The sequence below is a fragment of the Theobroma cacao genome, chromosome 3 (assembly GCF_000208745.1).
Source record: "Theobroma cacao cultivar B97-61/B2 chromosome 3, Criollo_cocoa_genome_V2, whole genome shotgun sequence".
NCBI lineage: Eukaryota > Viridiplantae > Streptophyta > Magnoliopsida > Malvales > Malvaceae > Theobroma > Theobroma cacao.
Genome location: NC_030852.1, coordinates 31,106,235 through 31,207,554, shown reverse-complemented (window position 1 = coordinate 31,207,554; position 101,320 = coordinate 31,106,235). Strand labels below are relative to the sequence as shown.

Genomic DNA, 101,320 nt, shown 5'->3' with positions numbered 1-101,320 from the left:
AGATTTAATTTTGAAAATTTTGTTTAGATGACGAGATAAAGAAAATCGAAACCATTTTGATTTGTTTTAAATTGTTTAAAGGGCATTGTTGTCAAGTCATGTCAAAAATTAGTCAAAAATAGTTAAAATTATAATAAAAGATATTTTTGAATTGGGCTTATAAGGAGGGTTATTTCTTGTAATTTTCTCTTATTTCTATTTATTAAAATGCAAATCTTATATACTTGTATTTTTTATTGTTAATTTTTATATAATATCATCTTTTAAATATATTCAAAATATCATATATTTTATTTTTATTTTTTATTATAATCTTATATAATTTATTTTTATTTATTAATATAATTTTCTATATTATATATTTTATTTTAATTTTTTTCTTTTAAAATATGATATAAATTTTATTGATAGTCACTATAACTACTAAGAATGATACAAAGATATCTTCGAAATTATATAAAAATAATAATTAATAATATTATAAAAATTTTTTAACAAAATAATAAAGTTGAAAGATAAAAATATCTTTAATAACAGTACAGAGTGTAATACAATCTGATTGTATTAGTTTTTTACTACAATCACATTACATCTATTGATTATAGTATGATTGTAAGGACAGCCCAATAAGTTCAAAGGCCTAAAGCGAAATATTCAAATGGGGCTTTTTTTAATTGAAATTAAAAAAATTATTAAAATTTTATTCTTCTGGCTTTTTGAGATGCAAAATTTTTAATTAAACTTTTATAATCAAGTTTTTCTAATATTTCTTTTTCAATTGATAATATAATCAATCCATTTAATCTTTCTTTAGACATTGTTAATCTTAAATAAGATTTTATTAATTTTAATTTTGAAAAACTTCTTTCTTCTGAAGCAACACTTACTGGAATTGTTAACATTATTCTAAAAGTAATATATACATTTGAAAAAGAATCGAGTCTTTTTATATGATTAAGTATGTTAATTGGACTGTTTTCTTCCTGTATAATTTCTTTTAAAATTTTTAATTCTGAAAATAAATCGAAACCATTAATGTCAGAATAGTTGTTATATTTTAAAGAACATTCAAGATTAAGGTAATATTCTTTCAAATGAGGCTCACAGCTTTATGAAAATAATAAAAGAACAGACTTGTTGTGTATTTTTTGAAGAAAAATTAAAATTAAAAGAAAAAAGAGCAAATGAGAAAGGAAGATTTCAAAAGTAGATATTATACATTGAAAAAAATAATTGGTTTTATATATAGGAAAAAAAATAGCTGTTGGAAATCATTAAATGCGTTGATTAGAAATAAGAGAAATAAATGAGAAAAAAAATAACTGTTGGAGATGATTAAATACATATGACTGTTATAAGTTTATTGGAAATGAGAGAATATAGTTGAGAATTAATAGCATTCTAAAAATAAAGAAGTAATAGAAAATTGAGATTTATTAGGCACATAATTAAAAAAGTGAAAGAACAAATAATTTTATTAATTATTTTTAACTTTTATATTTTTTTAATTTTTATATATTTTTAATATAATTAATTATATTATAATTATTATAAAATTATAAATTTTCTTTAAAATTGGGGCCTCTTCAAATTGGAGGCCTAAAGCCCTTGCTTGGGTGGTTTGACTCAAGGGCCGACCCTGTGTGATTGCATTGTGATCTTATATTACAGTGATTTGTTGCAAAACAAATACTGTAGTATAATTTAATTAGGTACATTATAAGAAATGTATTTCCATTTTCTTCATACCAAACTCTACCTAATTTCCTTGGATCAAAAATTATGGAAAGATCAAAGGATCTTACTTCATTTTCTCATTATTACATGGAAAAGGCAACGGAGATGAATCCAATGCGAAAACTTTCAACAAAAAACAATGTGCTTCACTTCCCCCTTACCAAATTTTACCTAATTTCCTTGGATCAATAATTATGAAAAAAATCAAAGGATCCTACTTCATTTTCTCATTATTACATGGAAAATGCAGAGGAGATGAATCCAACCTGTCAAATTTCAACAAAAAATATGTTTTACTTGTGCAAATGTTCAATGGCCAATGGCAGCATATAAAACGTCAATTCCTTCAATATTATTTTTTCTTTGAAAAGCATTCATTTTCATTTCAACATCTCTGTAAACACAACAGAGCATGTCCTTTCTTCCATATTCCTCTGTATTACCATCATTGTCTTTTGGTCTACCGTCGCCAAACTTTTTTATTATTAAAGCAAACCTAACCACACCAAGGGAAGAAAATAAGAAGCTTTGGGTTAATTTAATGTAAAAACTGGAATTGTTTCATTCATATATATATATATATATATATATTAAAAAACATATTTGCATATTGACTAAAGGCAAAATAACATAAACACCAAATAAATTTATTGTCATGTATTCAAACTGGCATGAAAATTCGTATCGATGTTACAACTTTTACTTCACAAAAACTACATAAAAACATTTAAGAAAAAACTCTAAAAACAACCCGTAGAGTTCCATTTATATTTTTAATGTAGAAATAATAAAGTATTAATGAATTATTGTGCTCTAACTAACGATACCTTTCTTTTAATAGTTCTAAGGATAATAGTACATGTCCATTAATTAAAAATTACGATCCTATTTATTTCATGAATCATGATTGAAAAACAAAAGGGTAAGATCAGAAATTAATGACTAAGGTTAAGGGGTAAAAGTACCAATCCCCTACCCCACTAAATAATTGATGTCCATAATTGAGTAATTGAAATTTAAGGAGTAGAACCTAGTAAGTAATCAAATGAACTTCAAATCATGGCATTATCAACAAATTTAGTACTCCAACGTGAAACATGAGATTGTTGTTCTTCTTTGAACTAATGAAAGCTGAACAATAAAGATTCATTTTCCCTAGAAGAAGCAAATGTAAGTGAAGGCAAATAAAGATCTTAGTTTTGCATATAAATTTTTGAGGTAATAGCATTAAATCAATGAAGTTTTGGAGTGTAAGCATTTATCACGCAGTGGGAACTGTCGACTTAAAAGTTTCTCGTTTTGCTACATTGGATGCTGCACCATATATCCTAATCTTTATTGCCCCAACTTCTGGGGTTTTTTGTTTTTCTAATTTGGGTTGTTAAAACAACACTTTAAAACATAAATAAGTCAAATTGTTTTGGATTTCTTTTTATAAGTATTATTCACTTTCCCATCATAATTACTTATAGATTCTATATGCATCTTTTTCTAATTAAATCAGAATCATTCAGTCTTGATGGGTTTAGAAAACAGTACTTTAGTAGTTTTCTTGTTAGGTAGAAGCTAAAAAAGATCAACCCATTATTGGGTGAAATTTCAGACTGTTAAACCATGGGCTTATCAGCCTAAATCATAAGGCCCTTTCTGGGCCAAGCCTCAGAAACAAACAGAAAAATAACGCTCATATTTTCCAATCGTTTACTAGAAATGTAATCTTCACTCGTATTTTTCTAAATGTCAATCATATAATATAACCATTCGTGTTTCTTGTTTTGTACGTACACGTCTCATCTTATTTCCATTGTAAGAAATCCTACTAAGCTTTTATGCGACAACAATAAATTGCAGAGGTTGACATCAGCCGGCCAAATATGAATTTCAATGGTTGCAACCGTCTCTGACTATAAAGATCTAGAAAAATCTACAACACTGTGCGGAAAAATGATTGTATACACAAAGAAAAAGGGCCCATTTAGCACATATTTTAGAGCTCACAGTCTCTGAACAAATCAAAGAATTATACTCACATAAATTGACACCTATATAGGTCGACAAAAATTAAACCCCAAACACTTGTTGGGACCTGACTGGATTTCACCCAGATTAATAAACCATTGCCGTTTGGCATTAATTGATAGGACTACAATGCACTTCAAAATCTATGGTGGGATCCGAACCCACATGCAGGGAGGACCACATGAACCTATGGTTGCTGCAAGAAAGCAACAATCAGAATAGCTGTCTTTAAGGGGCTCAAACAGCCAAAGGAACTGCCATCCTAAGTTTACTGAATCTTTGGGGGGTCTTATAATCGAATAGGTAACCCATAATTGAGGTAAGTTCGAATGCGTCCATCCCAGCTTGCAGTAACAATGACAAGACCCCACTTGTGAGAACTTAACATGCTTTGATAAGCACTTTTCAAAACCTTTAACTCGAATTTGCACATGTCAGATGCAATCGTGGCCGGACTCGCATTGGGGAGTGTCTCTTCGGGCCAAGTTGCAGACCCCCTTGTCAAAGACTCCAACAGAACACGTGTAAGAGAGAAACAATCTGGTGAAGAGTGGGGCATTATTTGTTCCAGCTCCACCTTTGGATTGTGATGTTTCTGCACATTTGCAAGGCCATTTCTCTGCACATCCCCGCCCAATTCCGGGGATCTAAGCGTTCCAGGAATGGTTTCAATGCCACACCAAGGTATAGCAACTGATGCATTGTGGGAGAGGAAACTCTCACGAGACAAAATGGTCTTCGCTTTTGAACTGTTCTTCTCTTGATTGGTGTAATTCCAGATGTAGACATTAGAATCCTCACTAGCTGAGATGATCTGTTTTCCATCTTGGCTAAAAGTTGCAGAAATCTGACTTGTTGCAATCCGAAAGCCTGATGCTGGAAGATGAAATAAGCAAAATCATAAAAATGTTGTATTTCTAAAGATTTAAAATCATCCACTACCACCTTGAGTCATTACATAGGGAGAAACAATGTTCATCTCCACTCCAAGACTATTCAAGATGGTCATTTGTGAAACAACAGTTATAGGGCAGAGTAAAGTACTCACCCTTTAGCTTGCATGCAACATCTCTTCCAGACAAGACACGAACAAGTGAATCAGCTGAAGTGATGATCACTTTGCTTGGGTCACTAGGAGAGAACTAGAAAGTGAAACAACAATATGTAAGCCGTCACCCATAAAAAATGTAACGAAGAAGGAACGTTACATATGACAAAAATAGGAACAGAATTTAACCACCTCAAAGCCAGTTATCCTTTTTCCAGGTAGCTTCTTTTTGCCTTGTAAGCATATTGGTGCATCGAGTTGAAGTCGATTACCTGAAAAACAGAATGCATGATTAACTGAGGTTCAACCAGAAAATACCAGCAACGTAAGGTCTATTGGTGCAAAACTGTGCATATTTCTTGCAAAACTATACTAATTCAAATCTTTTGAGAAAGAAAACAGACCACCTTAGCAAGTTGGAAGAACTTTTGGTGCATGACATTTGCATAGAGCAAATCCACAGTTTTTATGACCTTATATACCATAAGTGAAGATAATTCAAGAATAATCTACAACATCCTGCCACAATCATCACTCATATCAACATATTTTCTCTTCTTGACCAGGATAGATTGGCAACAAGACTATCTCAAGCATAATCTTTATAATGGAAAATCATTTCCTCCAAATTCAAAAAAAGCCAGGAAAATAATCATAGAAAAGTCAGGCATTCAGGCCTCATTCTTTTAGTTATCCCCCAACTATCATAAATATTTATGAATCTCTTTAAGATTATATTTCTATATTCCTGCTGGCCAACTTCAAACCGATTGCTAAGACCACTTATCAAACATCCAACATCAGAATATATAAAGGTCACCACTGTAGGCACTAAACAGTTGTACAGCCACTATTTCCAACCCACTCAACAGCTAGAAACTCAGTCTTGGACTATTGGTCACTGGTAACTTTATAATGCTATCAAACTCAAAAAGCAATATCATATAACTACTTCAAACCAAACAAAGAAAAAAAACCTTTTACAGATCATATTATCAGCATATTCAAGGTTCAGTAGCACCATTAATGTGCAATGGAACTTCAAGGAAAACTATAAGAAAAATTTTGGCTTTTATACATGAACATACCTATGATTTCATAAAAGCGGCAGTTTCCAGTCATGGAGCCAACTATTCCTCCCTACAATAATCAATCAACGAGTTTTTTAATAAAACATATTAGATTTCAGGAGACAAACCCAAAATTTTAGACGCTAAAAGCAAAAAATTTGACAACTGCAAAAAAAAAAAAGGCAAAAAATTTGACAAACCTGTCCGTCAGGGCGATAACACACTGCAGTAACTATATCCCTTATATCAGTATAATCAATAACTCGACAGCGAAGCACTTCCCAAATGCGAACTTTTCCATCAATTGAACCACTGATGAAATAATTATCATCCACAGGGTTGAAGGCAACAGAAGTCACTACATTGATAATAAGAGTAACACAAATATTAATTTCACGTAATTTTAGAAAAGATAAAATCAGCTAACCAAGCAAAAAATATTTTAATCATCCATAATTTTTGTATGGCTTGGAATGGGGGGCAGAAGGAGGGTTAAGAGAGGCTTACCATAATTGTTATGAGAAAAAACCCTCAAGCATCTGTCATATCCCACTTGCCATAAACGAACAGTCTTGTCAACAGAGGATGACAGTAGAGACTGCAATAAAGAAGATATAATATCATTATTTGTAAATCAAGGAAAATTCCCAAGTTATATATATATTAAGGATGACAACATGCTATGTAGTATCCTTCAATTTCTTAAAAAAAATAAAATAGCAATCTAATGAGGAAGATGAAATCTAGGAACTTTACCCCTTTCTTAGACCATGAAAGAGCCAAAACTTCCCCACTGTGCCCCTGAAATTCATGCACAGGCTTCTCCAGAATTCGGAAGACCTTTGGTGGGAAAATGACGCAAGTTGAATCTGATGATCTCCTTAACCTCTTAATTTTATCTATATTTTCTTTATCCACATTGAGAGGAGTCAGCCTGGAAAGATGATTCATTCTGAAGTAGAGACATGAAGAATCAAGGTCTTGGATGTCCAATTTGTCTAAACTCTCATCCTCGACAACCTTCCACACACGAACAATACCATCTTCACCTGCAGTTGCCAAGTATTGCCCATCCAGACTAAACTTCATTGTCAAGATTGACCCTTCATGTGCTGTAAATTCTTGCCCACAATATAGGGAAGACAACTCCTTGGAACTCTTACTACATGGATGAACCCTGACTCTTTTCATCTTTTCCCCTGAAGCTGAGTCATGATTACCATGCTTCGATGCAACTTCAACATGTCTTTCAACAATATGAGCCATGGCACCTAATTTCCTTAACCAACTCTTTTTCACTTTCCTTCTCACATCAATTGAAGGCCTTCCCTCAACCTCTCTATGCAAGTGCAGCTCAACAAAAGGAGATGACATAGGGGTCCTGCCAAAGTCTTCAGAACTAACAGATTTACTTGAACCCCTTCCTTGTAAACAGCTGTTTGTTCCATTTTGAACCTGGTCAACCGCAAGCAATTCCACATGGCCATCCAAATTCTTGGCTTGATGTGCAAAACAATCCCCTTTTGAACAATTTTCAGCTGGTTCTTGAGCATCATTAGACCGAAAAGATACAAAAGACCGGTTGGATGATACCCCATCTTCGAGACCTGAAGTCCTCAACACAGCCCCACTATCTTGCGAGATTCTATCAATGCCCAATTCAATTTCATCACTATATGAACCACCCGGATCCTCTTGGGTAATTGAATTCCAATCTAAACTTAGACCCATCCATTTTCGGAATCTATGACGACGCTTATCGACACTTTCTGGGAACATAGACCAAAACTTGTACTGATCAAAACTATCCCAAAAGCCGTTGACTAGGCCAAAACCAGGACCAGAACCACATTCCTCAGAACAAACTGAACTGCTATCAGATACAGAAGAAATCTCCTCACGGGTATCAAAGAATTGATCCTCCTCTTCTTCAAAGTAACTCCCCATTATAGTTTTTCTCTCAATCCATGAAATCCTGAAACACTAAGCCACTGCTAAGTTTTCAAGGCTCTCAAGCGAACAAGGCAAAGCTGTTTTGTTTTCATATTTTTATTTTTATTATTTCAAGAAAAATCAATTAACAACATATAATCACCAACGAACTTCCAGGAAGAAACATAAAAGACAGATCTTTGCAACAAATTTTTTAACGCCAAAAAGCAAAGGAGGCTTTAAAACATTTGAACAGAACCAAGCACACGAAACAAAAATAAACAGAGATCAGAAACCAAAACAGAAGAAGATTTGCTCACCTGGGTCACCACGAGATGTTGGTCAAACCCCAGAATTCCACGGATTTCCCCACCTCTAAACAACCTCTTAGTCTTTCCCTTCTTCCTTTCTCTCGACAAAGAAAAGAGTTCGCCCTCAAGGAGACAGAAGGAGGAATTAAAAAGTAGCAGGAAAGTATAAATATGAAGGCAAAAATATGCCTCGTTATTGGCGTTAACGCGAAGGAGAGGAAGATCCTAATTCCTAAAGGTGATAGGTGGTGGTTTATTTGTTTCTGTGTATGTCTGTATCTGCTCTCTCTCTCTCTCTCTCCTGTCTTTGAAGTCAATCACTGCTAACTTAAATTGTTTAGTTTGTCCGGTGGAACTTCCTTCGGTCTCTTACACTCTCATCTCGGGCTTCACCGAGCAACTAACGACTTCATTTTAACGGTTGCTGTTCTTCATTGCAATAGTGTATCAGCCTTTTTACCATTTCTTCTTTAAATTTGGAAGTCAGAAGTTGGTGAAATTTTCTTTTTCCTTGCACAATTAACTCTCCTATCTTTCTCCTAGTCACGTAATTATCAATATATAAATATAAATAAATATAAGAATATACTTAGGTAGTATATTTTATAAACCTTCCCAATCCCAGCGCAAGTTGTAATGATCTTACACTAACCTAACCTTCACCTACTTTGCTTTTTCGTTTCATAAACTCTCATTTATCCGAACGGAGTGAAATCTGGAGGGTTCATTAATTAGACTTTAGATCGCTTTATCTGATGTAATTTTGTTCACCTATACACTAAAACTCAAATCAATTTTTTTTAAAAAGAAAAAATATATTTTTTTATTATATATATTTTGGACAAAGCCATAAAGAAGAAGAAACACTGTAATTATCCTCTTTAAAAAAGTTTGAGTCCAAGTTTCAAATTTTCGCTTTCTTTGTACTTTTCCCATATTTATACCCAAAAAAAATGTTTGAATATTGGAAAATAACAAGCCAGATTTGTTATACTGCCGACTTGAATTAAATCATAAAACTAACGGCTATTGTTCAATCAAATTGATTAGATTTTTTTTAATAGTATATGTTTGAACACTATATTTAATTAAAATATCTGTTTCCTCTTATTACTTTGGTGATCATGTAATTTTCAATTTTGGCTTGTGATGAAGGAATGTGACTATGTTTGTGTGTGTGTGTGACACCTACATCAATAATCAAGTGGCAAACTATATACATAGTGATGATCATGATTTTATTTTATTTTATTTTATTTTTGGTATAGATGATCATGATTTTATTCACAAACGTGCTCATGGGTTTTGCTTTAATGGCTAGACTAGATAATAATGAATTAAATGTGTAGAGGATGTCAACCAATGTTTTCATAGCCTTTTTATTAATTACTTTTACTTAGCACTATGGTGAGTGAAATCAAATTAGATTAATTATTTATCTAAATTAAATATAATTTGGATAAAACAGTTCGGTCTGATTGATTCATTGAATCAGTTGATCCAAAATATTAGATCCATTTCGTATTTTAATTCATTCTCAATTTTAAAATTTTTAAATCAATCTATCCAAAAAACTAAACTAATTTTTTATATATATTAATATATATAATATTTTTTATATATTAAGAAGAATTGATAGTAAACTTAATTAATAATAAATTTAAAATATATTAATTTATTATATATACGTATATAAGTCAATCATAAGAATTTAATTTTAGTTATATATTTATTTATTGATATGTATTAATATGAAATTACAAGTTATATATTTTAAATGATATAACTTATATGTTAATATTATAATATATAATAGTAAATATCATACATATTAATATGTTAAAATTATTATATTTTAGTAATATTTCGTAATATTAAATATTATCAATATATATAATTGTATAAATATTATATATACATATATTTAATTTATATATATACATTACTCTAATTTATAATAAATTTTATTTATTTGATTACACTTAATAACTTTATTAGTTATTACCTTAATTTTTATAACATATTATTTATATAAATTTTGATATAAAAATTAAAATATTATAACATAAAAGTTATGTCATTAATTTGATAAATATAGTAAAATAATATATTATATATAAATATATTTAATTTATGTATAACTTGTATATATTATAATTATGGATAAAGTTTATAAATTTTAATATTATAATTTGTAAACAATAATGATAAAATTTTAATCCATTTGTCAAAAATCAAACTAATTAAACTAATTATATGTTCGGTCAATTTGATTATCTTTTATATTTAATTAATTTTTAAAAAATATTTAATCTATTTGATTTTTAAGAATGACCAAGCAAACTATACAACCAATTCATTTGTTGCACTAAATTTTCCGTCACAAGCGAGTGATTATATAAACTTCGGATAACTAATTGATAAAAGATTAAAAGCAAACTCCCCCTTTACTCAATGGATAATGCTTATCCTCAATTAATGACTAATGTAATGTGTAATTTTTTCTACAAAATGGCAACAAAAAAAATAGTAATCTACTTAAAAAAGAAATTGAACAAAATTGAATTTTTTTATTGAAGATGGATAGGTGTTGTTGTCGATATCAACTCAAAAAAATTAAATTAAAAAAAATATAGAAGTGGTCACGCAAGCCAAAAGCGTGCAAAGAAAAAAAGAAAAAGATTTGGGTTGTCAAGTGTCAACCGAGTCTTGTCCACCAGCCGGATGATAATGCCAGGTCGCCAAGAAAATGCTATTGGATGCGTCATTTCATTTTTGTGTGACTGCCATTTTAGGTTGACCAGAAATTGCCTGTCTGCCAAGTTTGTGAAATAGCTGCGATTCTCTGCCGTGTCTTTGTGAATAAGTTTGACTTTCAATTTTGTCCATCTCTCCTCGTCTTTGCTGCGATGTTTCCTTTCCCACTGACGGGGCCCTGCTTCGGAGCTGAAATTTCGAAAGAAAACCATAACACAAAAGCAATAAATTGAAATTTAATATAACCTTGTTTCCACCTTAATTATGATTAATATACCATCATAGTATCTTTAAAATATTGTAGTCACGGTTCTTTGTAAAGTTATATATGACATCCTTTATTTCAAACTGGAAAGAAACTGGTCCTGTCTAACATATATATTTCAAGCTTGTTGCACCAAACATTTCCCTTTAAGGTTATGCAGCTAGAAGTAAGTGAACAACATTGAATTGCTTAGTGAGAACTGGAAAACTTAATTTCAACTGAATAAAAATGGAAACTAGTTCCTGAGGCCATAATTAATTAGGAGAAACTAGAAATGTCTGCTGATCAACTAAGAGATTCAGTGGCTCTTATAGCTTGGCCATTTGATGATGAATAAGTTGGTTGCAGCTTTTTGGAGACAATAACTCATCAGTGTTACAACGACACTTCCTTTGTCTCCCACCCAGAAAAAAGGAAACAAAAAAATCTCTCCCCCAAGTATTCTATCCTCTTATAAGCAGATCGGTCACTCTTGAGACTCAAGTTGAACCGTTGAGAAGATGATGATAGGTTTTAGAGTTTGTACTGATATTTTTATTTTATTATTATTATTAGAGTCGGATCATCGGAATAGCATCATCATCCTTTCAAATCTTGGTATGATTAACATCGGCAACCGACCACCTTTTTTTTTTGTAATGGAGATTGCAGGAGTATTTATGAAGTATAAACATTAATATCCGCTAATTCTTGGGACAAACTTGGTCAAACTTGGATTTTTTGACTTGAACAAGTAGCTTAGAAAAAGAGTATTTTGTGGAGAGTTGTTGGACCGACAGCATATTATTAAAATGGTAGCATTCTTATTAAATGCTGCCCCTTTCCGTGCTAGTGCTAGTATTAGTTTACCTATATGATTGGGGGAAGTTTTTTGGACCGTCTTGCGTTGTACCGATCTACAGAAAAGAGGCCCAACAAAAAAGAGCGAAAGTAAAATTGTGAAGAGTTTCCTTTTACATTTTTGGACTGACAAGCCAAGATTCTTACGTTGTTTAAAGGGCTTAGCATCATGGAAATGAACTAATATTCTCGAAACCTTCTGCACGCTGTCTGAATCCTGACGCAGAGCCCCTTCACAGCGAAGCAAAAGGGAGTGAGGAAATTGACACCCACATCGACAAGATAAGGGCCTAATGGCCCATATGGATTTCAAGTTGAAGCGTAGTCCATTGCCTTCTCTATGGTTCATCCCACGTCTAAAAAGAATTAGTGCTAATTTCAATCTCAATTCTTGCGAAGCAAGGAAAGACATTAGATTGAAACTAAGCTTTATATGATCATAACAAACATTTAAATATGGAAATTCAAGGTTCTTCTTCTCCATCATCTTCTTTCCCCATTTGCACTCTACAGTCCCCTTACAAGTTAGGATGGAGGAGGAAAGAAGGCTATTGGAAATAGGCCTGGTGGTCCAAAACAAGGGGTCATTCCGTCCCCAGTTTGGGACAATTGTGGGCTTTGCACTCCTTCCTCAACGTACATGCCGTAGTGGCCACAAGGCCCTCCTGGCAACCAGCCATGTGGCTTCACTTTTTGAGCAAATAGTACCCTGGATTTGGTCTCCAATCAAAATGCTGGCAGAGAAAATATAGTACTACTACTTTTATTTCCACAGTATAAATGACCACCAATTCAGTTGCTCTGTCTATATCACTCTCTTCTGCATGTGAAAATCTAAGAATTCCATTAAGAAGTTGCATCTATTTCTATCACTATAATTTAGATATCATATCGATAATTTCATTAAAATTTAAAAATCAAATGTGTAGTTGACCCTTCAACATTAAGATTTAGAGATACTCTTTAACATCATCATGTAGCTAACATGGAATTCATCAATGTCAAGCCAATCAAGCTTTCATTTCCTTTTCTTGAATAAATTACTCTAGAATTTGAAAGTCTGTGTTTGAATTTCTCCAATGCATTAAAAATTTGTTCTCAGACTTTCAAACTTGTATGCTCTTTAATAAGTTTCAAAGATTTGTTTTACGACCCTAAAGGGCGACTTCCTAAATAGGATTGCATGACTTTACACTTTGAAACTTCACTCGTTTGAGGCCAGAAAGGTATAGGTTGTTGATGTGGTCCCTCAGACCTAGGGGGTGGCGCCGGCCTCTACGATGGCAATCATGGTATCCCTTCCTTCTCTCACAGTGCTTTTGCAAAGCCGCGTTTGGCTCCCCACAAATTATTGAAGTTTCAACGCATTCTTAACAATGTGCACCACAAGCCCACCATTCCCCATGCTTACCCACAGTTGAAATTCCTTTGATCAAATTGGATCCGCGATCAACATCTCTCCATGGCCCACAAAACTCATTCTCTGTCTACTAGTACTAAAAATCAACACATACATTTTTTCCTCCCATTTAATATGCCACCGAGAATATAACTTCTGGGTGGAGATCAAACTCATCAGAGATTTAGTGGGTCCCGATCAGAAGATATCCTTGCCACCACCTTCCCAAAAGAACCAAATGCCCCCCCGCCCCCAATCAAACGGCTCAAATAATCAATCAGTTTCACATTGATTTAAAACTTTTGCTTTGACTAAACAACTATATACGTAGGGTGTAATATAGTGCCGTGGTATGACAAAAGTAATCAAGTTGAATAAAGTATAGTAGTAAAACTTTTATACTGGGATACAATATAAATTTATGGATGACGTGGAATGCACTAGCTAGCTCACATGCGGTCCACGTCAAAGATGGGGTCAGTCACGTGACATGATGAAGGGCAAGGGTGGGGAATTTTTTCTTTGTTTTTTTTTCTGGTTTGGTTTTTTGATCAGACGGCTGTGGTTGGATTCTTTGCTTGGTTGGGTAGGAATAGCAGATGGAGCATGCGCATGGAAATGGGGTCCACTCAAAAACACCACTACCGCCCACTTGTTCCCATCACAAACGCAGCCCTCAGCTCCCGACCTGCCGCACTTTTCTTTTCTTTTCTTTTAATAAGAAAATATTTTCTGACTTTCAAATTAAAGAGAGGCGTTTACGTTGGTTTTGGGTGGGTGCTATTTTTGGTGGGTCCATTACGTTGGAGATGCCCCACATCTGACGGCTTCAATACGCCGCCATTCACTACTACTCTAGAGTAGAGTACATAGTACAGCAAAATAGGTACTAAAACTAGAGCTATGCTGTATTCATGGATACTTTGAGTACGGATATAACAATTAATAAATATGTGATTTATTTACTATTTTTAATTAATTAAAAATGTCGATTAGTTCAACACTTGTTTTTTTTTTGAAGTTTTTTTAATAAAATATGGGATGCTTTCACTTTTAAAGTAGAGTATAAAAATATAATTTTTTTATTGTGAATTTACATTTAAAATAACTTTAATGAACTGATGCTTAAATGTAATTTTTATGATCAAAACGAAAAAAAATTAATTAATTGAATCAACAGTTATTAATTATCAATTTTCTAGTTATCATTACTACTTCGTAACTTGTTAATGGATAAAAGAAAAGCAAAGAAAACACTTAAATTGAGTTAGCTAGGAAGCTAAAGCCCAAGCTCTCCATTGCTACCTCGAAGAAGAAGATGGATGAACCGTTGGAATCTAACTTGAAGTTTTACCTAAACGGAGATAAAGAAAATATATTGCAACTAGTTATTATATATTAGCAAAATTTACCATCTTAATAGATGTGAATAGACGCAAGTTATAACATTTTTCCATTTAAGGGTAAAGGACACGTGGAATATAGCACTATAAATGTACCACATGACAATGGTCACATTTTAATATAAGCTTACTGATTTTGTACAGTTCACAAGTCTATGAGTTTCCCCCTCTTGGCCGTCACCTTATGAAATTAGGGTGTAGTCATAAATGAAGCCCCGACTTGCCCGAGTTTGTTGGCTTACATTAATTTGTTCAAGTTAATAGGTCTATTTATAAAATCACGTCTATCTAGGTTTTTGGCACATATTTTTAATTCAATTAACAAAAGAAAAGCACTACAAATTACAAAAACTAAAAAGCGAACATGAATTCTTTGCATTTAATGATGGATGAGATGACACCCGTGGATCCAATGATAGTACAGGCCGCGGAATTTGCTTACAAGATTGAAGGCTATTGCATTGTCCAGCAAATGACTCAACAACTCGCTTAATCAGTTTCTAATTGAAACAAATCAAATTAACAGTGAATGAAGGTTATTCAACTAATTGCCATATATTATATGTCGCTTAATCATCGCCTTCACTGTCCAAAATGACAAAAGAACTCAGAAACACATCTTTCTATTGTGGACATTCCGCAGCACAACAATGTCAATTTATGCATGGGATTAATTACTATTAATTTGTTGGCAATAATCAAGGAGCCCGTTTGCCAAACAAGCCTAATTCGCAATGATCCTCCAATCTCATTATGTTTTTCGTTTTTTGCCCCCCACTTTCTTCCTTAGCTTAGAACGTTATGATTGATCTAGTCAAGCCCAGTGGATGTTAACCACGTGTGCATGAAAAAAATCATAGCTCCAAGTGATGTGGTATTGGATGGGCCCGCATTAGGAGGTAAAATTAGGTACGATTATGATATGATATTGCAGGAGTTTTGTTCAAAAAGATAACCACGTGGCCCAACCGATGATGGATGGAGGTCCCATTTTAATCAATCACAGTCATCATGACCAAAGGGAATCGAGCCAATCACGACCGTTCAATCATGTAGCTTAAGGATGTGGTCCTTATTTCTTTTGGTCACTTGATCTTTAGCAAAACCCTAGTCTTAAGTGACAAGTGAAATAAACTGATTTGCATGTGAACGGTTAAGGGAGCGTTTGCGGTAGAGGTTTTTTTTTTTTTTTTGTGAATAGTAGATTTGGGCTTGAAAGATTTTCTTATGGTTAATGGCATTGGCTCCTTCTGCGGTTTAAGATCAGACAGTTTGATAAGGTCAAACTGACCGACTTAGTAAGCTGCTGTCGTAGTTCGAGATAACATAAGTTTGGACAAAAACAAAAAGAACATTCGTCTAACCTAACCAAGTGTTTATGGTGAATAATGTGTGGAGGGAACAATTTAAAAAGTAATGGATTTGAAGTTAAATAATGGCGGAAAGAGACGAAAAAGGAAAAGGTTAGAAAGAATTAAAAGTATACGAAAAGGATATAGGTAGTATATAGGAGTAATATATAATAGAAATAAGAGGCAATAAACTACAATCATAACCGTGTTATATGTTGTAATGAGGCAATCTTGCTGAGTCTTTTCACGTGTAAATTACTTTTATTTGCTTCTTGTAATGAATTTGATTTTATTATGTCAAAGTTCTTTTGAGAAAAGTTTTCCACTATGATCATTAGAGTACGTTCTCTATTTATCCTAATGTAAGAGAAAAGCCAAAAAGAAAAAGAAAGAAAGAAAAAAAAGAAAAGGGCAAAGCTGCTTCCTCAGATGGGATAATGCATTCAACTTCTTGTATGTTTTTTTCTTTTGAAAAAGAGCTGAAAATACAATCGAACTTTCCTTCAATGTTCAATATATATATAAGTAGGGAAAATGGGAAATCTCTCTTTGTTCCATGGCTATGCAAAGGACACGCCATTAATTTTCTCTTTTGTCTTTTCAACAAGCCCTGAGCATGCGATATCGTTATTGGAGAATAGCATTAACTTGTCATATATATATGGTTGCCTTGATGCAAGCCCTGTTCTTGGTGGATTATGTGCAGGGAGTGTTGCAGGAAATTGGTGATGACAGGTTGAGAGCAAATGGCTGGCTACAAGCTAAGTCATTGCCTAGTATTACCAAGATCAGCACAAGAGGAATGTGGATCCTGAGTCACTTTACGTGCATGCTAGCTAGCTCCAGGCAGAAAAGGGGACCGTCCTTGAATAAATTTATATTATTAAAGTGGTGTCATTACATTGCATTACATGTTCCATGGACCAATTCACCTTCTGCATTTAAAAGCGTTGGGACCCAAAATTGTCGTTGAATATTTTTGCCTCTTTCTTCACTCAAAATATTATTCATTAAATATGTGTGTGACTGTTGCGGGCTTGTATCCTGATCAAAGCTCAAGCAGCAGTTAATGATCTTTTCAATGGATAATTTCTTTCATCAACTTTTTTCGTTTTGTCCTTTGCTTTTCGTCTTCCCATTTTCTACTAAAACTAGTCAACCTAAGTCAGAGAAAAACGAACAGAACAAATTGGGTTTTAGGGATGGCATTATGGTATAGAACAAGCTGACACAAAATTTTTTGAGAAAAATCAGATGATTTGGTCAGAAAGGGGAAGGCCATCCACCACATGATATATATGTAAGCATACACACATAAACCACCCACATTTTTTATTCACAAAAACTAGATAAAAATTTATTATAATATTTGCAGAAACAAATATTCCCACTTAGGAGTTATTATATGGAATAAAAGACACATGTAATATATATTTAGTGTTAGACACAGAAGCCCATCTCCCTCTCTTTCTTTCTCTCTCTAATGTACACACAACCCATAAAGCAAGGTGATACATACATAGAACGTCCTCAAAAACCAGCAAACAATTCATTTTACTCTGCTTTTGAAACCAGTTTCGAGAGAAAACTGTTTACTCCTTTTCCTTCTTATACTGAAGAGATACTATTCATTTTCCTTCTTCTTCAGTTTCATCCATGGATACTGCTAAATGGCCACAGGTAGAGAGATCTATCACCTGCCTCTTATTTCTCTATGAGACCCTTTTGGCTTTTCAAAGGAATAATTTAGAGTCAAATTGTATGTTTTATTTTTTTTTCTTGTTTAATGGGTACTTTTCTTTGCAAAAGATGATGGTGTTCATATTGTAGAAAAGAAAAAGGGTGATGGTTTTCATGGCTATAGTTGAAGTCCCCACTCAATTGGATTTGGTTTTTATCAGTTCTTCAACATTTTGCACTTTATCTGTCTCTTTTGCATATGAGATAAAGGAAAGGAGTTAGGAGCTCTTTATATTTTTCTTTTATTTTTCACCTTTCTTTTCTCTTTTCTATTTGGCTGTTATAATCTTGGAAAGTGTAAAGCAGTTAACCCGTTTGGTTTTTTTCGTTTGTCTGCTATATATTCAGTTTAATCGTCAGTTTTTTCAGTGCTGATCATCTTTCTGTCAGCTTGAAGTTATTGCTTCTCTTTTGATGTGTGTTTTTCATATACCCTTCTTTTTGCTTTATGTTGTTCGTCTTTCTAGGAGATTGTGGTGAAACCGATAGAAGAGATAGTCACAAATACATGTCCAAAGCCTGCAGCTTTAGAGAGGAAGGCAAGGCCTCAAAAGGAACAAGCTTTGAATTGTCCCAGGTGCAATTCCACTAACACCAAGTTCTGCTACTACAACAACTACAGTCTCACACAGCCTAGGTACTTCTGCAAAACTTGTAGAAGGTACTGGACTGAAGGTGGTTCCCTCAGAAATATTCCTGTTGGAGGTGGTTCAAGAAAGAACAAGAGATCAGCTTCTTCGTCTTCATCATCATCATCATCATCATCCAAAAAGCTTCCTGATCTGGTTACACCACCAAGCTTGTCACAGTCTTCTACTCAAAACCCTAAGATCCAGGACGGCCAAGATCTCAACCTAGCTTTCCCAGCCAGTCAAGGTTACAGAAGTATGTCTGAATTGGTTCAAGTTCCCAATAGCGTAGAGAACAATAAGAGCCAAATTCCTTCTTCCTCATCCCCTACATCTCAACTTTCAGCTTTGGAGTTGCTAACCGGAATCTCTTCTAGGGGGTTGAATTCTTTCCTTCCCATGTCAGTTCCAGATCCAAACACAGTTTATACATCTGGGTTTCCTATGCAAGAATTTAAACCAACGCTAAATTTCTCTCTGGATGGGCTTGGGAGTGGTTATGGGAGTCTCCAAGGAGTTCAAGAGACAACGGGGAGGCTTTTGTTTCCATTTGAAGATCTAAAGCAAGTCTCAAGCACAACTGAAATTGAGCAAAATAAAGAGCAAGGAGATTCAGCTGGATATTGGACTGGAATGTTAGGTGGAGGATCATGGTAAAGAAGATGAAAAGTAATATGGGTCTTTTCTTTTTTTTTCTCTTTCTTTTTCTTTCCCCTGGGTTTTCTTTTTAACTTTTTATTAATTTGTTAAGGTGGGTGACTTGTTTGGATTTCTTCATTACTAACAGATAGGAATACATGGGTTTCTTTCTCCCTATAATCCTTCTTTTTTCTCCTTAATTGTCTCCATTTACTATTTAATTTTGGTGGGAATTTGAAGCTTTTTTTTTAGGTTGGCTTCACTAAGGGTGACATGGGATATACTGTGTTATGGTAGAAGAAGATATCAAGCTAAGCCCAGAAGTTTTTTAGGGTAACATGTAGGAGAGAGAGGCATGCCCTACGCCCTTTATTACAGGTTGATATTCTCCTACCTAGAGAGCAGAAAGGCAACCCTATACGTCATTGGTTGGCTTGGTACAAGTACAAAAAAAAAATAATGTATATTGTTCAAGTTTGTAAGGAATTAATTCCTGGTTGGAAATTAAAGACTGTTCATTAGTTTCTAATGTCGATCTAGCAAACAAATTGTTGTTGTTAATAATCTTGAATCTCCAATTGATTCCATGAATGGGAACTTTAAATTCTCTCCATCTCTTCTTTTCTATTGTAGACAGGCTTTCAGATTATATGTACTGAAACATAAGAGGCTTTCAGAATATGGCATCATCACCAAAGAGATACATTCAATCCAGAAAACAAACCCTTTTTGCGGCTTTATCCGTGAAAGCAAGTGGAGGGGGGAGCTTAGAGAGGAGAAGTGCCAGGTAAGAAATCTGATCTTTCCACATGCCATATTGTGAATTTGTAATAAAGTATTCCTGAATGAATGGTAGTAACTGAAAGTTTGTGTTATTCTGGAAGCTGTAGACCCAGCTTGCCTCAATCCGAAAGCTCACCTACTGGTTTTCTATATCCAAACAGTTTTGAAGACTCCCGCACAAGAAGCCCCATTTGCCATGTGAGTGATCATTGCTTCCATGCCACCCTCTCTTTACCCTTTTTCTAATTGAAGGATTGAGAAAGATCTGACGGAGCCTCCTTTCTTTGGTCTCGAAGGGGGACCCACAAACATTCCCCTCGACAAGTGTGCTGAAAGAATAATACACCCCACTATGGTTGATCAATCCGGATCTAGACCCCTTTATTAATTTGTTAGTTCAATTTTGTTCTTTGCTGTAAGCCACTTAGTGTGCATAATATCTGGCAAATGGCAAATGTCTTAAGGCTCTCTATCATGGAAGTCTTTTTCCCCTCTGCCAAAATTATTTTAAGTTAATGACCTGTTGATCCTACTTTACTTTCTCCACGGCCTGTTTAGGAAACCAGAATATCCAGCCACCCCACGTTACATTTTTGTCTAAACAACAAGAATGCATGACAATACATTATTCCCTTAACAACAAGGTTGGAGCTCCAGATTCAAATGTTTCCTTAGCAAGGAAGCTAGTTATGGAAAGAGCACAGGGAAAATGGAAAGGCCAAATTATAGAAACAACTCTTGTATTTTTGTTGTCTGAGATAGGTGATCTGATATAAGACCTCCAACCACCTGCAGGACGACCTATGTTTTGCACTTAACCAAACTCATTTTCCTTGCACTTGAAAAAAAAAGGGATATTCGAATTCATATAAATAAAGTGCCTGAAGTAGCCAAATGTTGCATGAATATTCTGATCTTCTTTAATTGTAAATATCAAAGGATTGCTTGGCTTCCATAGAATAATAGTATAATCTTATTCCTTCAGTCATGTGTTGAAATTAAGTATCAAATGCAACTAAAACGTCATTGTTCCATGATGACTCAAGTAAAATAATCTTAATAAAAAAAACAACAGTCTTTTCTATATACATAACAAAAAAAAAAAAACAGTTATCTTTATCTTGTCTGAGCGGCCTGAACCTTAGAAACGTGTTGTCGAAAACCACAGGGTTCTTTTTGACATATGATCAACGGGTTGCGTCGCGTATACCAATTTAGCTTGCGATTCAAGTCATTGTATTTCACTCAAGGCTTCATGGGCCAGTGACCCACTGCCGACATGTACATGTCCTTCCACTGTAAGATTGGATGCAGCCGCTATTCATCAAGACCAGCTTGCTATTAGTTTTCTTTTTTCCACATAAGGAAAGGGACTGAGAATTTGAATTCGAATGTTACACCTCGATCCTATTAAAAGAATATTAATGATAATGGTCAAAAACACTACCATGGTTTAATTCGAAGTTATGTTATGAGAGCAACTCATGTCCTTGTCAGCTTTGATCAGATACTTGTATCAGCACTTGGGTCTATTCAAGGCGAGGAAAATTGGAGTCAGACTTGGACAATAATGAACAAAAATGCTCATTACTCTCTCGGATTCTTTAAATTACAGGTCTCTGCAGTTTGAGGGAAATAGAAGAGATTTCTGGCTTAAGATAATAACAATAGGGCAAGAACAAAACCACCAATTTTAGCTTGCAAAGAAAGTGCAATGAATGTATTTTTCCCTCGCATAAAAGAAGGGAGGTATATGTATTCATTTCATTAAAGAGAAATAAGAATGCCCTTTTCAGTTTCATTATCTGTACAGGGATATTACAATTATACTGGAATGACAAAATAATGAAACCTATTACTAGAAGAACCAGACTTCAATTCCTTCGCAGTTCAATGATCAGCATTGATTCCAAATATACGGACCTTGTGCATGTTAGGGAACTTTGCAACCACCAGCACAAAGACAGCCAGTGTGTTGAAGAAAAGCATCGGGTTTTGATAATCTGTTGTATGTGAAGCGATAAGATACCTGGTAAATAAAATGTAGGGTAAGAGACGGATGGCACTAATCATGGTGAAAGAAAATAACAAAGTTCTTCTATTGTGTCTTGCATCACATCATAGTGCTCTTATCAAAGGTAACGATGTCCTAAAGTTCCATTAAGAACCATAGAACAAATATGGCAACAGCAAACAGCTTGTTCAATATAATATGCGGAAAAGCAATGAACTCATCATGAAAGAGTAAAGTAGTGTCTACTGAGTGATGCATCAAAATTTTCAATCAACTGTTAAATGTCATTCCTCATAAAGCACACTGCAAGAAGCACTTCAAAATGTCAAGATAACAATGACATTGAGAGTAGAAATAAGTGTATTACACAGCTATACAGGTCAAATTCAACTGACTAAGCAAAGTGCCATACTGTTTGAAACTTTTCTGTAAAAAGTTATATGACAAATAGAAAGTATTAGTAATTGTTTTTTGCCATATAAACCAGTGCAAGCTGCCAAGTACGTTGTTCTATCCTGGGTAGAAATTTTATTCCCATTGTGATTCATCTTCCCAAAGCAAAGTAAGATGAATGACCAAGGTATGCACGATCACACTAGTTAATGGACGGTAATGAGGTCTAAATCCATTGCATGACCCTAAACTGTCTTTTATAAACTAATCGTTTGAACAATAGACATCCAGGGTGTCGCAATAGTTGACCATAACTTGCTAGTCATCTTATTGTAGGTGCTCCTATCTTAATGAAATTTAAAAGGAAAAACCTCATTGTAATTTTTAGTGCAATGACCCCATCCATGAACTGAAAACATTTTGATATTGTTTGTTCCAATTTTAAACAAAGGCAAATGTGAAAGTGATACTTACAGCACAACAGGTACAACAGTCAAAAACTTCCTATTGCGAGTGAGTTGCTTGCCATTGTCTATCTGCTCCCACCAAGTCAAACCATTGTAGATTCCTTGGTCATCACCAAATGGTGTTCCCTTTTTCCAATGAAAGAAGTGATACGTGACCTGAAGTAAGATGTGAATCCATGCACAACACTCATTACGAAATATAGACAGCAAAGTTAATAAACATGGGATGCTATAGAGCATTTACAATTGTTATTGTGAAAACAGAATTACTTCTTGGGTCTATCATAAGGCATAATAATTATAAACAAATCTCTAACAAGATATTATTCTTTCCCAAAAAGGTCTAACAATTGCTTCATATTTATAAACAACTAGCATTAAATGGAAGCAGAAATTCAAAGAACTGAAGTCTGACCAACACAAAGATAAAAACATCTAGAAGCATATATGTAATTTAGATGAATTTCCAGCATGACCAGGAAGGGGAAGAGATTTTGTGGTTCATACACATTAAAGCAAGGATTGCAGGAATGACAGCTTTTAAAGGGACATGCCAAAACATTTGACATATACTGGCAATCACCAGTTTACTTAGTGTGGCTCCGTCAATTTACTACTCTCCATGCCCTCCAATGATTTAAAAATTTCAGATATTCATTCATTCACATCAAACCATCAAGCAAACTAGAAAGTATAACACCCGAATCATGACAAATGAGAACAGTTTGTGATAGGGTAGATGTTATCTGATAAAATCTCAGGAGGGAAAAATCACACCCTTACTCCAAAAGTGTAAAGGTCAATTAGCCCTTTACAACCACCCAACATGTGGACAAACAACAGATTCAAAGACTCAAGATAATTAAGCATACTGATTTGATGAATAGGGTGTTATTCTTGACTTTCTCACACAACTTGCAAGTCTAGTACAGAAAAAGGACAAGATCCATCTGTCGTAGAGATGCAGTTCAGTAAGCTATGAATATACCATTTCAAGCCAATTTGAAATAGTCTATACACTAAATTTTCAATAGAAAATTCAGTTCACTAATTACTTTTGGTTAAAAAATGAGGGGAAAAAAAGAAAGAGCTTTATGCTGTTACAGAGATCATGATCCAGCTTATTTGCTTATTTGTGCAGCATGCCTAACCTTAATAATACCAAGAAAACTACGGGGTCATCTTATGACATAATTGTTAAGAGTATTTGTCTATTGGCAACTAGAGATAAAAAATATCAGTCCAGTACATATCCAAGTGCTAGTGCAGTGGTGCGAAAACCTATCCTCACCTTATGTAATTAAACCTCCAATAGACCTGGGGATATCGGCATCACACAGGGCAAGAAACTGATGGCAACAATGCATAATTAATTCACAAACACAAGAAACAGAATAAATTAATACTATCAACATATTATTTGAGTAGTTGTAATCATTGACTAGACTTTCCACCAAACAGAAGTAAGCACAAACTCAAAATTTAAACTTCCTACAATTCCTCTTCAAAAGGGGCAATTCAGAGAACCTGCTAAATATCTCTAGTCAAGGGAATATTGCAGAGCTGATCCACCAACAAACGAAAGGAAATTGGTTTCATGTTTTCTTGCTAAAGTCTCAGGAAATCATCAAACCCTCAATTCATTCCAAACCCCATCAAAAAAATTTCTCACTTAAACATCAATAAAAAGCCGATCAAATTAAAACCCAGACGGCAAATGCAATTAAAAAACAAGAACCCAACTTTTATGAATCAAATTTAAAGAAAAAGAGAGCTTACAAAAAAATGGGAGAGATGAACAATGGTCCAAGCAGTTCCAGGAGAGGAACCGAAGAGAGATAAAACGATGAGCCATGAAAAGAAAAGGATCAAGATATAAGTGGTCCAAACTCCTGGATAAGTGAACCACTCCGTGTTCCTGTTCAGATCTGTCGGTGGCACAGCTCTCACGTACATCTTTCGCTTTAGTTTTTCTCCTCTTCTTTCCTCTAACGATTACAACTCTGTTTTTTTTCTTCTTTTTTGGCTTAAACTGACGGATGTTGATTCAAGGATTGATCGACAACGGTGACAGATGAAAGATGCCGTTGTCGTTGTTGATGGCGTGTTTGGGTTTTACCTATTCAAAGCTCGCTCCCTCTGCGCCCTCTTTTTGTTGTACGGTGATGTTTTATAACCGAGCCTGGTTTGTTGTCGATGTTGTGGAGCTGTTGCTACAGATTTCGGGGGATGATACGGGGATTTTATTTTATTTTTGTGTGTTAATACTGACTATTAATTAAAGGTGAAGGATGGCTCAGTATAGACATAGTACAGTATTTTCGCTAATGAAAATAAGTCGGTGTTTATAATTAGTTTAATATAACAATAACCTTTCTCAATTTTACCTTTATCAATATATCAACTCATATTTAATACTACTATTAAAATTTTGGGAAGACAAAGCATTTCTATATTAAATATTGGCTAAAACAAAGAAAACGGAATTGAACTTGAGAGTATGTTGCGAGAGCATAAGATGCGGTTACCAACTAAACCAGACAATGTCTGACTACCGGCGAAGGAAAGTTCATATAGAGGAGGGAACAAGGTGAGTTGGATGATTCAGGTAGACAATTGGTTGTTAGTGTTTCAACTTAAGAACAAGTCGTTGTAATGTTCCCATGCTCGAAGCATTAGAAAAATATGTCACATGTCAATCACATGTAATCATAGAGTTACCCTTGACTTCAATTAGCTTGTATAGTTGTAATATATTCAAGCTTGTCTGTGAGGTTTACTGCACACGAGGATTTAAGTATAAATCCATTTCCAAATTCTGATTCGGAAGTAATGTTCAACAACAGTTCGTTTTCGGACAGCTACTACGAAGATGAGACTGGTTTTCTTATTTGTTTGGTGTGATCCACCAAATCCCGACCTAATACACCGCTGATGATCTGTTAAGCTTACCCTGTATCCAATTATACATGGGGAGTATCAGCTGAGCAAGTGCCTGTAAACAACATGGAAAAGAGGGGATAAAAAAACAGGTAAAAGGATCATGTAGAGCTTGATTGTGCCAAAATTACATGAATAGCAGAACGGGGATTGCCACCGTCTATTCCTTTGATAAATTAATCATACAACAATATTAGAGTACAAATCAAAGGCTAATGGTGGGATTGCCAACTCTATCCAAGCCCTCCATCAATCTTCTCTTTGCTGACTTGGTTCTATAACACCATACCTCAAATGCCTCGCTCAAGTCAGGATACCTAACCTGTTCAGTTTCCATCCAGTCTGATAGAATATCAGCTTGATCATTTGATGGCAATGCTAGAACTAAGGATACAATTGCCCCCTCAATACTCTGGCACAGGTCTTCATCCATCTTGTAAGGAAAATCTGTCTCCTTGTTACCGTTTGCATCTAGGAGAGGTTTTATCTTCCTTATATAGGGTAGCCATGTCTTTAGCAATTGCACCCGATATGGTGCAGGGAGGATCACATTTCCATACCCAACTGCTTCCAGCACTTTTCCAGTCACTTCTATAAGCTTTACCTTCAAACCCCACATAACATTATCAAGTTTCTTGTCTTCAACTACCCCCAAAACCTTAGCGGACATTTCAGCCCAACTACAAATAAAGTCCTTCATTAAATCCATCTTTGGGAGTATGTTACACATCCACTCAACATCGGATAGGCTCTGCAAAATTCTATTCTCCACGGTGTCAGCAGTGACATCGGAAATAACAAGCAAGGAAGACAACTCCCTTTCAAATAAGGAACAAATTTGGGAAAGACCCATTTTCACCACTGCTTTTACTTCATCATCAGCTGTAACTAGTGGGGTATCCTCATCTCCTCCAAGCATGAATTCCACTTGTTCTTGAGCAGATGTTTTAAGCTCATCTCCAAAGGGTGGACAGGATCCACCAATTGACGTGGCAAAGCGAACTGCCGAAACAAATACATTTTTGGTGGCACTTACATCTACTGGTTGGATCCTCGCCAATATGGGCATGGCTATTGGCCCCAGTTTCGAGACTGCTTTTAAAATTTGTTCCTCTTCCTTATCCTCCCAAGGAATAGCCTCCAAGTACTGGATGCAGCAATTTGTGATGTCTTCACAGTGGAAGGCAACTGCTAACTGAAGAATACCAATAGCAGATTTAACAGAGTCCAGGGAGTCCAAAAGTAAATCAGTAGGGAGATACAATAATCTCAAAAGGTTAACATGATGATCATAAGTAGAGTCTGAGCACTGAATTTCAATGCAGGGGCCAGAGACTGGATTAGACAGCTGATCTGCAAAGAACCTGCTTTTCTTTATGAGAATGGAGGAGTGTGAGTAGAACCATTCAGGTCTTCCTTCATCGTTTCTCAAGCGTAGAATGACATCACTTGTACTCTTGTCACCAAGATTGCAAGGCTTGGCTACTGCAGTTAGGTCCATGTGAAAGGAGAAGCAATACGAAATTCATGCTTCAGACAGCTGAAAGAGATGTTCAAACCGAAGTTTAGTAAAAAAGAATAATAATTAGCAACTGACTTGAATTGAGAAAGTATGAGACTGAAACAATCCTCTGTCAAAATGTGCTTCTTTACACCCAATGATACAACCTCCTAACGTGCAAGAGTGCACAGGCATCTTTGCAAAGAGCCTGTCTGAGAGAAAGTTAACAGAAGAACACAAGAAAAGAAGGCAAAAGGAACTACGAAAACCACCCCCTTTCCTTTCTTCTCCAGCCTTTCCCTGTTCCCCCTCCCCCTAATAAGATAAAAAATATATACTAATTTCAAAAAGAAAAAGATAAAGGAAACTATCATGAAAACACTCTCAGTTCCCTTTTCTGTCATGCAACCACCCATATGTCTTAGTAAAACTGTAAAACCATTTCCACATCCACAGAGCTGGAGACAACAGCTCAATATTTCAGCATATCTGAATCTCAATAGCTAAATACATATCAATGATATCCTCCTCTTATTTATATTATTTCTACAGAAGTGTATCTGAGAAAGCATAAAATCAGGGCTTGAGACATCTATTCAGTGTCTAGGAAAGACATATGTCGTAAACAGGGAAGAGTTAAATTTCATAGCTAGGAAGGCACCTGCAAGAAAAATCTGGTTAAAGGGTAATAACTTCATCATCAATTTTATTTGTAGAAAAGTTAATGGGTCTTATTTCTTATTGAAACAAAAAACCATTTAGGTGGATTTTAGATATCACCAAGAAGATTCAATTTAGAAATTTAAGCATCATATTTTATGAAATAACAGAAGAAATTTAAGTTTCAAAGTTAGATATTAATTAGTTGCCATGTCTTCATTGATTATTCTTTTTAATCCAAACCAACAAAACATAGAGTATGACCTTCAAAACTTATATTTCATATCTTTCCCAATGCTTCCTCGGCAACCAAACAGGGTTTTCATAAAACAAGATCCAAAGACAGAAAATTTCTAAGTTCCTAACATCCCAAAGTAAGTTATTCCATCAAAAATGCTGTACTATTAATTCAAACTTGCCCAAGATTCACAACATAGCAAAATCAAATAAGCAATTAAACATAATATTGACTATATTGATGAAAAAAAAAAAGAAAAAAAGAAAACCTTCATAAGTGAGAATCTGAATAAAAAAAGTCTAACCTTTTCAAAGACCCAGTTTGCATTAACAGCAGACATAAATTTCTCTCACTTTTAACAGAACAAATCTGCTGAAGTAATAAACACAGAACTGCTGCTCTCCCTTGGGTGTGGAAACCAAGTTCAGTTTTCAGGTAATGAAATGAAACATGGACAAATCCAGAGCACCTTTAAGGGCAAGTTTTTGAATTGACACAACTGGCCTCATGCTGCATGTTAAACATGACAAGTGGTTTCTCTCTCCTGAGGGCATCCAAGTTAAACAACCTTTGATGGGCAAAAGTGTAAAACCCTGGGACACTAACCTCCGATAATTGGTGGGTAGCAAATGATTGGTGGAGAGATGCTGTTATTTTGTGCTAGATTAAATCATGAACATCAAGAACTCAACATAAAGTCATGAATTAGTGAACCCATTTTTTCCAATTTTCCAACTTTTTTAGTTCTATGATATTTCAATTCATTTTACATAAGCTTTAGATAAAGTTGCTTTCTTCCCAAAATGAAAAAGGAAAAGGAATTCTGAAACCCAAAAAAAAAAAAGTATACATGGAAGCGCAAATGGATAAAGCTAATTCTCACAACTGACTGTTGGGAAGGTTAGGAGGATCTAAAGAACAATAATTTGAGAGGGTTAATTTTTTTTCCATTTTGTACCCTCAACTTGTATAAGTAGCAAGTGCATGAGCAATTGTTCAATGCCCCTCCACCAGTTAACAGAAAATTAAATAAAAATACAAGTATGTTAAGACAAGAAAGGGAATAAGTATTAATCATTGTTCATTTCATGGTAACTGGTAAGGAAACTCATTCTCCAATTTAATAAATGTGGAGTAATTTGCTACGTCTGTCCACCCAAGTTCATGCTTGTAACCCTGTTGAGTTTAAATCACAAATCCATATACATCCTTTTAAAGTGATATGGGAAGGAGGAACTCGAAATCCATCCAGAGTAGGTATCTATACATTGCGACTATTTTGGCCAATAGCTTGCCATTCATTTCCTTAAGCTCTTTCCTGTTTGGCCAATCTCCTTTGATAGCTCATTGATGAAGAGATATTAAAAATATTACCAAAAAATAAAGGTATTATGAACATCTCCAAGTTGAATTAAAAAATAATGCATATTATAATATTAAAGATTTTTAAACCCACTTGCACAAGTTGCAGTTATGATTAACCAGTAGCTATCGAGAAAGCCACTGAATTTCCAAAGTGTGACAGTGATTATTAAACAAGACCAAGAAAGTTTAAGGAAAAATAAACCAAGTTATGCGTTTGATACTGTAGGGTATTATATCAATGGATTCTTCTCTTTATCTTTAATTGTAACATCACCTTTCTTCAAATGGTCATAATTCGAAAAATATAGGTTATTCTTCAATTTTCTTTCTTCAATAATGAAAAATACTGATGAATTGAACTTTATCACGTGCTTTTTTGTATCTTTATTTAATAATCTCATTAATTTGAGTAAATCACATGTTTTAATAAAATAATTTGAAAATATCAGAAACATGAAGAGATTGACTGATTTTAAGAACTAGAAGAGCCGGTACGTTTGCTTCAATCTAAAGTTTAAAGAATTAATGAAATCTAGTGCTAATAGAAGAAATTTAATCGTGGAAGGACAAATAATGTGACACCCTTACCAAGTGATACTTGCATTCCATCCTTCTCCTGTGAGAGTAAGATTCCACCTAAAAAAGCACACCAGCAATAAAAATGGCCTCGTAAGAAATGTGAGAAACCCATCGTCCTAGAGCAGCAGTTATGAGATTCACTCACATTGCAAGGGGTGGATTTTATGACATTTATTGCAAATTTAATGAAAAGTTACTCCCCTGGCGTCCTATGGCTATAAACCCCATGCCCAACTCTTTGATTTCTCACAATCAACAAAAATAATGGCCACATCAAAGCATCTGGTTGCCGCCCTTCTTGTTGGTTTCCTGCTTCTTTCCCATTCGGTTGCAAGGCTACATGTCCATGGTATTCTCCGCCATAGGCAAATTTACTATTAGTAAGCAGCTAATTCTCATATTCCATTTTCTATTTTTTTTTTTTTTATGTTTAATTTCTGTGATGCAGAAACTGGTCCATGCAAATTTGATAGCAATGGGGATTGTTTGACGCAAGAGAAAGAGAGAAATGCGGAAGGCTGCCATTTTGCTGGTACATGCAGCACGGCAGCAGAGTGTCGGCAACCATGTGCTGCCTTGGGCCGCAACCCGGATGCTGTCAAGTGCGTTTCTTCCTCTGGTGAAAACCGTTGCTGTTGTGTTCAATGTTGATTGATTCTTCTGTAATGAAAATGTGCTACTGGAATAAAATTTCCTTGTAGGTTATAGTTTTCTCATCATTGAGAATAAAATTGTTAACAATTCAAAACTTGGTTTAGTGGTTTTTTAACTTTTCTTTAAGGGGTTGATGTTCATTAATGTTCCAATCTCTTTTCTACATATGAATTTAACCTGGAATAAAGATGAATGCTGCTTTAGAGGTATCTCAATGTTTCAAATGGGACAGTCTTTGGGCTTTATGCCCAATTCCTTAATGCCATGGGCTTAGGCTTGGAGACTAGAACAAGAATCTCATTTGGGAGAAAGCCCTTGGTCGACTGGGCAAAACCCAAGGAAGGGGGAAAGAAAGAAATTGGAAAAGGTCTTCGGGACTCCAGTGATACTATTACGTATGATATCATCAGCATCGGAACTGACACAGTCATCATTCCACCCGTAAACATTGTGGGTGACGTGGCAAAATGACAGAAATGGGGACCACATGGGGAGTGTGTGGTCCGGGTAACAGCGAGAGCCCTTCCCCAGAAGTAACCAGTCAGACCCAGTCCACTGACAGGTGAAAAGCATCTGAGGCGTCCGGCTACCTGCCCCCTCTGAAACCGGCAATACGAACCCCTATCAAAATAACCACCGTCTGATTGACACGTCAATCAATATCAAAATTTGAACCTTCACGTGTCAGTTGATCACTTTCTTACATCTTTCTGTCCCATTTCCTCAATGGACGTCATAATTGCATTTCTAGGATTTATTATCTTTCGATAATGTTACTATAAATTTGAAATAATTATATAATATAGATAGATTATATAATCTAAATTCTACTAAAACCAAGGTATCTATTTGAATGATTACGGAATTTGGATTTAAATAATATACTATTTTTTAAAATAAAAATAGAGATGAAATGTTTAAATTAAATAATTATTCTTACAATGAATCATCAATTTTCTATACATTAATTTGCTGTGATCAATTTTCTTCGTCTATTTGGAATTTCATATTTCATTGATTTTCTAATTCATTTAATAAATTTTTGTTATTTCAATTTTAATAGATACGAAATTCAGTTTTAACACATCTTCTCCATTTTTAATTGAGAAAGAAAAAAATGAAAATGAATTATGATAAGTTATATGTAATAGAATTTTTAAAATTTAAATATGTAAAAGATCTTATATGATTATACTTAAATATTTAATTTATTAATTGATATGTAATCTTTTTACTTAAATAATATAGTTTGAATTCCTTTCTTCAATTAAAAAAAAAAATCTACATGATTTGGTTCAATATAGTCATTGTAAAATTAAGAGAAAAGCGAACAGAAGTAGAGTAATTGCCTTTAACAAAATTTTGTCACTACATGGCTTCTTTTTTGATGTTCCTACTATTATTTTCTAGTCAAAAGAAAGAACTATAGACATTCACAGCTGATTAAAAAAATTGACATCGTGCCATGAGAAGGGTGATAGTTTTGTTTGGGGTTCCAAGGAGGGAGAATCCAAGCTGTGAAGCGACAGATGTTTGTACCAAAGGCGGGTCGACATTCTCTGGTAACAATCGTTTTAACTTTGGTTGGAAATAATTTGTCGGGAGTGATGTTTATGTTTATGTTTTTTGTTTCCAAGGATGGGCCCCGCTAAGCATTGTTTGGGGGACCTAAAAACCTTAAGGTGGGCCTGAGGCCCCTGCAGCGCAGACTGCCTTTTCCTTTTTGAATACAGAGTTTCATGATTGGTTCATTAGTGGTTGATTGCTGCTTTAAACCCTCTATCGCTTTAGCTAATAAATGCTTCTGCAATGGGGTCTTTGCTTGCTTGCTTCTTCCTCATTGCATGCAGCTAATGATCACAGTGCTCTTCGGTCAACTTCTTAATCATCGTCCTTTTTCCTTCCTTTTGATGTCAGGGCGTGACATATGGGAGTTATAAACAATCATATTTCAATCTTGTTATCAATGGCTTCAGTGGGTAGATTTTAATGAATCAATTCCCATTTTTATCTTAGAATTTGTATTCAAATTTGCCTTCTTAAAAATAAAAATAACAAAGGGTTTGTATACAAGAACAGAGGAATTTCTCTTTTTTTGTGCAGTCGAGCCATGGGATCAAAAAAAGGTATGCATTATTCTCTTTTTGCCATAAAATTTAAAGCAAAAACAAGTAAAAATATCAAACTAGCACCTAACGAAATTACAATTTGCTAGCTTTTTGACGTCTAGTCTAGTTATTTTTTCCAGTTGGTAGTGGACAGTAGTACCAAGGCACAATCCATCTCTTTTAATGATGTTGTACACTTCCTACCCAAAACAGCAAACAAGTTTGCAATATTTGGTCGCACACAGCTGCTTTGCTTTTGATCTTTCACACGCTATATCTTTACCCAGCTCATATTCGACAAAGATACATCATTGTGCATATTTAACAGCCTTGAGGACAAGAGTGATTGGAATTGAAAATGTTAGACGTACAGAGGTAAATTCACATTGACTTTTTACCAAGTTTGGAGGTTAAAAAAAGTGAAAAGTACAGCAATAGTATTGAGATAGTCTTGAATTAATCTAGTTTATATACACACACACACCCCCCGTTGAGATAATCTTAGATTTTAGTTAAATTAAGATACTTTGTTATGTTTTAAAAAAATTAAGATATTTCGTTGAATTCTGGTTAAATCAGAATAAAATTTTTGTACTTAACCCTTGTAAAAGAGTTGTGAGGAGTTAGAATATAATAATTCATGAGAATGTAAAATGTGAGAGTTTTATGTATAAGTAGGATAAGAACTATGAGTTTGCTATTAAGAAAAAAAAAGCTAAGAGTTTGAGGTTGATTTTTGTAAACTTAAGTTTTTATTGAAATATATATATAAAGCGTGATAACATAATAGTTTGGGGTTTGGATTTAAATAAATTTGATTAGGTTAAATTTGTGATTTTTTTTATTAAAAAAATATTAAATAAAAAATTATAATTGAAAATGCAAATCAATAGATTAAAAGGCCTGATCACATAGATTAAGTGTAAAAATTTTGAACAAAGTTTAATAAATTTTGATACTTTTTAAAAAAGGTGTTTTACCAAAATTATGACAAAATTCTTGCCGTTAAATAAAAATTGATAAAATTTTGAGCATATACAATATTTCTAATAAGTTTTTTACATATTATTATTTTCTCATGAAACCCTATTAATTTCTAAGTTTTGATTTTCCAAATTAATTTTTATATGATAACTTTTAATGGAAAATCTAATGAAAACTTAAATAAGTTTTTCCCCATAAGCTGGAGGGCTCCGCATGATTAGCATTTCTGTAGCACTTTTACTGGACAATCCTAAAGCTTATGTGGCAAACTCCATTGCCTTGTCAGCTTTGGCTTCAAAGAAAGGAGTGAGATTCCTTGTAAGCTTTTTGCGTTTTTGGGGGGCAGCGAAGAAAAAACTACCACATGGGGACAGAACCCATTAATTTCCTTTTCCATTGGGTGAATAATACAGGGGAAATATTGCATTTCTTTCAAGGCCGTGAACAAAGTCTCGAAAGTTGCAATTGTGGTTGCTAAACATACAAGTAAAGGAAGTACAAAAGAATCAAAAGCCTTTCTGAACATCTCTGTACCTGCATAATGATAAAGTCTTGAAAGTGGTCACTTCATTAAAAACGTTCAACGACTTCTGGTTTGTAGTTCACTCTTCCGATCATAACCCTTTTCTTGACCTAATTGACTCGTTAGTTTCTAACCCTCCCCTTGAGGGGGTCAACCCTAGGGTTTGCATATCCCTTCTTTAGTGATCTTTCAGCCGAAAGGAAAGAAGGAAAAAAAAAAGAAAAGAGAGAAGTTTTTGATTGGATCATTACTGGATATATATATAGTGACCCTATATTTGTAAAAGATTGATCAGGAAATTATCTTCACTTTTTATTGCAAAGAAGTCAGTCACGTCTTTGAGAATGTCAACCGAGACCAATCAATGAACATAATAAAGTCTTATGAATTATGATGAAGGAGAGAATCCCATAAATGTGGAGAAAGGTTCAGCTGTAGCATCCTTGTAGAACAGCATCTAGCTCGAGTGGATGATATTATATGAAATGAATCAAATGATAGCTATTTTACATATATTTTAGACATCCTTTGACTAAACTGTTAATTGGTAAGAAGCACTTGACTTAATTCGTGTCTTTTCTCAATGGTCAAATACACTTTAATTCTATGTTATATGGCAGTATCTTCCCTATGGTAAAAGAAATCTTTAAAATTCAAAATTGCTGTGTATCAATGCTGTTAATATTTTTTATAATATATATCATGATTATTGTCACGTTGTCAAAAGAAATTAATATGAAATAATCTATCTCATAGACGGTGCTTCAATTGAATTATGTAGAGTTCCAAAAGGCATTAATTGAGACCTAATGAGTTTAATTGTCCATTATGTAATAAAGACATTTGAGTTGCTTAGGAATAACCCCAAGCAGCTCTCGTATCTTTCTTACCAAGTTGTCAAATGCTTCTCATTGTCAACATAGATATAAAATAAAAAAAAAGGGAAATGAGACTTTAAATTCAAGTTGATTCAACCATAAACACATATGTCATTTATTGAAAACTCGAGTTTAATTACTATTTTTTAGAATAAAAATAATCAAGTTGAAATATGGAAGCAGTAAAATAATTAAAATGTAATTTTTTTTGGGTGTATTTAAGCTGGCAAATGAATTAGAAAAAACTTATGATAACTTTTTGAAAGGTTCTTAACAAGAAAAGACAAGGCACCTGGTTCAAGAAACAAGAAATTATCTGTCATTCCTAGTGATTTCTGGAGCTCAAATTGCAAAAAAGATTGAGACAATTATATTGGCTAGTTGGGTTGGTATTATTATTACTATTAGTATTGCAAAAGAAAAGAGCCTTAAAAACTCGCTTTACCGCGAGTCAAACCAAAGTCACACAAAGCAAAGAAATCAATCACATGCGCCACTGTGGGTAGAAAGAGACATAACATAATGACACTCAATAATAGTTTCTGTCCAGTAGCCCTTAAATTGGACCCCTTGCCCATTTTTACAGGGCAAAGCATGTTTTGCAAAGGAGAATAAAGCTTTGATCAGGTACATTTTCGAAGGACACAATAATTCTAGCAAAATCTCAGTTGTTTTCAATTTCAATCATCATCCCATAGGGACATCTTCTGGCTTAATTCAAACTGTCACTTTATATTCATCAACTTTTGATTTCTAATGCAAGCAGGACTTAATTTGTTCTTTATAAACAACCAAAAGGGAAAGTTAAAAAGATAAAAAGAGTTCATGAGACATTAATGAGCTAAATCTTGCTCTAAGATTTAATTCTCCTCTTTTAGCAGGAAAAAAAACAAGGGTAAAAACAAGGGCTTTTTGATGCCGTTGACTTAATTCTCAACGGCTATGATGACGCTTGTGTTGCTTGTAGGAGACAGAATCATAAGCTTTGCTATCTAAAAAATGAAGGGTTTGTGTGAATTCTGTGATCGATGCCGAGGAATGATGCCGCAACTTTGCGTCTGCAATCACTGGTGGGTCGTTTCACTGCCTTTCTTTCTCTTTCTCTTTCTGAGGAGCATTACCCACCTACTAAAAGGAAGTGGGCTGCCATGACGTTTAAAACAAAACCTTATTATTACTGATGCTAACTAACCAATTAACAGCAAAATGAATGTGTTTGATGAAAAAAACTTGGTTTAGAAATTAGGTTGCTTTTCAATCATTTTTGTTTTTCAGACATAATTAAGAATGGTTGGTTTTTGGCTTGATTAATGATAGTAAAAAGAAGACAAGGAGGGGGACCTTAGGTATTCGATGTTGTAGGATCAATGTAGGGTTTCAGATGGTGGGATGGGATTGGATGAGTGGATTTGGACAAGGATATGAAAATGAGAAAAAACTAAAAGATAGCAGAGAGAAATGGGAAGAAAAGGAGATTTGCTATTGGAAATTTTATAGCGGGGAGAGGTTGCTAATTAAGTCAAGATTCTCAGACTGTGAGAAAAGATTGAGAAAATATTATTGGGGACCCCCATGTATCCGTCTCATGCACTAGTGCCCCAACATTCCTTTCATTCTATTATGAAGAATAATGCATGTCGCCTTTGCTTTTAGAGTTTGGACCTTGGATACCCTACATTTTCAGAAAGAGAAAGGGAAAGAGAAAGAGAGAAAGATACCTAGCTTTGTTGCATCTGTACAAGAAGATGAAAATTTGTTCATCTGATCAAGGACAAACAGAGCTAGCCATATAGAGTAAAACAAAACTGTAGGTGGTAACTCTATGTTAAGTAGGAGTTGTAGCTAGGGACAATGTATGGGGCTAATTCATCGTTTTTACGAGTGAAAACGATCATAATTAGTTCCATGGAAATTCCATAGCCATCTACCAATTGCATGGAACATGTATCACTATCAATAATGCACATCACAGATAATAATCTCATCATTTACTTCTTATATCTTCCCCCTATTCAACGCTTTAATTTGTATCTCATCAACATATGTTCAAGAAAAGAAAAGGTTTGGGAATTCAGATTCTAATTTAATTTCGCTTTTTAAAAGAATTAGTAATATATATCTCTTAATAGTTTTATTTTAAACTCGTTTAAGTTTTTCTTCTCAGCATGAATTTAAAACTTTTTGCTTTTGTTTTTGAAAGAAAAATGAGGTTGCCCTTTAATCATTGGAATGATTGCACATGCAAAAAGATCAATGGTTTTTCTTTTCTTTTTTGTAGTTTATAACTGGACTTTGATTCTTTTGATACTTGTGATCACCTTAGGACTTGGAGTAATATCTAACCTTACTCTCTAGAATCGTTGTGATGAAGAGCAAAATATTGACTTTTTACTTTGAGTGTCTACTTTTTGCGTAAGCATAGGAGAAAGAATGGAAATTAAAGGAAAAAAAATGAAAAAAGTTGAGGATGAAGGAATAAAAATGTTGTGACTAAAGGATGATGAGTCTATTCATCATAGTTGTTTTTCCCTTTGCATTGGCTAATTTGCTAAAAATGAATGTGCTATTTGCATATATGTTAATTTGTCTCAATTAGTTGTTAATCTATTACTTTACCATATTAATGAATCTCAGAAAATTTGTTCAATTCACCAAAATTAGACAATTCATGCGATTTTGGGAGAGTCGAGGATAATATCCTAAATTAAATTCCAATTCTCATTTATTTTATTAGTTACTTTTACCATAAAAAGCAATAATTTCAATGATTCAAATCTCAGCTCCTTATCTATTTCTATTCAATCCAATATCAAATCCAGATCTTGTTCAGGGATGCACATACTTATTACAAAAAGATTACATTCATAAATTTTTGGTATATATTATTATTTTCAAGTAATTATAGTAATCAATATATTACATATATATATATATATATATATATATATATATTTATATAAATAGATTCTCACTTCTCTCTGCCCATTGCCCATTTTGCTTAGACCTTGTTTCTTATTTTTCCTTTTTGTCGACTTGAACAATGACTCTTAATAAAAATAAAGAAAGAAAGTTGAACCAGAACCTTAAATTAACTACTTAAAAATGCTATTAAGCTAAAATATACGAGAAATGTCATCCTAGATTATTTGAATAAGAAGAAGATTTTGCTGTCATCCATCAGATCACATCAAATGATCATCCAAAGATATGCATGCCACGCTTAGTGGACCACTACCCATCCGATTATATATGTGATGTTCCCAATTTCACTTCACACCCTCTAAACATTTATCAAAAAGGCATACTCAGTTAATTTTGTGAAGCAAATTTTAAATGAAACAATGTTGTTCATAGTTTTTCTCGTGAAGAACGAGGTGGTATAGAAGCATTGGCAGAAGGTGGTATCAGAAAATGATCCCTACAAACCCCACAAACCCTAATGTGGGGACCGATCGATTCTTCACATTTTTCTAATTATACCCGCACACTTACTCATTCCAACTGTGAGATTACATTTTTACAAGCTAAATTAATATTTAGTACAGAAAATCTTATTCATGTCGTGCAATAACAAAAAAGAATAAATAAATAATAATCATGATTTTTAGACAATGATAGTCTAATATTCTTTAATTAAAAATTTGGAATTTCGATAAAATATTCTTGAGATTATGGGTTGTGCTATCATCCATTGTATTTTTGGAACCTAGCTACGGGGATTTTAAATGAGCTAAATTGCATAAATAATTGTGTTGAAATGATTGCATTAAGTACCTTTTTATTTGTGATTTATGATAGTACCAAGAATAAGAAAATCATAAATAGTGTTCACAATATCCACTATACAAAAATGGTGTTCAAATTGGTCGAATATAACCTTGTCTATTTTTTGTATTGGAAATGGGGTATAAATATTGACAAACTTGAGCTTCGTACACATATAGTATCAATTGCAACCCACAAAATGAGACCATTAAAGTTTTTATAATTTACTTAAAATTAACATATTATAATACTACCAAATAGCAATAAATAGAATGAGATATCCTAGTCCATGAATATGAGTGTATATTGTTTAATAATTCATTTAAGCAATCGAAAAGTAAATTGTTTTTTTTATTGGCTAGTGCTTGTTGATGTTACTGTGAGTAACTTATTTCTGTCATTATTTATATGTTTTTTTAGAAAAGTCATTATTTATATGTTATAATTATTATTTTTCTTTGTTTTTAAAGATTTGGTCTACCTTGTGTTTATCTTCTTATTATTTTGGTTATGGTCTTTGTCATGTGGTTGTTGACTCACTTGAGATCTTTTCTGTTTTAGAGTTTTATTAGAGGTTGCTACTTAGACTTTGTTTATCTTTCGCTAATCTTCGTGTATTTTATTTGTATTATTTCTCTTGTATTAATAAACTAACTTTATGCAAAGTACAAAAGGTCTTAAGGTTCAGTGATGGTGTGAGCACGCGCTTCAAAGTGAAAAGTCGGGGGGTCTAGGTCTAGCCAATCTGGTCCAGAGATCAGTCCCCACCGCACACGTCTCTATTTTAGTCGATGTTTTTATCTCGCGCACAGCTAGAAATTGGTGGTCTGGTCTAGGTGGCTGCCTCTCTGCTCCTCTGCTCTCTGCTGTCTGCACGGGTGGGGCTGCCACCCCCTCTCTTCTGTCTGCTGCCTTGGTGCCCATGCTAGGGCTGAGCCGTCAGTGGAAGGGGTGCAACTGAGGGAAAACAACATGGATCTATGAAGTGGGTACAACGTGCACGTATTTATGATCAGAATATACAAAGTTGCAGTCATAATTAGGGAAGGAATTTTACTGGACTTTTTATATGTTTGCCCACTATCACATCTCGGGTTGGGTTGGGTTGGATTGTCCAAGGGATCAGATAGGGACGTGGCATTTTGTGTGCCATTCTCTAATTTGGATGGTGACTTTCGCATGAGATAAACATGGAATTTTTTTTCCAATGCCCTGGTATATTTTTATGGTCATACCTAGTGGAACTAAGTATATCATTTTCTTTCCTAGAATTGAGTAGAGAAAATGGATAACGAAGATATCCATGCTTATTGGTATTTTCAATTAAAGAAAATGGTGCTATAATTAATAATTTTGATACAATATTGCGTTAAATCTTTTCTATGAGGGGTCTTCGTTATTCAAAAGCTGTAAAGGCATGGCTTTTGGTGAAGCCCTTTGAGAAGTAAACGAAATGACTTATATAAATCATGGGTTTTCTTTCCCTCAAAAAGAGGAGGCTTCCTTTCCTTCTTATCTCAGTGTCAAAACCTGACATAACATAGAGTTTCCAATTCCATTATTGGCTGGTTGTGACCGATCAAAACTGTTTATCAAACTCTTCCTGTACTTTCCAATTATATAATTCGTCAAATTTCTTTTTAGTTTTCTCGAGTTAAATAGAGTACTTTATTTTCCTTTTTTCAAACATGATTAATTACTCATTTTCCGGAATTCTTTAAAGTTATGTAATACCCATTTTAGCAGTCAAGATTATATGCTAGTCTTTTTTATATTTATAATTCAAATTTAGGATGTATATGCAAGATTGCATGAACATATAACATTAAAAAATATTAAAATATTTCATTGCAAGTAATGTTTTCATGCTTTTAATTATAACACTTACTTTTGGCCCAATTTTGTTTTCTAAAAAAAAAAAGTTAATGTAACACTAACTTTCTGATATTAGTAAAATAATAGGAAAAGGAATGATGATGCATGTCCTGATTTTGGAAGATATAATAAATAAAAATAAATAAATAAATAAATAAAAGATTTTTATAAAGGATCTTGACTTAATTCACTCTCATCATATCATATATATGCCATATATGCAAGAATTAAATGCAAATTACCACAAGTAAATCTTCACAAAATCTCACAATAAATACAGTATCTAAATTCCTTTCCCAAACTATCAATTCCTCGTTATTGCATTAAAAAAAGTATACAAGAAAAAGATATACCACCATTTATATCTCTTAATAATATAAATAAAACCAAAATTAGAAAAAAAATATCCATCAGAGATTTTCCTTTTTCTGATGAGACATATGAGAAAATAAAAAACAAAAACGACGACCCGACCTAGAAAATACAAAGACAAAGATATCCAAAGTACGCTGTTTAAATGACTAAATGCCCAAAGATCTCACTGTTCCCTTCAACCTTGGAATGTATCAGATTTCGTTCTTGTCACGAAAGAAACAGTCTTTAAATTATTACTACTACTACTGCTACAAACCCCTTGTATACAGATAGAAAGAGAGAAAAGAAAAATACAGAAAGAGAAAAGGAACAAAGAAAAGAAGAGATCAAAGTGAGACAAAACTACAAACCACCACCACCCTTCCTTCTTTTGCTTCATAAATCATCAATATTGGCTCTTCCTTTTGCCTCTCTCTCTCTCTCTCTCTCCTCCCTCTTCTTTATTATACTCCTATATATAANCTCTCTCTCTCTCTCTCTCTCCCTCTCTTTATTATATCCTATATATAAATATTATTGAGCCCCGCTTTTTTATCGCTATCTCTCACACCGACCACTTTCTGTTTTCATTTCTCTTACAGCAGAGAAACAAAGACATAAACAAAAAGCTCATTCTTTTGTACCCTTTTGCTCTTGTTTCTCAGAGGTTTTCTTGGTTTTTCTTGTTTGCTTTTGTTTGAGTGTTTCTGTTGTAAGAAAAAGAAGAAAAAGAAGAAGAAGAGGAGGCCGTTGGGAGTTTAGCGTAACTGGAGTTTCAGCTTAGCTTTTAGGACCCGAAGTCGTTTAATGCGGTTCAAGGAAGTGAGTTTTGGAGCGTGAAGTTGTGTTTAGCTTTTGTGAAAATGGGTGAAGCAGAGATGGGTTCAGTGTTAAAGCAGACACTAAAGAATCTTTGTTGCAGTAATGGGTGGTCTTATGGTGTTTTTTGGCGCTTTGATCAGAGAAATTCCATGTAAACTTTTTAGTTTGTTGTTTTCATAACATATTTGTTTGATCCTTGTTTTTCTCTTTACGTCGTTTGCTTCTTCCAAATTTATGACATCTTTGGCTTTTAGTTTGTCTCAAGATCTGCTTTCTTTGCTAAAACTTTTATTACTACCGTCTTTATATGCATACTCTTATCATTTTTTTCCCTCTCATGGAAATTGTCAAATATGCCTGCATGTTTCAATTCAGAAAACAAAATTTCTTTTCTTCGGAAATTTTTGTAAATAAAAGTTCCACAAGAGTAGTTGTTTTCTTACTAAAATTTCTTAGCAACTCATTATATAACCTCTAAGAAGCAGAGAAAGAGACTTTTTTACTGTGATAAACATCATTTTCTGTGTTTGCTACTAGATTCAACGGTAATTTTTTTGCTTACTATAGATTGTACTCTTGGAATGTTAACAGGTTGTTAACAATGGAAGATGCCTACTATGAAGAGCAAATGGGGCCTTTGGTTGATAGTATGCTTCTAAAGTTTCACATCCTGGGTCAAGGGTATGCTCAGTTGTAAAGTATTCTGTTTTCATTTTTTGGTTTTTCCTGTTGTAAATCCAGTAACTGTAGTGAAAATACATACAAATTTGCCAAAATTTTCTCTGTGGATCTTTTGGTTTAAAAACAAAAGGAGTAAGTTTGGAGTATTACAAGATCTCTAACAGGGCAAATCTTGTTCTTTTGTCTACTTAGAATTATTGGCCAAGCCGCTTTCACAGGAAAGCATCAATGGATTTTCTCAGACTCCCATGGTCAAGCTTGGGATTCCACTGGAAATCAAAATATATTTCAGGTACCTTTTTCCTTTCTCTGTTTTTCCCTTTTTTTCTTTCCTTTTCTTAGTTTTCATTTATGGACTACTTTATAACTGTTAATGCGTCAAATCTTGATACATGCTCATAGTCTTTTTTTTATTCAATTTTTGTCTAATCTCCTTGTCTCTTGCATCTGGGAAATAGGCTAGTCAAAGAGGCATTCCTTTTAGTCTATAATTTCACAATATATTTTTTTCATTTTACAGGATGAATCTGAGTTTCAAAACCAATTTTCATCCGGGATCAAGGTATCTTCAATTTGACACTGTTTTAACCCCATTACGTCAGTATCTTTTCTCTATGTCAGTATAATCTAGATTTATTGACAATCAAATATGATCTGCAGACAATTGCAATAATCTCTGTGGAAACCCGGGGAGTGGTTCAGTTTGGATCCACACAGAAGGTTAGTATGAATGAAAATGAATAAAATAATTTTCACCCTTATGAAAATTTATTGAACTGAAGGACATCACTCAACTTAGAAATGGTGGGAGCCATACATGTTAACTTGTTAGGTGCGAGATTTTTAAATTTGTCATTCCTTGCTACCGACATCAAATCCAAACAGTTTTAAGTTCTTACGGATGGAAATGCTGGAAAAATGTCTATATTTATGCAGGTCTCTTAGGAGTCTTTATATGAAACTGTAAGAAGATCTCATATCTAAATTAAAAGGCCATCCACAGATAATTGTGTGATGTTTATGAGTATTTGGAAATTCTAGTTTCAGTCTTATTTAATCATGTTTTCATGGATTCAAATTTAAGTAGCGATGCTAACCTCTGATTATAAAATAAACTCTAACTGGATTTGAGTACCTTAAAGTACATAATGGAACTAGTGTATATGATTTGTACATTTTATATTTAGATTTCTACTTAAGAAAGGCATAATTAAAATGAAAAGGATTGATAACTTTATATGTAAGTAAACATCCATCCCATGCACCAGCAGTAGCACTGGTGTTGTTGAAAGATACTGATTGTTGTTTGCTGCTCTTGCAGATTTTGGAGAGATTGGAATTTTTGGATGAAACAAAGAAGTTATTTTATGCCATGGAAAGTTGTCATGGGCTTATCCCCCTGGAAAATGAAACTTGCAATCTAGATGGATTTTTTGCTTCCCTAGCAGCATCTGGAAATTTTTATAACGAGAATCTGATAACTGAACAAGGTGGCTGCTCTAAAGAGCCAAAAGGGAGGCCATGTTCCTTGACAAATCTCAGTAAATCCTCCAGTTCTATGCGTGAGATTCAAGACCAGAGAATTAACTCTGTGCAACAGAATTTATCTCATCTCAGAACTCAACTGCAAACAATTAGTGCAGAAGCTCAAATCATATCATCTGGTAAGACTGGTAACTGCTTGGCTGCTGATACCCCTTGCGCTAGTACCTGGAGTAGTGAAGGTTCAATTTTGACTTCATTTGAGACATCTTTGCCATCTGAAAGAGGCATCTGGGATTCTCCAAACGCACTTCCTAGAAAGGCCAATGGTCATTTACTCTGTGGAAAAACGGAACAACATTTTCAGGGTGCTTCAACATTTACTTCATTCTATAGCACAGGAGAACTGGTTGATGCAGAATTACCTATTGTAGACAGCTTTGGGAAAACAGCAGAGAACCTGCATTCTTTAGGCTGTACTGGTGGACTTCTGGATAGTGTCGTTAATCTACAACGAATCCCTGAGGAATTTAACCCAGTTGACTTTGCAACAGGTCTCTCCAACTCCTTTACACTGGATGATCTTTCTCAGTGGTTTGCTCCTTCACCTCACCATAACATCAATGGAGCAGGAGCAACAATGACTAGTGATCTTTCATGTTCAAAAGAAGTTACCTCAGTGTCATCCACTCTGGTCGGAGGTGATACAATAATTGACATTGCAGTTAGACAAACAGCTAATTCCATCACGGATATGTTCATATCTAATATAGAGAAATCTACAATTGTTCATGATGATGGATATGATCTGTTTGATGATGTGGGACTGAATTTTGGATTTGGAAAAACTGGGGAGTGCTTGGAAGATATTATCATGCCATTGTTGCATGGGGATAATGCTGCTGTGAGTTCTGGAATGTCAGAATCCATTTCAGAATTGGATGTTCATTCCATGAATGGCAAGCGAAAAGGGTTATTCTCTGAACTAGGCCTTGAAGAGCTTCTAGATGGTGTTAGTCATTCTTCTTACGCTACCAAATCTAGTGTTGAGGATCAATTTTCGACTACTAAAAGAAGGAAAAGTGAAAGTTCTTCGTCTAATTTTCATCAAGGTCAATTTGTGGGTGTTTCTTGCTCTGGTGGGAGCATGAATCTGGTGCAGCATTCACATAACTGGGACAAGAGTAATAATACTATATTCAACAAAGAGGTTCACCAAAAATCACAAGTAGGTGTATGGATAGATGATAGCTATAGTGTCAATTCTGGACATGCTGTTAACGCAACATCAAAGAAGCCCACCAGGAAAAGGGCTAAACCTGGTGAAAGTACTCGACCAAGGCCCAAAGACCGTCAGCTGATCCAAGATCGTATCAAAGAGTTGAGAGGGATTATCCCTCATAGTGGAAAGGTACTAACCAGAAGTCTTTGCTTTAATTGAGTATATACTGGGAAAAAATGTGTTTGCTATTATCTGGAGAACTCTGTGAGGATTATACATTTTGTTTCCTTTAAGAATTGCTATTAGCTCTCTAGTTTATTAAACAATATCATCTAAAATTATGTCTGGCATTAAAGTTTTTGTAAAACAATAAAGCATTTGTTTCATTGATAAAGTGGCTTACATTATTGTCCATGATGCAGCAGTTGAGCATTGATCTTTTATTGGAGCGGACCATTAAACACCTGCTTTTCTTGCAAGGTGTGACCAAATATGCAGACAAGATTAAACAAGCTGATGAACCAAAGGTAAATAGTTTGTTTGTTTATTTATTTCAGTGAAATGTGATGCTGAAGAAGCTCAGATTTGGTGATTGCAATACACTAATGAGTTAAAAAACTTGCTTGAACTTTAGCTTATTGGCCAAGAGAATGGACTGCTTCCCAAACACAACAAGATGAGTGGTGGTGCTACATGGGCATATGAAGTGGGGGCTCAGACTATCCCTATTGTAGTTAAGGACCTAAATCCACCTGGCCAAATGCTTATAGAGGTATGGAAATGAACATAAATTTCTTTAATTTAAAAAAAAAAAAAAGAAGTAAAAAACCAAAGAAAGCCTCCTCAAAATCGGCTAATTAAACAATATTGATTGTTTGACTGAGCCCTCTTTCTTTTCTTTGTTGCAGACGCTCTGTGAAGATAGAGGATTGTTTCTTGAGATAGCAGATGTCATTAGGGGCTTTGGGTTGAATATCTTGAAGGGAGTGATGGAGCTCCAAGAAGATAAGATATGGGCGCGATTCATGGTTGAGGTAAATATGGAAGTTAAAAATTCAAGCAATGTAACAAACTTATATATGATTTCAAGGAAATAATGGTTTAGTGAACGTGACAGGCAACCGAGCAAGTGGAAAGAACAGATATAATTTGGTCCCTTCTCCTTCTTCTGCAGCAAACTGGCACCAGTGGGATTGATTCTGCAAATCAGGAAAGCAGGGCCATGGATGGTGGGATTTCCCTATCAAACAATTACCAGCAACCTTTGCTGCTGCCTTCTGTCAGCATGGCTGAGACACTTCAATAATTAGAACACATATTTAAGGGTTCCAGAAGTACCTTGAGCATTCACATCTAAAGGGCGTGCTGTGATTGGTGTTCTGGAAATTGAAGAGCCAAAACTGAAGATAGAGGAGGTTCTTCATTACATTCAACTGCCTTAGATACACAGTGTATATGGTTGATAGACTAGGAAATATTCTCGAAGGAGTGGCAAGTGATCTATTTGCTCCTTATACAGTTTCTGGAAAGGGAGGCAAGACCGTGGGATATGGAGCCTGCCAGCCTAAGGAGCAAAGCCTGATACAAACTTGTCTCATATATGGCGAACCAATCTGTTTTGCATGTGAGGGGGCTAAATGATGGGTGTTGAACTATAGTTCTTAGTTTTAACTTCTTTGATGCTGATCCTGCCATAATTTGTTTATAAGCCAAAGCAGATGACACAGTTAGTTGTAGGCTAACCGCTAATTATTTTTTCTTGGTGTTTCTGTTGTTGTTTGATTAGCATAACAATCAATAGAAATTAGCTTGCTTTGTCTTTCCAAATGTTGCGTCTTCCAGGCAATTCTGTTACACCACTGCAATATATACTTTCTTCTGATCACAGTGATGTTCCAGTACATAATCAGAAAAATCACTTGAAAATTTTCTTCAGATTAACGTGTTTGCACTGATGCTATCGGATAATGCACAGAATTCCAAAAAGTTTTTCGCTTCATGAAAGCAGAGGGCTAGCATGGTTGCACTAACATATGCTAGAGAAGCAAATTTCTCTTTTCTTTCTCATTTTTCCCCCGTGTCAAATTTTGAAACGGAAGGATTAGCTATGGCAGTCTGATGTAATAGTTTAACTCCTGTTTACCATAGGCAAAGAGCCTTTTCTACCAGTAATTTGGGCTTAATACTACACTCTCTCAAATTCATATGGAGTCCCATTGGTGAAGTAAATACAAAAATGAGTATACACCTGAACTGCTGTATAATTTTATGCTGGAATATGCCTTCTTGTTCGTAACCATAAGGTAGGTAAGATGACGTTTGTGAGAGGTTAACATACAATAACATGTGTGCATTTTATGCGACTTTAGCTGGTGTCTGGTGCTTCCTCCACCATTAAGCTAATCAAAATAGATTCTCTTACATGGATTTGCCATACCATGCAGTACAGGGATACTTATTGTAAACTATACAAATTCTAGAAAGAGAAAGAAAGGACAGAAAATCTCTAACCTTTTGAAATTGTTGGGTTGGAGGATTTATTTCAATTTTAAACCTTAAGTAAGAAAGAGCTAGGAAGGTCAGCATTGGCTTTTAGCAAAGTGTAAAGCTAGTTCAACTAACATATTAAGCAAATGATAGTCACACCTTGAGACATGAGTAGACCCTGCTGAAGAGAGGGTAATTTCTGATAGCTGAGTTTGCCTTTCAAATCAGTGCACTGCAGCTGTGGAAAGACCAACATCAAGAGATAAGTGCTCTCTCCATTCTAGTAAAATCAGCATAACCCAATCCAAGCCCTGTTTTATATCCTAGTGCACCACTTTATTTAAAGATGGGAACCTTGATGGTCCTATTCATGACCTAATTTCCCTTGACGAGGGCATTTTATATGCTTGGGCTGTACTATTTTAAGAATGCGTTGTCCTGCTTCTCATTAATTAATGATATTAATTAAAATTCATAGATTCATATTGGCCTCTCCACTTTAGTTGAAGATCACTGGAGGGAAGGTTTTGTTGCAGTTGCAATGCTCAATTTAACATAGCAGAAGAGTAACTGATTCACTTTGGCCTGAGGTTTATAACATTTCTCATAATTATTCCTTAATGATGTGCAATAAATCTTCGGGACATTGTAGTTTGTTTCCCATAGGAAAACCATCACATCAGTTTTTTTTTCCCCCTCTTCTGTGAACAAAAGTCTACGTTGATGATGATTACGGAGGCATGGTAAGTTGCAGAATGAATGCTGCATTCAATGCAAAGATGATCATGATGTCACTTGCTCAGAAACCAAGCCTTTGCATTAACTCTAGTATACTATTTCATAGCCCAAAGATAGGGTTAGGAGGAATTGCAGTGGCACATTAGCACTGATATGTTCAAGGTCATTACCTACGTACAGAAGGTACCAGGATCGGATTACGAAAACTCAGGATATTGAAATACTTTATCTAAAGGTTGGTGCTGTTTCCTAATTTTCTTATCTGCATGAGACAGATCAGAGAGGATTCCATTCAGAGATCCACTTAGCAGGACAGTTAAACAAAGAGGTAGAATTAATACTTTTATGACCTAAATCATGGGCAGGTGACGTTTAGCTTTTCAATTTAGGACACAATATGTCAGCACACAGCAGCTCCCCAACATAAAATTTGGTTTTAAGCCATCAAAAGATCTTTCACCATCTAGATCACGAAAGAGCACTAATTTTGCTTGCCGAGTTTACCTAGAAACGAAACGAAAGACTAAACCTTGATATCTAAACTTCAAAGTGCAGCAGATACACAGAACGTTTAACTAAACATGATCAGAGAGCTAGGCAGGAGCCAGTGGCAGAATGTCAAGTAGATTTATCAAGTTTGTTCCAATTGATATGCCTCATTGACATTCATTTTGTAACAAGATTTTTTGTGCATAAATGTTGCTTGGTGACGATTGCATTTACGGCTATTAAATCATGCTTACTTTATAAAAGAGATAGCAACATTAATGGTATAAAAGATGTATGATTTCCATAGTTAAAAATTGCAAGAGGGAGAGTACCTTGTACTATGTGTCCACTTCACGACCTTATTACCTACCAAAATAGTAAGAAATTGCCTCTAGAATCCCGCGCAGTTGGGTTTTGATTTTGTTTACATTTTCTTGAAAAGATCAGCAACATCAGTTTTCAAATGTCCCCTTTATATAATCCAATAGTTACACTGCTTTGGATCAACAAAGCCTCAGCCAAACATTGCATGCAGGGTCCTCTCTGCAGTGCCTTGCAGTCTTTGCTTCCTATCGTCAACATAGCACCAATTGTTTCTGTATAATCTCAACGTATCCCATTTCCCAAAAACATTTGTTGTCGTGACTAGCATAAAAGATGATTCATGGGAAGGAAGTATTTGAGGGAGTGGAGTGGAGGATAAGGGTGGCTGATGGCTCGTCGGAGGTTTTGGTTCAAGAAACAGGGCTTGCCAGAAAGGCTTGGCTAAGAATAAAAGGCCTGATTTCAGGCTTGGCTTTCAAAGTGTGGATGTTTTTGAAGAGAGCATGGGACATGGGGGTTAATGATCCTAAAAAATTGATCCATTGCATTAAGGTAGGACTGGCACTCGCAATTGTATCACTGTTCTACTTTATGAGGCCTTTGTATGATGGTGTCGGAGGGAATGCTATGTGGGCTGTTATGACAGTTGTAGTAGTATTTGAGCAAACTGTTGGTAAGTATATATTTCCAACTTCTTCAAAACCTTGTCGTTTTCTTACCCTGAGAGGGAGGTTATTTAACCTGAACATTTCAACTTTACCACATCACAGGCGCAACCCTCTACAAATGTTTGAACAGAGTTTGTGGAACTTGTCTAGCCGGATTTCTTGCTGTTGGGCTCCACTGGGTTGCCAATCGATCAGGAGAGAGTTTTGAGCCCTTTGTTGTGGGAGCCTCAGTTTTCCTACTAGGTATGTAGAGTTACCTTGATACTGGCTTTGCTTATGAATTATGATAGGTAATCATATATAATTTGCATATTGCTAAACCAGGTTACCTTTAATTCTTTCTTCAGCTTCCGTAGCAACCTTCTCTAGACTCATTCCGTCAGCAAAATCCCTGTTTGATTACGGTGCCATGATCTTTATCCTCACCTTCAGCTTCGTTGCAGTATCAGGCTATAGGGTGGATAAACTGTTTGACAAGGCCCATCAAAGAATATCCACCATTATCATTGGAACTTCGTTGTGCATTATTGTAATCATGATTGTCTGCCCCATTTGGTCTGGTCAGGAACTACATAGCCTGATTGTTCGTAACATGGACAAACTTGCCGATTCCCTGGATGGTTGGTGCATCTTTTTCTGCAGTTCTGGTTCATAATATAAGTAGTATGTTTTTCAACTCGACAAGCTAAGAACCTATCTTGCCCATTATGGTTTCAGGTTGTGTAACACAGTATTTTAATCACCGTGGGGAGTGCACCAACAGCAACGAAGAAGCTGATAAAAAATTGCAAGGTTACAAGTGCGTTCTAAGCTCCAAGGCATCAGAAGAATCTATGGTAAGTGACAGGACCAATAAAGTAAATAAATCTGTTAACGCTACCTCGTGTAATTTTTGAACTGAATAGGATATTGGCATATTTTCCATCTACAGGCAAATTTTGCTAGGTGGGAGCCTTCCCATGGCCGGTTCAACTTCCGGCACCCATGGAAACAATACCTGAAAATTGGGGCATCAATGCGCAGTTGTGCTTACCGCATAGAGGCTCTCAGCAGTTGCATCAATTCAGAAAAGCAGGTCATCCAAGTTCAAAGACTTGATTTAATCTGTGATGATTTGTTCCATGATGATATAATAGAGTACTAATTCAGGCTGCCATGATCACTTGTTTTACAATTTAAACAGGCAGCTGAGTTCATAAAGAAGCATCTCAGCATTAGTTGCTTGAAAGTGAGCTCTAGCTCTTCAAGCACCATAAGAGAGCTAGCAGAAACTGTCAAGACAATGAAGAAGTCATCCACTATAGATTTGTTGGTTGGAGAAATGAACACTGCAGTGCAGGAACTCCAGAATGACTTAAAATCCCTTTCTTATCTGCTGAATCCATCAACAATTCCAGAAAACAAAAAAATGAAGACATCCATGGAAGCAACAGCCACGGTCCCTCTCATGGAAATCATACCAGTGGTGACTTTGGCTTCTATACTAATTGAAATAGCTGTGCGGATTGAAGCCCTTGTTGGTGCTGTAAAAGAACTAGCCAAGTTAGCAGACTTCGCAACCCATGATGACAAGTCCAAGCAAACCAAAACGAAAGATAAATTTGTACCAGATGAAAAGCAATCTGAGGGAACCATGAAGGCTTTTCAAAGGGTCTGAATTCTTAACAATGTAGTAATTTTTCTCTTTTGTGAAAATGAATTCATAGATAGTAAGAAAGATTAACAAAATAAACTGGTGGTGTAAAAAGATTGAATAAAACAAGTAAAAGTTAGCAGGATCACAGTAAGAAATCGCTCTATTCCTATTTGCCAATGCTTAAATGACTCATTGATTAACTCTCATAGGCTTTGTGCTTGAATGGCTTGATTCGTGAATGCAACAGTAATCTTTTCAAAAGTTTTAGGTGGGATTTTAATCCATAACCATACCGTAAAAAAGAAAAAAAAAAGAAGTAAAAGAAAGATTTTCAAACTTAATAATCCTTTTTTCTTCAAATTATCTTCATCAATCTTTCTCATAGGCTTCATGTACATCCATATACATGTATATATATATATATATATATATATATATATATATATACACATATATATATACACATGTATACATATATACATTATATATGTGAAAATTTATTCATCAAAAAATATGCGTTATATTATAATTTAAAAGTAAAAATTTCCTATTTGGCCCAATCTTATCGCCTATTAATCCAAACATTAAGTCGTTTAGGTCAAACCCCAAAAGAAATTGTAGGCTCAAATCCAGCCCAAAACTTCCTGGATCCTTCTAGGGTTTTCGAGCCTCGTTTTTACTTGTGTTTTTTAGTTGAAAACAAAATCAAAACCTTTTGAATTGAATCGGTTTCAGTTGGGTTATTTGAAAGATGGCGGAAACAATCCTCACTTCAGAAAACCTTTCCAATCCGTCCCCGTTGAATCCCCCTTCCCGTGTAATCTGCCATGTGTATGTTCTTCCTTTTTTCTTCTTCAGTCTTTTCAGTTCTTCTTTTTATGTTAAATTATATGTGTGAAGTTTAATCTTTACGCAATTTTCCACTGATTTTAAGCAGGTGTCAGAAGCAATTCTCGCAATACACTTGCCCTCGATGTAATTCCCGCTACTGCTCTCTTCATTGCTACAAGGTAACCTCAATTTCACGCTTTAACGTTGAATCGGAGATGAATTTGTTTTTTTTTTTTAATTATTTTGAATTGAAACAAAAAGTACCTTTCTTTGGGTAATTTTATTGCAGTCTCATAGTCTTCGCTGTACTGAATCATTTATGCAAGAAAATGTCGTTGAGGAGCTGCGGCAACTGCAACCTGACGATGAAATTAAACGGAAAATGCTTGAAATTCTGAAACGGTTTCATTCAGAGGAAGAAACCCATACTTTGGATGAAGATGATGATGGTATTTTATTCTTAATTCTTAAGAACTTTTCTTTGATTTGTTAGCTTGCCTGTAACAAGTCTTGATTGAATCGTCTATCCATGAAAATGTAATCTGAATTCTTCTTTTCTTTGTCGGCAGATTCGACTCTTTCCGATGAGACTATTCAGAAGATTTTGTCAGGTATTAGATTCAAAATGCTAAGTTTTATTTGTTCATCTGATGTTACATTGATTTATCTTGCGGATTATGTTCTTTTTGCTTGAACTTAAATTCGAGTTAATTTGTTGTTTTCTTTCTACAGGACGTGAAGTTAGTTTTGATGATTTGTCTCTTGAAGAGAAGAAGCGGTTCCAAAAAGCTGTGGCATCTGGAGAATTGAGTAAGATGATTGAGCCCTGGGATCCTTGGTGGTTAAACCCAGCTGCTGGAACAATCTGTCTAAGTAGGGATGGAACTCGGCTTGTACAACCTATTGCCAACCTGGAAGCATCAGTGCCACCAGAAGATGATCTAGAAAGCAACGAATCAAGTGGAATTCCTGTTGGCCCTGAAACTCCACTCCCTTCACTTCGCAAGCTTATTTCTACAGAGCCATCTCCGCTTTTAGCTGTTCATTTGGTTGACATTGTGTATAGCTACTGCTTCACACTTCGTGTCTACAATGGAGAATGGCAATCTGATGCCATAGGATCAGCAATGGTGGTATTGAGTATATCCTGTGTATTGGGTCAAGCTGGACAGCCAGAAACTGTGCGGGAAGCTGTGTCTTATTGCTTGGAGCAAACTTGCTCCCCAGCTTATAGGCATATTGGTGGCTTGCAATTTGGATTGGCCCTTGTTGATGATGTAGCAACCCTACTTTCTCTTGGAGGTCCTGCTTTAATCTGTATGCTTTTTGATCTGCAAAGGATGATTCAGGCTGGGGAAAAGGAGTTGAAATCCGAGAAGCCAAGAATGTTGAGGAAAGCGGAAATCAAAAGCAAGTTGAAGCTTGCTGAGAGGAAGGTTCATTTCATTATGTGTTGGGTTCATGAGCAACCAGGGGAAGCATGGTCTTCTTTAGGAGCCATGGTAAAAGCAGAAAAGAGTTCATTCATGGATTATGGAGGCAGTAAAAGCTTTTCGAAAAGGGAGAATAAAGCAGAAAACAAGGGAAAAGTTTTGATTGAGGAAATGTAATGAGTTATTCACTATCCCTTAACAATTTTTGAGTTGGGAATGTTGTATGACATGAACATGTAGATCTGCCGTATAAGTTTACATGTAGATTTGGATAAATAAATTTTTACAGATTAAGGAAAAAATTAATGAAGAAAATGGATATTAATAGAAAATTTTTTGCCACATTATGATAATGATATCTAATGTTAAGGGATACTGAAGATCATGGTCTTTTCTTTTTGGTATAAAAACATATCTTATGTAGTGATGCCGCATTTCGGCCTACAAATCCATCTGCATGGGTCAAGGCCGTCCACGCTTGAGTCCTTAACAGTCGACAGGTCCAAAACGGAGGAAGCAACGTTCTCATTGTATTGTCAACGAAGTCAAACACCAAACGACGTCGACTCGCATATCTCACAACGCGTCGTTTCATGACCGTTAAGAAGTTTTAGACTAAAAACTCAAAGAGACAAGGTCGAAGTCATCAGCAAAAGGCAATGGTAGGTTTGTAATATCACAACACTCTGCCGCCCAGTTCTGGTAGGCGATACCAAACCATTTGAGCCCGATCTTCCTCAATCTATGAACCCCCAACATTGCTCAGAACATTCCAGGCCATTTTTACGTAAATAAACTCAACCCTCCGCCCCACCCGAACAAGAAGGAAGAAAAGTCGCATCGTCTTCTTCTTGTTCTTATTCTTCATTTCTAGCGAGTAAGAAAAAAAAACCCTATATTTTGTTAAATTGTCGAGAAATGGTTGATGTAGCCGATAAATTGGCATATTTTCAAGCGATCACGGGCCTCGAAGATCCCGATTTGTGTACGGAGATCCTTCAGGCCCATGGTTGGGACCTCGAACTCGCCATCTCTTCTTTCACCTCCGCCAATCAAAACTCCGCTTCAACTGCTAACTCTGACTCAGAGCCTCGCGAATCACTTAACCGGACCGAATCCGCCTCCGGTTCTGGTCTCGTTGCCGCTCCCTCCCCCGGTTTAGCGTGGAAACTCATTACATTACCGATCTCCGTGATATCCGGTAGTATAGGTTTAATTTCGGGCGCTGTTGGGCTTGGCTTATGGGCAGCGGGCGGAGTTCTTTCGTATTCCCTTGGGATGATCGGGCTGGGATCGGGGCGGGGCGGGGAATCATCGGCACGATTAGTGTCGGTCTCAGCTGCGGCTTCTGAAGCGATGGATTTCGTGGCGGCTTTTGAGAGAGAGTACGGAACGAGGCGGCCGAATTTTGTCGGCGAGGGTTTCATGGACGCGTTGCAGAGGTCGAGGAACGCGTTTAAGCTGTTGTTTGTGTATTTGCACTCGCCGGAGCATCCGGATTCGCCTGTATTCTGCGAACAGACGTTGTGTTCGGAGGCCGTGGGGTCCTTTGTGAATGAGAATTTCGTGGCGTGGGGCGGGAGCATTAGGGCTAGTGAAGGTTTCAAGATGAGTAATAGCTTTAAAGCCTCCAGGTTCCCGTTTTGTGCCGTGGTTATGCCCGCTACTAATCAGAGGATCGCGCTTCTTCAACAGGTATCAACCCTGTAATTCTCTCTGCTGTTTTGGATAAAATTGTTGATAATGTAATTTGTTACTGTTTTTGAGTGCGAAAGATCACAGTGATCGGTTATCCTCTCGCAAAAGTCAGAAACTGTAGTTGACCTATAGTTCATGCTTTTAGATAAATTTATGAGTGCAATTAATCACATTGGTAGTGGATAAATGGATGAAAATCAGAGATTTCAATCTAATTGTCAATTTTTCATGGTGGTTCTGCTTAGATGTAATTGTCAATACTAGGCATATTGATTTACTCAGACAGGAAGTTAAGTTTTACATGGCCAAAAACTATGCATATCATTATTTGTTAAAGAAAAGAAATTGCTGAATAAATAATCTTTTCTCTGTTATGAATCATTTTGTATTTTCTTTCATCTAACAAATCTTCTTATTTTGAGTGAGCAAAAAAAAAAAAAATGAAGCTTATCTTATTTGATATTTGGTATTCCAGCTACCAGCTCCCCATATCCTGTCATAAGTCATTTTGAGACTTATATCATACTTCTGTCTGGTAGTACCTTTTAGTTTCTTTGCATTTGAGATGCAGCCTAAACCTAAATCATGCTTCCTTCATTACAAATTACATGTTAATTATGTTTGCTTGTATATGTTTTAGAAAACTTATTTGAAACTTTAGTAGCATTCGACATTATCTTCAACTTTCAGTTTGCTTTCCCTTGACTTGCCATTATAAATGGTTGATTGAATGAGTTTATCTCTTTGTGATAGTGTGTGTCTAAACTTGTTCTCTTTTACAAGTCAGGTTTATATACTTTTATTAGCATTGTCTTATTTTACATTCCACCTAAATTTTGAATGAGGATTTAAGAGGCTTGACACAAAGCTGCCAATTGTATTAATTTATACTAGTTGATTATGGGTGATGATCACCAATAGCAGCATAACTATATGCTATGTGATGAAAATATCTTTTTGCTCATTTCACTAAGTATTGTTCTTGTTAGGAATTTTACCTTCATATCTGAAGCTATTTGAGAGGAACCCTTAGAAAAGAGAAGGCAAAAGATTCTGCAGTTAAAAAGCAAGCAGTTTTAGCTCATCTTGACTAACTTTTAGTTTCCCATATGCACTCGCTCCAGCTTTATAGTAGATGCTGCATGAAGTTACCTCTTTCTTGAACCTTGGTCTCTTTGCCCTTTACTTCAGAATGTACAGAACCCCAGGAATGCCAATATTGTGAATGGTGGTCTTGCCTATTGAGTATTACAATGAACTATTCTCTTTCTCTGCAGGTTGAGGGACCAAAATCTCCTGAAGAAATGCTCATGATGCTACAGAGAGTGCTTGAAGAAAGTGCCCCTGTCCTTGTTGCAGCAAGGTTGGATGCAGAAGAGAGAAGAAACAACATGCGCTTAAGGGAGGAGCAAGATGCTGCTTACCAAGCAGCACTTGAAGCTGATCAAGTAGGCTGCTTTTTTAATCTTAGTTGCTTTAGTAATGTTTACTTCATTTGGGCCAGATGACATACTTCATTTTTTCTTCATTGCTATCATGATATTCCAAGATTAAAAATGAAAACCTATAATCCTCTTTTTCTCACTAATAGGATTTATTGCTTTAAAAAAGTGTCATTTGACTGATGATATTCCTCTATCTTAACCTTGTCACTCCTTTTATGACGTTAGGCTAGGGAACGGCAGAGGAGAGAGGAGCAAGAACGTCTGGAAAGGGAAGCTGCAGAAGCTGAGCTGAAACGTAAGGAAGAAGAAGAGGCTCGTGAAAGAGCAGCACGTGAAGCTGCTGAAAAAGAGGCAGCCCGAGCTAGAATGCAGCAAGAGAAAGCCTTGTCAATTGGTGATGAACCTGAGAAAGGACCAAATGTTACACAAGTAATTTCCTTCTTTGGATTTGCTTAATTGTTTTTAGTTCTAGTTATGCTGGTTTAAGCACCTTTTATATCTTAGTTCAAATGATCTGTCATTCTGTTGCAAACTTGCAATGATATGACCGTAACATTTTATTTTTTTTCCCTTCTCCCTGATCCCCTGCTTTTTTCAAGTTTCCCTATTGACACAATTTATTTTATTGATTTCCAAGTTAAATGTGTGCATGTTCTGTTGGCAAATCAGGTTTTGGTACGCTTTCCTACTGGTGAACGCAAAGAAAGGAGGTTTCACTGTACGGTGACAATCCAATCACTTTATGACTATGTTGATTCTTTGGGTTGCTTAGAAGTTGAGGATTACAGCCTTGTGTCCAACTTCCCTCGAGTTGCTTATGGTCCAGAGAAGCGCTCTTTGTCATTGAAAGAGGCAGGATTACATCCTCAGGCCAGCCTTTTTGTGGAGCTAAACTAGTCTGAAGAAGTTGATAGTGTCAAGTTGTATGATGAATGGTAGTTTCAAAGACTCCTACAAGTAGAGTACATATTTTCTAATGTTTCTTTCTCCTTTCAACATAATTAGCAATGATAAATTGAGACAAAGATAGCTCCGTGACTTTGGATATTTCTTTTTTCCTCAATATCGGATTCAATCAAACAGCAGAGTTACCGTTCTCAAACGTGGGCTCTTTATTCTGTCGCATGTCTAGCGTTGTGACGTTAGAAGATACATGTACATAATTTTCTACACCTTTAGAGTTGTTAAACTTTGCGATCCTTGGAACAAAGCCATGCTTCCTCGCTGCCCAATTCCCAAGCACACCTGTTTGCAGTTTATAGTATTGAAAGTTGTCACGGTTATCATATTTAAGGTTTTACAGGGGGCGAGCATCCATACAAAAGTGAACCTCTCAATCTCTCGACCACACCACCATCACCACCTTAGTTTTGGTCATAATGATTGTATATTTGTATGAAGATTAAACAAAGAAATGGTTACTTATATTTCATATGTGGTTCTGAATTGGATGACAGATGGTTTTCTCACTTGCAAACCAACAAATTTAGGTCATCATGTTTATGTTAGCATCAGATGTCCAAAAAGCATTCCCACCCATTTGATGAAGTCGACTAGATATTCAAGTCAGAAGGGACGAGAAGCAGATTGTTGAAACTAACACGCTTAATAAATGTGGATCCACCATCCAGAATTCAGCAAAGAAATATGGTGCAGCTTGGTCAAACTAGCCAGAAATAGACAGAAAGATTCTTTCCTATGAAAGAAAAGAGATAGAGAGCCCGTATTGGATGATATGCTCATGCTCTTACAGATTCAGAGAGAGAACAGAGAGATTAAGAGTTTTGATAATTCAAATGGACTGGAACTGAAAGGGTTATGTTAAACTGAAAAGGTTGAAGTGGACATGAAACAAACCTCCAATCTCTATCAAAGAAAAAACAACACCACCATGCCCTTGATGAAATTACAATGTTTCAAAGCCTCAATTTGTTATCTTTTCCTTCGACGCGTGAAGGCAATTAGAATGGTGATTTTTGCCTTTGTATGCCATGGGGATCACACCTTTTGCCTTATTTTCCACTAGGTAGAAAATTAGACCTTAAAAATTGCAAAGAAACAAAAACAGTTTGGATCCATTTGTTTAATCTGGTCCTAACAAAATTCCACATTGAATTTGTTGCATAAAATATTGTTCAAATGAAATATTGAATCAATTTTGGTCTTTTAATCTCCAGCAGGTCTGGTCCAAGGTTCTTCCTTGTGGTCGAGGTTTTCTAACCAATGCTAAGCCCAATTAGCCTTTCCCTATTACGAAAAAGAGTCACAATTTTGCTTCAGGCAATTTTGACAATATTCAAACAGCTAGCTAAGTTTCGTTTGCTCTTAATTACTTGAAAACCGTAAGCATTCCCACATGACTTAACCCCTCTTTTTTATCTCGTAAACCTTTTTGGATGAATAATTAATCTTCTTGCGTATAACATCACAGAGCTTCAGCATGCATGACAAAGAAAGGATTACTATGAGAAGAATATATATATACTAATACTAAAAAGAAAGTTTTGGGAGGAAAAAGAAAGTGTACTAATCTTAATGTCAAAACAAGAATACTGGTTTTCTTATTGCCATCACTCTGTTTGCTTTGGCCGGGAACATAGAATTTGGACAATTAAGTTGTTCACAGAATAAGCACCTTCCACCCCTACTCACCGCCATGGAACTCCAAAGCTCTCTCTCTCTCTATATATTGTCAGAGTTTTTTCTTTGAATTAATAGGATTGTAAATGGCTTCATCATCATGATATATATCAGCGATCTCTATCTGACGACTCACATGACAATCTGCATGTCTAAGTGGTTAAGCTAAGTTTAAAGTAAAAACTCAGAAACCTAGCCTAACCCAACGTTACACTTCTTCAACATTTAGCCTGACAGCAAAAAACAGAACTTCTCTTCTTCCTTTTTCCGTGATCCTAACAGATTCTACGAGCAAGCCAAGCAGTCCATTTTAAATATCCACCAAAAGGGTCTGCCTTCAAAGTTAGTCTAAGTTAATTACTGGATAGGTGTTTGGTCTAATTTTTGTTTTGAGTCATTGACCGAAAATCTTATCACAGAAAAGGGGCAAGCCTTCTGCCTGATCTCAAATCTCTATATCTCTCTGATAAGAAAGAGGAAGTATAGTGCAATCATGGGGCGTAGCAAGATAGAGATGAAGTTGATTGAGGACACAACTAACAGGCAAGTTACATTCTCAAAATTTCGAGCAGGTTTGCTTAAGAAAGCCCATGAAGTTTCTGTGCTTTGTGATGCCGAAATTGGGCTCATTATCTTCTCAAGCACTGGGGAGTTGTTTGACTACTGCACTCAACCACTAAGGTTCCAGTACTTTTGTTTCACACTCTCTTTAATCTTCATTGTTATGTTTCTTCCTCTTTAACTACTGTTATCCATCTCATGAAGATACTTCATTTTGTTTGAAGATGATCATTTTCTTTATATCCTACAGCATGGAACAAATCATAGAAAGATATCAACTTGCCAAAGGGACTCAAACTCCTCAACAGAGTGGCTTGGTAAATCCTTCTCAGTTAATCAACATTTAAACATTTGGATATCAAACTTGAATTTTGATGATCTTCGTTCTAAACATGAAAATGCAGCAAAATATGTCTGAGAAACTAAGAAGAGAAAGCCATTGTTTGGAACTTAGCTTGAACCACCTCAATGGCAGTGAGTTGAATTCGTTAAAAATTGAGGATTTAGAAGAGCTTGAACAGCAACTGGAATACTCAATTAACAAGGTCCGAGCTAGGAAGGTATCCTCCCCCCCCCCCCCTCTCTTTTGTTCCCTTCTTTCTCATTATTATGAGTGTGTGAACAGATACAAAATGTTGAAGAATCTGCTATTAAATGATCGTAGTTAATTACAATTGGAAAGGAGATGGCTTGGATTTGGTATTAAGAGAACATATTCTTACCTTTTACATAATCTTATCGCACAGGAGCAGCTCTTGAAACTGCAAATGGACAATCTAGAAAGAAATGTAAGACTAAACCTTGCCTGGTGTGTGCATGCACCATCAATGTTATTAATTAGAACCTAGTTAAGATTTACAATTTTAATTTGTCCTTTCTGTGAATATATGTCTAGGTTGAAAAAATGGAAGTGGAAAACAACCAACTTTGCCATTGGGTGAGTACATGGTCTAAAAATTAATTACCTTGGAAAAGATCAATGTATAGCTTGTAAAAGCTGTAACATAAGTAACAGTTATGTGGTATTTGTTGTTAATCAGATAGAGGAGAAGCAGGCGTCATCAAGGCAGCAACAAGTTCCAATTGAAGCAAATATGCTGGAAGAGAAGCAACAGCAAGTGTTGAATCAGTTCCCATTCCTTGGAGAAGAGCAACCAATTAGCGTGCTTCAGCTTGTAAGTCTGCCTCCCTCTCGCCCATATCTCGGCCAACCAATGCAGAGCAACCTTCAAGAAGCAAATACCCATCATCAATAGGTCTGGTATCATTCCATATTTGATATTCTCATAAGATCAAGCATATAATACATTTCAGTACCCTTCCTTTATTTATAATATACACACATAATTTGCTTTTTCTTGTCTGCAGATTGGTTAAGCTTAATTGCCTCTGAGAAATATTTACATGATAAAGAAGAGAAGAACGGAAGTCAATCTTTCTTGAAATAATGAAATGTAAATCTCTTAGTATTAGGCGCTCTTATGTTCACAAAAGTTTATATATGTCCAGCTTTTGATCATACTTAAACTTAAAACAGACAATTGGAAGAGAAAAAAAGGAGGTGCCGTTGACAAACAGGAATACTTACCACCATACTATAACGGACTTTGTTGATTTTTTCACTCAAGCAAAACTACAAAACAAATGTTCACCACTCCCTACATATACAAGAATAATAAAAAGATGGGAGTTGGATATATATTATTCTTGGCATAATATCTTAAAAAAAATTTAAATAAATTCTTATCGTTTTATATTGTTCAAATAAATTTATATATTTTTATTTTAAATAAAATAAAATTTTATATCTAATGATTGATTTAGTTAAAATATCAATTATAATTTTGTATATAATGTTGATTGGTATTAATTTAATATATTGACATATTATAATGGATAATAACATGGTATATTAATACCATATGATGATACGATTATTTCGTCTCAATTGAATCGAATAGAAACATAAAAATTTATTTAAAATTTTTAAATAATACAAAAGTTTTTTTTGAGTATTATTTCATATTCTTTTACATGCAAGGAGTGCTTACTAGTCTCGAAATTTGTATGACTGACAAAACTCAGTAAGGTTGTCATCGTAGAGTGGTAAGTATTCTTACCTGACATGTGGGCGACCTGGGTTTGATCCCGGCGATGGCGTAAATTTTTTTCTCTTCCAATTTTGTTGTCCACTTTTTGCTAAAAGATTTGACAGAAAACAGTGCAGTGGCATCGCCCAAACTCGAACCGGAGACCTTCAATGCCTCCTAAAAAGCTCGACACCAATTTTGATACTGTGCCTCTAATGCATCAAGCTCCAGCTTTAATTTAACATCCAGATCTTTGTCCACTGTTATCGGGGATAAGCGGCTACTTGGCAAGCACATAACATTTGATTCCCTGCTTAGGAAAACCCTGAACTCTTCACAAATTCATTAACTGGTATGCACTCTTCAGCACTGCTATCATTTCTTCTCGAGTTGCATTCATCACAATAAGTGTCCTGAAGGTCTTGTTCAGAGATACATCCTCCAAAATCTTTAGAGATTCCATTTATATTCGAATCAGCAGCCTCAGTGGATCTAGCATTCTTAGTGGAAGTCTCCTCAACCAGTATCTCTGAAACAACTGATGCATGTGACTCTTGATCTTCCATAGAAGAATGATACTCGTTATGAAAACCATCTTAGGCTTGAATGACACCTCCTTGGAGGCTTGTATTTAGACCAGAGACAATGTCTTTCGCAAAGATCACTGCAGGATCACTAGTTAGCACCGAATCCCATGGGCATGCCATTGAGGTTTTGCAGTTTCTGGAAACTGAAAACTCACCAAAGGGACTCGCAGTTCCAGTCGAGGGATAATCAAACGGGGGCTTCCAACCAGGTAGAAAAAGTGATCAATAAACTCAGCTATGAAGGCAACATCATGATCTGTTAACACCAGGTGGAACATACTTGAGTAACCAGGAACCTTAAAATCAAGCTTAAGGACCAGCGTATAAGTTAGGAACACAGAGAAGATAAGGCATTGACTGCCCATGTTTCGATGCTTATTGAAAATTAACACCACAAACATTCAATGGAGAAGAATCTCCTGTACAGAAATGAACAGGTTAAAAACATCAAATGACTTGCATCAACAATAATACGAGAAAAATCCAGGGGCTACCAACTCTCCTTGTCAATCTTGAATTTTTCCAACGCATTTTTGCCTTGTACTTCTGTTATTCCTCATAAGCTTTTATATACCTCCAACCCAATAACTCTCCACAATCAGAGCAGTAAACATCTGTCACAGTATAGAGACCGATGATAAGCTGCCGATCCTCCTCAGGACCATCAACAACGTTTTGGACATGGGCAAACAGGAATGCCCTGCCATGGCTTGCCTACCCCAAATCAAACAGGTTCATAACTTTGGGGATTCAGATTGAGTAATATCGGACAAAACAAGTTTAAATGAACACGGACCATCATTGCAGAATGTAACGTCCCAACCCTGTGCCGTTACCGGCACATAGGCCCTATAGGCAAGCCCATAGGACCTAACAAGCCTCAAATATTCACTTTACCATAATATGGATATTTAAAGCTTCAATCCACAACATCAGTATATTTTAAATTTCATATAAACATGTTCCATCATGTAAGTATTTATATATTCATTCATAGGACTATAAAATCTTATCTTTATCCAACATTAACAAAGCCTATGTCCAAGGCATGAATACAAAACAGCACTACGTGTGCTTTAAAGTTGAGTATCCAACAATAATAATTTTACATAGTCGAGTCCTCTGTGCCATACATTGGCTACAACTACGGGCCAAGAACCGGCTTTAAAATAGCCACGCATACTCAAAACTTGACCAGCGGAGTTGACTCGGAAAGTGAAGAGCTATTGGATGCCAAAAACAACCACTCACTTTTCAACCGGAGGCCCCAACTACTTACAGACCTGCACATCAATTAATTGGGGTGAGTCTTTGACTTTCATAACTCAAGTGAGTGAGTGAAGAGGGAAAACAAGCAACAAGGCTGAATATTTGATGAAATAAAAAATCAGAAATGAGGGTCCAAAATGAACAATGACATAATGCAAACGAAAAATCAATGCATGCATTGAGAACACAGTGCAAAATTAAGCACAAGGCATGCACGTTCTTGTATAAGACTTATAGGAAGAATACATGTGTTAAAACCCTTTGAAAAGCCCTCATTTTTCTCAAATCAAGAGCCAAGGTAAGGGTTTAGGGTCAATCCTTGGCCATAAATCAATTCTGTTTCTGTTCAAATGTGGCAGAGGTCAATTGCTAAAGCTTTTACTTAAAAACCTGCCCGATGCATTTGCACAATAAATTCCCCCCGCTCTAACATATAAAACCAGCATTTCAACTCCAAAAGCTTATATAAATCAAACCATGACTTATGAATCAAATAGAAATCAAATATGCATGGCAGGCTAATTATAAGTTCACTTAAATAGATGCCATGCCATGTGCAATATCACTATCAGTGTGTATATGAACTCAATGCCGTGGTAAACATGATTTACATCAATTTAAAACATTAAGCCAGTCATTTCATCAGTAAATCAGAATTTGTAGTAAAGCACTAAGCCTTGTGTTGGTCAAAATAGAAAAACCAAGGGACTTGGCCACACCCGGTAGGAATGCCTCATCTACCGTAACGCTTACGTGCGGTGCCGTAGCTACCGGCAGAGTAAATAATAATTAGAGTACTCTGTGGTAGGAATGCCTTGTCTACCATCAACCAGGTGGGAATGTCTCATCCACCATAAACCCGGTAGGAATTTCTCGTCTACTGTAAGTCCTGTCGTACAGTGCCATAGCTACTAACGGAATAAATAATAATTAGCGTACTCTGTGGTAGGAATGCCTCGTCTACCATCAACCCAGTGGGAATGTCTCGTCCACCATAAACCCGGTAGGAATTTATCGTCTACTGTAAGCCCTCTCGTATGGTGCCGTAGCTACCGACGGAGTAATCCTTCCTCTAGCTAGAGTCTTAGCTTTGTGCACAAACGTTATGCCTACTGCCGTAACAACAAGACCTAAACCCGATGTAGTTTTCACTTAAAAATATGGTCACTAAATCAGGGGGTTCTAATATGGTTCAAAACCAATATTTAAATCCAGATGCATTTCCAAAGCATGCCATATAAATTTATAACCATTAATGCCGCAAAGCATTTAACATAGAAATGAGCACATGTCAAATTCAATAAATCACAAACATATATGGCAAGCAGCCCATAAATCATTTATTATGCTCCCAGAACCGATTGTAAAAACATGTAAAATGATGTTAAGTTCCAACATTCAAAACACATGCCATGGTATTAATATTTAAAACAATGCTATGCACATGTCAATGCTCATTGAAATCATAGTTTGCACAATACCTCATGTACCTTTCATAATTCTAAGTGTCCCTTAAACAAGTTGGAAATTCTCAAGGAAAAGCCCCTATGGCAATAACAACATGCATTTTGATTGAAACAAGTTATGGAATTCAAGGGCTTGTTTTCCCCATTTCATAGAATCAGCATATATAGTAATAGCATACATATACTGTTGATCTTTCAAATCCATTTCAAGATCAGACTCCAATTTTAACAAATACATTCTAATTCAGCAGCTCATGCTTCTCAAAATCACATTAATGAAATTTGCTCTTTCAAGCCAACGTCACAAATCAGAACCTATTTCAACTACCAGCTCATGCTTCCCAAACGCACATTTAAAATAATTGGAATTGCAAACCATTAATGGAGAGCAAGCATGTATCTCATACTAATGAAAACCGAATATAATTCAGGGGACAGCCTAGCATGGCTCTATTAATAATTGCTTCTTTTGGCATAATTCGAGGTTCAACATGTCAAGTGCTTGTTTCCCAGCTTCGAAAATCATTTTACATATGTGTATAACCATCTTGAAAGCAGGATTCTTTAAATCTCCAATTCGGCATTCAAACATGTTAGCACAAATCTGCTTATGTGACCTCAATGTGCAGTAAAATATGCTTGACGTATATATACTTATATGTTTATATCAAAACACATATTGGAAATAGGCACACCCACTCACCTTGATGGTGTGACTTCCACCAGCAGCCAAATTACCATCCTTTGCCATCAACAGCTCTTTGAGCTTCAATATGTTAATCTTTCAACCTCCCAGCACATATACTTGAGCTTCCCAAATAAATTTTCTTAAGCTTTCCTAGCATATAATACACAACACGGCCTCTTTAATTTTACTGACATTCAAAATTGCAGAATTCATTTATTAAACTTGAACCAGCTTTCCTACATTCTCAACTAGCAACTTAAACCACAATTTATGCTTAATATTCAAGCATCTTAACTCTTACCTTGGTGGCTTAAATCCAGCTCAACAAGATCTCCAGAAGTTGCCCAATTATAAATTGCATTCCATAATTAATCCCACTCTTTTTTTTATCCATTTACACATTTTCATCCCATGCGATCGCATCCCTCATTATTAAACTACAATTCTTATTTCATGCAATTGAATCTTTTTACCTTGTAATAATATCGATTCTCATAAATTTGACATTCTTAATTCATGCAATTATGTCCTCCAATAGTTTCTCCTCCACTTCGGTCAAACTTAATAATAGAAAGTCTCCTTTATGTGTTGCTTATTAAATTGACCTTCTCCTTTATTTTAACATTATTATTTTATTATAAAAATATTATTTTATTTTATACTCTTCTCTTCACTTCCTTATACTCTCCAACATCTTCTTGGTCTTCATTCACCTTAATTTTAATTAATAATACTTATTAGATAACATCTCAAGAGACGGAATGTTACACAAAGATGATCAAATCAAGAAATAATCAAAAAGTAAATTCATTTACAAAATTTTGGGAATGTTATTTTCGCTCTGATCTCTCTTCTTGCTGTTATTGTCGTTGCTTTATTTTCTTGTCTTTCTCTTTTAAACCTTCTGTTTGTTTTCTGGCAGCAACATGCCCTATGTGCAGCTTTGGGAGGGCCCATTTCATAAAGAGGCAGATCCGGTCAGCTGATAAGCCAGCAACAATATTCTATCGGTGCGTGATCAGAATTGGCGTGGGGGTTAAGTTCATGTTATATTAGATGCAATGATTAGGGTTATGCAAGGATAGATATTATGATAGGATTTAAATTTTAGATTATTTTTTAGGTGTAGTTTGCTTTTGAGAACTTGAGATGCCTTGATGACAATTGTATTGGAGAAATTCTTAATGATCACTTTTTCATTATAAGTTGATTGTATTTTTGATTCTTGGTTTAATTAGTCAGTCGGTATTTTGCCCCTGCAATTGCCAAGGAAGATATGGGCATTGGTGACTGTTAAAGCAGAATCTTCTGTCTCTTGCCCTCGTGGTGAAAAGGGCATTTCCATTAAGTCAAAGGACACATCTAATCCCAAGCCAAGACTCAAGTGCATATATTCTACTCATATTAATCACAATACTTGCACGTAAATTCTCCGTGCTTTGCTGGTTAAAACTTAGGCATCCTAAAATACTAGAATTGTGAATGCAAAGAACAAAGATTTGAAGTTTTGAACTAACGTTGGAATTAGCTGTGTATGAGGTTTAAAATTATCAAAGTCATGTACAAAACTTTGACTTTTAGTTAATTTGGCCATAGATTAGGTAATTTATTTAAAATCTAAATATGATGTAAGTGATGGATACTCTCGTAAATAACGATCGGGGTGGTCGGTTTGCAGACTTAATAAGGGGTTCCCCGGTTGGAAAAGATGAGCGGGACCCGCACTCGACAAGAGGCAGTCAAGCACGAACAATAAAGAGGCGATTGTGCGTGAAAGACGCTCATATCCAACTGGACCACACCGCCGGAGCGTGATCTTTTCTCTTCTTTCCAAACTTTATGCTCGTTTCTCCACGCGCTTGGCCCTTCCAACCTTACCACGGGCCTTCCTATAATTTGTGTTACCCAAACCCTATTCTTCCTTCGATAATTCACATTTTTCCCACACCTGAATCTTGTTATCTTTGTACATTGAATCAATTTATTTGGTCACTTTAAACGTGAGTTGGAAAGTTTTCATATAAGAACCAAACAATTGAATCAAATCCATTCACGTTACTAAAAGGAAAAAGAAATTAATTCATCCGCAAATTCAAGGAGGAAAAAGAATTCTTCAGGAACAATGACTTGTACATCTCTAGAGACTAAAGCAACTTGGTATAGCAATTAGCACAGGAGTTCCCTATCCCGTGAAAATTAGAATCCTTTTGGAAAACTGCCACTTCCATACACGCTCCAGAAATTGCGCGAGTGAATCCCACACTCCCAAATCCAAATATCCCGTTGGCGATAATGATAGCTCTTCTTTTGAAAGGTCTAAAGCTCCGCTTATCCCATATAAACTTTTTTGGTTTGTTACCCAAATTTTCCAGTGATTAGAGTCCCTGCCGCCTCAGAATTTAACAACTCCAGTGAAACCCTAAAAAAAAGGGGATATTAAAATGCGGATTGCGTTATGGGGGGAGAATTTGGGATTGGTATAAAACTGAAGAGAAAATCGAATCGCGGAAGAAATAACCGTATGGAATTGGAATATCGGGAACTGGAGAAAGATATGCGTTTGATCGTGGCCATCGGATGCCGATTCCGATTCCGATCGGCATTCGATTCGTACTCGGTAGCTTGTGAGGCATTCTCTGAAAAACAACAACAGATTCTCTCCTCGTCGCGTTCGCTTCCAATCGGGGTCAAAATTGACCTCTAATAGCGTTTTCTGCCTATTTTTTCCGGCTTTTCTTTTATTCTTTTGTTTTTTGTGAATTTTGGGCTCTTCTTTTTGTTGGAAATTTCGATCGGATTTCGTTGGTTCTGGCGGCGGTTAGTTCTTTGTACATAGAAAAAATGGAGGCGGCTGATGATTGTGATCTCGCTGAGAAAGATCCGTCGGGTCGGTACGTTCGGGTATGATTTTTTTGGCTTTGAATACTTCTTGTCGTATATATTTTTTATTCGGTTTCGCTTTGTTAGGGTTACATAGTATCTGTTTGGTTCCCAAGAAACTTGGAGGAAAGAAATTTGACTTATAATTGTCGACTTCTGAAGGAAATTGTCGAACTTTCTTATAATAATCAAATCCTGTTCATTATTTAGGGTTAATTTAGTAGAAATTTTGGTATATTGCAGTCCAAGCTAATTTTCTTAGCAACCAAACAGCGTTAAGTTTGAGCAATGCCATGAATGCACCGAAATTTAACCGCATTTGATTATCCCTAGCATCTACTAAGTTAATAAATTTGGAAATATCCCATCTTTCGCTCTTTGTACAACTTTTGAAAGTCATATTTTCTTGCCTTTTGTTATGAAGGGAAAATAATTGCTTTTTGTACTTCCATCTGAATGAACATGACAAAATAATGCCTTGAACAAAATTAAGCTTAATATATATGTATGGCCAACCAAATTGCCAATGTCGGTCCTAGTTATGCTTAAAAATTTATATTTCCCTTAAATAGTTTGCTTTATTGGAAGTTAAATTAGTTTGCTCTTTTGGTTTTATTGATACAATCTTTGGTTTACTTTTGTTTTTATTCCTTCAGTATGATGAGATCCTGGGGAAGGGAGCTTTCAAGACTGTGTATGGTTTCAAGTCCTATTTTCTTAAAATTTGCCTAACTTTGATAGGAATGTATGTTTGATGATTGTACTGTTTTGGCTGCTTCATTGTTATTTGTAGTTATAAGGGATTTGATGAAGCTGATGGAATAGAGGTTGCATGGAACCAAGTCAATATTGAAGATGTCTTGCAGACGCCTGAACAGTTGGAAAGGTTATATTCAGAGGTTCATCTTTTGAAGTCATTGAAACATGAAAATATTATGAAGTTCTACAACTCCTGGGTGGATGATAAGAACAAGACCATTAACATGATAACAGAGTTGTTTACTTCGGGGAGTTTGAGGCAGTGAGTTCCATCAACTTCTTTTCTTTTCCCATTCATTTGTGGTTGGCTTTGTCATTCATTTATGATATGCTGAGATTCTATTTCACTTTTAGATACCGTAAGAAGCATAAGAATGTTGATATGAAGGCCATCAAGAACTGGGCACGGCAGATCCTTAGAGGGTTACACTATCTGCATAGTCACAATCCTCCAATCATTCATAGAGATTTAAAATGTGATAATATATTTGTAAATGGAAATAATGGAGAAGTCAAGATCGGAGACCTTGGTTTGGCAACTGTCATGCAGAAGCCCACTGCCCGAAGTGTGATTGGTACTTCATTTTCTCTAACATAGGTAATGCTATGATTTCAGCTATACCAATCTGGTTGAAATTTGGAGTGCTTTGTTGTTTGTGCAGGCACTCCCGAATTCATGGCTCCAGAGCTTTATGATGAGGAATATAATGAACTTGTTGACATCTATTCTTTTGGTCTGTGCATGTTGGAGATGATTACTTGTGAATATCCATATAATGAATGCAAAAATCCAGCACAAATATATAAGAAAGTTACCTCTGTAAGTTGATGAGTATCCTAATACTTCACATCTTACACAATTCTCTTTTTAAGCGGTTGTTTAAACGCTCTCAACATTTGTCCCTGCAGGGTGTTAAACCTGCTTCCCTTGGTAAAGTGAATAATCCCCAAGTTAAGCAGTTTATTGAGAAATGTCTTCTTCCAGCATCTATGAGATTGCCAGCTGTGGAGCTCTTGAAAGATCCATTCCTTTTGGCTGAAACTCCTAAGGAAGTTGCCTGTGGTCCACTGCAGTTACCAAATCTTATGCCCAAATTAGTTAATTTGATCCAGTCTGAACCTCTTCCAATGGACATAGATCCTAACTCCAAAAAGCTTCAGGTCAATTCTTCTACAAAAAGCATCAAAGAAACTTCTCGAATTTCAACTCTTGAGCTACAGTGTTTCACTGAGAGTAATGAATTTATGTTGAAAGGGGAGAAAAATGATGATAATACAATTTCATTGACCTTGCGCATTGCTGATCAATGTGGTAAGTGAATCTGCTATACAATGAGACTTACTCTCTTCTTTATGATCAAAAAAAGAAAAAGAATTATGTGCTAAGGTGTGTCTTTTTAACAGGTCGAGCAAGGAATATCCATTTTTCCTTTTATCTTGATTCTGATACTGCTATTTCGATTGCTGCGGAGATGGTTGAACAACTTGATTTGTCAAATGAAGATGTAACTGACATTGCAGAGTTGATTGATAGCATGATAATGAAGTTTGTACCCTGCTGGAAACCTTCATTTGGAAGCATTTCATGTCTACAAGATGGCTCATGCTGCCCTAGCAAGGCCACTGTTAAGACAGTTGGTAAGCAAGAAGCTTTCACAGACTTTGCTGTTGTGAAATGCCAAGACACCCAAGAATCTGTCAGTTCAGATATGTCAGCTGAATGTGATGGAATGGTGGCCTCGGATGGTAGTAACAACAAACCAATGGGATCTTCTGGTTACAGTTATGGTGAGTGCCATAAAGGTTCTAGCACATATGATTTTGGTTTATTAGATATTGGTGTTTATAACCATCCTAGGCATAAAGAGACTGGTAACGAGGAAAACCTTGGGGAATCTGTTCTGATAAATGACTCCACAAAGAACTCCGAGACATCTTTAATGGATTCTTGTTCTTTTGCATCACAAGATATGAGCTTGTCGAGCATCTGCTCTCTATCCCTAGCAGACAAGGATCAGGTTGATGAGCTGAAGTTGGAGCTTGACGCAATTGATACACAGTATCACCAGTGTTTCCAAGAGCTCATGAGGATGAGAGAAGAAGCAATGGAGAACGCCAAGAAAAGGTGGATAACAAAGAAGAGAGTATCTGTGGTGTGATGTCCTAGATTTCTTTTACGGTTAAGTTTTCTCCGCTCTCCTTGGCTGTGATAGTTGGCTTTTTCTTTTTTTCTTTTTATTTGCTGTTACTGTTGCATTGGAAGAAATCATTTCTTGACAGATTTCATTTATTTGGTTTATTGTTAAAAATGGGAGAAGTCTCTGATTTTTGTCCATTGATTTATCATATTCGTTTCTCTTAATCATTGAGACCTTGACTCCAAATACTTTAAATTTTCTGGATAAAGCACCAAATTGCAAACTTTTCCAGTAGGATGATGCCTCCATGTGATTTCAAGTTTTCAAATTCTACTTTTCATAAATACTTAAATTAATTACACATTGAGCAAGGGATTGATTATCTGTGTAAAGAGAACAAATATTGAAATGGCCAAATGCGAAAAGTTTTTGTCAAATTTATAATTTTTATTTGATTTACTAATAAATACACATATTTCTTTATTTAAAGAAAAGTTTAAACCTTCTTTTATTTTGTGTGTGTGGAAATTATACTTATTATTAAAGAAAATTCTTGATAAATTTCACGCTGTAGATTGAAAAATTTTACTTAAATATGATATCATTTAAAGTAATAATTGGAGAAGTGGAACACATGCTTTCTATAAAAAAAACAAGCTAGGATGGTCCTCATTGAATTTGTTTCTTATGGAACCTTGCTCCCATTAGTTTCCATAATGTGGAACACATGCTTTCTGCTTGATTAGCGAAAGCAGGACAACTAATTTGGTTCCAAGTGGTAATAAAGCCAAAAAAGCAGGCAATCAAGATGGACAGAATGATTACGCATACTATTATTTGTTGTTCCCATTTTAATCTGAGTCTCACTAGCAGTCCTAATACGCTAGTTTTTAGTTTTAACTTGCTCTCAATTATGAGATTTTTCTTTATCCAAATAGTGGTATTTCTTCCTAATCTTTGGCCAGGTGATTTAAGGATCCCTATCCCATCCCCACAACCACCCCAATGAGACCAGGGACAACCAGCGGGCCCCAGACGGCGCATCAGTTAGATTGATGATACCTCTGGACCCTTCCATTTGATCAAAATAGAAGCGGTTAGATTTTTAAACCCCTTAACCGGAATTGACCAGCCACTAGAACCGCAGCAACAACACCGTGAAGCCAATCTTTTTGATCGAAAGAGCTTATCGACAATAAAGAACTTAGGAAATTCGGGGATATGCCAACGTGAAGCTTATGGATGGAGCGAATGCAAATGGCGTAAAAGTCAAAACTTAATGCTATTAGTCCAAGGTTAAACTCAAGATCAATGTTCCATAGACAGAATCAATGCCACTTGTATTACTAAAATAGAGATTTGCCATAAAAATGGCATACATTGTGCTTCTATAAGCTGAATAATAGTTTTGGTGAAGTGGAGCCACTGAGTTATTGATGCCATAATTTTATTCAGTCTGTACCAATTGTTTCCCTCCAGCTATTTCCCAGTTGATTGTTCACTTAAACCTGTCTCAATGACTGCACCTCCAAAGGAAAATAAATTGATGTTTTACCTCAGATGTGTGAACAACAGAGAGTTCTGTTGTTTCCCCCACACACCCCCCCAGAAAATAAAAAAGAGACAGTTCTGCAACACTGATTCTATGTCAAAAAGTTTGAAAACTTGATACTTGCAGTACCTATATACACATCCAGACATCTAAACCACCTTTAAATCACTCAGGCTCTATCCAGTTTCCATGAAATACAATCTTATTGACACAAACACATGAAGACTTAAGCAAGTCAATCTTGACAACAAACACTTAAAATTTGCTGAACTTTTATAAACAGCCTCAAACATGAAAACTTTCTTTCTACCACATATCTTGCCAGTTACAATAATCACCTGCAGCATATCACTTAGGTGATTTGCTTCTATTGGCGAGACAAGCTCCTCAATTATTCCACACACATCATCACATCCCACATTCGATCTAGGCTCAGCCCAAATAAATATATCTAGTCATTGAAGGAGCATATAAAAATGCCACTGAAGATATAATTTCTAGCCATATTATATAACATATCCTGTTTCTCAACTGCAATCACATCAATCAAAAGCCACTGGCACATAAACCTGGTAAGGCTCTAATGATAACATACTAAGCAAATTCATAACTGTGAATGCAATTTACTTTCCATAAACTGGAAGTAGCAGGTGCAGACTACAAGAAGAGAAATGATCACACATCATCAATGAAATCTACATTGGGCCACATTTGGAAAACAGAAGTCACACAAACAATATGTTTCCACAATGAGAAAAAGTTAGAAATGAATAAAATTTACTAAATGCAGATTCAATTACATGCTGAAATACAAGCAACATAGGGAGAATTATTCACAATTTTATTAACAAAATGAATAACATCCAGTACAATATCCACACAAGGAACACAAGAAGAATGCACAGGGAAGAACAATACGTGAATATTTTCAATTGGGAAGAAAAAAACACGCGAAGGCATCCATACACTCGCTAGATCAGGAGAATCATCCAGAAAATTTACATGGGTACTACCAGTTTTCTTTGACAATTTTTGACTTCTCAAGAATGAATTTCCCTTCCTTGTACTTCTGAGTTTCCTCATAAGCCCGCTCATATTTCCAACCCAACACCTCTCGGCAATCACAGCAGTAGACATCAGCCACCGTGTGAAGACCAGTCATCAATTGTCTATCCTCCTTGGGACCCACCATTATGTTCATTGCATGGGAGAACAAAAAGGCTCGACCATTTCTACCCTGAAATTCACATCATAAATGAACTTTTGTAACATTATCTATGGAATGTTTTCAGCATAACAGATTTTCTGTATAAGAAAAGTAGAAACTGAAATGAAGTTTGACTTAGTGAGCCTAATGCAAGATCAAGCGCAAGAGTGAGTCCTTAGACAAATTATAGTCCTAACTCTGAAAAGACAGAAAATGCATTCATGCAATAAGTAAACGGTAAATGTTTTTCATAAGCAAATTTCTAGTTTTCCCTTTCATTTTCCTCATAGCCTCTGAAATAGATCATCTTTTAGGCTATTAATGGAATCAGCAACAATAAATCCAACAGAGAGGCATAAATGCAGCAACATTAGTATTGAGTTCTCTACCTGAAAAGATTTCGATATAACATCATCGTGAAGGGCAACTTGGTTTCTGCAATTGCAGCAACTGTACAACCTTGGCCCAACCATTTCCGCCATTTGACAATTATTTATTAGCACCCAACCCCTTGCTACTCCCACAGAAAAAGAATTATCTTTTCAGAAATCATAAGAAAAGAAACAAAACATAGTCATCAATACTTAGGCCAAAATCAACAATCATCACAAAAAAGATAGTAAAATTGATCATAATCTTACCTTGTATACAACAACAAACTATACAATATAAACTGCCAATCAACCTTTGTTTGACAAAATAACTGCACCCAAAGCCAAAACAGAGTACTTGAAAATGTGAATGAAGAAATGAAAGAAAAAAGAAAGCAAGTCAGTGAGGATTTAAGATACTAAAATATGATCTTAGATAAGATATAACAGACATGGAAAATGATTGATAAAGAGACTGATAAAGCTAGCACCGGTGCCATAAACTCACTGTTAATAAGGGACAAAAGATGATACCCAATTTAACAAAAATGAAAGATCAGGTTCAAGAAGCAAGTGAAAAGCTAAAAACCCAATAATTAAAAACCAGCTCTTAATACAAAGGAAAGAAGGATATAAACTGGAATTGTGAAAATCAATAACCAAAACAAGTCAAAGATCACCAAAGAAAAGCCCAGATTTTCAAGAACTCATCATTTCAGAAAATAAGTGAAAATCTTAAACCCTGTAATCAGAAAAATCCTAAAGAGAGAAGCCCATGAAATATGACACTAACCAGAATAATGAAAACCCAGTTATCGGAAGAAAGCTCAAGAAAATCCCATAATTTTAAGACGATGAATGATGGTAAATTGATAATGTGATGAGCACTTGAGGAGATCACAGAAAGAGGATCAAGAAAAATGGGAGGCACGTGTTGATTTTTTCCAGAGAGTTTTCTTTTTTATTAATTCACTGTTTTTATTAAGTGTTCGAATCTGGACAATTTTCCAATGTTTTTTGGGTAGATACTTCTAAGAGAGAAGAGAAGAAGAAGAAGAAAGAAAGAGCTTAGGGTTTTCTTCCTTTCTTTCTGAAGCTGTGAAGTTGTGTTGGAGTTCGGTGGGGTTTTGTTATTAGAAGAGGACAAGTTGCGTTGGAGGCTTCGGTTCAACATTGACATGAGAATACCTTTTATATTACCAATCTGCCATTTCCATTTGCTTCAATAATTCAATTTACCACGCCCACTAAGAATCTTGGACGTGACAGAGTAGTGTAGAAGTTTGAGATTTTGTTACTGTTTTGAGACATAATACTACAAACTAGTAGTAATAAAAAATTCATTTAAACCTTACTCATATTCATATTCTATAAAAAAATTTTTAAAAATATTGCATGCATAGTAGTATTTCTTTTAAATAAAGTAATATTATTGATATTTATCCAAAAAAAAGAAGGTATGTTATTGTTAAATGAGGAAAATGTCGCACATATCCTCCACCTAATGTAACAAACGCCAAATTCTTTTTGGTATTCTACGAGGGCCAGCATTGTAAGTCACCTTGGTGGAACCTTTTTTCCATTTTTCTAAGCCTACTGCCTGCCTATCTGCCTATGGAAGGCTTTCTTCCATTGTAATCATGGAAACGAGCATGGGTTATGATGGCCTTTGCAGATTTTTCTTTTCTTAATACATGTGGGTTTTCGAGATGTCCAACTTGAATTTGGGCTAAGGCCCACTTAAAATGGGTAACGGGTGAAACAGAAACAAAGGACATGTTGACCATTGTTAGAGAAACAACCGGAACAAAATCGAAGTCTTTTTGTTTTGCAGCCGAAGCTAAAAGGAATCCAAATGAGTTGACAAGTTAATAAACAAACATAATTTGGCACCAAATTGTTAGGATAAAAAAATTGATATCGAAACTTGTAACTCTATATGCATTTTGTGCTAAGCAATCGTTTTTTTTTTTTTTTTTATTCTTTCCACAAGATTCAACACATGCAAATGAGTTCCTTACATATTACTACTGCCACAGCCTTCTTGGCTAACTTTTTGCTTCGCCTAGCAGTTAGCAAATGATCACCAATCCAACCCAGAACAAGAGAAAAATACTAGGAAAAATCTCTTCCTCTCGCGATCATCAAAGTGACAGGTAGGTTGGTCTCGGCTCTCGATGGTCAGACTGATACAGTTCATTTTCTTTTTATTTTCCTTGTTGTCCACGTCTTCATTTGCAGGAGCCCACGTCTAATAAAAAAAGTCGTTGCATGTACATTAATGTGGCGAGATCTTTTGGGAACAAAATAATGAAGGAGGTCCAGCCTGACAATCCTATAAAGCTCTCTTCGTATATTGGCCCACTATCTATGTCAATATTTTGTTCAAAATTTTCTCTCCTTGAAATTCTATGTTTCTATGCAGATGCAATTGGTGGATTTAGGCAACTTCACATAAATGTTCAATAAAAAAGGTTAGGTTAGGTTAGGCATGGGTTACGCAAGTCTTGAGCCGCAAATTACTAGCATATGGTAGACGTGGCTTGCCACGTGGTTTATAATATTACATATGCCAGTACAAGATTCTTTGAATCTAATGATTCTCAGATACTCTTTAAGACATATGGATGTAGTTGATTTGCTAACTGTTCAGTTAGGTTGGGGAAGTTCTATACCTTCTTTGTTTGGTGAAAATCCAATTTTTGCATCAAATTTCTGCAAATTTTCTACTAAATATATATCATTTGACAACAATAATTACTTTAATAGAATAGTTAATTTTGAGAAACTGCAAAAATCCATCGACTAAAATGGTTTCATCAATTGTCTAAATTAAATAAGCTTTCTATGTTAGCTCTCTCCAACAACTTGGGGAACTGAATACGGCAAAAATGTATGGTGCACGCGTGGACCAGCAGCTGCAAAGGCTGATCACCTAAACATTTTATGGGCAAACTTAGTCAATCTGGGACGAAAATTTTCAAGCCAAGGATTTTTACAACTAATCCAGAATTCCCAACTGAAGTAAGCTCTTAGCAGGCTCCAAGATTCCTTTTAGCCTCTAATATTTGCGAAACTGACCGCATTTTCTGCTCTAACATGCTCTAGTAAATACGAATCCATTTGTTTTGCGGTCTTGCTCAAGTCACCTGGGGAAAGAACCAAACCATGGAGGAATCGAAAGATGAGATCATAGCTCCTCTCAGTGAGTCCCTCTCTCTTTTTCAATCTGCAAAACCCAAAAAAACTTGACTCTTTTTGTTCTTGTTCTGAAACATTTTCTTTTCGTGTACCTGTTTTTCTGCAGTACCTAAGGATGAGAAGGATAGAGATGTTAGCAATCCCTCCTCCTCCTCATCATCGCGGGCCATGGCATCAAAATCTGAGGTTAAAGAAATGCAAGAAGAAGAGGAGAACTCACCCGTTAGACAGGTGGCCTTAACCGTACCAACCACCGACGACCCTTCTCTACCAGTCCTCACATTTCGAATGTGGGTCTTAGGCACCATCTCGTGTGTCCTCTTATCATTTCTTAACCAGTTCTTTTGGTACCGAACAGAGCCCTTGACAATCACGGCCATCTCTGCCCAGATTGCCGTGGTTCCTCTTGGCCAATTGATGGCCGCCAAAATTACTGACCGCGTTTTCTTCAAAGGAACTCGCTGGGAATTCAGCTTGAATCCAGGGCCCTTCAATGTCAAAGAACATGTTCTTATAACAATCTTTGCCAACTCTGGAGCTGGCAGCGTTTATGCCATTCATGTTGTGACTGTTGTTAAAGTGTTCTATAAGAAGCACATTACTTTCTTTGTCTCCTTGATTGTTATCATAACGACTCAGGTCAGTACTTGTTTGTTGATTCTATCTAGTTTTTCATTAACCATTTCAGTGTTAAGGTTGGTTTTTTTTTTTTTTGGTATGTGTTGGGTTAGGTTTGAATAATTTGGTGGGTTTGGAATGGTAGGTGCTGGGGTTCGGATGGGCTGGTATATTCAGGAGGTACCTAGTGGAACCAGCAGCTATGTGGTGGCCTGCAAACCTTGTTCAAGTTTCTCTCTTCAGGTATTCCGATTATGGTGGATTTTATATGATACTGATTTAGTGTTCTGCTTCTATGCGATTTCATTTATCGGCCCGGATATTCCTGGATTCTGGTGAATTTGGGTGGCCAGTAATGGCCACGGTGAGACTGACTGGTATCTTGCTCTTTTGTTTCTATGAGTTCACCTGTTGGCTGTTGCATTAGCAACAAAGAAGGTTCCTGGTTGGACTTAATGGGCCATAGTTGCAACTTGCACGTAAATATGTACTTGAGTAGTGGCACTGGCAACGTGACATGTTGCTAAGGAAAGCCGGGCCGCATGGCATTACAACAAATAATACTAAGTTAATAACAAGGGTTAAGGGCTAAGGCTTTTAGGAGCCTTCTCTGGTAACTAAGCTGGGTATTTTGAGTAGAGCTAGGCGTTAATTTTGGCTACATTTGATTTGGTCACAGTTTTCGCTATTTGCATTGGCTTTAATTCGAATTTGATTCTCTTGACCCTGATGGCCATGCTCAGCTTGAGTGGTCCTCTAGGAAACCCAAGCTGGACCAAACTGATGGGAACTCTTTCGAAAAAAGTCAACCCCATTTTTTTCCTTCGATGATGATCTCTCTAGACTCTAGTTCTGTACATTTTCATGTGATATCCAATCCAAGTTGCGTACTGAAAACAAGGACTATAACAAGAGCAACTAGCAAAGAGAAAATAAAGATAGCTTAGAAGAACATTCATGGGCCATTATTGGGTCTTGGAGCCCGAAGAACGTAAGCCCGCAAAAGATATTTGGCCAATATAACCGAGGTTAGGCTAAGTCGCTCATAACATACGAATACATTCGTCAGGCTTTTCAGTTGTTCAAACATCAATCTGTATATTTGTTTATGCAGGGCTCTGCACGAGAAGGAAGAGAGGGCAAAGGGTGGGGTAACGAGAACCCAATTCTTCCTAATTGCCCTCATTTGCAGTTTTGCTTACTACGTCTTCCCAGGCTACCTCTTCCAAATGCTAACTTCCCTCTCGTGGATATGCTGGATATTCCCAAAATCAGTGCTAGCCCAACAACTCGGTTCAGGCCTTTATGGGCTAGGAATAGGTGCTATTGGGCTCGACTGGTCCACTATCTCCTCATATCTTGGTAGCCCTCTTGCAAGCCCATGGTTTGCCACAGCAAATGTGGCTGCGGGATTTATCCTTATCATGTATGTTTTGACTCCCATCACCTACTGGCTTAATGTCTACAATGCAAAGACCTTCCCCATATTCTCCGATGCTCTCTTCACGTCGACAGGTCAAGAATACAATATCACAGCTATCATTGATTCGAATTTTCACCTTGACATCGCGGCTTATGAAAAAGAAGGACCTCTATACCTTAGCACATTTTTTGCAATGACATATGGTGTCGGTTTTGCTGCACTAACTGCTACGATCGTTCATGTTGCGCTATTCCACGGAAGGTAATTTTTAGATTTACCTGCAAATACCAACTAGGCTTGAAATTATCTTAAATGGCATGCTGAAGCTCACTTTTTAGCTGTAAACTGCAGAGAAATATGGGAGCAAAGCAAAGCTAGTTTCCAGGAGAAAAAAATGGACGTACACACCAGACTCATGAGGAAGTATAAGCAAGTCCCTGAGTGGTGGTTTGTGTGCATCCTTTTGGTAAACATTGCTGCCACCATATTAGCCTGCGAGTATTACAATGACCAACTTCAGCTGCCATGGTGGGGAGTTCTACTAGCATGTGGCATTGCCATTGTATTTACACTTCCGATTGGCATCATTACAGCCATCACAAACCAGGTATCTTCAATCATATATGCTGCGGCAATTGCAACATATTAAGTTGTTTGTAGACTTTATATACTCCAACTTTAATTTTCTTCACATACTTCAGTTTAAACAGCTTTACATCACCGATCAATTTCTGATTGCAGACACCAGGCCTTAACATCATTACAGAATATATAATTGGGTATATATATCCAGGATATCCGGTTGCTAATATGTGTTTCAAGGTGTATGGATACATAAGCATGACACAGGCTGTTACCTTCCTGCAAGACTTCAAGCTTGGTCACTATATGAAAATTCCGCCCAGAACAATGTTCATGGCTCAGGTCTGTTCACATCTCTTAAAAAAAAAAAAAATACTTTTCTCTCTGCAAATGTTTCTTCACACAAGATTAACAGGTCTTTTCCTCTTGCCTTAGGTCGTAGGCACCCTCATTGCTTGCTTTGTGTACCTGGGAACTGCCTGGTGGCTAATGGAAACCATCCCTGATATTTGTGACACGACAGCCTCCAACAGCGTCTGGACTTGTCCAAGCGATACTGTGTTCTATGATGCGTCTGTTATCTGGGGTTTAGTAGCGCCTCGCAGAATTTTCGGAGACTTGGGAACTTATGAGGCGATCAATTGGTTCTTCCTTGCAGGAGCAATTGCTCCTCTTCTTGTCTGGTTGGCCACCAAGGCCTTCCCTCATCAAGAGTGGATCAAGCTCATTAACATGCCAGTCCTGATAGGTGCCACAGGGATGATGCCACCAGCCACTGCAGTTAACTATACTACGTGGATTATTGTTGGCTTTCTCTCTGGCTTTGTTGTTTATAGGTATCGACCCGATTTGTGGCAACGATACAATTATGTTCTTTCTGGGTCATTGGATGCAGGCCTTGCTTTTATGGGTGTGCTGATATATTTGTGCTTGGGACTAGAAAATATTAGTCTAGATTGGTGGGGAAATGATCTTGATGGATGCCCTCTGGCTAGCTGTCCAACAGCCAAAGGTATTGAGGTTGAAGGCTGCCCAGTGTACACCTAGAGTTTGTTGCTTTGTAGAAGTAAATGTTGAAAAATATGCATCTAGGTTAGTAGGAAATTGCAGATGAACGCATCTGTATATATATTGCATTTCAGAAGGAATTCCAGTGCTCTTGGACATGAAATTCAAGTCAGATTTCTTGCCACAAAAGCAACCATACTTGGAATTGTAATCATAATTTCCATTTATCCGTACAATTTGGATTTTACAAGTTTCACAGCCATATTAGTTGAGTACTTCTTGTCATAATTTGGATTTGCAATTTTTCATAGCCATGTTTGTTGTGTAACTTTTCGGTTCATAGACACAGACAAGTACAGTCATCGATTCCTCAAATGCTTTCATGGATTCTTCCTTTCTTTTTTCAATAAAAATACTACTAACGAGTATTAGAAATTAAAAAAAGAAAGATACAATCCTATTGAGATTGTCTAAGATATTATTCCATTATATTGAAAGAATTACTAAGATTCTAAAGTTATATTTAGATTTTATGATTATGGTTCTAGGAGATCAAAATATAATTGTTTGTCACGTGTTGGTTTTGTAAACTGAAGATTAATCATGATTAGGTAAATTATATACAGTTTTTTAATGAATCTTAAAATTTAAGATAATTTTTTTTTATATTTTTTATGATTTCAATTCTTTTAAATAACATGGTGTGGTTTTTTATTAATTCATACATTGTGAATATTATTTTTTTCAATTGTTTACTCGTAGATAACTTTGGTTCACATAAAAGTTAAATTATTAATTTTGTTTTATAAAATTATTAAGATATTTTCAGTTCAAAGTTAACATACTTATATTCAAAGATATTTTTGTAATTTTATTATAAATTTTGTATTGAATAAAATTAATAAACCTATTTTAAGAAAATAAGTTATTAATAAGTTACTAATTGAAAAATAAGATATTCACCTAATGCTAATTACCAAAACAGAAACTACATAATATTATGTGAAAAATCTTAAAATTATAACAGATATATTTTACCAAATATTCAACCGTTCATCAAAGATTCTTCCCAAAAAAAAATGTTCATTAAAGAAGTCTTACATTGAAAAAAAAAAAACCAAAAAACAAAAAAAGAGGTAAACCGATAAACTGGTGTCGGACATCCTAAATCCCCAAGATGGGTGCACATAAACCTCAGGCAACTTAAAAACGCAGTCATGGAGACCCACACAGGCGGCGGCACCAACAACGAAGGCACGATAGCGACCATCAAATCCATTCGGACTCAACTCGAGTCCCGAATCCAAACCCAACATGCGACCCACCTGGACCTCCTCGCCTCCCTCCAAAGCCTGGACGCCAACATCGTCCCCTCCCTGGATCTCTCCCTCCGCATCGTCTCCGCCTTCAACCACCGCCCTTTCTCTCCCACTCCTCCCCTTCCCACACCCAAAAAGATCTCCCACCCACCCCAACACCCACCGACCCACCCCGTAACCGACCCCAAACAACTGGCCCTCGTTAAACCTGACCAAGGTGACAAACCCGCTGACGAGAAAGGCAACCCATTGTCGGTGGTGAGAGCGATTGTGGCGGAGTGTTTGCTTCAGAGAGTACCGTTCAAAGCAATCGATTCGTCGACGGTTTTGAGGAAGTTAGAGAACGACGAGAACGTGACGGCGGCGGAGAAGGCGGCGATGCGTGAATTGGGAGGCGATTCGGGGTCCATTCTCGCGGTGGAGATGGCGTTGAGGTCAATGGCGGAGGATAACGGGGGCCTCGAGGTCGAAGAGTTTGTGGTCGGTGGCAAAAGCAGAGTTATGATACTCAATATTGACCGAACCCGGTTAGTCCGAGAATTACCCGAAGAACCTCAAAATCATCTGAAAAGAGAGCGTATAAACACCGTTAACGAAAGTGAGAGCTTGAAGATAAATAATAACAGTAATGATGAGTGGGTTGCGCCGAGGCCCATGAGTGAAATTTGGATGGGAGGGGGAGACCCCGGCATGATGTATCCGCCAGGTGTGCCAATGGCGGGCCCGCGGGGTCGGGGAATGGGGATGATGGGAAGGCCTCCAATGGGGCCAAACAGTGGTCTTTCGCCGGCTCAGAGACAGAGGACTGAGGAAGATGATTTGAAGGATTTGGAGGCTTTGTTGAATAAGAAGTCTTTTAAGGAAATGCAAAAATCGAAGACGGGTGAGGAGATTTTGGACATCATTAATCGCCCAACTGCTAGGGAAACTGCTGTGGCAGCTAAGGTATATTGGAGTTCATCGAGTAGGTTTCTTTTTTTTTAATTTTTAAATTTGGTTGATGACTCTGTTCGATTATTTGGTGTAGTTTAAAAGTAAAGGTGGTTCTCAAGTGAGGGAGTATTGTTCAGCTTTGACGAAGGAGGATTGTCGAAGGCAGTCTGGCACTTTTCTGGCATGTAAGAAGGTAAATAACAACTGAAATGTCCTTGTTTTAATGAAAGAGCATGTATATGGTTGCCTATCATACAGTGCAGGTCCTTTGACAATTTAGTGATGTCCTGCAAAATGTGAGAATATGTTTCTATTTTACAGTAGACTGTTTCTCTTTCCAAATGAAAATGAAGAGTTTCTCTATCTTTAACTAAAAAAAATTACCAAAAACCTTTCTGTTTCTCATTGTGCTGTAGGGATGAAATTCAGTGTTTTTGTTCTATCTCTTGATATATCCGGTAGGTTTCATCATTCAGCTTCAACCTATAGTGTCAATTATTATTTGATTCATAGATATGGTTGTCACTTATATCCTTATGTCTTATGAGGTCCTATGATTGGTTTTGGACTTCTGCAAGTCATTCGGCTAGCTTTTAGAAGGGTCCTTACAGATAGTATTTTTGGACTCCTGATTTGCCTATTTGCAATCTTGTTTTAATATTTATCATAACTCTTTTCAGGTTCATTTTAAGCGCATAATTGCTCCTCATACTGATATCAGTTTAGGGGATTGTTCATTTCTAGATACTTGCCGTCATATGAAGGTAATTTTTATACTTCTTACAACAATTTTTAATAGCTTTCTTTCTAATGTCATCTTATTACAGCTACTGCTTGAGAGTAATGCCAATTGTGTTTTGTTTGATAGACATGCAAATATGTTCATTATGAGCTTGACCAAACGCAAGATGATCTTGGTCCTGAGAAACCATTAAAGCCTCCACGTGCTGATTATTGTTCCGAAGTAGAACTAGGTGAACCACAATGGATTAATTGTGATATCCGGAGTTTTAGAATGGACATTTTGGGGCAGTTTGGTGTCATCATGGCAGATCCGCCATGGGACATTCATATGGAGTTGCCTTATGGAACAATGGCTGATGATGAGATGCGTAATCTTAATGTTCCTGCATTGCAGACTGACGGTCTGATCTTCCTTTGGGTCACTGGACGTGCAATGGAGCTAGGACGTGAATGGTGCGTGCTTTCTTTTGCCTGTGTAGTTCATTTTTTTTTATTAGAAACGCATTAAAAGTTTTTATTCACATATGTAAAAGCTATGCGTGCTTCTCGCAGTTTGGAACTTTGGGGGTACAAGCGGTGTGAGGAGATTATTTGGGTGAAAACAAATCAACTTCAGCGAATAATTAGAACAGGGAGAACAGGTCATTGGTTGAATCATAGTAAGGAACACTGCCTTGTTGGAATAAAGGGGAATCCAGAAATAAACAGGAATATCGATACTGATGTCATTGTTGCTGAGGTTCGAGAGACTAGCCGTAAGCCAGATGAGGTTTGTAGAACTTATATTCCATGCCTAGATAGTTTGACCATCCCATTGTACCATTATTTTTTTTGTTAAGTTGTACTATTATTTAGTTTGCTGCTTTTTGATGTCAGAATGTTAGCTTAAGAATGCTGAAGGCCATGCATACTGCTTTCTGAAATGTTTTGTTGTTGCTTCTCACATGCTCATTTCATTACATAAATGGGCTTAACTTATGGTTGTTGTAATGCTCTGTATACTTGCAATGTCCCTGTTCTGTAATTCAAGTCATATTAGATGCACACTTAACAGAAACGTAAACCTGCAGATGTACCCTATGCTGGAGAGGATTAGTCCAAGGACAAGGAAGCTGGAATTATTTGCTCGCATGCATAATACTCAAGCAGGGTATGGTGTCTTGACGCATTTTTCTTGTTTTGAAAATTATTCGAATACATTACTATCATCTATCATAGGGTGCCAACAGCGCCTGTTGTGAGGATAAACTGATGAAGGGCCTACGAGGTCTCAAGGTTAAAATAAATCTGACATATTGTATTTTCAATATCTAATTTTTAATTCCCCCTGGTAAATACTATTTCATGTTCTACTGTACTTATAACTAGCCATTATAGTGATTTACAGCCCAGTGAGCCCTTTTCGTAATTTTTGGATATCCACAATTTTCCACTACTGAGCGGTCTCCTTTCCACTCTTATTTTCCACCAGATGGATATCACTTGGTAATCAGTTGAATGGAGTTAGACTGGTTGATGAAGGCCTACGAGCAAGGTACAAGGCTGCCTATCCTCATTTGGATGTGCAGCCCGCCTCTCCTCCTAGAGCTTCTGCTATGGAAATAGACTCTACTTCTGCTAGAAGTCCCTTTGCAACAGAGTCAAGAGCACAGTTTGCAGATCCTGCTGCTCCAGATGCAGGCCTTGCTCCTGAAGAGAGGGCAATGTCTGTAGACGGTGATATGACCAGCTGAAAAACCAATAAATTCTGGCCTTGCATGGTTGATACGGAGATAGTATTGAACCATTATTTAATAGTACCTGAGAGGGACTCTTATCCCTGGCTAATTTTGCCCCAGGTGCATTTGTAATGATTTTTGCTTTCATCAATTGTTAAATTATCAGCCCCTTTTACTATATTACAGCCCCTATCAGTGACTTCTCTTCACCGTGCATTTGTATTGCTTGGCCTGTAGTGTAATAAGATAAAATTAGGATTCAAGCGGTTCAAGTCATTTCCCAGCTCGTCCTTTTATATTTCAGTATGAGTTTATCCTGAATCTGTGACCCTGACCCACTGAACCGAAGGGACAAGGCGCTGTCGGTGTAATATTGGCAAGAATCATAACCAGCTGGCTATTAAAACATAAATTAATAGAACTCGATTGCACAACCATAATTTCAGGCGGTGTTCTCTCGGACCTATGCGGTTCAAGTATTTTATCCGCTAAAGCAGTTTTTCCCTTTTTTCTTTTTCTTAAAAAAGAGCAACAGAAGATGTCCAGTCTCTTCTTTACAAGCTCATAGATTCTGTGCTGTCTGTAAATCTAAATGCATGAATACGTGTAAAGGTAAAACAATATTACTAGCAAATTAAGAGAGCTAGTATTATGCAAGATTCTGCATCCGATTTCACTATTCATTCTCTTTGATCACTGATAAGAATTACAAATCCGAGAAATTATAATATGAACCAATACAACAGAGCTACAAAACCAACATTTGAATGAAAATAAACAAATACCAAATAGGGAAAAAATACAAAAATATTTTCCAGTTGGATTTGAAAATTTGACACAGGACGTAACCAGGCGTCCAGGCCCTTCACATCATGCCATCGATTATTGCCCATGTAGCTGATGCAATAACAGCTGTAATGAAGAGTGGGAATCCTAGGGTGGGCGAAGAAGAAGGCGGTTGAGGGATTGTGCCGAAGACAGTAGGGTAAGAGGGTGAAGATGCAGTGTCTGGCAATGCACTCGGACCATAAGAGGGAGCATATGCAGAGCCATTCCCTGAAAGCACAGAAATGTATAGCTTCTGTTTCTTTTCACAGTGACCAGGTTCCCCACTGGTGAAGAAGAACTCCCCGGGTTTAGTGATGTTGAAGAGAGAGTTGCCATTGTTCAAGTACAGGATTGGATCTTTGAGGTTGCAAGAGTTGTAGGATTGTTCCGTTACTTGAATAACCGAGTCTTGACTTGGTGGGTATAAGAACACTGCAAATAGAACAAGCAGCAAGAATCAGAATCGCAAGAGGAAACAAAAAATGGAAGGAAAGATATGACCAGAAAACTCACAGAGAGAGTCTCCATTCTTGAAGGTGTGGTACTTGGACCATTTGGCGTATACCTGCAGGTTTGCTGATGTGGGAATACCCCAAGCATCTAAATCTCCAACCTTGTACTGATAGCATAGGACTTTGGCTTGGAATAACAAAAGAACCTGAAAGGCGCAGAAAAAATGATATCTGGGACTTCCAAGATTGGCCATCTTACCTCTCCTCTCACCCTTTAGCTTTTCTGTTTCTCAAATTTAGGAGTGAGTGAGTGAGGACACTATTATGTCGATGCAGAAGTGAAATCTTACTGGCCTCAGCGTCTAAACACGGATTGGTGGAGCCAAAAGAACATGTTGCAGTATAATTTACCTGAATGCCCTCCTTCATGAGGGATTTTAAAATTCAATAGTTTCTTTCAAAAGGTCCATAGTCAAGTACCTATAGAATAGAAATGTCCAAACATCAGAAAAAATCGATGGTTGATCTAAAACTTTATGAAGTTGAGATCTTCCAGGAAATCATCTGTAGCTGTATATTCAATGATGATTAATGTCTGTAGAATCTTTTTACCTTGCATAAGCAGTCCCCAAAAGACTTGGGATAGAGAAGGAAATATAGCCCTGTGGAGGGCAGAATTGGGAAGGAAATCCATCATATGGCTAATAATTTTTGTATTACTGTCACATGGGCAAGTTGGACGGTCATTCCCAGCTGTGCTCGGAAGCAGAATGTAATGTTGGAACTTGGAAGAAAGTGGAACAAGCGAAGTGGGGATGTTCTATCAAATGAGATTAAGATAGATTGGTTCACTTCAGTATAATGTCATCATGTGCATTGAACATGAGAAAACAGTGAGGACTTGTCTCCTCTCACATGGTCAGTCGTCTAGAATTTATTTAATTAATTAAATGTTTAAAAGCTATGCGACCAAGAGAGACAAATCATTTCAATCTTCAACTCCCTGCTCTTTAATCTTAATGCAAGTTGAATCAGCCGTTTCTTGCTTATTCTGGATCATTTGCTTACATATTAACTATAGAAAGTTTTGCCTTCTCTTTTGGTTTTTGTTTTGTTCAAGTACTCAAGTCAACATAATTAGATTAACCTAAGTGCCTTGTGATTTATCACTAAAATTCAAACGCCGGACTCTACCTTCCTAGGCACCAAAGTGGATTTATTAGCTAGTTTTCAGAACCAAGACACAATTTGCAGGTGAAATTCAAAGCAGAAGTAACCATACTAGATAGGTGATAAATATTTACCAAATTCACTTTCATTTTAACTGTTGCAGAACCAGCTTTGCGCAATGGTATAGATACTATAAGAAGGCAGCAAATGTTCAGTAGATTGCATAAACCCCAGTCTGTTTTTCCAATTTTTCAGTCACTGTTTCCCCAGAATTATTGGTTCAAACAAGTTATTAAAAGTCAGTTTTAGCCGTGCCATATTCGGACCTGCTTTACTTTCCAATCATGAATCAAAAGGACGTTTGTCATCGCACAATAACAAAATGAGGGCTGTTTTTAGCATGCTTATGATAACAAAACAAGGTGAAAAAATGAAAGCTCATATTGACCAATATCAAGGAAAGAACTGTGACCTATATTACTATATATTCTATGTGTAGACAAATACAATTAGCAACCAAAAATAAATACCTCGATTCCTTTTGCAATGGTGACTGAGATTAGGTGAAGAAAACATGACCTAGAAACTATGTTTCTGTCATTCTTTTAACAAAAAACAGTACTTGAAGCCCTCGCACACAAGCCTCAAACTTCATATCTTCTAGCCAAATAGGACTAGGCCCATACCCCTTGTCTACAAGATTGCAAACAGCTTAGACAAATTGCAGCTCTACCAGTTTTAACAAGGAAGCTCTGAAAACAGGGGAAATCAATTAAGAATTTAATGGATCCGCCTCGGAACCCATCTCTTGCATTGCCGTCCAATCTTGTGATCCTGTGGTAAAATAAGTAAATTTCATGTTTATACAGGTATACTATAACACGTATATGTACCAAGAAATATGCTAAGTAAGATTGATTATAAAAGAAAAATTGTTGCTTTTTAGACTCTGAATTTCAAAGGTGTAGCATCTAGAAGAATCACAAAGGCAAATTTAGAACTTACTCGACTTGTGCATTTCTGCAATCACCATAAGACGCCTCTGCAACACAGATGCCAGGAAAAGGAACATCGAGCACATGCCAAACATGACGGTCATGGGAAGCGCTTTTACCTTTCAAAGAACAGTTTATCCAAAACAAAAGAAACTGTTAATAACAGGTAACTTAGTAGCATTGTGCCCATAGCTCAGAGTATATTTGCTTGCTACAAACAGATTACAAGTAGGTTTGCTGAAAAGAGCGGGGCTGAGGGAGTGCTTCACTTTTGACAAGTAGTTAAACCGTGAGAAAAGACTTATTCAACCATGGTGTTCTTTTAGTTACTGGAGTAACATTTTCAATAGACTCAATACGAAATGAGAATACCCAGAAAAGAATATGCAGATAAAGAGACAAAAAAAAAGTAGACTTACATTGTATAATGCAATGCACACAAAGATGTTGAGAGGAACGCGAAAGAAGTTCATGATAGTGCTTCTAGCCTCCTCTGGAATGTATTGAGACCTCATCTTCATAATAGACGGCCAGAATATCCCAACGCAGGCTTCGAATGTGCAGAAACCAAGGAGTTGGATACACCCAGAGAATGAGATGCTTCCACCTTTCACGCCAGACGGTGCTATCAAGAACTGTTGAGACTTGCAGTTAATTTACAATAACTGGCGGGTTTCCATGAAGCTTTTTGAGAGGTGGGGGAGAAAATATGGAGGAGGAAGAGAAGGTAAAGGAAATATAAACAAGAAACAAAAAATACAAGACGTACACTTGAGATAACTGGAAGCAAGAGAGATACTGAAGAGACCATGAATACAATCTGCATGTAGCTCTCGACTCTTGGGTTTTGCTGAGCCAGCAGCCGTGAGGCAATGGAGCTTCCCAGCATTGAAGATAACATGAACGTCGCAAAAATAAAACCGTGTGGAATATCCTCGTCGTTTGGGCTCAAAGCAGGGGTCCAGAGGAACACAAAGGTGTACATTGAACCTTCAAATAGGGATTGTATGGCGCCCAGCAAAGTAATTTTCTCATCTGATGGCACATGGATCTTGGATTAATAGGCTTCCCATCATAATATAGAGAAGGAAAGAGAAGGGAAAAAGGGAAATAAATACCGGACTAAAACCTGGATAAAATACTTCTTTTTAGTTTTGTGTTCTGTTTACCCAAATTATCTGATGCACAAATTCTTAATTGAAAGTCGGTAGCCTAGACGTTAGAGGTAAGCCAAGAATAAAATGTTCAACAACTTGATCATTTGATTTCCCTCAATGCAGAAAAATATCTAGCTATAGGTAGTAAAAATAGAATTTGGCTTCACCAGCAGTAATGGCAGCAGCAGCACCCCTGAATTGAGTAAGCAAGTCCTTGCTTTCCGAAGAGTCTCCATAATTTTCAGTCCATGACGTTAAGATGATAATCATGCCAATTGCGAGGAAGCAAGATGCAGCATCAAATGGAGCAACAGGGCCTAATTGCAAATTATCTACCAGTACATTGCCAAACAACCCAGATAAAATCGCCATCAAGCCATTTCCAAGAAATATTGCCTTTGAGAATGTTATAGAAAGCCACTGTTGATCAAAACCTCGCTGCCAAAACCAAAATTGGTAACAAGATTTAGAACGAAGGCATTTAGGAAAATTAAATCGAAAGTAAAATATTCATTCCATATGCCATAATAAGTAAACATCCCGAAGTTTTTTGATGAAGCAAGCCAACAACTTTGAGGAATATACAACTTATGATACTCATATAGAGAAACAATTATATTGCAATTTTATCTATTGATCAAGAGCTAATGCAGTAACTGTGGGGGACAGGGCACCAGGTTTTGAGATATGCAAAATAGAAAGCAGTCCAACTTCAAACTTTGCGAGGGATCCTCTTATTAATCAGTAAACTCCAAACCGGTTGGCTTTTGAAAACTGAAATTTTGTTCAAGTTCACATAGAAAATCGGAGACACTCGAAACAATAGTAAGAATTACAAGCTTAAAAAAACTTAGGTTTACAGCGTAGCAACTAAGCACCTTATTGTGTTCTGCAACAAGCCAAGACTCAAAGGCTGAAAAAAGAAGAGAAGTTGCAATGCCTCCCAACACTCGTCCCAGCATTAGGACCTTGTACTGAGGAGAATGTTTGGTAATGCAGCTCAGTATGTAAGTTATGCAGTAAGTAACACATGCCCTCTTTCGACCCCTACATTCAGCATGCAATAACTTAGGAATCAATAAGAAAATTACGATTTACTAGGAGTCTTAAACAACACAAAGATCTTACTTTTTGTCAGCTAGAGATCCAACAATTGTCCCAAAGAACATGGAAGATCCAAAACCAGCTATAAAGAGGTGGCCAATCTCCCCCTTCCCGAATCCGTACTGACTGTAGAGGTAGTAAACATATGGCCCCTGCAACCAATCCCCAGCTGTTGTTTCCATGATCAACATAATCAGTTTTAGCATAAGTAGACAATTACCAGACAGATAAACAAAGTAAACAAATAGATAATTTTCAAACTAAAAGGGACACCCATTATTAATGACATTTATAGGCAATGCAAAACCTTAATATTACCAGAATTAGGCTACAATAAACAGCAAGAGATACAAAAGCTACATTATCGGGTCTGATTTGAAATTACAAACAACCAAAAACGAAGCATCAATGATTAATGTCAGATTCTAATGTGTTGAAAGAAACTATTAAAGAGTAATGGTAAAATTAAATCAACCTCTCAGCATCGATCTGGTTAACCAAAACCGAAAAAGACAAGAAAATTCCAGATCAATCCCAGGAAAGGAAATAAACTTTATTATAAACAGATGACAAAAACGTAAAAGTTTACGTTAAATTGCTAAAAATGCCATACCCATCATGAGAGAGTAAACGACAAGGTAGTTGTTTTTGAAAGAATTGAAAGCAGAGGAGGTGTTGATGCGATCTTTGCTGGTTTTGCTTAGCTCCAATGCCGCAACCAGGGATGCCAGGGCCCCGAATACCAGCAGGTAAAATGCTTCCATTGTATCTTTTTCCTTTTTTCTTTTCCTGCAAAGAAGGATCTAAACAGAAACAGAGGAGAAACAGAGAGCAAAGATTGAGACAAGGATGAGTGGAAGTAACGTATAACTGTGCAAGCTACAAAAAAACAGGGTGGCGTTAAAAGGGAGTTGGCAGCAACCAAGGAATTGACAATTTCTTTGTGGAGTTTGGTAGGTCGTAGGTGTATGTCCGTGTGCATTCGTAAATCTTAAGGCAGAGGCTGGATCCCCTTGTTTCGTGATTTTCCCGGGTAATTTGCAAAAGCTCTTCTTTTTTTAAACTTAAATTACATTTTTCATTTTTCAAATATTGGACCGGGTTGGACTCAAACCCGACCAGAAATGAAATACTTCTAACCTTGGTTAATCTATTCCATAACCATTAGACTCCCAAGTCCCAAAGAAAAAACAGGTTTAAGTAAGAAATAGGGGTAAGATACCAACATGATGATATGGTAACCCCTAAAGATACTTTGAATTACTAAAATGGAATGGAAGCATAATCTCAATCTCAATTGCTATAATGAAATGTGAGCATAATTCAAAGTATAGTTTTCTAAGGTAAGCATCGTTTCCATCAATATCAGCTTAGCTTGCCATTCAAAATTGTACGGATTTTCCATTTATATACAAGTTGAAGCGTGTTGGAATTGAAGGCACGTAGATAAACCTTCAAACTTATGTACCCAAATATGAATGTGGAGTTCCTTTTTCGGCATTAGATATAATCGCAAATCGTTATCTAATTTTCGCACGATTTAAATTGAACTTTCTTATCAAAAGATTTAAATTGAATTTATATTATATAATTATTAAATTAAGATCTTTTAGAAATACAATTCAAAAATTAAACTTTGTATATAATTCAATTTGAACTACTGTTTAAGCATAGTATGTTATAAATATATATTATTAGACATTTTAATTAATAATAGTATGAGACACAGTCTTATATTAAAAACATAAAAATAAAATTTTTTTTGAAGAATTATGTTTATTTAAAAAGTTATATTTGTTTAAACCGTTTGTTGAATTATCTAATTATCCCTTTTATTTGTTTAAAAAAGATTCATTCCATAAAAAAAAAAAAAAACAAACCTACGCACACAAAAAGTTGAATTTAAATTTGACTTCCTGAATTAAAAAAAAATAACAGTAGTAACATGCACAATTTATTTTCCTGTTTCCCAAAATTATAACGAATAAAAAGGAGAAGATGTTATTTTCTACATCTGATCACAGAGACGCCGATCAAGCCACTGAGAGAACCTAGACCGTCTTAAACTTCTTTACATCTTCCAGAGCAGCGTTTCTAAACAACGCCAAATCGACCCCACCACAAACCATGCGGAACCCGCGCTTCCTCATCTCATTGGGCGGATCATGCGGCATAGAAAACCCGGCCAAATAGGCCGCACCGCCGCCTAACACAGTCGCCTCAGCCACGTTCATCATCTTCTTCACTGTCTCATTCCCCGGGTCCCGCAGGTACCCCATGCTGGCACTCAAATCCGTCGGCCCGACCATCACACAGTCTACCCATCAACGGCTGCAATCTCTTCAGCTCTGTTCACAGCTTCCTCCGATTCTACCTGGCACATAAGCAGTAGCTCACGCTCGCACATCTCCAAGTAATCATCGTCAAGGCCGTACTTGGAAGCTCTAACAATTGGGTGTGCAGCGCCTCGTATACCAGCAGGAGGGTAGCGGCAGTATGACACGGCATTTTTGGCGGATTCCGGTTCGTCGATCATGGGGAACATGAGGCCATCTGGGCCCAAGTCGAGGGCTTTCTTGGCCCATGATGGGGAATTTTCTGGCAAGCGGAGGATGGTGGGAGTGTGGGTGGCGGATAGAGCCTGAAGACAAGGAAGCGCCTGGGAGATACCACCGTGGCCATGTTCCACGTCGACGACAACGAAGTCGTAGCCTGCGAGGCCTGAGATTTCAGCCAGAGTAGGGGAGAAGCTGAGGAGGAAGAGGCCATAAAGGGTGTCACCATCGTAGAGACGAGCCTTGAGGGTTTTGGTGGCCGGTGGTAATGAGGCCATGGCTGGGAAGTTTGGTTCGAGAAAGAATGAAAAATTACTAGGATAGTCTGATAGACTGGTATCTGTTTTGTTCCACGCAAGTTTTGAGTGATGATAGAGTTGGCATGGCATCCAATTGTGATGATCAGTGTCGAGTGTGGCCCAGCCCAATCCAAGGAATCTCACAAATCAACATCGTCCAATGTCCTTTTACAAAAGGAGCAAGCCTCTTCAAAAGGCTGTGAAAGGGGAGTGAGAAGAAGAAAAACGGAGGAGAAATGCCAAACCTCGAATCCAAAAGGCATTGGATTTTGTTGTAAAAATTTTAAAATTTTGCGATAGATATTGATTTAAATATTCATTACGTTTCCATGAACTTTAACAAGTAAAGCAAATTTAATTCTAAAACTTAAATTGACTTGGATTTTTATATCTATTCTATTTTGTTTCCAATGTCTGCGCACTAAACATCCTAATTGGACTCTGTTCTTATTCCTCTGATCGGGCTCAAAGCTTCGAAAAATTGAAATCGAGCTTTATATTTGACTTAATAATAGGCGGGGAATCGAGCTTGAACATACTCCAACATTATTAAATTTATTATTATGGGCAATGAACTAAAACAAGGTCGAAGATTCATGCGAAATTGAACTCAAAGTCTCAATCTCGATTTCATTGTCGAATAGGAAACGATGCTGCTCAACATGTACAAAAACTTGCAACCAAATAGACACCAAAAGGAAAAGCAAAGTAGAACTCCATCTATTTTTATTCACTCCAATACTTCTCATCACCATCTTTATCCTCTTCCCCATCATCATCAGAACCCACCGTCACACTATTCTTAAAACTTTTAACATCCGCCAAAGCCGCATTTCTGAACAACGCAAAATCAACGGCGCCAGAAACCATGTGATACCCGCGCCTCCCGAGCTCCACCGGCGGATCATGCGGCATTGCAAAACCAGCCAAGAAGGCTCCACCGTCCCCAGGGTCCGACTTAAGCACTCCTCTCTCCGCCGTCCTCAACATCTCCCTAACGTTCTTGTGACCCGGGTCCCACAAGTAACCCAAGCTAGCGCTTAGATCCAACGGGCCCATTTGAACACAGTCGACCCCATCAACGGCGGCGATCTCTTCCACTTTTTTCACCGCATCTACCGTCTCCACCTGGCACATTATTAACAGATCCTCCATGTAATTACTCAAATACCCTTCGTTGATTCCGTAGTTGGAAGCTCTCACTACCGTGTGAGCGGAGCCACGGATTCCGTCAGGAGGGAAACGGCAATAAGACACCGCCTTTTTAGCGTCTTTAGGGGAGTCAATCATAGGGAACATGATCCCTTGTGGACCGAGGTCAAGAGCTTTTTTGGCCCAAGCAGCGGAGAATTCAGGGAGGCGGATGATGGCTGGGGTATTGGTCGGGGAGAGAGTGCGTAGGATTTGGAGGGATTCGTGGATTCCTCCAGGGCCGTGTTCCATGTCGATGACTACAAAGTCGTAGCCAGAGAGTGCGGCGATCTCGGCCAGAGTGGGAGAGAAGGAAAGGAGGAAGATACCGTAGAGGGTTTCGCCGTTGCGGAGGCGGGATTTGAGAGAGGATGTGGAGGGAGAAGGTGAAGGATTAGGGGAACATTTGAGAGGGGAGAGGGTGGGGAATTTGGTAGAGTTTAAGGGTTTGAGTAAGGAAATGGAAGGCTTGGAAGAAGGAAAGGAGAGGGATTTGGAGGAAATGAATGAAAGAGGATTTCTAAGGGAAAGTTTGGGGCTGGCGGCAGCGGCGGCGGTGTATGTGAGAGTGGCCATGGCTTGTGGTGCAGGGGGATGGTGGGGAATTTGGGGTTATTAACCAAGAATGTTGGGGATCTGGAGAGATAGGTTTTTAGTTAAAAAAGATCGGTGAGAGACGTAAGAAAGAGTGCTTCGAGGGGTTTTACCTTTTTAACTGAATGACCCGGATTTTGTAGACCCAAACCCGAAGACGCCTCTCCAGTCTCCATTCTTATTCTTAACGCCGTTAATTACTTGCGACCTTCGGCAAAGATTTGACACATAATTACCCCAAGCCACAGTAATTCCCAACTATATCCTTAGCTAATCCTAGAAGTGCTTGAAATTATTATGAAATGAGAACAAATTGTAATAGTGAATCGTTGTTGTCCATCTTTCAATTAAAACAATCTCAACCGTTTACTTGGGGATAAAAAATTTCCTTTTAAGCTGAATAGTTGTTCAAGGATGTGAAATATACAGCTTAAATATTACTACGTCCTTATGGCATTCCATTCAATGCAACCTATACCGTATTTGTCAAGGTGTCCATGAGCACAAACCATTGTTGCTGTTAGAAAAACAAAAAAGGAAAAGTCTTCACGTTTTGCATCCTAAATTTTAACTTGTTTGCAAATATCAACTAAAAATGAAGTGATAACTTGAATCAAAGAGCACTGAACAAATTTAGCCATAAAAAACTTGGTAACTAATCCAGATCCTGTTATAGAATGATGTAAGAGATACCACGTCTTGAATGAACGATACAGAAATGAAATCAAGCTCCCAAGATTATATCTTCAGAGCAGTTCTTGCCATCGCTAGAGCACCCTCATAAGTTTTATTTCCACCAATAAACCCGCTCATGTGGACAAAGACACAACCAGGAATTCCTGCCTCCTTTGACAGTTCATCATCCCTCAGACCTCGCCACTGAGCTGGGAGGGGCTTCCGGCTCTCAAATCTATCAGGAGATACTCCTACAGCCTGAACTCGCCACTGTTTGCCCCTCTCATCCTGCACATTACATGGTCAAAAGGTCAATGAGAATCTATCTCAAACTAAGGAAAACAGCAACGATGACTTCAACTTGGATAATCAGGAAACAAAAGTGAAGAACATAAGCTACAGCAGAATACATTGCCCTCTGTCTGACACTAGCATCTACTCTAGGCCTACAAGCTCTGGAACATACCTCATAAAGAACATATTTAATAGGAGGCTCAACCTTCATCTCCTCCTCAAGCTCAAATAAGTGAAGCTTCCACTGTAGGATGCAAAATGAAATCAGACCTAGTGTAAATAAATGATGTATATTAAGTCAAGAATAAGCAAATTTGCCACAGTAACATGGCAGAAATAGATTCATCTCACATCCTAATGATACTGCATAAGCTATTCCAGAAAAATTCAAACCAACTCAAGGACTACCAGTAGTATACACTTGTGCAGGAATAGTGGAAGAATAAAATTACAAAAGAAAAGAAACAAAATTATGGACATTTACTTACAGGGCAAAACCTTCTCAAAACCATGATTTCGCCACTAGGGTCTATATCATATCTCTCTGCAATGCACTCCATCACAATTGACCTTGCTGGTAACCATGATTTTGCATGAAAACAGACACTCTGAAAATTGAAGAAGGTCCTATTAAAGTTATGAAGAATCTAATACATATATTTATCCATTCTGAAGAGAAACAAATAATTATATCTAGGACTTTAGAAGTGAAGAACATATTGATAAATATATTTTAGGCATGTTTTAAATTTTGAAAGAGACTTACATCTAAGAACTCACTGCCAGATAGTGCCATTGCTTGTTGGAAAGCCTCATTCTCCTTCTCAGGCGATTGATCAGGATCCGTCCAGTCTAAATTTAATCTTCCAACCCTAGAGGATAAATGTGTATTGTTCACATATCTTGGAGGTTTGTCTGTATCAAACTGGTTGATTCCATTGTCAATTGCATCAATTGCCTGGTAAAAGCAAAAAATAAAATCCCAAATGAACATCTAAATCCATAATCACTTAACTGAAGCCTAGGAAAATAAAACCAAGGAAAGAGCAGGAAGCTTATGGTGTGAGAAGCCTATGGTGTTAATCCGATAACCACATAGTCATACCAGCCTGAACAAAATAAAGCTAGAAATTTTCATTGCTAATAAAACAAAGAAAAGCACAGAATTTATAGTCTGTAAAAACTCTTTCGAACCAGTTTCAAAAGGGATAGTAATATTTGTTTAACCATAAGATCCTAATCTACTTCCAGAGAAAGGAGCCAGAACTCATGGAATTCAAACCCTTTAAAACTTAACAATCAAAGATGTAAGTACCTCCATGAAGCTTTTATAGATGGCCAGAAATAATCTATGCACATCCGGGTGGTCTTCGCCAAGCTGGAGCTCTTTAGCTATTATCTCCTTGCCAAAATGCTAAGAGGGAAAATTAAACTGATAATTAAGAAGCCATATAAACTACCAAAAAACATCATTTCTCAGATTATACTCTATGAAATGAGAACCACAATACCTATAAGCCAACAAGAAGAGAACCATGAGAAGGAATTTTTAATGGCACAATGGAACAAATGAATACCTTGTAAACAAGTCCGGCACTGCTGAGCTTTGTATTAAATCCATGTCCGAAAACCTCCTCAAATCCTTTCTGGTGATGATCATACCGATCATGACTAGGATCATACACGCCTCCCACATCAAGCACAGCATCAAGCCCCTCCAGTACCTGCAAACTCAGATCAATCTTATAAAGAACCTTCAAAGAGGAAGCATAAAAAGCCAAACGCGAACGAAAATAAACTATCAAATTCTACATTGCCATGAAAACTTAAATCTTCCCAAATTGATTCTACATTTTAAGTTTTGGAATTTATATGCTACAAAAAATTGCAAACAAATAAACGAAAAAACTCACTTTGTAAAAAGGCAAACGAAGCACGTTTTCTAGATCCCCAAAAAAAAAGGCCCATTATATCATTTCCATTCCTTCTTACTTTGCTACAAATTTTCGGCAATCAAACAGAAAAAGAATTAGAAAAAAAGGAAAAAAAAACCCACCTTGGGGTCTCGAGTACGGACAATCTCGGAGTTGGAAAACTTGTCAGTGAGACGAATCATGAAGCAGCCAAGGGCCTCGTCGCAGTGAAAGCTACCGTTATGGGTACCAACGCGCCTAGGTGGCGCTTGGTTTGGGGAGCCAGTGGAGTAAGCCGGGGAGGAAACCCTAATGAGGTTGGAGGTAGCCATGAGAGGGCGCGAGAGGGTTTTGTGCAAGTTGAAAAGCTTCTGGTTAAACCCTCCCCTTATTATTGCCCACATGCCTTCAACTCCCAAATTTTCATCCCCAAACCCCTCCACTTATACACTATACAAAAACGGCAGGGGATTGCGTTTTCTAACTTTTCGATTACTCTATGAGGATTTTTTTTTTTTTCTAAAACCTTGACTAACACATGTGTACAATGTTAAAAGTCTAATGACATGCTTAGTTCACTGAAAAGAATAAAATAAAAATAAAATAATTATTTTTAAAAAATAAAATAAAAAATAATAGTTATTATGTAAATTAGTTCATGAGAATGGAATAAGATAGAAATTACTATTATTACTTATTTCATTATTTGATTGGTAGGAATAATTTTAAAAATGATCAGGAATAATGGGTAAATGATAAAAATACTCTTTATTAAAATTTAAAGATTTTTTTAATTAAAAAACAAAAAAACTGTGATGAGAAATAAATACTATTTATTAAAATTAAAGAATTTATTTTATTAAAATATAAAAATATTCTGAGCAATAAAATCAAAATAACTTTTACTATAATTAAATAATATTTTCATCAAAATACAAACATATTTTTATTATAATTTAATAATATTTTGTATTATAAGATAATTAAACATTTTATTATAATTAAATAATATTTAATATTAAAAGATAAAATGTATTCTTCATTAAATTTAAATAATACTAAATAATATTCTTTGTTACATTTATTATATTCAAATAATAATATTAAGTAATATGCTTTATAATATTTATTATAGTGAAATAATATTAATATATTAAATAA

At 36.3% G+C, this 101,320-nt stretch overlaps 19 protein-coding genes and 1 long non-coding RNA gene across 26 annotated transcripts; 10 read left to right on the top strand and 10 right to left on the bottom strand.

Moving 5' to 3' along the window:
• LOC18606010 lies at positions 3,613-8,611 on the bottom strand. 2 transcript variants are annotated; one of them, XM_007039386.2, is made up of 8 exons: positions 8,127-8,610; positions 6,631-7,849; positions 6,382-6,472; positions 6,075-6,232; positions 5,893-5,944; positions 4,997-5,076; positions 4,805-4,898; positions 3,613-4,632 (listed from the first exon to the last, which is right to left on the bottom strand). In XM_007039386.2, the coding sequence occupies exons 2-8, from the start codon at positions 7,819-7,821 to the stop codon at positions 4,046-4,048; spliced, it is 2,253 nt and encodes a 750-aa protein (XP_007039448.2). In that variant the 5' UTR covers positions 7,822-7,849; positions 8,127-8,610; the 3' UTR covers positions 3,613-4,045. The 2 variants fall into 2 exon arrangements, with proteins under 2 accessions (XP_007039448.2, XP_017973690.1); XM_018118201.1 differs by having other exon boundaries at positions 6,631-8,611.
• Positions 17,546-20,424, top strand: LOC18606009 (dof zinc finger protein DOF4.6). Of its 3 annotated transcripts, none has more exons than XM_018117959.1 (3): positions 17,546-17,813; positions 18,341-19,928; positions 20,086-20,424. In XM_018117959.1, the coding sequence occupies exons 1-2, from the start codon at positions 17,790-17,792 to the stop codon at positions 19,157-19,159; spliced, it is 843 nt and encodes a 280-aa protein (XP_017973448.1). In that variant the 5' UTR covers positions 17,546-17,789; the 3' UTR covers positions 19,160-19,928; positions 20,086-20,424. The 3 variants fall into 3 exon arrangements, with proteins under 3 accessions (XP_017973448.1, XP_017973449.1, XP_017973450.1); XM_018117960.1 differs by having other exon boundaries at positions 20,032-20,424; XM_018117961.1 differs by having other exon boundaries at positions 20,026-20,424.
• On the bottom strand, positions 21,635-25,069 carry LOC18606008 (ORM1-like protein 2). The gene is made up of 3 exons (XM_007039382.2): positions 24,578-25,069; positions 22,806-22,954; positions 21,635-21,953 (listed from the first exon to the last, which is right to left on the bottom strand). The coding sequence occupies exons 1-3, from the start codon at positions 24,752-24,754 to the stop codon at positions 21,815-21,817; spliced, it is 465 nt and encodes a 154-aa protein (XP_007039444.1). The 5' UTR covers positions 24,755-25,069; the 3' UTR covers positions 21,635-21,814.
• LOC18606007 (BTB/POZ domain-containing protein At3g05675) lies at positions 25,820-28,661 on the bottom strand. Its single transcript, XM_018118471.1, has 2 exons — positions 28,442-28,661; positions 25,820-27,278 (listed from the first exon to the last, which is right to left on the bottom strand). Exon 2 carries the CDS (start codon positions 27,237-27,239, stop codon positions 25,944-25,946), a length of 1,296 nt encoding a protein of 431 aa, XP_017973960.1. The 5' UTR covers positions 27,240-27,278; positions 28,442-28,661; the 3' UTR covers positions 25,820-25,943.
• On the top strand, positions 30,312-30,944 carry LOC18606006. The gene is made up of 2 exons (XM_018117231.1): positions 30,312-30,430; positions 30,530-30,944. Exons 1-2 carry the CDS (start codon positions 30,346-30,348, stop codon positions 30,730-30,732), a joined length of 288 nt encoding a protein of 95 aa, XP_017972720.1. The 5' UTR covers positions 30,312-30,345; the 3' UTR covers positions 30,733-30,944.
• Positions 41,757-47,314, top strand: LOC18606005 (transcription factor bHLH157). Of its 2 annotated transcripts, none has more exons than XM_018118594.1 (10): positions 41,757-42,195; positions 42,636-42,725; positions 42,918-43,017; positions 43,246-43,287; positions 43,386-43,445; positions 44,047-45,618; positions 45,855-45,956; positions 46,064-46,201; positions 46,338-46,463; positions 46,547-47,314. In XM_018118594.1, exons 1-10 carry the CDS (start codon positions 42,086-42,088, stop codon positions 46,733-46,735), a joined length of 2,529 nt encoding a protein of 842 aa, XP_017974083.1. In that variant the 5' UTR covers positions 41,757-42,085; the 3' UTR covers positions 46,736-47,314. The 2 variants fall into 2 exon arrangements, with proteins under 2 accessions (XP_017974083.1, XP_007039438.2); XM_007039376.2 differs by having other exon boundaries at positions 41,758-42,195; positions 45,852-45,956.
• Positions 49,801-51,792, top strand: LOC18606004 (aluminum-activated malate transporter 10). The gene is made up of 6 exons (XM_018116767.1): positions 49,801-50,140; positions 50,238-50,378; positions 50,483-50,755; positions 50,853-50,971; positions 51,067-51,210; positions 51,319-51,792. Exons 1-6 carry the CDS (start codon positions 49,801-49,803, stop codon positions 51,790-51,792), a joined length of 1,491 nt encoding a protein of 496 aa, XP_017972256.1.
• LOC18606003 (zinc finger HIT domain-containing protein 2) lies at positions 52,368-54,360 on the top strand. The gene is made up of 5 exons (XM_007039374.2): positions 52,368-52,602; positions 52,709-52,781; positions 52,892-53,051; positions 53,172-53,213; positions 53,335-54,360. Exons 1-5 carry the CDS (start codon positions 52,523-52,525, stop codon positions 54,210-54,212), a joined length of 1,233 nt encoding a protein of 410 aa, XP_007039436.2. The 5' UTR covers positions 52,368-52,522; the 3' UTR covers positions 54,213-54,360.
• On the top strand, positions 54,954-58,225 carry LOC18606002 (plant UBX domain-containing protein 10). The gene is made up of 4 exons (XM_007039373.2): positions 54,954-55,730; positions 57,011-57,181; positions 57,404-57,607; positions 57,848-58,225. Exons 1-4 carry the CDS (start codon positions 54,954-54,956, stop codon positions 58,073-58,075), a joined length of 1,380 nt encoding a protein of 459 aa, XP_007039435.1. The 3' UTR covers positions 58,076-58,225.
• LOC18606001 (MADS-box protein defh21) lies at positions 60,116-61,860 on the top strand. Its single transcript, XM_018117232.1, has 6 exons — positions 60,116-60,499; positions 60,630-60,696; positions 60,784-60,939; positions 61,126-61,167; positions 61,275-61,316; positions 61,420-61,860. The coding sequence occupies exons 1-6, from the start codon at positions 60,312-60,314 to the stop codon at positions 61,633-61,635; spliced, it is 711 nt and encodes a 236-aa protein (XP_017972721.1). The 5' UTR covers positions 60,116-60,311; the 3' UTR covers positions 61,636-61,860.
• On the top strand, positions 68,706-72,487 carry LOC18605999 (probable serine/threonine-protein kinase WNK10). 2 transcript variants are annotated; one of them, XM_007039368.2, is made up of 7 exons: positions 69,194-69,380; positions 70,016-70,053; positions 70,153-70,380; positions 70,473-70,693; positions 70,781-70,938; positions 71,028-71,430; positions 71,523-72,277. In XM_007039368.2, exons 1-7 carry the CDS (start codon positions 69,321-69,323, stop codon positions 72,275-72,277), a joined length of 1,863 nt encoding a protein of 620 aa, XP_007039430.2. In that variant the 5' UTR covers positions 69,194-69,320. The 2 variants fall into 2 exon arrangements, with proteins under 2 accessions (XP_017973669.1, XP_007039430.2); XM_018118180.1 differs by lacking the exon at positions 70,016-70,053 and having other exon boundaries at positions 68,706-69,380; positions 71,523-72,487.
• LOC18605997 (protein yippee-like At4g27745) lies at positions 74,629-76,550 on the bottom strand. Of its 2 annotated transcripts, none has more exons than XM_018116857.1 (4): positions 76,180-76,550; positions 75,657-75,718; positions 75,405-75,553; positions 74,629-75,045 (listed from the first exon to the last, which is right to left on the bottom strand). In XM_018116857.1, exons 3-4 carry the CDS (start codon positions 75,495-75,497, stop codon positions 74,818-74,820), a joined length of 321 nt encoding a protein of 106 aa, XP_017972346.1. In that variant the 5' UTR covers positions 75,498-75,553; positions 75,657-75,718; positions 76,180-76,550; the 3' UTR covers positions 74,629-74,817. The 2 variants fall into 2 exon arrangements, with proteins under 2 accessions (XP_017972346.1, XP_007039428.2); XM_007039366.2 differs by having other exon boundaries at positions 75,405-75,529; positions 76,180-76,485.
• Positions 78,343-78,888, bottom strand: LOC108661440. The gene is made up of 2 exons (XR_001927272.1): positions 78,808-78,888; positions 78,343-78,615 (listed from the first exon to the last, which is right to left on the bottom strand). It is a non-coding gene; the product is annotated as an uncharacterized LOC108661440 (long non-coding RNA).
• LOC18605996 (oligopeptide transporter 7) lies at positions 78,505-82,528 on the top strand. Its single transcript, XM_018118469.1, has 7 exons — positions 78,505-78,591; positions 78,694-79,226; positions 79,351-79,448; positions 80,320-80,889; positions 80,980-81,235; positions 81,370-81,552; positions 81,646-82,528. Exons 1-7 carry the CDS (start codon positions 78,555-78,557, stop codon positions 82,255-82,257), a joined length of 2,289 nt encoding a protein of 762 aa, XP_017973958.1. The 5' UTR covers positions 78,505-78,554; the 3' UTR covers positions 82,258-82,528.
• LOC18605995 (N6-adenosine-methyltransferase MT-A70-like) lies at positions 83,329-87,204 on the top strand. The gene is made up of 7 exons (XM_007039361.2): positions 83,329-84,482; positions 84,565-84,663; positions 85,151-85,234; positions 85,339-85,667; positions 85,767-85,983; positions 86,285-86,364; positions 86,686-87,204. Exons 1-7 carry the CDS (start codon positions 83,436-83,438, stop codon positions 86,945-86,947), a joined length of 2,118 nt encoding a protein of 705 aa, XP_007039423.1. The 5' UTR covers positions 83,329-83,435; the 3' UTR covers positions 86,948-87,204.
• LOC18605994 (mavicyanin) lies at positions 87,580-88,588 on the bottom strand. The gene is made up of 2 exons (XM_007039359.2): positions 88,274-88,588; positions 87,580-88,192 (listed from the first exon to the last, which is right to left on the bottom strand). Exons 1-2 carry the CDS (start codon positions 88,464-88,466, stop codon positions 87,798-87,800), a joined length of 588 nt encoding a protein of 195 aa, XP_007039421.2. The 5' UTR covers positions 88,467-88,588; the 3' UTR covers positions 87,580-87,797.
• Positions 89,806-93,643, bottom strand: LOC18605993 (molybdate-anion transporter). The gene is made up of 8 exons (XM_007039358.2): positions 93,252-93,643; positions 92,663-92,807; positions 92,413-92,581; positions 91,702-91,972; positions 91,147-91,412; positions 90,797-91,012; positions 90,388-90,496; positions 89,806-90,216 (listed from the first exon to the last, which is right to left on the bottom strand). The coding sequence occupies exons 1-8, from the start codon at positions 93,400-93,402 to the stop codon at positions 90,155-90,157; spliced, it is 1,389 nt and encodes a 462-aa protein (XP_007039420.2). The 5' UTR covers positions 93,403-93,643; the 3' UTR covers positions 89,806-90,154.
• On the bottom strand, positions 94,551-95,944 carry LOC18605992 (2-keto-3-deoxy-L-rhamnonate aldolase). Its single transcript, XM_018117881.1, is given in 2 exon segments — positions 94,551-94,958; positions 94,961-95,944. Coding segments are annotated over 2 exon segments (891 nt in total). The 5' UTR covers positions 95,583-95,944; the 3' UTR covers positions 94,551-94,689.
• LOC18605991 (2-keto-3-deoxy-L-rhamnonate aldolase) lies at positions 96,029-97,374 on the bottom strand. The gene has a single exon (XM_007039356.2). The coding sequence runs from the start codon at positions 97,257-97,259 to the stop codon at positions 96,219-96,221; it is 1,041 nt and encodes a 346-aa protein (XP_007039418.2). The 5' UTR covers positions 97,260-97,374; the 3' UTR covers positions 96,029-96,218.
• Positions 97,805-100,595, bottom strand: LOC18605990 (UPF0160 protein). Its single transcript, XM_018117880.1, has 7 exons — positions 100,303-100,595; positions 99,824-99,970; positions 99,562-99,660; positions 99,013-99,204; positions 98,735-98,854; positions 98,419-98,490; positions 97,805-98,240 (listed from the first exon to the last, which is right to left on the bottom strand). The coding sequence occupies exons 1-7, from the start codon at positions 100,561-100,563 to the stop codon at positions 98,016-98,018; spliced, it is 1,116 nt and encodes a 371-aa protein (XP_017973369.1). The 5' UTR covers positions 100,564-100,595; the 3' UTR covers positions 97,805-98,015.

Coding starts and splice junctions, on each gene's coding strand:
- LOC18606010 (XM_018118201.1), bottom strand. CDS start 7,821: ATGGGGAGTTACTTTGAAGAAGAGGAGGATCAATTCTTTGATACCCGT. Junction 6,473..6,630: donor TTTCATGGTCTAAGAAAGGG/GTAAAGTTCCTA, acceptor TCTTTATTGCAG/TCTCTACTGTCATCCTCTGT. Junction 4,633..4,804: donor TGTTGCATGCAAGCTAAAGG/GTGAGTACTTTA, acceptor TTCATCTTCCAG/CATCAGGCTTTCGGATTGCA.
- LOC18606009 (XM_018117959.1), top strand. CDS start 17,790: ATGGATACTGCTAAATGGCCACAG. Junction 17,814..18,340: donor ATACTGCTAAATGGCCACAG/GTAGAGAGATCT, acceptor TCGTCTTTCTAG/GAGATTGTGGTGAAACCGAT.
- LOC18606008 (XM_007039382.2), bottom strand. CDS start 24,754: ATGTACGTGAGAGCTGTGCCACCGACAGATCTGAACAGGAACACGGAG. Junction 22,955..24,577: donor TTCATCTCTCCCATTTTTTT/GTAAGCTCTCTT, acceptor ATCTTACTTCAG/GTCACGTATCACTTCTTTCA. Junction 21,954..22,805: donor ACTGTTGTACCTGTTGTGCT/GTAAGTATCACT, acceptor TTTATTTACCAG/GTATCTTATCGCTTCACATA.
- LOC18606007 (XM_018118471.1), bottom strand. CDS start 27,239: ATGGACCTAACTGCAGTAGCCAAGCCTTGCAATCTTGGTGACAAGAGT.
- LOC18606006 (XM_018117231.1), top strand. CDS start 30,346: ATGGCCACATCAAAGCATCTGGTTGCCGCCCTTCTTGTTGGTTTCCTG. Junction 30,431..30,529: donor TGCAAGGCTACATGTCCATG/GTATTCTCCGCC, acceptor TCTGTGATGCAG/AAACTGGTCCATGCAAATTT.
- LOC18606005 (XM_007039376.2), top strand. CDS start 42,086: ATGGGTGAAGCAGAGATGGGTTCAGTGTTAAAGCAGACACTAAAGAAT. Junction 43,288..43,385: donor AATTTTCATCCGGGATCAAG/GTATCTTCAATT, acceptor TATGATCTGCAG/ACAATTGCAATAATCTCTGT. Junction 45,619..45,851: donor TTATCCCTCATAGTGGAAAG/GTACTAACCAGA, acceptor TCCATGATGCAG/CAGTTGAGCATTGATCTTTT.
- LOC18606004 (XM_018116767.1), top strand. CDS start 49,801: ATGATTCATGGGAAGGAAGTATTTGAGGGAGTGGAGTGGAGGATAAGG. Junction 50,141..50,237: donor AGTATTTGAGCAAACTGTTG/GTAAGTATATAT, acceptor ACCACATCACAG/GCGCAACCCTCTACAAATGT. Junction 50,379..50,482: donor AGCCTCAGTTTTCCTACTAG/GTATGTAGAGTT, acceptor TTCTTTCTTCAG/CTTCCGTAGCAACCTTCTCT.
- LOC18606003 (XM_007039374.2), top strand. CDS start 52,523: ATGGCGGAAACAATCCTCACTTCAGAAAACCTTTCCAATCCGTCCCCG. Junction 53,052..53,171: donor TTTGGATGAAGATGATGATG/GTATTTTATTCT, acceptor CTTTGTCGGCAG/ATTCGACTCTTTCCGATGAG. Junction 53,214..53,334: donor TATTCAGAAGATTTTGTCAG/GTATTAGATTCA, acceptor TTCTTTCTACAG/GACGTGAAGTTAGTTTTGAT.
- LOC18606002 (XM_007039373.2), top strand. CDS start 54,954: ATGGTTGATGTAGCCGATAAATTGGCATATTTTCAAGCGATCACGGGC. Junction 57,182..57,403: donor CAGCACTTGAAGCTGATCAA/GTAGGCTGCTTT, acceptor TTATGACGTTAG/GCTAGGGAACGGCAGAGGAG. Junction 57,608..57,847: donor AAGGACCAAATGTTACACAA/GTAATTTCCTTC, acceptor TTGGCAAATCAG/GTTTTGGTACGCTTTCCTAC.
- LOC18606001 (XM_018117232.1), top strand. CDS start 60,312: ATGGGGCGTAGCAAGATAGAGATGAAGTTGATTGAGGACACAACTAAC. Junction 60,500..60,629: donor TACTGCACTCAACCACTAAG/GTTCCAGTACTT, acceptor TATATCCTACAG/CATGGAACAAATCATAGAAA. Junction 60,940..61,125: donor ACAAGGTCCGAGCTAGGAAG/GTATCCTCCCCC, acceptor CTTATCGCACAG/GAGCAGCTCTTGAAACTGCA.
- LOC18605999 (XM_007039368.2), top strand. CDS start 69,321: ATGGAGGCGGCTGATGATTGTGATCTCGCTGAGAAAGATCCGTCGGGT. Junction 69,381..70,015: donor CGTCGGGTCGGTACGTTCGG/GTATGATTTTTT, acceptor TTATTCCTTCAG/TATGATGAGATCCTGGGGAA. Junction 70,939..71,027: donor TATATAAGAAAGTTACCTCT/GTAAGTTGATGA, acceptor TTGTCCCTGCAG/GGTGTTAAACCTGCTTCCCT.
- LOC18605997 (XM_018116857.1), bottom strand. CDS start 75,497: ATGGCGGAAATGGTTGGGCCAAGGTTGTACAGTTGCTGCAATTGCAGA. Junction 75,046..75,404: donor TTATATCGAAATCTTTTCAG/GTAGAGAACTCA, acceptor TGTGAATTTCAG/GGTAGAAATGGTCGAGCCTT.
- LOC18605996 (XM_018118469.1), top strand. CDS start 78,555: ATGGAGGAATCGAAAGATGAGATCATAGCTCCTCTCA. Junction 80,890..80,979: donor GTTGCGCTATTCCACGGAAG/GTAATTTTTAGA, acceptor TGTAAACTGCAG/AGAAATATGGGAGCAAAGCA. Junction 81,236..81,369: donor TTACAGCCATCACAAACCAG/GTATCTTCAATC, acceptor TTCTGATTGCAG/ACACCAGGCCTTAACATCAT.
- LOC18605995 (XM_007039361.2), top strand. CDS start 83,436: ATGGAGACCCACACAGGCGGCGGCACCAACAACGAAGGCACGATAGCG. Junction 84,664..85,150: donor CTTTTCTGGCATGTAAGAAG/GTAAATAACAAC, acceptor AACTCTTTTCAG/GTTCATTTTAAGCGCATAAT. Junction 86,365..86,685: donor ATGCATAATACTCAAGCAGG/GTATGGTGTCTT, acceptor ATTTTCCACCAG/ATGGATATCACTTGGTAATC.
- LOC18605994 (XM_007039359.2), bottom strand. CDS start 88,466: ATGGCCAATCTTGGAAGTCCCAGATATCATTTTTTCTGCGCCTTTCAG. Junction 88,193..88,273: donor CAAGAATGGAGACTCTCTCT/GTGAGTTTTCTG, acceptor TTCTATTTGCAG/TGTTCTTATACCCACCAAGT.
- LOC18605993 (XM_007039358.2), bottom strand. CDS start 93,402: ATGGAAGCATTTTACCTGCTGGTATTCGGGGCCCTGGCATCCCTGGTT. Junction 91,973..92,412: donor TTGTTGCAGAACACAATAAG/GTGCTTAGTTGC, acceptor TGGTTTTGGCAG/CGAGGTTTTGATCAACAGTG. Junction 91,413..91,701: donor TGCTGCTGCCATTACTGCTG/GTGAAGCCAAAT, acceptor ATGTGCCATCAG/ATGAGAAAATTACTTTGCTG.
- LOC18605991 (XM_007039356.2), bottom strand. CDS start 97,259: ATGGCCACTCTCACATACACCGCCGCCGCTGCCGCCAGCCCCAAACTT.
- LOC18605990 (XM_018117880.1), bottom strand. CDS start 100,563: ATGTGGGCAATAATAAGGGGAGGGTTTAACCAGAAGCTTTTCAACTTG. Junction 99,971..100,302: donor TCCGTACTCGAGACCCCAAG/GTGGGTTTTTTT, acceptor CTGAGTTTGCAG/GTACTGGAGGGGCTTGATGC. Junction 99,661..99,823: donor GTGCCGGACTTGTTTACAAG/GTATTCATTTGT, acceptor TTTCCCTCTTAG/CATTTTGGCAAGGAGATAAT.